The 144,179-nt window shown below is 40.1% G+C and overlaps 3 protein-coding genes across 6 annotated transcripts; all 3 read left to right on the plus strand.

The window, feature by feature from the left end:
- Positions 1-3,461: 3,461 nt before the first annotated feature.
- On the plus strand, positions 3,462-71,174 carry LOC139176039 (guanylate-binding protein 4-like). Of its 4 annotated transcripts, none has more exons than XM_070780106.1 (12): positions 3,462-3,670; positions 33,734-33,929; positions 45,660-45,787; positions 55,988-56,097; positions 56,300-56,496; positions 58,050-58,295; positions 59,388-59,668; positions 61,718-61,930; positions 63,437-63,539; positions 63,872-64,065; positions 67,407-67,476; positions 68,595-68,781. In XM_070780106.1, the coding sequence occupies exons 2-11, from the start codon at positions 33,740-33,742 to the stop codon at positions 67,464-67,466; spliced, it is 1,722 nt and encodes a 573-aa protein (XP_070636207.1). In that variant the 5' UTR covers positions 3,462-3,670; positions 33,734-33,739; the 3' UTR covers positions 67,467-67,476; positions 68,595-68,781. The 4 variants fall into 4 exon arrangements, with proteins under 4 accessions (XP_070636207.1, XP_070636202.1, XP_070636204.1 ...); XM_070780103.1 differs by lacking the exon at positions 67,407-67,476 and adding an exon at positions 17,560-17,662 and having other exon boundaries at positions 3,484-3,670; positions 68,595-71,174; XM_070780101.1 differs by lacking the exon at positions 67,407-67,476 and having other exon boundaries at positions 68,595-71,174.
- Positions 71,175-96,583: 25,409 nt separating this feature from the next.
- LOC109578847 (heterogeneous nuclear ribonucleoprotein A1-like) lies at positions 96,584-98,615 on the plus strand. Its single transcript, XM_019988363.2, has one exon. The coding sequence runs from the start codon at positions 96,642-96,644 to the stop codon at positions 97,539-97,541; it is 900 nt and encodes a 299-aa protein (XP_019843922.2). The 5' UTR covers positions 96,584-96,641; the 3' UTR covers positions 97,542-98,615.
- An 11,288-nt stretch (positions 98,616-109,903) lies between these two features.
- LOC109556084 (guanylate-binding protein 4-like) lies at positions 109,904-137,743 on the plus strand. The gene is made up of 9 exons (XM_070781761.1): positions 109,904-111,406; positions 118,269-118,396; positions 122,334-122,431; positions 122,635-122,852; positions 127,913-128,175; positions 129,140-129,331; positions 130,558-130,621; positions 131,499-131,779; positions 137,456-137,743. The coding sequence occupies exons 1-9, from the start codon at positions 111,163-111,165 to the stop codon at positions 137,741-137,743; spliced, it is 1,776 nt and encodes a 591-aa protein (XP_070637862.1). The 5' UTR covers positions 109,904-111,162.
- Positions 137,744-144,179: the final 6,436 nt, after the last annotated feature.

Consider the following 144,179-nt stretch of genomic DNA (forward strand, 5'->3'; position numbering starts at 1 on the left):
TTCAAACTCTCAATATTTAAAGTTTTCAATATAAAGTATAAAACTAAGGTAGACTCCTAGCATTGAAATAGACTGTACTTAAACTTACTCCTTGGAAGGAAAGTTATGACCAATCTAGATAGCATATTGAAAAGCAGAGACATTACTTTGCCAACAAAGGTCCGTCTAGTCAAGGCTATTGTTTTTCCAGTGGTCATGTATGGATGTGAGAGTTGGACTGTGAAGAAAGCTGAGAGCCGAAGAATTGATGCTTTTGAACAGTGGTGTTGGAGAAGACTCTTGAGAGTCCTTTGGACTGCAAGGAGATCCAACCAGTCCATTCTGAAGGAGATCAGCCCTGGGATTTCTTTGGAAGGAATGATGCTAAAGCTGAAGCTCCAGTACTTTGGCCACCTCATGTGAAGTGTTGACTCATTGGAGAAGACTCTGATGCTGGGAGGGATTGGGGGCAGCAGGAGAAGGAAACGACAGAAGATGAGATGGCTGGATGGCATCATTGACTCGATGGATGCGAGTCAAGTGAACTTCGGGAGATGGTGATGGACAGGGTGGCCTGGTGTGCTGCGATTCATGGGGTCGCAAAGAGTCGAACAGGAGTGAGCGACTGAACTGAACTGAACTGAATAGGAGTGTGCTACAATATCTTAGTGATGTTAACTCGATTTATCTTATGATTTAGCTATTAGATCTTTTTCAAATGTTATGATCATTTGGATACCTTCTTTTTGAAGAGCTGAATTATCATTTTCAATTTTCTATTGAGTATCTATCTTTCTAGAAGTTATTTATATGTTTATATATGATCATTCATCATTTATTTATGTCTTCTCATATGCAGTTTACCTTTTTCTTTTATTAAGGGTGTCTTTTGATAAACAGTATATCTTAATTTTTATATAGTCAAATTTGTTAATCTTTACAACTGTTTCACACATCTTATGCCCTAAAAATACCTCTCCTATCCTCAAATACTTGAAACTATTCTTTCATACTATTTTCTAGAGGCTACTGTTTTCCCTTTTATATTGAATTCTACAATCTTTCTGGAATAACTTTTTGTGTATGGTATGACGTGGAAGTCATTTTCTCATTTTTCCTTGTGGATACTCACTGGCCTAGGACCATTCATTTAAAAATTGTCATTTCTGCCAGTTTTAAATGATTACTGGCTGGTCCTCAAGCTCTCAGTTGAGGCATAAGTCTCAGATAATATTTTAAATGAGCATCCACCATAGCATTAGCATTACAATTTGTTCTGTCCACACTTGCTCTTCTTATTCCCACTGATTCTAATCTTTGCCATTTAGTAGTTTATTATTTAACTCTCTCTTCAGCTAAATAGGAGGTAATTTTTCAGGTGAAGATTAGTTTTATTCATATTTATATTATATTACTATTTATTTGTATGTATTGCTAGATGGAAATTTGGAGACATAGAATGGAATGAAGAGCAAAGAAAGGAATTCTACTGAATTCTGTTAAGTTCTTTTGAACATCTATTGAATATCCATAGAACACTGTACCCAGCATATGAAGGGTATGTTTTAAAGTACACAAGAATATTTAGGCTGACATATTTCTTACCCTCTGACTCTTTTTCCTCATTAAATATGGGGATAATAAGTACCCCATATATAAGTATTGTTATGAGCCTTAAACTATACATTAATAGAAAGAGCATTGGCTTCAAAGTCAGACAGATCTAGATGGCTTCAAATTCAGGTCCAAATTCACGTTTACCAGTCTGGGACTTCTGACAATTCACAGTCTCTGAGAGCCTCAGGTTTTATCATCTGTAAAATGAGGACAAATCTAGTACTTTGCTTATGTTTCTACATTTACTGTTTCTAATACTAATACCAAATGCATGGAACAAAGTTTGGTGCATAGTATGGATTTGATTACATTTAGGTGCCACTGTTTTTCAATCATCTGCTGTTATATCAAAAGTGTTTGTGCATCATCTATGTACTGAGAACTTTGCTAGGCACTTTCAAAGACAGAGAAGAAAAATTGCTCTTCCCAGGTGTCTACAATCAGATTTATATGCGGGACCTTGGTAGCATGAAAAGAGTAATGAAACCACTCAAAGAATTTAACTCAGACTCAGAAAATGGATTGAACATTGAGATAAGATTATATGAATCAACACAGAGCAGGATAAGAAACATCAGTTACTTGAAGCAGAAAAAGGATTACGTGACAAATAAGTTATAGAACCCTTCTTCCCTCCCTCCCTTCCTCACTCTGCTCTTTTCTATTACTGGTAAAGCTCTAACAGGGGAACAAGATATTTCTCAAACTTGTTTGGCCATGAAATATTTTTATCAAGGAACATTCCAGAGGCTCACTGTTCAGTAGAATGACCTTTGGGGAATCCTGGCTTAGACCTCCTGATGTAGAGCACAGAGGCTTTTAAACAGCTAGAAGGCCATGAAAAGAATAAGTCAAAATCCCATGAAAGTCCTCAATCAAAAGAGCTCAATGAAAGAAAGTGAAAGTGAAAGTCACTCAGTTGTGTCTGACTCTTTGGGACCCTATGGACTATACAGTCCATGGAATTCTCCAGGCCAGAATATTGGAGTGGGTAGCTTTCCCCTTCTCTAGGGGATCTTCCCAACCCAGGGATCAAACCCAGGTCTGCTGCATTGCAGGCAGATTCTTTACCAGCTGTGCCACAAGGGAAGCCCCAAAGAGCCCAAGGACTACAAATTCAAGCTGCCTAATTATTATATGCAATAGGTAATAATATGTAAAGAGTTTGGCCTAGGAAGCAATTGATAAATAAGAAACATTATTATTATTATTGTTCACTTGGCAACAACAGAGGTATTAAGTGAGGTGGTTGATAACATGGGTTCTGGAGAAAGACTTTTGGGGTTCAATCATACTTACTACCTTGTGGTTTTAGCACATTATTAAATCTCTCTAATATTGTGGTAAAAGTAAATAATATTGTGGTAAAAATATTGAGGTATAAGAATAAGAGGGGATAATGTATGTATAGAAGTTGTCACTGGGTATGAATCAAGTGTGCAAAAAATGGAATATAACCTCATTTTTTATTATTTATTAGGCACTAAGTGCCAGTACTAGGGTTAAGTATGGAGAATTAAAAAAATGTATGACACAGTCATTCCCCTGGAGAACTTACAGTTCTCACTTACTAAACACGAGTAACCAGCTACATTGTGACTGAATCTAACTGGACCTAGAAAATCATTATAGTAGGTTTTCTCATCCTAATACTTTTCAAACTGTCTCCAAGAAGAAATAAACAGCATTATTTTAATTGATCCAATGGATCTTTCTCTCATTTTTCTTTTCAGCAGTCTCTAAGACGTTTTCTAATTATAAAATTTAAAGGTTCCAGTTGAGAAATCATGTCATGCTCTCTCACTAGCATAGCTCTTGCATTTCCTTTGTAGCCTTAGATTCTACTTTCAGTTTCAGTGCTATTTCTTTGCAGACATTGCCTGATAGTTTCGCTTTCTTATCATTGGGTGAGGAAAATCTGAGAAGCCCCAGGAGATTGGAGGGATAAAATAAAGGCCAAGCCAGTGAGAGAGAAAAGTGAAACCAAACTCAGAAGAAACACGAAGAGGACAAGCTCTTCTAACCTTCCAGTTGAGGCAGCTTTCTGCTCACCTCTACAGGATCTCTCCACCGGGTAAGACTGAGGCTGGGTGGGAAGAGATTTACGGGAGGGAGCACACTTTCTCTAAAACAATCATACCAAGACAGGCTGCGCAGAGCCTGATCTGTCATGAGTTCAGATGAAAGTCTGATGTTGGGCAGCAGGGTGTCCTCTAAGTGCCCACTGCTGAGCTCTGTGCTGAATTAGTTTCCAGCAGAGGCAGAGTCTAATCTGAGAGCCAGGAATGCTTCAAGATTCTTTCATGATACTTTATTAAAGTGTCTTTATTTTTTATAAAACCCACTAACTAAAGCTCAGAGTTCACTTCTGTCTTTATTGCAAACTTTCAAAGTGCTAGAACTTGGGGTCGACAAAAAAAGGTTATTGTAATTTGGGAGCTTACAAAATCTTTGTGCAGCCACTTTTTCTGGTCAGTAACTGATTGATTCTCATTTTATAAAAGTGCTATGTCTCATGTTAAAACCAGACAGTCTTCTTGCCAGCAGTCCTAGTGGGCCACTGTTGTAAGAGGAAATGAGTACAGTACTGTCATAGGAAAAAAAAAAAATATTTTTTTAGCCACCCCTAGAGAAATGGGAAGCCAGATAGGTGGCAAGACTAGCATCATATAAGATTCCAGTCTTCAGCCAGAAGTCAGAAGTAATCAACTATAACAGAAGCAATCGTGCTTTCTTATAGGATAAGAATAAAAACCAGCATGCCTTAGTCTGTCTTTGTTGATATCTCAAAAAGTTAATAAAAGTTTTATCATGATCACTTCCAGTTACAGGGATTGAGACATTGACGTTAACAAGGCAAGTAGGGCATTACTAAAAGAAAACTTCAACTTCTCTTAATGCTATAAAATTGTCAAATTATCAAGTCCTGGTTAAAGAGGTCATGACTAAAATCATGTGAATAAATACTTTATATATAACAGAGTTCAGAGAGGAAACATGATCATTTATAAGATCATGTTTCATAAGAGTAGTAGCTTCATTACCTGAGGTAATTAAAAGCAATATGCTAGTTGATATATACGGAGATAATAAAGAATAAATCTTCAAACACAAGGAGGTCAAAATTTGGTAACATAATTGAGTGAAATATAGAGTGTTAACAAAAATTTCAGAAACTATGACCTGATTAAAATGAAGAGGTGTTTTACTCAAGGTTTATTAGGACTGCAGCCTGGGAGACAAGTTCAAGAAACACTAAAAAACTTGTGTTCCTCTTGACTACAAAGTAGAAAAAGTTTATAAAGGTCAAAACTAAGACCATTTATTTACAATTCTGTGTTAAGGATTATAATTAAGGCAAAAAGTAAGGACCTGAATTGGTTGCTGAGGTTTAAATCGCTGAAATGGTTTTAAACTTCCACAGGGTGGGGGAAGGAGGGAATCCTGAACCATAAAGTTGCAGGTAGCAGATGTTGTCCCAAACACAGCTGATGCTGTCCTTAGGTGTGATACAGGTCAGAGAAAATCCAAGCTTTTCATGGTGCTAGGATATGCCTTAGACTAAATTCTTAATGGCACTCAACTCTAGTTTTGTATGTCTGAACTATGATTACTCCATTGTAATTTCAATTTGTCATGAAGAGTGAGATTCAGATTAGAGGTATCAGTCTTGGACAAAAACACATGAATTCAGATGCAGGTCAACAGTTAGGAACCAATGAGTCGCTAGACAGGTGGACTATGGCAGCTCAGCAGTGCCCGTCCCTGAGAGGAGGAAGCCACTGGGGACCGAGTCTCAGTCTGATCCAGAGTTTGCCCAGGAACAGACTTGGGAGAAACTAGGTCCAAGACTGGATTAGGATGGCATGTGTTTCACATTATATAAATGTTTGACATAATATTCCCCAGATGTAGGCTGCCTGTTATATATGCCTGAGGTGAGACAGCTCAGTGTGTCCTGTCCAAAGACCAAAATTTGAAGGTGAAAAGCTTTGAAAGGAAATTTTGTAATGAAGTCAGAATATGTGAGACACAAGGAAAAAAATCTCCATGTTATGAAAATGTGATACAAGCTGAGCCAGTGGAAATGCAGTCTGGTATACCCTTCTTCTGGCAAAAAATTTGGCAATAAGCAACAAAAGTATATACTCTTGCCTTTTGACAGCACAACCCTTCATTCCCAGGAATCTATTCTGAAGAAACAGCTGCAACAATGTGAAAGCAGGGTTATTCATTGCAGCACTGTAATTGAAAAACACTAGAAGCAATCTAAGTGCCCACACAAAGGAGTGGTTAAGTAAACTATGGTATATACATTTAATGGAGTAGGCACCCATCAAAAAGAATGAGCAAGCTTTCTATGAAGTGATATAGAGTGATTTCCATATATTTGTAAAATGTGATCTTTCTTATTAAAAATGTGAGTAAGAAAATATAAATGATTTATGGAAACGATATCTAGGAAGTATCAACCAGAAATTAATGAGATTGGTTTATTCTTAGAGAATGGGTGGTACTGCATTTGGGACTATTTGTTGACCATGATGGCTACTCCATTTGTTCTAAGGGATTCCTGTCCGCAGTAGTAGATATAATGGTCATCTGAGTTAAATTCACCCATTCCAGTCCATTTTAGTTCGCTGATTCCTAGAATGTCAACATTCACTCTTGCCATTTCTTGTTTGACCACTTCCAATTTGCCTTGATTCATGGACCTGACATTCAGGTTCCTATGAAATATTTCTCTTTATAGCATCAGACCTTGCTTCTATTACCAGTCACATCCACAACTGGGTATTGTTTTTGCTTTGGCTCCATCCCTTCATTCTTTCTGGAGTTATTTCTCCACTGATCTCCAGTAGCATATTGGGCACCTCCTGACCTGGGGAGTTCATCTTTCAATATCCTATCATTTTGCCTTTTCATACTGTTCATGGGGTTCTCAAGGCAAGAATACTGAAGTGGTTTGCAATTCCCTTCTCCTTGGACCACATTCTGTCACACCTCTCCACCATGACCCACCCGTCTTGGGTGGCCCCAAGGGCATGGCTTAGTTTCATTGAGTTAGACAAGGCTGTGGTCCTAGTGTGATTAGATTGACTAGTTTTCTGTAATTATGGTTTCAGTGTGTCTGCCCTCTGATGCCCTCTTGCAACACCTACTGTCTTACTTGGATTTCTCTTACCTTGGATGAGAGGTATTTCCTCACCGCCGCCCCTCCTGACCTTGAACGTGGAATAGCTCCTCTCAGGCCTCCTGCACCCACACAGCCACCGCTCCTTGGACATGGGGATGCTCCTCCTGGCCGCCAGCCCTGGCCTTGGGCATGGGGTAGCTCCTCTCGGCCGTTCCTGCGCTGTTGCAGCCTGGAACTCTCGGCCGCTGCCATGTAGGGCTACCCAAAATGGATTGGGTCATAATGGAGATTTCTGACAAAATGCAGTCCCCTGGAGAAGGGAATGGCAAACCACTTCAGTATTCTTGCCTTGAGAACCCCATGAACAGTATGAAAAGGAAAAAAATATATGACACTGAAGGATGAATTACCCAGGTCAGTAGGTGCCCAATACGCTACTGGAGAAGAGTGGAAAAATAACTACAGAAAGAATGAAGAGATGAAGCCAAAGCGAAAACAATACCCAGTTGTGGATGTGACTGGTGATTGAAGTAAAGACCAATGCTGCAAAGAACAGTATAACATAGGAACCTGGAATGTTAGGTCCATGAATGAAGGTAAATTGGAAGTGATCAAACAGGAGATGGCAAGAGTGAACATCAACATTTTAGGATTCAGTGTACCAAAATGGACTGGAATGGTGAATTTAATTCAAATGGCCACTGTATCTACTACTATGGGCAAGAACCAATTAGAAGAAATGGAGTAGCCATCATAGTCAACAAGAGTATGAAATGCAGTACTTGAGTGCAATCTAAAAACAACAGAATGATCTCTGTTCATTTCCAAGGCAAACCATTCAATATCACAGTAATCCAAGTCTATGCCCCACCACTAGAGCCAAAAAAGCTGAAGTTGAATGGTTCTATGAAGACCTACAAGGCCTTCTAGAACTAACACCTACAAAGATGTCTTTTTCATCATAGGGGAATAGAATGCAAAAGTAGGAAGTCAAGAGATACCTGGAGTAACAGGCAAATTTGGCCTTAGAGTACAAAATGAAGCAGGAGAAAGGCTAACAGAGTTTTGCCAGAGAAGGCACTGGTCTTAACTAACACCTTCTTCCAACACAAGAGACGACTACATCATCAGATGATCAACACCAAAATCAGATTGATTATATTCTTTGCAGTCAAAGATAGAGAAACTCTATACAGTCAGCAAAAACAAGACCGGGAGCTGACTGTGGCTCCGATCATGAACTCCTTATTGCCAAATTCAGACTGAAATTGAAGAGAGAAGGGAAAACCAATAGACTATTCAGGTATGAACTAAATCAAATCCCTCACTATTATACAGTGGAAGTGACAAATAGATTCAAGGGACTATATCTGATAGACAAAGTGCCTGAAGAACTATGGACAGAGGTTTATGACATTGTACAGGAGGCAGTGATCAAGACCATCCCCAAGACAAAGACATGCAAAAAGGCAAAATGGTTGTCAGACGAGTCTTACAAATAGCTGAGAAAAGAAGAGAAGTGAAAGGCAAATGAGAAAAGGAAAGATATACCCATTTGAATGCAGAATTCCAAAGAATAGCAAGGAGAAATAAGAAAGCCTTCCTTGGTGATCAATGCAAAGAAATAGAGGAAAACAAAAGAATGGGAAAGACTAGATATCTCTTCAAGAAAATTAGAGCTACTAAGGGAATATTTCAAGCAAAGATAGGCAGAATAAAGGACAGAAATTGTAAGGACTTAACAGAAGCTGAAGATATTAAGAAAAGGTGATAAGAATACACAGAAGAACTATGCAGAAAAAGATCTTCATGACACAGATAACCATGATATTGTGATCACTCACCTAGAGAAAGACATCCTGAAGTTTGAGGTCAAGTGGGCCTTAGGAAGCATCACTACAAACAAAGCTAGTGGAGGTGATGGAATTCCAGTAGAGCAATTTCAAATCTTAAAAGATGATGGTGTGAAAGTGCTGCACTCAATATACCAGCAAATTTGGAAAACTCAGCAGTGGCCACAGGACTGGAAAAGGTCCGTTTTCATTCCAATCCCAAAGAAAGCCAATGCCAAAGAATGCTCAAACTACTGCACAATTGCACTCATCTCACATGCTAGCAAAGTAATGCTCGAAATTCTCCAAGCCAGGCTTCAACAGTACGTGAGCCATGAACTTGCAGATATTCAAGCTAGTTTTAGAAAAGGCAGAGGAACTGGAGATCAAATTGCTAACATCCACTGGATTATCAAAAAAGCAATAGAGTTCCAGAAAAACATCTATATCTGCTTTATTGACTCTGCTAAAGCCTTTGACTGTATGAATCACCAAAAACTGTGGAAAATTTTTCAAGAGATGGGAATACCAGGCCACCTGACCCGCCTCTTGAGAAATCTGTTTCCAGGTTAGGAAGCAGCAGGTAGAACTGGACATGGAACAACAGACTGGTTCCAAATCTGGAAAGGAGTACATTAAGGCTGTATATTGTAACCCTGCTTCTTTAACTTGTAGGCAGAGTACATCATGGAAAATGCTGTGCTGGATGAAACACAAGCTGGAATGAAGATTGCTGGGAGACATATCAATAACCTCAGATATGCAGATGACACCACCCTTATGACAGAAAGTGAAGAGGAATTAAAGAGCCTCTTGATGAAAGTGAAAGAAGACAGTGAAAAAGTTGGCTTAAACCTCAACATTCAGAAAACTAAGATCATAGCATGATGTCCAATCACTCTGGCAAATAGATAGGGAAACATGCAAACGGTGACAGACTTTATTTTTGGAGGGGCTCCAAATCACTGCAGATGGTGATTCCAGCCATGAAATTAAAAGCCACTTGCTCTTTGGTAGAAAAGCTGTGATCAACCTAGACAGCACATTAAAAAGCAGAGATATTACTTTGCCAATAAAACTCCATCTAGTCAAAGCTATGGCTTTTCCATTAGTCATGTATGAATGTGAGAGCTGGACTCTAAAGAAAGCTTAGTGCCAAAGAATTGATGTTTTTGAACTGTGGTGTTAGAAAGACTCGAGAATCCCTTGGAGTGCAGGGAAATGAAACCAGTCAATCTGAAAGGAAATCAGTCCTGAATATTCATTGGAAGGACTGATGCTGAAGCTGAAACTCCAATGCTTTGGCCACCTGATGTGAAGAACTGACTCATTGGAAAAGACCCTGATGCTGGAAAAGATTGAGGGAAGGAGGAGAAGGATAAGATGGTTGGATGGCATCACCCTCTCGATGTGCATGAGTTTGAGCAAGCTCCAGGAGTTGGTGATGGACAGGGAAGCCTGGTGTGCTGCAGTCCATGGTATTGCAAAGAGTCAGACATGACTGAGGGACTGAACTGAACTAAACTGATGTTATCTACCATCATCTATATATACCGTATATGACATATACTATAATCTATATATACCCTATATGATATGCCATAATCTCCATTCCTTTAGTCTACTTTTGTCTTTATATTTAAAGTGGTTTTCTTGTACACAACAGATAATTGAGTTTTGTGTTTTTAATCCACTCTGACAGTCTCTGTCTTTTAATTGGTGTATTTAGACCATTGATATTGAAATTGATTACTGATAATTGATTACATTATATAGTAGGATTAATATCCACCTGACTTTATACTTTTCACTATTCATTGCCCATATCTTTGTCACTATTTTATCTTTCACTCCTCTTCTAACTTTTGGTTTTAACTATGCATTTTATATGATTCCATTTTCTATCCTTTCTCAGCATAGCAATTATACCTCTTTAAAAATTTTTTTAAACTGTTTGCCCTAGAGATGGCAATATACATGTCTAACCAATCCATGTTCAGTGTCAAATAACACTATACCACATCACAAATAGCACAAGCACCTTAAAATAACAAAATATTCCTAATTCTTCTCTCTGGTCTTTTGTATCATTGCTGTAATTCATTTCACTCATACATACTCTTCAATCTTCAAATACATTGGTGCTATTATTGTTTTAATAAATTGTTGTATGTTAGATCAACTTAGAATAAGAGAAATATATTTTTATTTTCTTGCCATTTATTCCTCCTTCAGTGCTCTTCCAGTCTTTATGTAGATCCAAATTTCTGATATATAATTTTCCTCCTCTGAAGAACTTTAAACATTTCTTACAAATCAGGATTCCTGGTGATAGATTTCCTCAATTTTTGCTTGTTAAGGAAGTACTTATTTCTCCTTCACTCAGAAGAATAATTTCAGTAGATACAGAATTCTAATTTGGTGTTGCTATTTCTTTCAAGATTTTAATTATTTCATTCCATTCTCTTCTTGCTTGTATGCTTTCAAAGGAGATGTCTGATATAATTCTTACCCTAGTGCCTCTATGAGTAAAATAAAATCTCTTTGCCTTATTTCAAGATTTTCTCTTTGATTTTTTGTAGTTGAATATGATATGCTTTTCAATTTGAGAAGTTTCTATTGACACACCTCCAAATTCACTGAGTCCATCCCAATCATGTTCAGTCTACTGATGAACCCACCAAAGACATTCTTCATTCTGTCAGCCTGTTTTTAGTTTCTTGTATCTCCTTACAATTGTGGGAATTTCCATTTCTCTCCCTACATTACTCACTTGTTCATTCATGTTTTCCTCTTTCTCCATTAGATTTCTTAGCATATTAATCACAGTAATTTTAAATTTAGCTGTCTGATAATTTGCAAATTTCTGTCATGTCTGAGTCTGGTTCTGATACTTGATTTGACGCTTCAGACTGCTTTTATGCCTTTTAGCATGTCTAGTAATTTTTTGTTGAAAGCTGGCATAGTTTAATATTTTGAAGGACCTGATGTAAATATGTCTATAGTGTGAGGTTTTATGTTAACTGTCAACAGGTTAGATTGTGTTTACCACTTGTTTTGGCTGCTGTGTCAGGAAATAACATTTCCTTACTGTTAATGTTTTTGTCTCTCTGCTATCTTTTGGTTTCCCTAGAAGAGTGGTCCCCAAACGTTTTGGAACCAGGGACTGGTCTTATGGAAGACAATGGGAGTGGAGGTAGAGGATAGTTCAAGCGGTGATACTAGTGATGGGGAGTGGCACATGAAGCTTCCCTTTCTTGCCCTGCAGCTCACCTCCTGCTGTGCAGCCAAGTTCCTAACAGGCCATGGACTAGTACCAGTCTGCAGCAGGGGGTGGGGGATGTTGGGGACCCCTGCCTGCCCTAGAGAACTTTTCTGCAGCTGCTGCTGCTGCTGCTGCTGCTAAGTCGCTTCAGTCGTGGCCGACTCTGTGCAACCCCATAGACGGCAGCCCACCAGGCTCCCCCGTCCCTGGGATTCTCCAGGCAAGAATTCTGGAGTGGGTTGCCATTGCCTTCTCCAATGCATGAAAGTGAAAAGGAAAAGTGAAGTCGTTCAGTCGTGTCCAACTCTTAGCGACCCCATGGACTGCAGCCTACCAAGCTCCTCTGTCCATGGGATTTCCTAAGCAAGAGTACTGGAGTGGGTCGCCATTGCCCTCTCCGAGAACTTTTCTACTACCATCTAAATCAGTATGTCTCCCCAAATATCATATGTTGAAAAACTTATGCCCAATGTGCTGGTTTTGGTGGTGGGGCCTTGAGGAAGCGATTAGTTCATGAGTGCAGAACAATCATGAATACTGAGTGTAATGCTTACATAAACTCATAACATGTACCATGCCCATACCATACCCTTGCTATGGTAGTTATATTTTTAGTCTTTTGAGGAACTTTCATACTGTTTTCCATAGTGGCTTCATCAATTTACATTCCCACCAATAAGGCACATACAAACACTACATTTTTTAAATCTTTTGCATTCACTTTAAAGGCATTGTTACTCTGTAGATAATTCTGGTTGACATTTTTCATTCAACACTTTAATAGAGATGTTATTCCACTTTTTCTTAGCTTATATAATTCTTAGCAATGTTTCTTTCCAAGCCTAGTTTTTGTTCTTCTCTGTGTAATGTTTCTTTTTTCACTGCTTGTCTCTAAGATTTTCTGTTCATAATTGGCTTTTATTACTAGTCTGTGGGGCGCAAGGCCGTACTTATCTTATATTTGTTTTGTTTGGGGTTCTGTGAACCTTTGATTGGCAATTCGTCTCTTTTATTAATTTTGGGAAATTTTCTCTTCAAGTATTTTTCCTGCCTCTTTCTTTACTTCTTCTATTTTTATTTTTCCAGTTATGTGCATGAGAAAACTTTTGTCATTGTACTGGGGGATATCCTAAACTATTGAAGGCTCAGAGTATTTTTTTCTCTCTATTTCTGTATTTCCATGTGGTTAATGACTATCGATCTATCTCAGATTGTATGGTTCTTTCCACCAATTTGTTCACATATTTTCTGTTAATTCCTTTTCAAGAATTCTTAGTCACTGATATTGTGCTTTACTTTTATAGGATTTCCACTTAACTCTATTAATAGCATGCAGTCTTTAAAAAATTTTAATGTGTTCATGTGTGTTATTCACCTTTCCAGTAGATCTTTCAACATAGTAATAGTGATTTCAAAGGCCCTGATTGTTCCACATTAGGTTTATTTCTGATATTGTTTCTGTTCTTTGTCTTATCTCATTATGATGCATAGTTTTAAGTTGGGTTTTTTTCTTTGTTTGTTTTTGTTTGTTTCTTGTTTTTGCTTGACTCTATTTTTATTGTATGCTTAGCACTGTAAAAAAAAGTGGATATTGAGATAATAAGATTTATAGTTGAAAAATAGCACAACCTCTATTTTGGTTAGGATGATTGTGGGGGGCATTTAGTCAGTGTAGTAATTCATCTGTGCTGAGTTTTGTTGTTGCTACACTCCATCAAGTCCACCACAAGCTTCACATTCCTCCAGTGGAATTCTACTATTTGTAGTGGAAGACCTGAAGCACCAGAAGACTCTTTTAGTTTTCCTCTTCCATCCTCAACCTTTAGCAGACCCTGCATACTTGTCTTGTGGGCAGTCTCTGTGCTCTTGACCTATTCCAATGATAGACTGCTGTTTTTGTTTTGTTGTTGTTTATTTACTTACTGCAAGGCTTTGTTGAATGCCTGCATATTCTTAGGTTTTCCAGGTAAATCTGTTGCACCTAAAACCTTGAAAAACTCAGTCAGTCTGCCCAACAAAGGTTATTGCATATCTCCTGCCCTGCAGCTACTATTTCTTATGATACCTGATGGCCAATGGAAGATTTTATATGAGTATGTGTGAATTTCTCTTATGTCAAGGTTTATTGGGGATTCTGGCCATTGTGCAATATGCAGGAAGTTTATTAAAATTTTTGTTATTCTAATATCTGTAATCAGATAAAAGATAACTTGTTTATGTGGCTCATCTTCTCAAAAGGGATTGCAACTCTTTGAAATTCTATCTTCTTGCTTTGTGACCTAACTTGGGATAGGTCTTTAAAAGAATGATTTTATAGATTATTTGGCCTTTTTTTTCTTTTCAGATTGAAGCAATGTTCTCTTGAGACATTTTGGATTCTTAGTAGTTTGGAACATGGATCTCACTTCTCTTGATTAGTCACTCTAAGTTTACCAATTTCATAAACTACCAATTTTACAAACATTTTGGTTGCTTTGACTCTCTTATTATATAGTGGTTTTCTACTTCACTAAGTCTGTTTTGCTTTTATTTTGGTTTCTTCTACTTTTTCCTCATTTGGATCACTTGAAGAGATTGATATTTAGCTTGTTTTCTACTTTAATTCTTTACTAGTTTATGGCTTGAGGATATGAATTTCACTGAAATTAGTGATTTAACTGCATCTTAAAGTCTGAAATATAGTAATATCAGTATTTCTCATTTAAAAATATTTTCTATGTTTCAAAATAAAATTCTTTGTGACCTATATATTATTTAGAATTATAATATAAAAGTATAAGAATCTTCAGTTATATTTTTGTTACTGTTCTATAGCATTGAAAAGTGAAATTGTTAGTTGCTCAGTCGTGTCCAGCTCTTTGCAAACTCATGGACTATAGCCTGCCAGGCTCCTTTGTCCATGGGATTCTCCAGGCAAGAATAGTGGAATGGGCAGCCATTCCCTTCTCCAGGGGATCTTTCCAGCCCAGGGATTGAACCTGGGTCTCCTGGATTTCAGGCAGATTCTTTACCATCTGAGCCACCAGGGAATATTTTTTTAACATAGTATTATGGTAAACTGGTATACTCTGCTTGACTTTAATTTGTTAACCTGAAAAAATATGTTTTCTACAGTGTTTGATCACAATTATCAACATATTAAATATCTATTTGTTCAATTTGCTAATTATCCTCTTCAAATCTTTGGGCTTCTCTGGTGGCTCAGATGTTAAAGAATTTGCCTACGGTGCAGAAGATATGGGTTTGACCTCTGGGTCAGGAAGATTCCCCTGGAGAAGAAAATGGCAACCCACACCAGTATTCTTGCCTGGAGAATTCCATGGACAGAGGAGCCTGATGAGTTACAGTCCATGGAGTTGCAAAGAGTCAGACATGACCGAGCAAATAACACCACTTCACCTCATGTCTTCAACACCATTACTGATTTTGTGTGTTGGTTCTATTAATCTCTGAAGTGGGATAAGTGTGTCCTTAAAATTGTGACTTTCCTTATTCTTTCAATTCTGCCATTTTCTCAATTTATTGGAAGCCATATTATAAAGTGAAAGCCATTCAGTCATGTCCGACTCTTTATGACCCCATGGACTGTATAGTCCGTGGAATTCTCCAGGCTAGAATACTGGAGTGGGTAGCCTTTCCCTTCTCCAGGGGATCTTCCCAACCCATAGATCGAACCCAGGTCTCCCATATTGCAGGTGGATTCTTTACCAGCTGAGTAAAGTACATTTGTATGTACCACAAGGTACAAACAAATACAACAATATTATGTCTTCTATAAAGCTGAAATTTTCTTCGATTTTATGCATGACTATAGACAGGCATTTTTGCTCTTAATATCTATTTTTATATGCTGCTATATGTATTACTCGCACACACTATAATAATCTGTTTTCATATAACACTTGTAAATACTTTGGTAATAGTATATATCATGTTCCAGAGCCAAACATATCTAAGTGGCCTTACAGTCTTCATCTAGAAACACAAATCTTTATACCCTAACTGACAACAACAAAAAGTTGATGAAAACAAGAGAGGAGACACAGAGAGACAGAACAAGACCAAGAGCGAGAGAGAGAAAAAAAAGAAAGAAAGAAAGAAATTTCTTGGATCCAGGTAATTGAGAAATGATTAACTTTATCAGTTTTAGGTCATATGCCTAATCTCCGCCTAAATCAATCTTCGTGGCTCAGGAATTACAGGGCCACAGTAATTTTCCCTGCTTGGATTCAAGTCTTGAATCTACTCAGTGTAGTCTCAGAATTCTAGAAAAATCCATCCCTGATATTGTCACATACACCTTTACAGTTTCAACACGCTCTGCAGCTCCAAATACGATATCATTTTATTTTACAAAATAAGCATATGGCAATCGGACTAAGGATTTTTATACTGTTCTAGCTGATTTTTCAACTAGAGAAGTCTGCATAGGGAATATGTGCCAAAGCACTTGCTCTTGGGGAGTCTTGGCCATAGAGCTTTGAGGCTACATTCTGCCTGTCCTTCCTTTCTCCTCATTGCCATCTGAAATACAGATGGGATAGCCAGACCCTGATTCACAGGGTTAAAAACCTGTAACAGAAACTGGTGACTAAGTGAAATTCTTGAGCTCCTTTTACAGAACAGCAGATAAGGGAACAGGTTGTTTGAAAACTCCTTTTGTAACACAACAAAACTGGCTGATACCAGGTCAAACCAATACAGCTCATCAGAATCTGTGCAGAAGAGATCTTTTGTCCCATAGGCGACCCACTGTCATCACAGCCCAAAATTCACCAACCTGTTTCACACCAAATCCTCTGTATTTGCACGTGTCCCATGAAGAAGCATGTAACCAAGATAAACTTGCACAGAACACCAATTATCTCACTTTTCCTTACCACCAATCACTTTTCTCTAAGGCATAAGACCATTCTGCTTCTTGCTCCTGTTAATATTCTAAGCCCCTGTCCTCTTGGGAGGCAGACCTGAGACTTGTTCTCTTGCCTCCTTACTGGGTGGCCTATGCTGCAAACCTTGGTGTCTCAGTGTTTTGGCTTGTAGCTCCTTGGGCAAAAGAACCTGGTTCCCTAACAACAGCAGTCAAGCTTTTAACTTGTAGGGTAGTACAACACCTTAGGATACAGAAAAGAATGGAAGAAATCTTAATGAACGCCCAAACCCCAAAGGTGGATCCACCTTAGTAAAAGAACAGAAAAAAAAAAAAAGAGAGAGAGAGAGTATTTCTGGGCTATAAAAGCAAGGATTAAATACACAGGTTCCTCTGTCCATGGAATTCTCTAGGCAAAAACCCTGGAGTGGGTTGCCATTTACTTCTCCAATGAAGAAAGAAACCACTGAGTTAAAAAGAAAATAGTTTTTTAAAAAGGAAGGGAAAAAGAAATGAATTAAAGACTTTTCAACTGAATAAAAATTAATAAACAAACCCCTTCTTTCACAAAAACACCCCTGAGAGAAAGGCTATTGAACTCTCATCCTACCATTATTTGGGTCCCATTCACTGTGGGGTCAGGAATGCCAAAGTCACCTGTGGAGGAGGGATGAAGTTGGGTTTACCCAGCCAGGCAGGGAGGAACCCTTGTCTCCCTGGCTTTCCTGGAAGGCATCTAGGTTACTGCCTCCAGGAAAGGAAAAAAAAAAAAAAATACAAGTCCTTCTGTCCTTTCGATTTCTATTCTCATAAACCCCACCCACACCGAGTGACTTTTAATAACCAACCGGCTTTTCAGCTGCTGAATATAAGAGCAGTTTCCAGAGGAGCCAGAGGCAAGAGGAGCCCTAGGGGCGATCCAGAGCAGCTGACTTGACTCCCAGCTGCAGCGTCTGCTCCATGTAAGTTTGTTCCTAAGCTTGACCTTCCAAGCACTCTTCTATTAAATAAGGACAATAAAATCCCCCAGTGCAGACCCTATCCTGGGGGAGGGGAGGCGAGGATGGCCCCGTGGGGTCAGAGCGTAGCTCAAGCAGCTCAGAGTTGGTTGGCTTTGAGGCATGTCACCCTGATGCTCTGCTCCTCCTGGAGCATGTAGGAGTTGCTGTTGTTCAGCTGCTAAGATGGTGTCCGACTCTTTGCTACCCCATGGGCTGCAGCATCCCAGCCTCCACTACCTCCTGGGGTTTGCTCAAACTCATGTCCATTGAGTCCATGATGCCATCCAACCATTTCATCCTGTTTCACTCCTTCTGTTTCTGCCCTCAATCTTTCCCAGCATCAGGGTCTTTTCCAATATGTTGGCTCTTCACATCAGGTACCCAAAATATTGGAGCTTTAACTTCAGCCATGAATATTCAGAATTGAATTCCTTTAGGATTGACTGGTTTGACCTCCTTGTTGTCCAAGGGAACCCCCTAAGCAGGGCTGGAGCAAAAAGTCCGGCATGGGACAAGGAGGAGAGTATGCTTCATCTTCTGAGAAAAAGGGGCTGAAGTCCTTTTTAGGACTGAGGGCCTAAACTCTCAGCCCCCTCGCAGAAGCCCTGGGTGAAGTCTCCTCCTCCAGCCCTCTCCATCATGACTGCACCCCGCTGGGCACTGGTGGTAGTCCACAGACAATTTAAATCCTAACAGATTAACAGTGGATTTTTTTTTCTCTTAACATTCAATATTCGGAATAATACAAAACTGTATTATTTGAAATAATTTAATCTCATTCTTAATAAAAAAAAAAACTTACTGTAAGCCAATTCATGTTTATTTACTATGCTTTTTTTTTTAATACCTGGCCCATGCAAATACTGCCTCTTATAACTTCTGATGCTTGCTGAAAATACAGAGTGTGGGGTACTTTTAACTATCACTTCAGATAACTCTACAGAATAGTAACCATTGGAAACTGTTCATCATCTTCTGCCATCTAGTAACACTATTTCATTCTAGTTATTTAGTTTTGAAGTTTCTTCATTTGAAAACCTCAGAATATTTTTAATTAAAAAAATACATGGTAAACTTATGGTGTCCTACCAAAGCTTTATGAATATTCTGACTCAGGAGTGAATGCTACTATTCCTCTTGCTTAAAACTGTTCACCTTAAAAATAGTGATTTTTCAAGTAAAAATGGGTTTACTCAGGAATAGCAGGGGAATTGTCATTTGGGACAAGCAAGCTGTAGCAAAAGACATGGGGCAAATTCAACCAAGAAAAAGAGGAAGTTCCTCCGTCTTATTTTATAGAGAAGAGTAGTAAGTTGGGAAGGATTGTTTTAAAAGAAAGTCCATTGGAGGAAAGCGAGAGTTCAAGGTAATGACCCTTTTTCCTTGGCTGGGTTGCTGGGGTACTCCTGGGTTCTTCTAGGAGATGTGAGGCATACTTTTTCCTGTTGGGGACTCTCACTGGAGAATCTCCTGTTGAAGATTTTTTCCTTGGGGTTTGTGATTGTCAATTCTCATAACTGATCTCCAGTGGTACTGTGTGAGAGCTCTTCTTTCTGGCTTGCTGATTCCATTTGAGTTAAGTTTCCTTTTATTAATTTTCACCAAACACAGAAGTAAAAGGTCATTTTACTGCTCTATCTCTGCTCCCCATCCACTGTAGAAAAAAAAAAAAAAAAAGAGCAAGAGAGTGTGAGAGAAGGAGAAATTTTAGAGAGGAATTCTTTTGAGCAAATTCATGTTTTTTCCTGACTGAGAGATTTTAGATAAGATATATTCCTTGGAAAATTGCAACTTACAGAATGTACCAACACATTATAACATATTGTCCAACCTATTTACTGTTGAAGTCATACATTAATGCATGAAAATTTTTAAAAACTTTCTGAGAACTTATATCTTACCAACTGTACAGTAATGAATCAGGCAGGAATTAATGTTTTTCCTATAACACTGGTAAGAAAATGGAGGCTTTGTACGTAAGTTCCTTTTTCAAGGTTTCAACAGACAATAAGTGACTTGAACCCTCAGGTTTGAACCCTGGCAGCCCAACTCCAGAACCTGTACTTGGACATCTCGGGGCAGCTTTCAGCTCCTCCAGCCTGACTCTTCCCCCGTTGCTGTTCTCCCTCTCAGTTGTTACTGCTTGGGCCTCCCAGCCTGCTCATCTTCCTCTTGGGCTGTGCCCTCCCATTGCTGCAACCAGGGAAGGAAGTGTCACTTTCTCAGGCCAAAGCCAACTTTCCCCTTTCATTCAGAAATTACCCTCCCAGTCTTCAGAGACACACAATTGTAAAATTATATAGGATTGACTATGTGCTTGTATAACTTGAAGAGTATGGTAAACATTATGAGATACATAATCCTCCTAATGACCCCAATACCCTACATGGATCACAGCCTTGTCATGGTGAAGGGAAATTCAGTTCAGTTTAGTTCAGTCACTCAGTCGTGTCCGACTCTTTGCAACCTCATAAATTGCAGCACACCAGGCTTCCCTGTCCATCACCAACTCCCGGAGTTCACTCAAACTCACGTCCATCAAGTCAGTGATGCCATCCAGCCATTTCATCCTCTGTCGCACCTTTTCCTCCTGCCCCCAATCCCTCCCAGCATCAGAGTCTTTTCCAATGAGTCAACTCTTCGCATGACATGGCCAAAGTACTGGAGTTTCAGCTTTAACATCATTCCTTCCAAAGAACACCTAGGACTGATCTTCAGAATGGACTGGTTGGATCTCCTTGCAGTCCAAGGAACTCTCAAGAGTCTTCTCCAACACCACAGTTCAAAAGCATCAATTCTTCAGCGCTCAGCTTTCTTCACAGTCCAACACTCACATCCATACATGACCACAGGAAAAACCATAGCCTTGACTAGATGGACCTTTGTTGGTAAAGTAATGTCTCTGCTTTTCAATATGCTGTCTAGGTTGGTCATAACTTTCCTTCCAAGGAGTAAGCGTCTTTTTTTTTTATTATTATTTTATTTTTTAACTTTACAATATTGTATTGGTTTTGCCATATATCAAAATGAACCCACCACAGGTATACATGTGTTCCCCATCCTGAACCCTCCTCCCTCCTCCCTCCCCATAGCATCCCTCAGGATCCCCACAGCGTCCCAGTGCACCAGCCCCAAGCATCCAGTATCGTGCATCGAACCTAGACTGGCGACTCGTTTCACATATGATATTATACATATTTCAATGCCATTCTCCCAAGTCATCCCACCCTCTCCCCCTCTCACAGAGTCCAAAAGACTATTCTATACATCAGTGTCTCTGTTGTTGTCTCGTATACAGGGTTATTGTTACCATCTTTCTAAATTCCATATATATGTGTTAGTATACTGAATTGGTGTTTTACTTTCTGGCTTACTTCACTCTGTATAATAGGCTCCAGTTTCACCCACCTCATTAGAACTGATTCAAATGTATTCTTTTTAATGGCTGAATAATACTCCATCGTGTATATGTACCACAGCTTTCTTATCCATTCATCTGCTGATGGACATCTAGGTTGCTTCCATGTCCTGGCTATTATAAACAGTGTTGCAATGAACACTGGGGTACACATGTCTCTTTCAATTCTGGTTTCCTCAGTGTGTATGCCCAGCAGTGGGACTGCTGGATCATAAGGTAGTTCTATTTCCAGTTTTTTAAGGAATCTCCACACTGTTCTCCATAGTGGCTGTACTACTTTGCATTCCCATCAACAGTATAAGAGGATTCCCTTTTCTCCACACCCTCTCCAGCATTTATTGCTTGTAGACTTTTGGATCGCAGCCATTCTGACTGGTGTGAAATGGTACCTCATAGTGGTTTTGATATGTATTTCTCTGATAATGAGTGATGTTGAGCATCTTTTCATGTGTTTGTTAGCCATCTGTATGTCTTCTTTGGAGAAATGTCTATTTAGTTCTTTGGCCCATTTTTTGATTGTGTCATTTATTTTTCTGGAATTGAGCTGCAGGAGTTGCTTATATATTTTTGAGATTAGTTGCTTGTCAGTTGCTTCATTTGCTATTATTTTCTCCTATTCTGAAGGCTGTCTTTTCACCTTGCTTATAGTTTCCTTTGTTGTGCAGAAGCTTTTAAGGTTAATTAGGTCCCATTTGTTTATTTTTGCTCTTATTTCCAGTATTCTGGGAGGTGGGTCATAGAGGATCCTGCTGTGATTTATGTCGGAGAGTGTTTTGCCTATGTTCTCCTCTAGGAGTTTTACAGTTTCTGGTCTTACGTTTAGATCTTTAATCCATTTTGAATTTATTTTTGTGCATGGTGTTAGAAAGTGCTCTAGTTTCATTCTTTTACAAGTGGTTGACCAGTTTCCCAGCACCACTTGTTAAAGAGATTGTCTTTAATCAATATCTTTGTATATCCTTGCCTCCTTTGTCAAAGGTGTCCATATGTGTGTGGATTTATCTCTGGGATTTCTATTTTGTTTCATTGATCTATATTTCTGTCTTTGTGCCAATACCATACTGTCTCGATGACTGTGGCTTTGTAGTAGAGCCTGAAGTCAGGTAGGTTGATTCCTCCAGTTCCATTCTTCTTTCTCAAGATAGCTTTTGCTATTTGAGGTTTTTTTGTATTTCCATACAAATTGTGAAATTATTTGTTCTAGCTCTGTGAAAAATATCGTTGGTAGCATGATAGGGATTGCATTGAATCTATAAATTGCTTTGGGTAGTATGCTCATTTTCATTATATTAATTCTTCCAATCCACGAACATGGTATATTTCTCCATCTATTAGTGTCCTCTTTGATTTCTTTCACCAGTGTTTCATAGTTTTCTATATATAGGTCTTTAGTTTCTTTAGGTAGATATATTCCTAAGTATTTTATTCTTTTCGTTGCAATGGTGAATGGAATTGTTTCCTTAATTTCTCTTTCTATTTTCTCACTATTAGTGTATAGGAATGCAAGGGGCTTCTGTGTGTTGATTTTATATCCTGCAACTTAACTATATTCATTGATTAGTTCTAGTAATTTTCTGGTGGAGTCTCTAGAGTTTTCTATGTAGAGGATCAGGTCATCTGCAACCAGTGAGAGTTTTACTTCTTCTTTTCCAATTTGGATTCCTTTTGTTTCTTTTTCTGCTCTGATTGCTGTGGCCAAAACTTCCAAAACTATGTTGAATAGTAATGGTGAAAGTGGGCACCCTTGTCTTGTTCCTGACTTTAGAGGAAATGCTTTCAATTTTTCACCATTGAGGATAATGTTTGCCGTGGGTTTGTCATATATAGCTTTTATTATGTTGAGGTATGTTCCTTCTATTTCTGCTTTCTGGAGACTTTTTATCATAAATGGATGTTGGATTTTGTCAAAGGCTTTCTCTGCATCTATTGAGATAATCATATGGTTTTTGTTTTTCAATTTGTTAATGTGGTGTATTACATTGATTGATTTGTGGATACTGAAGAATCCTTGCATCCCTGGGATAAAGCCCATTTGGTCATGGTGTATGATCTTTTTAATGTGTTGTTGATTCTGATTGCTAGAATTTTGTTAAGGATTTTTGCATCTATGTTCATCAGTGATATTGGCCTGTAGTTTTCTTTTTTTTGTGGCATCTTTGTCAGGTTTTGGTATTAGGGTGATGGTGGCCTCATAGAATGAGTTTGGAAATTTACCTTCCTCTGCAATTTTCTGGAAGAGTTTGAGTAGGATAGATGTTAGCTCTTCTCTAAATTTTTGGTAGAATTCAACTGTGAAGCCGTCCAGACCTGGGCTTTTTTTTTTTTTTGCTGGAAGATTTCTAATTACAGTTTCAATTTCCATGCTTGTGATGGGTCTGTTAAGATTTTCTATTTCTTCCTGGTCCAGTTTTGGAAAGTTGTACTTTTCTAAGAATTTGTCCATTTCTTCCACGTTGTCCATTTTATTGGCATATAATTGCTGATAGTAGTCTCTTATGATCCTTTGTATTTCTGTGTTGTCTGTTGTGATCGCTCCATTTTCATTTCTAATTTTATTGATTTGATTTTTCTCCCTTTGTTTCTTGATGAGTCTGGCTAATGGTTTGTCAATTTTATTTATCCTTTCAAAGAACCAGCTTTTGGCTTTGTTGATTTTTGCTATGGTATCTTTTGTTTCTTTTGCATTTATTTTTGCCTTAATTTTTAAGACTTCTTTCCTTCTACTAACCCTGGGTTTCTTCATTTCTTCCTTTTCTAGTTACTTTAGGTGTAGAGTTAGGTTATTTATTTGACTTTTTTCTTGTTTCTTGAGGTATGCCTGTATTGCTATGAACTTTCCCCTTAGGACTACTTTTACAGTGTCCCACAGGTTTGTGTTTGTTTTGTTTTCATTTTCATTCGTTTCTATACAAATTTTGATTTCTTTTTTGATTTCTTCTGTGGTTTGTTGGTTATTCAGCAGCGTGTTGTTCAGCCTCCATATGTTGGAATTTTTAATAGTTTTTCTCCTGTTCCATGTGCACTTGAGAAAAAGGTGAAGTTCATTGTTTTGGGATGAAATGTCCTATAGATATCAATCAGGTCTAACTGGTCTATTGTAACATTTAAAGTTTGTGTTTCCTTGTTAATTTTCTGTTTAGTTGATCTATCCATAGGTGTGAGTGGGGTATTAAAGTCTCCCACTATTATTGTGTTATTGTTAATTTCTCCTTTCATACTTGTTAGCATTTGTCTTACATATTTCGGTGCTCCTATGTTGGGTGCATATATATTTATAATTGTTATATCTTCTTGGATTGATCCTTTGATCATTATGTAGTGACCTTCTTTGTCTCTTTTCACAGCCTTTGTTTTAAAGTCTATTTTATCTGATATGAGTATTGCTACTCCTGCTTTCTTTTGGTCCCTATTTGCATGGAAAATCTTTTTTCGGCCCTTCACTTTCAGTCTGTATGTGTCCCCTGTTTTGAGGTGGGTCTCCTGTAGACAACATATGTAGGGGTCTTGTTTTTGTATCCATTCAGCCAGTCTTTGTCTTTTGGTTGGGGCATTCAACCCATTTACATTTAAGGTAATTACTGATAAGTATGATCCTGTTGCCATTAACTTTATTGTTTTGGGTTCGAATTTATACACCGTTTTTGTGTTTCCTGTCTAGAGAATACCCTTTAGTATTTGTTGGAGAGCTGGTTTGGTGGTGCAGAATTCTCTCAGCTTTTGCTTGTCTGAAAAGCTTTTGATTTCTCCTTCATATTTGAATGAGATCCTTGCTGGGTACAATAATCTGGGCTGTAGGTTATTTTCTTTCATCATTTTAAGTATGTCTTGCCATTCCCTCCTGGCTTGAAGAGTTTCTATTGAAAGATCAGCTGTTATCCTTATGGGAATTCTCTTGTGTGTTATTTGTTGTTTTTCCCTTGCTGCTTTTAATATTTGTTCTTTGTGTTTGATCTTTGTTAATTTGATTAATATGTGTCTTGGGGTGTTTCGCCTTGGGTTTATCCTGTTTGGGACTCTGGGTTTCTTGGACTTGAGTGATTATTTACTTCCCCATTTTAGGGAAGTTTTCAACTATTATCTCCTCAAGCATTTTCTCATGGTCTTTCTTTTTGTCTTCTTCTTCTGGGACCCCTGTGATTCAAATGTTGTAGCGTTTAATATTGTCCTGGAGATCTCTGAGATTGTCCTCATTTCTTTTAGTTCATTTTCCTTTTTCCCTCTCTGATTCATTTATTTCTACCATTCTATCTTCTAATTCACTAATCCTATCTTCTGCCTCTCTTATTCCACTATTTGTTGTCTCCAGAGTGTTTTTGATCTCATTTATTTCATTATTCATTATATATTGACTCTTTTTTATTTCTTCTAGGTCCTTGTTAAACCTTTCTTGCATCTTCTCAATCCTTGTCTCCAGGCTATTTTTCTGTGATTCCATTTTGATTTCAAGATTTTGGCTCAATTTCACTATCATTATTTGGAATTCTTTATCAGGTAGATTCCCTATCTCTTCCTCTTTTGTTCTGGTTTGGTGGGCATTTATCCTGTTCCTTTACCTGCTGGGTATTCCTCTGTCTCTTCATCTTGTTTAAATTGCTGAGTTTGGGGTGTCTTTTCTGTATTCTGGTAGTTTGTGGAGTTCTCTTTATTGTCGCATTTCCTCACTGTGTGTGGGTTTGTACAGGTGGCTTGTCAAGGTTTCTTGGTTAGGGAAGCTTGTGTCGGTGTTCTGGTGGGTGGAGCTGGATTTTTTTCTCTCTGGAGTGCAATGAAGTGTCCAGTAATGAGTTATGAGATGTCTATGGTTTTGGGGTGACTTTGGGCAGCCTGTATATTGGAGCTCAGGGCTGTGTTCCTGTGTTGCTGGAGAATTTGTGTGCTATGTCTTGCCCTGGAACTTGTTGGCCCTTGTGTGGTGCTTGGTTTCAGTGTAGGTATGGAGGCATTTGATGAGCTCCTGTCAATTAATGTTCCCTGGAGTCAGGAGTTCCCTGGAGTCAGGGTTTGGACTTAAGCCTCCTGCTTCCAGTTATCAGTCTTATTTTTACAGTAATCTCAATACTTCTCCTTCTATACAGCACCATTGATAAAACATCTAGGTTAAAGATGAAAAGTTTCTCCACCATGAGTGTCATCCAGAGAAGTTCACAGCGTTACATGAAGAAGAGAAGAGGTAGGAGGGAGTTAGAGGTGACCTGAATGAGATGAGGTGGAATCAATAGAGGAGAGAGCGGGCTAGCCAGTAATCACTTCCTTATGTGCACTCCACAACTGGACTGCTCAGAGATGTTCACGAAGTTATACAGAGAAGAGAAGAAGGAGGAAGGAGGCAGAGGTGGCCAGGAGGATAAAAGGGGGGAGTGAAAAGGAGAGAGACAGATCCAGCCAGTAATCAGTTCCCTAAGTGTTCTCCACCATCTAGAACACACAGAAATTCACAGAGTTGGGTAGAGTAGAGAGGGGTTAGGGGGGAGACACAGGCGACCTGGTGGAGAAAAAGGAGAGTCCAAAGAGGGAGATAGCAGTCAAGCCAGTAATCTCACTCCCTAGTAAAAAATGGGTACTGAAGATTGGGTTCTTAAAGGTACAAAATTGGTAACAAATACCTAAAAGCAAAAATTAAAAATCTAGAGTAGAGTTTGGAATTTCAAAAATAAAATGTTAAAGAAAAGAAGAAAAAAAAAAAGAAAGAAAGAGAAAAGAAAAAAAAAGGTCACAAAAATTATAAAAAATACATATTATGAAGTTTGCTTTTTTTTAAAAAATAGTCTTTTTTTTTGCAAAGTAATAGTAGGTTATAAAAGTGAAAATTAAAGGAGTAATAAAGGACTTAATTTTTTTTTTAATTTAAAAAAAAAGAAAGAAAGAATGATCGTAAAAATAGTAAAAATATATCTACGACTTTCTCTGGTGTTGTTGTGGATATTGTGGGGTCAGTTCATTTTCGGCTAGTTCCTTGGTCTGGCTTATATTTCTGAAGATCTATAGGTACCTTCCTATGTAGTCGGTACTAACCACAGGGTTTTAATCTATTGCCTGTCGCTTCCAAGGCGGTTCCCTCTGTCATAGCTTCTTCTGTTTGCTGGGCTCTTCAGCTGCCGTCTATGGGGTCGCACAGAGTCAGACTCGACTGAAGTGACTTAGCAGTAGCAGTAGCAGTCAGTGTCTAATTTCCTCTCTGATACAAAGGGGGCAGTGGTGGACACTTTTTTTTTTTTTTTTTAGGCTCACTTGTTCAGTCGCGCTGTGGGGAGGGAGGGATGCTGCAAACAAATAACACTGGCATGTGCTCGCAGTGCCTCAGCCACACTGGGCCTGCCCCCGTTCACGGCGCATGTAGCCTCCCTGCCCACACTGCTCAGGCTCTAGGTTGCTCCACCGGGAACCATCCGCGGCCGGCCCTGGGCTGCCTGCACCTCCCAGGTCTAAGCCGCTCAGGTTCAGGCACTTGGGTAGTCCTCAGAGGCGCAGACTCAGTTAGACCTGCGTTTTGTGCCCTTCCCAAGTCCAAGCAGCTCAGGTGATGAGGTGTTTGACGAGCACAGTTACTGCGACTTATTGCCTCCCCACTGCTCGGTTTTCTGGGTGTACAACCAGCACACTTTCTCAGGCGGATGTTGACTGTCCAGAACCCCAAGAGGTCTTAGGTAGCAAAGAAGCCTGCTTACAGTTTTGTAGATAATGTCTCTCTGGGGCTACGATTGCCCCCTTCTGGCTCTGGCTGCCTGTCACCGGAGGGGGACCATCTACAGCCGGCTATCTCTGTTCAGTCCTTTGTTCCGTGTGCGGGCCTGGTGGTGTCTTAGGTTAGGGCTGGCATTTCGCGTGGTAGATATCCCACAGTATGGTTTGCTAGCCCAAATTATTTCGCTCAGATAGCGCTCGGGGTATTTAGGCCAGATCCTTACTCTAAGCGATGCAGTCCGCACCACGCCTCCCTGCCCAGTCCCCGCTTGCTAGTGGCGGGTGCAGGCATCTGCGCTGCTTCTCCGCTGCAGGAGTTACCGTAGGGCTCGTAACCTGTGGTTGTTTTTGTTTTTTTTTTAACCTGTGGGTTTTAATTGTTTATTTATTTTTTCTCCCTGTTATGTTGCCCTCTGTGCATCCAAGACTCAGCACAGACACCAGTGAGAATGTTTCCTGGTGTTTGGAAACTTCTCTCTATTTAAGACTCCCTTCCCAGGACGGAGCTCTGTCCCTCCCTCTTTTGTCTCTTTTTTTGTCTTTTATATTTTTTCCTACCTCCTTTCGAAGACAATGGGTAGCTTTTCTGGGTGCCTGATGTCCTCTGCCAGCATTCAGAAGTTGTTTTGTGGAATTTACTCGGCATTTAAATGTTGTTTTGATGAATTTGTGGGGGAGAAAGTGTTCTCCCCATCCTATTCCTCCGCCATCTTAGCTCCTCTCCACGTCTTTTAATTTCATGGCTGCCATCACCATTTGCAGTGATTTTGGAGCCCCCAAAAATAAAATCTGACACTTTTCCCCCATCTATTTCCCATGAAGTGGTGGGACCAGATGCCATGATCTTCGTTTTCTGAATGTTGAATTTTAAGCCAACTTTTTCACTCTCCTCTTTCACTTTCATCAAGAGGCTTTTTAGTTCCTCTTCACTTTCTGCCATAAGGGTGGTGTCAGCTGCATATCTAAGGTTATTGATATTTCTCCCAGAAATCTTGATTCCAGCTTATGCTTCTTCCAGCCCAGCCTTTCTCATGATGAACTCTGCATATAAGTTAAATAAGCAGGGTGATGGGAGAAGGCAGCGGCAACCCACTCCAGTACTCTTGCCTGGAAAATCCCATGGACAGAGGAGCCTGGTAGGCTGCAATCCATGGGGTCGCAAAAAGTCAGACACGACTGAGCGACTTCACTTTCACTTTTCACTTTCATGCATTGAGAAGGAAATGGCAACCTACTCCAGTGTTCTTGCCTGGAGAATCCCAGGGACGGAGGAGCCTGGTGGGCTGCCGTGGATGGGGTCTCACAGAGTCGGACACGACTGAAGCAAATTAGCAGCAGCAGCAGCAGCAATCAGGGTGACAGTATACAGCCTTGATATACTCCTTTTCCTATCTGGAACTAGTCTGTTGTTCCATGTCCAATTCTAACTGTTGCTTCCTTAACTGCAAATAGGTTTCTCAAAAGGAATGTCAGGTGGTATGATATTCCCATCTCTTTCAGAATTTTCCACAGTTTATTGTGATCCACACAGTCAAAGGCTTTGGCATAGTCAATAAAGCAGAAATAGATGTTTTTCTGGAATTCTCTTCCTTTTTCGATGATCCAGCAGATGTTGGCTATTTAATCTCTGGTTCCTCTGCCTTTTCTAAAATCAGCTTGAACATCTGGAAGTTCACAGTTCACGTATTGCTGAAGCCTGGCTTGGAGAATTTTGAGCATTACTTTACTAGCATGTGAGATGAGTGCAGTTGTGCAGTAGTTTGAGCATTCTTTGGCATTGCCTTTCTTTGGGATTGGAATGAAAACTGACCTTTTCCAGTCCTGTGACCACTGTTGAGTCTTCCAAATTTGCTGCCATATTGAGTGCAACACTTACATAGCATCATCTTTCAGGATTTGAAATAGCTCCAGTGGAATTCCATCACCTCCGCTAGCTTTGTTCATAGTGATGCTTTCTAAGGCCCACTTGACTTCACATTCCAGGATGTCTGGCTCTAGGTGAGTGATCAGACCATCGTGATTATCTGTGTCATGAAGATCTTTTTTGTACAGTTCTTCTGTGTATTCTTGCCACTTCTTAATATCTTCTGCTTCTGTTAGTTCCATACCATTTCTGTCCTTTAATGAGATAGTCAATACCAAAATCAGACTGATTATATTCTTTGCAGCCCATATTGGAGGAGCTCTATACAGTCAGCAAAAATAAGACCTAGAGCTGACTGTGGCTCAGATCATGAGCTATTTATTGAAAAAAATAAGGCTTAAATTGAAGAAAGTAGCAAAAACTGCTAATCCATTAGCTATGACCTAGATAAAATCCCTTATCATTATACACTGGTTTGGTTTGTGAACCTATGGACTGTAGCCTGCCAGTTTCCTCTGTGCATGGGATTATTTTCCAGGCAAGAATACTAGAGTGGGTTGCCGATTCCTTCTCCAGGGGATCTTTCCAACCCAGAAATTGAATCAGATCTCCTGCATTGCAGGCAGATTCTTTACTGACTGCACTATGAGGGAAGTCCTTGATTATACACTGGAGGTGATAAATAGATTCAAAGGATTAGATCTGATAGAATACCTGAAGAACTATGGGCAGAGATTCATAACATTGTACAGGAGGCAATGATGAAAACAATCCACCCCAAAAAAAAATAAAAAAAGAAATGCAAGAAAGCAAAGTGGTTGTCTGAGGAGGCCTTACAATTAGCTGAGAAAAGAAAAGACGTGAAAGGCAAGGGAGAAAGGAAAAGATAAACCCAACTGAATGCAGAGTTTCAGAGAATAACAAGGAGAAATAAAAAGGCCTTCTTAAGTGAACAATGCAAAGAAATAGAGGAAAACAATAGTATGGTAAAGACTAGAGACTTCTTCAAGAAAATTGGAGATATCAAGAGAACCATTTCATGCAAAGATGGGCACAATTAAGGATAGAAGCAGTAAGAACATAACAGAAGCAGAAGAGGTTAAGAAGAGGTGGAAAGAATACACAGAAGACCTACACACACAAAAAAGTAATGTCCTAGATAACCACGATGGAGTGATCACTCACCTAGAGTCAGATATCCTGGAGTGTGAAGTCAAGTGGGCCTTAGAAAGCATTACTATGAACAAAGCTAATGGAGGAGATGGAATTCCAGCTGAGCTATTTAAAATCCTAAAGGATGGTGCAATTAAAGTGCTGCACTCAATATATCAGCAAATTTGGAAATCCAGTAGTGGCCCCAGGACTGGAAAAGGTCAGTTTTCATTCCAACCCAAAAGAAGGGCAATGCCAAAGAATGTTCAAACTACTGTCCAGTCACTCTCATTGCACATGCTAGCAAGGTAAGGCTCAAAATCCTTCAAGCTTGGCTTCAGCCATACACGAAATGAGAACTTCCAGATGTACAAACTGGATTTAGAAAAGGGAGAGGAACCAAGGATCAAATTGCTAACATCTGTTGGATCATAGAAAAAGCATGGGAATTCCAAAAAACCTACTTCTGCTTCATTGACTATGATAAGCCTTTGACTGTGCATCATAAAAAACCATGGAAAATTCTTCAAGAGACATGAATATCAGACCACCTTAAATGCCTCCTGAGAAACCTGTATGCAAGTCAAGAAACAACAGTTAGAACCAGACATGGAACAATGAACTGGTTCAAAATTGGGAAAGGATGATGACAAGGCTTTATATTGACACCCTGCTTATTTATTCATAATGTATATGCAGAGTACATCATGCAAAATGCTGGTTTGGATGAATCACAAGCTGGAATCAAGATTTCCAGGAGAAATATCAACAGCCTCAGATATGCAGATGATACCACTCTAATCGCAGAAATTGAAGAGGAACTAAAGAGTCTCTTCATGAGGGTGAAAGAGGAGAGTGAAAAAGCTGACTTAAAACTCAACATTCAGAAAACTAAGACCATGGCATCCAGTCGAAGCAGTGACAGATTTTATTTTCATGGGCTCTAAAATGATTGCAGATAGTGACTGCAGTCGTGAAATTAAAAAAACACTTGCTCCTTGGAAGGAAAGCTATGACAACCTAGACAACATATTAAAAAGCAGAGACGTCACTTTGCCAACAAAGGTGTGTATAGTCAAAGCCATGGTTTTTCCACTAGTCATGTATGGATGTGAGAGTTGGACCATAAAGACTGAGTGCCAAAAAATGTATGCTTTCAAATTGTGGTGCTGGAGAAGACTCTTGAGAGTCCCTTGTACTGCAAGGAGATCAAATCAGTCAATCTAAAGGAAATTAACCCTGAATATTCATTGGAAGGACTGATGCTGAAGCTGAAGCTCCAATACTTTGGCCACCTCATGCAAAATGCCACCTAGAAAAGACCCTGATGCTGGGAAAGATTTAGGGCAGGAGGCGAAGGAATGATAGAGGATGAAATGGTTAGATAGTATCACTGACTCAGTGGACATGATTTTGACCAAACTCCGGGTGTTAGTGAAGGACAAAGAAGCCTAGCATGCTGTAGTTGGACACAACTTAGCAACTGAACAACAACGACCTTAATGACAGATTGATCTTTACTTTTCATGTCACCACTTTACAGAAGAGAAACTTGAGGCACAGAGAAATTAATCTTCCCAGTCATCACACAGTTCATAAAGTATGGCAACATGTGGACGTTGCTTAGCATAGTCTTTGAGAAAATAAAGGGACAATCCAAGCTCTCTGACTGCTACTGCAGTCTGTCTCTTGAGATCATGAAACACCCTACCATTGTAATGAAATTATTTAAAGTAGAAGCTAGCCCAGATGTGAGACTCTGACATATCTAGGCAGATCTGACAACACCCTGGTTGCTTACATTTCTTCTCTATCTGCTTTAGAAATGTCCTATAATTTCTGTTAATAAATTAATTCTTACATGCACAACATTGTATAGGTACCTTAAATTCTGTTGTGTTTTTTTTTTTTTTTTTTTGAGAGAAAGCTGCATTCATTATCTCAACTTCTTTCTCTCACAGTCCCTCCTCTTCCAGCCTGTTTCTGCTCCCACTGCTTCCCTGCATCTGTCTGTTCTCATCAAAGGATGAGGACACTGATCACCTTCATCTTGCCTTAATTGTCAAGGTCTTCCCTGGATAGCCTCTCCATAAATTCAACCCTCAGTGTTCCATAGGCCATTGCTTGCTCATTTCCTTCTGATACTTTACTACCCTCTCATGTACATATAGGGCTTCCCAGGTGGCTCAGTGTTAAAGAATCTGCCTACCAATGCAGGAGACATGGGTTTGCTCCCTGGGTTGGGAAGCTCTCCTGGAGTAGTAAGTGGCAGTCCACTCCAGTATTCTTGCCTGGAAAATCCCAAAGACAGAGAACCCTAGCAAGCTACAGTCCATGGGATGGTAAAGAGTTGGATATGGCTGAGCATGTACAAGCCTTACATATTTGTATTTTGGTTTTACTTTCTATATTATCTGTTTCCTCCACTAGAATAGAGTACCATGAGGCAGAGATTTCTATCCATTTTCTTCAGTTTGATACTGAGCCCCTAGAGCAGTGTTCAGCACATGGTAGGTTCTCAGTGAATATTTGTACAATTAATGAGTGACCAAATCATTCTGACACTCCAAAAATCATCTCTGATCACTCCTCATCTCCTTCATGTCCCATCTGCCTCTACTCACCCCCAAAATGTTAGTGTTTTCAAGGTTCCATCATCAATACTTTGTTTTCTCATTCTGTTCACTGTAGGGCTCATGCGGGCAAGGTTGTTTTAGAGTTCATTTAAAGATCAATAAGATAATTTCCATAATTTACCTGTACAGGCCTTGACACAGGTTGGCTAAATACTTACCTTTTAGAAACATGCAAAGCGTGGAGAATTGATATATAAGTTCCACAAGCAGAAGGCTGATGCTCGCTGTGAGAGGTGACTTCCAGATCTTATAGTCTACTGAGTTGTTCCTCTGGGTTACAGATTCCCATGACATCTCGAGCTACCAAAATGGACCCCATCTGTTTGGTGGAAAACCGGAAAAATCAACTATCAGTAAACCCTAAAGCACTGAAGATTCTTGACGAGATATCTCAGCCTCTGGTGGTGGTGGCCATTGTAGGGCTGTATCGGACAGGAAAGTCCTACCTGATGAACCGCCTGGCAGAACAGAACCACGGTGAGTATTGTTCAGGACCATTTGCTGGGAAACAGTGATAACACAGGCTGCTGATCATCCTCCTCTAGTGCCCTGTTAAGAAAGAGCCTAACTCCTCCCCACTGAAAACAACTTCTTTTTTTTTTTTTTTCTAATTTTATTTTATTTTTAAACTTTACATAATTGTATTAGTTTTGCCAAATATCAAAATGAATCCACCACAGGTATACATGTGTTCCCCATCCTGAACCCTCCTCCCTCCTCCCTCCCCATACCATCCCTCTGGGCCGTCCCAGTGCACCAGCCCCAAGCATCTAGCATCATGCATCGAACCTGGACTGGCAACTCGTTTCCTACATGATATTTTAAACAACTTCTTAATTCCCACCACTGAATTTGTAACTCCAAACCTGTCTCTCCACAATGTTCCCTCTTGTATCCAGTAATGGAGAGTTCACAGACCCATCAAAATGTCCATCTTATTTGTCCCAATCCCATTCACTGCCATCTTCTCAAGGGTTCATCTTCAAAAATGACTCCCTTCCTTTCTCCTTCATCACTTTTGCCCTAAACCACAGGGTTATTTCAAATAGCACACAAATGTTATTCAACACGCTCTGTTTTTTAGAAGAGATGTAAAGAAATACACACAGATGAATTCCTAAAACTCTCATATCTCAATGAGGCTACCATCCATCATTTTTTGCTTCATTTAATTTCCTTATTTCCAAGCTTCGGTAAATTATACCCATTTCTCTACTTAGTCTTTTCTATTATCTGAACTATAATACATATAGAACAGTGCATAAATATATATATACACACACAACAAAGGTGATAAACCTAAAGTGATCATCTGTGTAATCAGTACACACATCAAGAAATACTTCAACACCCAAAAGCCCAAATCATGCCTTCTCATACCTTCACAACAAAATCAAAACGTCTCACCCATGTTTTGATTTCCATGGTGCATTGTTTCATTCTTCCTTTTTAAAAATGGCTTTAAATTATGTTTCTGCATTTGTTAAGGATTGCTCAAACTTAATACAAAGGGAGTTACATTGTGACAATCATGGGGGTCTTGCTTCTTTAGCTCAACAAGAAGTTTATGAGGGTCATCTAGTTTGTCATACACATCTATAATTCATGTATATTCACCACTGTAGAGTATGCTATTGACGGAGGATAGGAACTTTTAGTTATTCACTCATTGATGATGAACACTGGTATTATTTGTAGCTCCAACTTTTATGGGTTCACTGTTGTGAATATTCTTGTATCTATATCCTGGTGCACGTGTACACTAGCTACCCTTGTTTGATATACTCAGAAGTGCCATTTCTGGGTCATGGAGTCCATATGTTTTCAGGTTTTCAAGATAATATCAAACAGTGTTTCAAGTTTTATGTGCAATTTATGTGCATATTAGCAGTAAGTGGAATTCTCCACATTATCATAAAAATTGGGTAAGAATTTTTTTTAGCTTTGGCTGACCTGGTGTCTGTACACTTGCACATTATGTGCCTCATTACAGGTAAGTAGTACCAGTAGATAGACTTCTTCCTGCCTTCCTCTTTCTTTTTGCTTACAGTCTCCCATTGGCCTCAAATTAAAAATTTTATATTTGTCTTTCTTTTAAGGAATTATTGACAACTAGGCAGGGGAGAGCACTTTTATTTTGCCAGGCTAAAATACTTAATAGGTCATTTTTTTGGTGATTAAAATTTGAGAACTCTAAGAAATGATATCAGTCAAGATGTTTCAACAGTCAAGGTGTTTCAACAATATTCCTTTTTATTTTATTCAAGATAACATCAGGTAATAAGGAGGTGATTTCCATCACTAAGGAAATCCTTCACCTGGTTATGTTTTAAAGAACTTGAATTATGTCACTACTATCCCAATTAAATGACAGGAAGAACAAAAACAAACAAGCAAAATTGGTGCCCAGTCAAAGTTCACTAGCAGAAGCAGCTCACTACTGTCACCTTCTTATGATTCTTTTCTTTTTTTCAACTACAATTTTATTTTATTTTTAAACTTTACAAAATTGTATTAGTTTTGCCAAATATCAAAATGAATCCACCACAGGTATACATGTATTCCCCATCCTGAACCCTCCTCCCTCCTCCCTCACCATAGCATCCCTCAGGGTCGTCACACTGCACTAGCCCCAAGCATCCAGTATCGTGCATTGAACCTGGACTGGCAAGTTGTTTCATACATGATATTTTACATGTTTCAATGCCATTCCCCCAAATCTTACCACCCTCTCTCTCTCCCACAGAGTCCATAAGACTGTTCTATACATCAGTGTCTCTTTTGCTGTATCATACACAAGGTTATTGTTACCATCTTTCTAAATTCCATATATATGCGTTAGTATACTGTATTGATGTTTTTCTTTCTGGCTTACTTCACTCTGTATAATAGGCTCCAGTTTCATCCACCTCATTAGAACTGATTCAAATGTATTCTTTTTAATGGCTGAGTAATACTCCATTGTGTATATGTACCACTGCTTTCTTATCCATTCATCTGCTGATGGGCATCTAGGTTTCTTCCATGTCCTGGCTATTATAAACAGTGCTGTGATGAACATTGGGGTACACGTGTCTCTTTCCCTTCTGGTTTCCTCAGTGTGTATGCCCAGCAGTGGGATTGCTGGATCATAAGGCAGTTCTATTTCCAGTTTTTTAAGGAATCTCCACACTGTTCTCCATAGTGGCTGTACTAGTTTGCATTCCCACCAACAGTGTAAGAGGGTTCCCTTTTCTCCACACCCTCTCCAGCATTTATTGCTTGTAGACTTTTGGATCGCAGCCATTCTGACTGGTGTGAAATGGTACCTCATAGTGGTTTTGATTTGCATTTCTCTGCTAATGAGTGATGTTGAGCATCTTTTCATGTGTTTGTTAGCCATCTGTATGTCTTCTTTGGAGAAATGTCTATTTAGTTCTTTGGCCCATTTTTTGATTGGCTCATTTATTTTTCTGGAGTTGAGCTGGAGGAGTTGCTTGTATATTTTTGAGATTAGTTGTTTGTCAGTTGCTTCATTTGCTATTATTTTCTCCCATTCTGAAGGCTGTCTTTTCACCTTGCTAATAGTTTCCTTTGATATGCAGAAGCTTTTAAGGTTAATTAGGTCCCATTTGTTTATTTTTGCTTTTATTTCCAATATTCTGGGAGGTGGGTCATAGAGGATCCTGCTATGATGTATGTCAGAGAGTGTTTTGCCTATGTTCTCCTCTAGGAGTTTTATAGTTTCTGGTCTTACATTTAGATTTTTAATCCATTTTGAGTTTATTTTTGTGTATGGTGTTAGAAAGAGTTCTAGTTTCATTCTTTTACAAGTGGTTAACCAGATTTCCCAGCACCACTTGTTAAAGAGATTGTCTTTAATCCATTGTATATTCTTGCCTCCTTTGTCAAAGATAAGGTGTCCATATGTGCGTGGATTTATCTCTGGGCTTTCTATTTTGTTCCATTGATCTATATTTCTGTCTTTGTGCCAGTACCATACTGTCTTGATAACTGTGGCTTTGTAGTAGAGCCTGAAGTCAGGTAGGTTGATTCCTCCAGTTCCATTCTTCTTTCTCAAGATCGCTTTGGCTATTCGAGGTTTTTTGTATTTCCATACAAATTGTGAAATTATTTGTTCTAGCTCTGTGAAGAATACTGTTGGTAGCTTGATAGGGATTGCATTGAATCTATAAATTGCTTTGGGTAGTATACTCATTTTCACTATATTGATTCTTCCAATCCATGAACACAGTATATTTCTCCACCTATTAGTGTCCTCTTTGATTTCTTTCACCAGTGTTTTATAGTTTTCTATATATAGGTCTTTAGTTTCTTTAGGTAGATATATTCCTAAGTATTTTATTCTTTCCATTGCATTGGTGAATGGAATTGTTTCCTTAATTTCTCTTTCAGTTTTCTCATTATTAGTGTATAGGAATGCAAGGGATTTCTGTGTGTTGATTTTATATACTGCAAGTTTACTATAGTCATTGATTAGTTCTAGTAATGTTCTGGTGGAGTCTTTAGGGTTTTCTATGTAGAGGATCATGTCATCTGCAACCAGTGAGAGTTTTACTTCTTCTTTTCCAATTTGGATTCCTTTTATTCCTTTTTCTGCTCTGATTGCTGTGGCCAAAACTTCCAAAACTATGTTGAATAGTAGTGGTGAAAGTGGGCACCCTTGTCTTGTTCCTGACTTTAGAGGAAATGCTTTCAATTTTTCACCATTGAGGATAATGTTTGCCATGGGTTTGTCATATATAGCTTTTATTATGTTGAGGTATGTTCCTTCTATTACTGCTTTCTGGAGAGTTTTTATCATAAATGGGTGTTGAATTTTGTCAAAGGCTTTCTCTGCATCTATTGAGATAATCATATGGTTTTTATTTTTCAATTTGTTAATGTGGTGTATTACATTGATTGATTTGTGGATATTGAAGAATCCTTGCATCCCTGGGATAAAGCCACTTGGTCATGGTGTATGATCTTTTTAATGTGTTGTTGGATTCTGATTGCTAGAATTTTGTTAAGGATTTTTGCATCTATGTTCATCAGTGATATTGGCCTGTAGTTTTCTTTTTTGTGGGATTTTTGTCAGGCTTTGGTGTTAGTGTGATGGTGGCCTCATAGAATGAGTTTGGAAGTTTACCTTCCTCTGCAATTTTCTGGAAGAGTTTGAGTAGGATAGGTGTTAGCTCTTCTCTAAATTTTTGGTAGAATTCAGCTGTGAAGCCATCTGGACCTGGGCTTTTGTTTTCTGGAAGATTTTTGATTACGGTTTCAATTTCCATGCTTGTGATGGTCTGTTAAGATTTTCTATTTCTTCCTGGTCCAGTTTTGGAAAGTTGTACTTTTCTAAGAATTTGTCCATTTCTTCCACGAAGTCCATTTTATTGGCATATAATTGTTGATAGTAATCTCTTATGATCCTTTGTATTTCTGTGTTGTCTGTTGTGATCTCTCCATTTTCATTTCTAATTTTATTGATTTGATTTTTCTCCCTTTGTTTCTTGATGAGTCTGGCTAATGGTTTGTCAATTTTATTTATCCTTTCAAAGAACCAGCTTTTGGTTTTGTTGATTTTTGCTATGGTCTCTTTTGTTTCTTTTGCATTTATTTCTGCTCTAATTTTTAAGATTTCTTTCCTTCTACTAACCCTGGGGTTCTTCATTTCTTCCTTTTCTAGTTGCTTTAGGTGTAGAGTTATGTTATTTATTTGACTTTTTTCTTGATTCTTGAGGTATGCCTGTATTGCTATGAACTTTCCCCTTAGGACTGCTTTTACCGTGTCCCACAGGTTTTGGGTCGTTGTGTTTTCATTTTCATTCGTTTCTATGCAAATTTTTATTTCTTTTTGATTTCTTCTGTGGTTTGTTGGTTATTCAGCAGCGTGTTGTTCAGCCTCCATATGTTGGAATTTTTAATACTTTTTCTCCTGTAATTGAGATCTAATCTTATTGCATTGTGGTCAGAAAAGATGTTTGGAATGATTTCTATTTTTTTGAATTTACCAAGGCTAGCTTTATGGCCCAGGATGTGATCTATCCTGGAGAAGGTTCCATGTGCGCTTGAGAAAAAGGTGAAATTCATTGTTTTGGGATGAAATGTCCTATAGATATCAATTCGGTCTAACTGGTCTATTGTATCGTTTAAAGTTTGTGTTTCCTTGTTAATTTTCTGTTTAGTTGATCTATCCATAGGTGTGAGTGGGGTATAAAGGTCTCCCACTATTACTGTGTTATTGTTAATTTCTCCTTTCATACTTGTTAGCATTTGTCTTACATATTTCGGTGCTCCTATGTTGGGTGCATATATATTTATAATTGTTATATCTTCTTCTTGGATTGATCCTTTGATCATTATGTAATGACCTTCTTTGTCTCTTTTCACAGCCTTTGTTTTAAAGTCTATTTTATATGATATGAGTATTGCTACTCCTGCTTTCTTTTTGTCCCTATTTGCATGGAAAATCTTTTTTCGGCCCTTCACTTTCAGTCTGTATGTGTCCCCTGTTTTGAGGTGGGTCTCTTGTAGACAACATATGTAGGGGTCTTGTTTTTGTATCCATTCAGCCAGTCTTTGTCTTTTGGTTGGGGCATTCAACCCATTTACATTTAAGGTAATTACTGATAAGTATGATCCTGTTGCCATTAACTTTATTGTTTTGGGTTCGAATTTATACACCGTTTTTGTGTTTCCTGTCTAGAGAATACCCTTTAGTATTTGTTGGAGAGCTGGTTTGGTGGTGCAGAATTCTCTCAGCTTTTGCTTGTCTGAAAAGCTTTTGATTTCTCCTTCATATTTGAATGAGATCCTTGCTGGGTACAATAATCTGGGCTGTAGGTTATTTTCTTTCATCATTTTAAGTATGTCTTGCCATTCCCTCCTGGCTTGAAGAGTTTCTATTGAAAGATCAGCTGTTATCCTTATGGGAATTCTCTTGTGTGTTATTTGTTGTTTTTCCCTTGCTGCTTTTAATATTTGTTCTCTGTGTTTGATCTTTGTTAATTTGATTAATATGTCTCTTGGGGTGTTTCACCTTGGGTTTATCCTGTTTGGGACTCTCTGGGTTGCTTGGACTTGGGTGATTATTTCCTTCCCCATTTTAGCGAAGTTTTCAACTATTATCTCCTCAAGTATTTTCTCATGGTCTTTCTTTTTGTCTTCTTCTTCTGGAACCGCTATGATTCGAATGTTGTAGCATTTAATATTGTCCTGGAGATCTCTGAGATTGTCCTCATTTCTTTAATTTGTTTTTCTTTTATCCTCACTGATTCATTTATTTCTACCATTCTATCTTCTAAATCACTAATCCTATCTTCTGTCTCTGTTATTCTACTATTTGTTGCCTCCAGAGTGGTTTTAATTTCATTTATTGCATTATTCATTATATATTGACTCTTTTTTATTTCTTCTAGGTCCTTGTTAAACCTTTCTTGCATCTTCTCAATCCTTGTCTCCAGCCTATTTTTCTGTGATTCCATTTTAATTTCAAGATTTTGGATCAATTTCACTATCATTATTCGGAATTCTTTATCAGGTAGATTCCCTATCTCTTCCTCTTTGGTTTGGGTTGGTGGGCATTTATCCTGTTCCTTTACCTGCTGGGTATTCCTCTGTCTCTTCATCTTGTTTAAATTGCTGAGTTTGGGGTGTCCTTTCTGTATTCTGGAAGTTTGTGGAGTTCTCTTTATTGTGGCGTTTCCTCGCTGTGTGTGGGTTTGTACAGGCGGCTTGTCAAGGTTTCCTGGTTAGGGAAGCTTGTGTCGGTGTTCTGGTGGGTGGAGCTGTATTTCTTCTCTCTGGAGTGCAATGAAATGTCCAGTAATGAGTTATGAGATGTCTATGGTTTTGGGGTGACTTTGGGCAGCCTGTATCTTGAATCTCAGGGCTGTGTTCCTTTGTTGCTGGAGAATTTGCTTGGTATGTCTTGCCCTGGAACTTGTTGGCCCTTGTGTGGTGCTTGGTTTCAGTGTCAGTATGGAGGTGTTTGATGAGCTCCTGTCAATTAATGTTCCTTGGAGTCAGGAGTTCCCTGGAGTCGGGGTTTGGACTTAGGCCTCCTGCTTCCAGTTATTGGTCTTCTTTTTACAGTAGTTTCAAAACTTCTCCTTCTATATAGCACCATTGATAAAACATCTACGTTAAAGATGAAAAGTTTCTCTACCATGAGGGTCACTCAGAGAGGTTCACAGCGTTACATGGAGAAGAGAAGAGGAAGGAGGGAGTTAGAGGTGACCCAAATGAGATGAGGTGGAATGAATAGTGGAGAGAGTGGGCTAGCCAGTAATCACTTCCTTATGTGCACTCCACAACTGGACCGCTCATAGATGTTCACGGAGTTTTACAGAGAAGAGAAGAAGGAGGAAGGAGACAGAGGTGGCCAGAAGGATAAAAGGGGGGAATGAAAAGGAGGGAGACAGATCCAGCCAGTAATCAGTTCCCTAAGTGTTCTCCACCATCTGGAACACACAGAAATTCACAGAGTTGGGTAGAGTAGAGAGAGGTTAGGGAGGAGACACAGGCGACCTGGTGGAGAAAAAGGAGAGTCCAAAGGGAGAGAGAGCAGTCAAGCCAGTAATCTCGCTCCCGAGTGAAAAATGGGTACTGAAGATTGGGTTCTTAAACGTACAAAATTGGTAACAAATACCTAAAAGCAAAAATTAAAAATCTAGAGTAGAGTTTGGAATTTCAAAAATACGATGTTAAAGAAAAGAAGAAGGAAAAGAAAGAGAGAAAAAACAAACAAACAAAAACAGACAAGGTCGTGAAAATTATAAAGAAAATATAGGTACAAAATTGATAACTACTACCAAAAAGCAAAAGTTAAAAATCTAGAGTAGAGTTTGGAATTTCAATAATACAATGTTAAAAAAAAGAAGAAGAAAAATAGAGAGAGAAGACAAACAAACAAACAAAAACAAACAATGTCGCAAAAATTATAAAGAAAATACAGGTACAAAATTGATATCAAATACCAAAAAGCATAAATTAAAAATCTAGAGTAGAGTTTGGAATTTCACATATACAATGTTATATAAAACAAAAAGAGAAAGAAACAGAGGGGGAAAAAAAAGTCACAGAAGTTATAAAAAAAAAAAAAAACTATAGGTACAAAATTGATAACATATACCAAAAGGCTAAAATTAAAAATCTAGAGTAGAGTTTGGAATTTCAAAAATACAATGTTAAAGAAAAGAAGAAGAAAAAAAATAAAAACAAGGTCAAAAAATTATAAAAAATATATATATGAAGTTTGCTGAAGAAGAAAAAAATAGGGTCTTTTTTTTTTTGCAAAGTAATAGGTTATAAAAGTGAAAATTAGAGGAACAATAGAGGACTTAAAATTTTTTTAAAAATTAAAAAAAAAAGAAAGAAAGAATGATCGTAAAAATAGTAAAAGTATATCTAGGACTTTCTCTGGTTTTATTGTGAGTATTGTGGGTTCAGTTCATTTTTGGCTAGTTCCTTGGTCCGACTTACATTTCTCAAGATCTATAGGCCCCTTCCTATGTAGTCTGTAGTAACCACTGGGTTTTAATCTATTGCCTGTAGCTTCCAAGGTGTTTCCCTCTGCTATAGCTTCTTCTGTTTGCTGGTCTCCTCAGTGTCTGGTTTCTGCCCTGACACAAAGGGGACGGTGGAGGACACTTTTTTTTTTTTAGGCTCACTTGTTCAGTTGTGCTGTGGGGAGGGAGGGAGGGATGCTGCAAACAAATAACACTGGCGTGCGCTCGCAGTGCCTCAGCCACACTGGGTCTGCCCCCGCTCACGGCGTGTGTAGCCTCCCTGCCCACACTGCTCGGGCTCTAGGTTGTTCTGCCGGGATCAATCCGAGGCCAGCCCTGGGCTGCATGTACCTCCCAGGTCCAAGCCGCTCAGGTTCAGGCACTGGGGTAGTCCTCAGAGGCACAGACTCGGTTGGGCCTGCGTTTTGTGCTCTTCCCAGGTCCGAGCAGCTCAGGTGATGAGGTGTTTGGCGAGCACAGTTGCTGTGGCTTATCGCCTCCCCGCCACTCGGTTACCTGCGTGTACAACCGGCGTACCTTCTCAGGCAGATGTTGACCGTCCAGACCCCCAAGAACTTTTAGTTAGCAAAGAAGCCTGCTTACAGTTTTATAGATAATGTCTCTCTGGGGCTGCGATTGCCCCCTTCTGGCTCTGGCTGCCTGTCACCGGAGGGGGAAGGTCTGCAGCTGGCTTTCTCTGTTCAGTCCTTTGTTCCGTGTGCGGGCCTGGTGGTGTCTTAGGTTAGGGCTGGCTTTTCGCGTGGTAGATATCCCACAGTCTGGTTTGCTAGCCCAAATTATTTCGCTCAGATAGCGCTCAGGGTATTCAGGCCAGGTTCTTACTCTAAGCGATGCAGCCCGCGCCATGCCTCCCTTCCCCGCCCCTGCTTGCTAATGGCATGTGCAGGCGTCTGCGCTACTTCTCCGCTGGGGGAGTTATCATAGGGCTCGCAATCTGCAAGTTTTAATTGTTTATTTATTTTTTCTCCCTGTTATGTTGCCCTCTGTGCTTCCAAAGCTTGGCACAGATTCGGCAGTGAGAAGGTTTCCTGGTGTTTGGAAACTTCTCTCTTTTTAAGACTCCCTTCCTGGGACGGAACTCCGTCCCTCCCTCTTTTGTCTCTTTTTTTGTCTTTTATATTTTTTCCTACCTCCTTTCAAAGACTTGGGTTGTTTTTCTGGGTGCCTGATGTCCTCTGCCGGCATTCAGAAGTTGTTTTGTGGAATTTACTCGACGTTTAAATGCTCTTTTGATGAATTTGTAGGGGAGAAAGTGTTCTCCCTGTCCTACTCCTCTGCCATCTTGGCTCCTCCCCTGACCTTCTTATGATTCGTTGTCTCTCCTTTACCTCACATAACTTACTGTTATATCCTGCCTTTCTCCCTGGGGGAACTGGGAGCTGAGACTTGTCTGTATTAATCAGATAGCAGTCAAATGCCATTACGATGTAGAAGAGTGCAGATCATCTCAGGTCTTATACCCGCTAGAGCAGAATACACAGAACATGGTAATTGAATGGCCTAAGCCATGCTCCCCTAGGCATTTCATCATATGCATTTCTATTCTCAGTTGAAGGGAGTATTGGCATCTGGCAGACAGTCAAAATCTTGGACTATAGATAAGACATATTTTGCTTTATTACACATATATGTGTTAGTTGCTCAGTCCTGTCTGACTCTGTGATCCACGGACTGTATAGCCCATCAGATTCCTCTGTCCATGGAATTCTCCAAGCAGGGATACTGGAGTGGGTTGTCATTCCCTTCTCCAGGGGATCTTCCCAACCCAGGGATCTAACCCAGGTCTCCTGCATTGCAGGCAGATTCTTTACTGTCTGAGCTAACAGGGAAGCCCATTACCTCACATAATCACGTTCTGTTGGTTTAAGCCTTAGAAAGAAGGGCAAACAATTCTCACAGGTCTTTCCTAATCCCCTGCTATTTTATCCCCACCCAAGTCAATGAACAAAGATTTCATCATTTTTTGAAGAGAAGAAAAATGAGGAAAATACAGGGGAAACAAGGAGGGAAAAAACAATTTAACAAAAGCTAATGTATTAGTTCAGAACCTGGAAGGACACAGATGATCCACTTAACAGGTAACCGTAAATGGAGTGACAATTACAAGGGCCCAAGCAGAGAAAAAGGAACCACTCCATTTTTCTGAAGGAAGTAGAAGCACTCAGAGGGTGGCAGAAACAATGACCAGGGAGCCTTTATAATTCCTCTAGGGTGAATAGGCAATTAGTGGATTCCAGAATGTGACAGAGACCAGAACAACTGGATGGAGCTAAATGAAAGGAGATGTGATGAAGGCAGAGAAACAGAGGTACTAGGACACCATGGCTCACCAGGGTGGGAGCCAAGGGAACAGGCACCTGACTTCTGCTCTCTTTCTGGTACCTCTCACTGTTGGGACTCTATCAGAAAGTGGAGGATATGGAACTGGTAAAAATAGAAAGGTTAATAGAGTTCACATTAATTCTGGAATGTGACACAGTATGAGCCATTAATGTTATGAAGTGAATAGGGGACAAGAAATGTTTCTTGGGAAGGTCCTGAGCATGTGTAAACATTGGAGCTGACAGTCCTCGCTGAAACAAAAACACATTTCCCCCAGCCACGCACTCACATTTCGACAATTTTACCCAAAGTAACCCATGGGCAGCCTGGACTATCTGCTCTTATTGTGCATTGCATTCTTCTTTCTGTGCAGGTTTCCGTCTGGGCTCCACAGTGAGGTCTGAAACCAAAGGCATCTGGATGTGGTGTGTGCCCCACCCCTCCAAGGAGAACCACATCTTGGTCCTTCTGGACACTGAAGGCCTGGGCAATGTGGAGAAGGTAAGGCAGAGAATCTTCTCTACTCTTTTTCCTCTTTCTTTCTTATTTTTTAAATTGGAAAATATGATAACACATTTACAGGAGACCTGGAAAATATAGAAGAAAGCTATATATAGTACCACTATATATTGTAATTAAATTTTATGTAGATAAGTTAAGATTTTAGTTGGAGTTTCAATATCAAACTCTCAAAAATTAATGGAATGAATATACAGAGAAGGAGAAGGATACAGTAGACCTGAAAGGCACTATGAACCAGTTCAACATAACTAAGATTTATACAATTTTCACAAAACAGAATACAAATTCTACCCAAGTTCCCATTGGTTATAAACTAGGAGACACTGGAACTTATCCAGGGATGTAAGATCAGGTGCGAAAGAGTCATGGTATAAAAGTATTGAAATCATAGAGTCTGTTCTCTTATCATTGTGGAATTATGTTAGAGATCAATATCAAAAGATATGTTAAAATAACCCACACACTTATAAGTGCACTGTGACATTTACCAAGAGAGATATTTGACTTGGCCACTGAAATCCTCAGTAAAGTTAGGAGACTGAAAAAAACACAGAGGGTGATTGAAGAGCAGAAAACATTTAAATGAGAAATGGATATCAAAATGAGAAATTGATATCAAAAAGAGAAATTAATATCAAAGATACTTTAAAAATTCCATGGCTTTAGAAATTAAATGTCTACTTTTATTTTTTTTAATTTTATTTTATTTTTAAACTTTATAATATTGTATTAGTTTTGCCAAATATCGAAATGAATCCACCACAGGTATACCCGCGTTCCCCATCCTGAACCCTCCTCCCTCCTCCCTCCCCCTACCTTCCCTCTGGGTCTTCCCAGTGCACCAGCCCCAAGCATCTAGTACCGTGCATCGAACCTAGACTGGCGACTTGTTTCATACATGATATTATACATGTTTCAATGCTATTCTTCCAAATCTCCCCACCCTCTCCCTCTCCCACAGAGTCCATAAGACTGATCTATACATCAGTGTCTCTTTTGCTGTCTCGTACACAGGGTTATTGTTATCATCTTTCTAAATTCTATATATATGCATTAGTATACTGTATTGGTGTTTTTCTTTCTGGCTTACTTCACTCCCTCTGTATAATAGGTTCCAGTTTCATCCATCTCATTAGAACTGATTCAAATGTATTCTTTTTAATGGCTGAGTAATACTCCATTGTGTATATGTACCACTGCTTTCTTATCCATTCATCTGCTGATGGGCATCTAGGTTGCTTCCATGTCCTGGCTATTATAAACAGTGCTGCGATGAACATTGGGGTACACGTGTCTCTTTCCCTTCTGGTTTCCTCAGTGTGTATGCCCAGCAGTGGGATTGCTGAATCATAAGGCAGTTCTATTTCCAGTTTTTTAAGGAATCTCCACACTGTTCTCCAGAGTGGCTGTACTAGTTTGCATTCCCACCAACAGTGTAAGAGGGTTACCTTTTCTCCACACCCTCTCCAGCATATATCCAAAAGGCCATAACAAGGAAAACTAGAAAATATTTGTAATAGAATAAAAATGAAAAGAGAATTTACCAGAATTTGTTACATGCAGCTGAAGCTGCTCAGTGCAGTTAAATACAATGTGGAGTCTTGAATAAGGTATGAAAACAAGGGACACAAGCATAAAGTTTTGTGAAATTTGAACAATATCTTAACTTTAGTTAATGATACTATATCACATGTTAAATTCCTAATTTTTTATAACATAGTATTTCTTTATATCTTGGAATTGTATTAGAAGTTTCAAGCCTCATTCAAAAAACTTCTTTTTAAAAAACAACCAAGATAATAAACTTTTCTGGTGACTCAAACAGTAAAGAATCTGCCTGTAATGCAGGAGACCTGGGTTAAATCCCTTGATCCAAAAAATACCCTGGAGAAGAGAATGGCTACCAAATCCAGTATTCTGGCCTAGAGAACTCCATGGACAGAGGAACCTGGCATGCATGGGGGTAGCAAAGAGTAGGGCAATGACTGAGCAACTAAGCACACACAGACTTCTAGAAGTAATACCAGATGCCAAAATCAGTTCAGTTCAGTTCAGTTCAGTCACTCAGTCTTGTCTGACTCTTTGTGACCCCATGAATCGCAGCACGCCAGGCCTCCCTGTCCATCAGCAACTCCCGGAGTCCTCCCAAACTCATGTCCATCAAGTCGGTGATGCCATCCAGCCATCTCATCCTCTGTCGTCCCCTTCTCCTCCTGTCCCCAATCCCTCCCAGCATCAGGGTCTTTTCCAATGAGTCAACTCCTTGCATGAGGTGGCCAAAATATTGGAGTTTCAGCTTCAGCATCAGTCCTTCCAATGAACACCCAGGACTGATGTCCTTCAGAATGGACTGATTGGATCTTCTTGCAGTCCAAGGGACTCTCAAGAGTCTTTTCCAACACCACAGTTCAAAAGCATCAATTCTTTGGTGCTCAGCTTTCTTCACAGTTCAACTCTCACATCCATACATGACTACTGGAAAAACCATGTCCTTGACTACACGGACCACTGTTGGCGAAGTTATATCTCTGCTTTTCAATATGCTATCTAGGTTGGTCATATCTTTCCTTCCAAGGAGTAAGCATCTTTTAATTTCATGGCTGCAATCACCATCTGCAGTGATTTTGGAACACCAAAACGTAAAGTATGACACTGTTTCCACTGTTTCCCCATCTATTTCCCATGAAGTGATGGGATCAGATGCCATGATCTTCATTTTCTGAATGTTGAGCTTTAAGCCAACTTTTTCACTCTCTTCTTTCAGTTTCATCAAGAGGCTCTTTAGTTCCTCTTCACTTTCTGCCATAAGGATGGTGTCATCTGCATACTTCAGGTTATTGATATTTCTCCCAGCAATCTTGATTCCAGCTTGTGCTTCTTCCAGCCCAGCGTTTCTCATAATGTACTCCGCATATAAGTTAAGTAAGCAGGGTGACAATATACAGCCTTGACGTACTCCTTTTCATATTTGGAACCAGTCTGTTGTTCCATGTTCAGTTCTAACTGTTGCTCCCTGACCTGCATATAGGTTTCTCAAGAGGCAGGTCAGGTGGTCTGGTATTCCCATCTCTTTCAGAATTTTCCACAGTTTATTGTGATCCACACAGTCAAAGGCTTTGGCATAGTCAATAAAGCAGAAATAGATGTTTTTCTGGAACTCTCTTGCTTTTTCGATGATCCAGCAGATGTTGGCTATTTGATCTCTGGTTCTTCTGCCTTTTCTAAAACCAGCTTGAACATCTGGAAGTTCACAGTTCACGTATTGCTGAAGCCTAGCTTGGAGACTTTTGAGCATTACCTTACTAGCGTGTGAGATGAGTGCAATTGTGTGGTAGTTTGAGCATTCTTTGGCATTGCCTTTCTTTGGGATTGGAATGAAAACTGACTTTTTCCAGTCCTGTGGCCACTGCTGAGTCTTCCAAATTTGCTGGCATATTGAGTGCAGCACTTTCACAGCATCATCTTCCAGGATTTGAAAGAGCTCAGCTGGAATTCTATCACTTCCACTAGCTTTGTTCGTAGTGATGCTTTCTAAGGCCCACTTGACTTCACATTCCAGGATGTCTGGCTCTAGGTGAGTGATCACACCATCGTGATTATCTTGGTCATGAAGCTCTTTTTGGTACAGTTCTCCTGTGTATTCTTGCCACCTCTTCTTAATATCTTCTGCTTCTGTTAGGTCCCTATTATTTCTGTCCTTTATCGAGCCCATCTTTGCATGAAATGTTCCCTTGGTATCTCTAATTTTCTTAAAGAGATCTCTAGTCTTTCTCATTCTGTTGTTTTCCTCGACTTCTTTGCATTGATCACTGAGGAAGGCTTTCTTATCTCTCCTTGCTATTCTTTGGAACTCTGCATTCAGATGCTTATATCTTTCCTTTTCTCCTTTGCTTTTCGCTTCTCTTCTTTCCACAGATATTTGTAGGGCCTCCTCAGACAGCCATTTTGCTTTTTTGCATTTCTTTTCCATGGGGATGGCCTTGATCCCTATCTCCTGTACACTGTCACAAATCTCCGTCCATAGTTCATCAGGCACTCTGTCTATCAGATCTAGTCCCTTAAATCTCTTTCTCACTTCCACTGTATAATCATAAGGAATTTTATTTAGGTCATACCTGAATGGCCTAGATTTTCCCTACTTTCTTCAATTTAAGTCTGAATTTGGCAATAAGGAGTTCATGATCTGAGCCACAGTCAGTTCCCAGTCTTGTTTTTGCTGACTGTATAGAGCTTCTCCATCTTTGGCTGCAAAGAATATAATCAATCTGATTTCAGTGTTGACCATCTGGTGATGTCCATGAATAGAGTCTTCTCTTGTGTTGTTGGAAGAGGGTGTTTGCTATGACTAGTGCGTTCTCTTGGCAAAACTCTGTTAGCCTTTGCCCACTTCATTCCGTACTCCAAGGCCAAATTTGCCTGTTACTCCAGGTGTTTCTTGACTTCCTACTTTTGCATTCCAGTCCCCTATAATGAAAAGGACATCTTTTTTGGGTGTTAGTTCTAAAAGGTCTTTAGGTCTTCATAGAACTGTTCAACTTCAGCTTCTTCAGCATTACTGGTTGGGGCATAGGCTTGGATTACTGTGATATTGAATGGTTTGCCTTGGAAATGAACAGAGATCATTCTGTCATTTTTGAGATTGCATCCAAGTACTGCATTTTGGACTCTTCTGTTGACCATGATGGCTACTCCATTTCTTCTAAGGGATTCCTGCCCACAGTAGTAGATATAATGGTCATCTGAGTTAAATTCACCCATTTCAGTCCATTTTAGTTCACTGATTCCTAGAAGGTCAACATTCACTCTTGCCATCTCCTATTTGACTACTTCCAATTTGCCTTGATTCATGGACCTGACATTCCAGGTTCCTATGCAATATTGCTTTTTACAGCATCAGACCTTGCTTCTATCACCAGTTACCTCCACAACTGAGTATTGTTTTTACTTTGGCTCCATCCCTTCATTCTTTCTGGAGTTATTTCTCCAGTGATCTCCAATAGCATATTGGGCACCTACCGACCTGGGGAGTTCCTCTTTCAGTATCCTATCATTTTGCCTTTTTATACTGTTCATGGGGTTCTCAAGGCAAGAATACTGAAGTGGTTTGCCATTCCCTTCTCCAGTGGACTGCATTCTGTCAGACGTCTCCACCATGACCCATCCATCTTGGATGGCCCCCCACGGCACGGTTTAGTTTCATTGAGTTAGACAGGCTGTGGTCCATGTGATCAGATTGGCTAGTTTTCTGTGATTATGGTTTCAGTGTGTCTGTCCTCTGATGACCTCTCGCAGCACCCCCCGTCTTATTTGGGTTTCTCTTATCTTGGATATGGGGTATCTCTTTACGGCTGCTCCAGCAAGGGCAGCCGCTGCTCCTTACCTTGGATGAGGGGTATCTCCTCACAGCCACCCCTCCTGGCCTTGAACGTGGAGTAGCTCCTCTAAGCCCTCCTGCACCCGTGCAGCCGCTGCTCCTTGGACATGGAGTTGCTCCTATCGGCCGCTTCCCATGACCTTGGGCATGTGGTAGCTCCTCTCAGCCACTGCCCCTGACCTCGGGCATGGGAAGCTCCTTTCGGCCACGTTTCTGCACGATCCATCGCAGCCAGCGTGCTTCTGCCAAAATACATGGAACTATATCAAAGTTTTGATTGAATATAAATTAGAAATCTAGGACTCTATTCATACTAAGTCAAACAAATGGAATCAAAATGTCATAATTTTTAGTCAGGCAAAAATTTATGTTTTCTAAAATATATATATATATATATATATATATATATATATATATATAATACACACTATGTGTAATATATATGTGCATATATATATAATACACACTATGTGTAATATATATGTGCATATATATACAAAAGCTTTTCTACTACTCTTGATAAGGACTTTAGAAAGAACATTAAAAAAAAAGAGACAGAAAAAATTGGAAAGCATAAACTAAACTAAATTGGAGCACTGAATATGAAATAGAAAAGGTGAAACAAAGTAGAGAAAAGTAAAATGTCATCATGTTGTCCAGTTGCTATTAAATATGACTGTTCATTAGAAACACATCTAGAGCTTTTGGGAATAAAAGCAATACCTGGGCATTTGTATTTTTCAAAAACTTCCAAGATAATTCTGATCTGCATCTGGATTTTAAAAAGTGATTACAGGTTTTCTATTAAATGGTCATTGCACTGATATAGAATTTTGTTATTTTTTTTGTTGACCAATCATGATACACTATGGAGAAGGCAATGGCACCCCACTCCAGTACCCTTGCCTGGAAAATCCCAGGGATGGAAGAACCTGGTAGGCCATAGTCCATGGGATCACTAAGAGTTGGACACGACTGAGTGACTTCTCTGTCACTTTTTGCTTTCATGCATTGGAGAAGGAAATGACAACCCACTCCAATGTTCTTGCCTGGAGAATCCCAGGGACGGGGGAGCCTGGTGGGCTGCCGTCTATGGGGTTGCACAAGTCGGACACAACTGAAGTGACTTAGCAGCAGCAGCATGATACAATAGTATTAAGGGAATAATAGTTACATAATCACAAAAATAAAAGATGTGTATCAGTTTTCACAATCAATAGCCGGACAAAAAAATAAAAGATAATTGCAAGCCATAATAAAACATGATTACCCTAACAATATAAAATAATTACATACAATTTGGGGGGTTAAGTAGAGTGATGTGGTAAGTGGAAGTGCGTACATGCACATGTTTTCATCAGCCCAGCCAGTTTATGCCTTTTCATTGGTGCATTTAATCCATTTACATTTCAAGTAATTATTGATATGTATAATTCTGTTGCCATTTTCTTAATTGTATTGGGTTTATTTTTGTAGATCCTTTTCTTCTCTTGTGTTTCCTGCCTAGAGAAGTGCCTTTAATATTTTTAAAGCTGGATTGTGCCCATCTTTGCATGAAATTTTCCCTTGGTTTCTCTACTTTTCTTGAAGAAATCTCTAGTCTTTCCTACTCTATTGTTTTCCTCTATTTCTTTGCATTGTTCACTTAAGAAGCCTTTCCTTCATGTTGAGGTTTGACAGAAAACAAAATTCTGTAAAGTAATTATCTTTCAATTAAAAAAATAAATAAAAGAAACCTTTCTTATGCTTCCTTGCTATTCTTTGGAACTCTGCATTCAGATCAGTATATATTTCCTTTTCTCCTTTGCCTTCCACATAAGTAAACAATACAAAGGAAAGCAATGGAATGGGAAAGACTAGAGATCTCTTCTAGAAAATTAGACATACCAGGGAACTTTTCATGGAATGACCGGCACAATAAAGGACAGAAACAGTATGGACATAACAGAAGCAGAAGAGATTAAGAAGAGGTGGCAAGAATACACAGAAGAAATACACAAAAAAGGTTTTAATGACCCAGACAACCACAATGGTGTGGTCGCTCACCTAGAGCCAGACATCCTGGAGTGTGAGGTCAAGTGGATTTTAGGAAGCATTACTACAAACAAAGCTAATGGAGGTGATGGAATTCCAGCTGAGCTATTTCAAATCCTAAAAGATGATGTTATTAAAGTGCTGCACTCAATATATCAGCAAATTTGGCAGACTCAGCAGTGGCCACAGGGCTGGAAAAGGTCAGTTTTCATTCCAGTCCCAAAGAAGGGCAATGCCAAAGAATGTTCAAACTACCACACAATTGCACTCATTTCACATGCTAGCAAGGTAATGCTCAAAATCCTTCAAGATAGGCTTCAACAGTGCATGAACCATGAACTTCCAGATGTTCAAGCTGAATTTAGAAAAAGCAGAGGAACCAGGGATCAAATGTCAACATCTGTTGTATCATAGAAAAATCAAGGGAATTCCAGAAAAGCTTCTACTTTTGTTTCATTGGCTATGCTAAAGCCTTTGACTGTGTAGATCACAACAAACTGTGGAAGTATCTTCAAGAGATGGGAATACCAGATCACCTTACTTGCCTCCTGAGAAACCTGTATGCAGGACAAGAAGCAATAATTAGTACTGGATATGGAATAATAGACTGGTTCAACTTGGAAGAAGTATGTCAAGGCTGCATATTGTCACCCTGTTTATTTAACTTATATGCAGAGTACATCATGAGAAATGCCAGGCTGGATGAAGCATAAGCTGGAATCAAGATTGCTGGGAGAAATATCAGTAACCTCAGATATGCTGATGATGCCACCCTTATGCCATGGCAGAAAGCAAAGAGGAACTAAACAGCCTCTTAATGAAGGTGAAAGAGGAGAGTGAAAAAGCTGGCTTAAAACTCAACATTCAAAAAATGAAGATCATGGCATCCAAACCCATCACTTCATGGCAAATAGATGGAAAACCAATGGAAACAGTGACATATTTTATTTTCTTGGGCTCCAAAATCACTGCAGATGATTTCAGCCATGAAGTTAAAAGATGTTTGTTTCTTGGAAGAAAATCTGTGACAAACCTAGACAGTGTATTAAAGAACACAGACATCACTCTGCGGACAAAGGTGCATCTAGTAAAAGCTATAGTTTTTCCAGTAGTCATGTATGGATGTGAGAGTTGGACCATAAAGAAGGCTGAGCACCGAAGAACCGATTCTATTGACCTGTGGTGCTGGAGAAGACTCTTGAGAGTCCCTTGGATAGCAAGGAGATCCAACCAGTCAATCCTAAAGGAAATCAACCCTGAATAGTCTTTGGAAGGAATAATGCTCAAGCTGAAGCTTGAATCCTTTGGCCACCTGGTGCAAAGAGCTGACTCATTGGAAAAGACCCTGATGAGGGGAAGGATTGAAGGAAGGAGGAGAAGGGGGTGACAGAGGATGAGATGGTTGGATGGCATCACTGATTCAGTGGACACGAATTTGAGTAAACTCTGGGACACAGTGAAGGATAGGGAAGTCTGGCATGCTGCAGTCCATGGGATTTGCAGAGTTGGACACTACTGAGCAACTGTTGCTGTTGCTAAACAAACAAAGCTGGATTGGTGGTGCTGAATTCTCTTAATTTTTGGCTTGTCAGGAAAGCATTTGATTTCTCCATCATATCTTAATGAGAGTCTTGCTGGGTAGCATATTCTTGTTTGTTGGTTCTCACCTTTCATCACTTGGAATATATTGTGTCTGTGCAGCAGAACTCCTTGCTGCCCCACTGTGTGTCATGTATCTCTGTAGTATGCATGTGAACTCAGTCACTAAGTTGTGTCCAACTCTTTGCAACCCCATGGACTGTAGCCTGTCAGGCTCCTCTGTTCATGGGATTTTCCAGGTAAGAATACTTGAGTGGGTTGCCATTTTCTTCTCCAGGGGGTGTTCTTGACTCATGTCCCCTGCATTGGCATGCAGGGGGCCCATTTCTGTAGTATATATATATAAACAATTCCAAAGTCACTCATGACCTTCCAAATCTCATTTTTAGCCTCAACATCTAAAAACCGCTTCAGTCAAATAAAATAACCTTGTAATTTCTCTGTATGACCACACTTTCTTGCAATTGTGATCAGTTTCTGTGAGCTCTTCTACCTGCAGAGTCCCTATAACTCCACAAATCCACATTCTGGCAAGTTTTGAAAGCCCAGTTCCTTTCAACCTGATGCCATCATGTCACTATCAGACATAATTAATTCTGGCTCTGAATGCATAGAGCATTTTTTTCCTGTCTTTTGGGAGTTCCCACTTTGTCTTTTACAGTACAACATTTGGTTCCATGCCAGGCTGTTTGTCATTGTGGATAGATTTGTATGTTCCCATGTATATCTGTCCCTCAAGAAAGCCATCTCTCTAGGGTGGGCATTATCATGTGGAACTTTATATCCTAGTAAGCAAATAAGTATCTTTTGTTATCTAGATGCATAGTTAGCATTCGATGAATTTGATTAAATAGTATTTATGTCTCTAATATACATTGTGATCTAGAAAAACTTACAAAGCAACCACTGCCCACTTACTATTGTACAACTTCTATGTTCCAGGCACTGTATTAAACATTTTAATCACATATAAGATGTCATTCACTTCTGTTAATAGCTAATCACACTGAAGTACTTGAAGGGGAAAATGTCAATACCAGAAAGTTTGAATTTATCATTGTCTTGAAATTTTATTTACCTTACAACTGAGTTACAGTACAGCTGTTATAGTAAATGAACATCTGAATGAGAGCATGAGGAGTAGTGTCCTCACTCTATAACATACTTTCTAGGAGGACTCCAAGAATGACTTGTGGATCTTTGCCCTGGCTGTGCTCCTGAGCAGCACCTTTATCTACAACAGCATGAACAGCATCAACGATCAGGCCTTGCAGCAGCTGCAGTATCCTTTCAGGAATTGAATCACCATGTTTCATTGAGTTTATGGGAATAGCAACTGACACTTTTTTCTTGCCCATGACTTCATTCTTATGGTTGATGAAGATGGAAAATGGGGCAAAAGGGAATAATGATAGAACTTGTTTTGAGGTGAGATCTGGAAACTGTGTTGGAGAATACTTCTTTTTCCTTAGCTAAGGTCCCAGCTATGTGACTGAATTAACAGAGCTGATCAGAACCAAATCATCTCCCAGCTCTGATGAAGTAGAGGATTCAGCCCGATTTGTGAGTTTCTTTCCAGACTTTATTTGGACTGTGCGGGATTTCATGCTGGAGCTGGAGTTAGACGGGAGCTCCATCACTGAAGATGAGTACCTGGAGAATGCCTTGAAGTTGATTCCAGGTATCAAAGCAAGGCCAGGGTGGTAGGAAGCTCAGTAGGAGGTGGGGTCAACGGAGCCCTTGATGTCAGAACTTGATTTGAAGTTGGATTTGAGGCCATGCTAATGGTACTTGGTGAATGACTGGGAGGTGGCTTCAGTCATTATTACTGGGAAAACCCCAGCGACCAGAACTTAAGCTCACAGAGGAAATTTAGAATCCCATATTCTACCAAATGACTTTAGAAAAAGTAATACCACAAAAAAGAAAGGCTCATATACTGTGTTTCATATTAAATGTTTCTCCTCTTCTATTTGAGAAATATAACCCATCAAATTGAAATTAGTAAATACAGAATCATAAGGTAAGCAAAATAATTAATTTTTAAATACATTTCACACAGTGTATTTTACTATCTTATATAGATACATTCTTCACAGACAGATTATTTATACCTCAAACTAGTTCCAAAGAAAAGCATTGCTATGTCCTTTCACTGAGACTGTGAAAGGTCTTCAAATGCTTTCGCCTAATCTCACACTCTATTCTAGAGCCTTACATAGTATGTCATATTATATAACAAATTAGTTATAACAGATTATAATTAGCAGATAGAATAATGAGTGGTACTTAGAAGAAATATGTATTTTGTTTGTTTAATCATTTATTTGCCCTTTCAATAAATATTTATGGAACTGCAGGTATATGCCCAGAATCTCTCTGGATGCTACTGTCACTTCCAACAGAAAATGATGCAAAAGACTGATGAGGTGTCCTAGTTTCATTTAGGCCAATCTTACCATGAGATTGTGTATGCTAAAGTAATCGCAAAACATATTTATAGAATGCGCATTTTTTTAAACTCTGATTTTGTAAAACTTCACTGCCTTGTGTATCATTTGTCTCCCGCGTGGTTTCTTTCCCAGAAATACTGTGAATATCCTTATTTCTATGATTTCTTTACTTTTGAGCCCATATTTCATATCTGAAATGGAGACTGTAAGATCAGAAAAGTATTTCTGACAATTATTTGTATTAGCTTATCTTTCAAGAAAGTGAAGTCACTCAGATGGACTGTAGCCTACAAGGCTTCTCCATCCATGGGATTTTCCAGGCAAGAATACTGGAGTGGGTTGCCATTTCCTTCTCCAGGAGATCTTCCTGACCCAGGGATTGAACCCTAGTCTCCTGCATTGTAAGCAGACGCTTTACCATCTGAGCCACAAGGGGAGTTCATTGGCAGGTCTGTATAAATCCCGAACAGGGTTTCTGCCATAAGCTGTATGAGGTCTTCACTTAATAAATAATTAATCCATGGCATACTACACAATGGCTGAGGAAAACAATCACAGGTTTCTTCAGCTGGGATGGATGCTTCTTCTTCCTCCTCAGGAGTACGTTCTTCACTCTTGGCTCAGTACAAAAACAGAGTTTCCATGGTAGAGTACCATAAGACTGAAAAAGATTTACAGGCACAGGAATTAGAGCAATACAAGAATACCTGGAAATGAAAGTCCTCAGCCCCCTTATCTGAAGTATTTCGCTTCTGTGATTGCTGTTTTTCCACTTTTGCAGATAAAGGTCCCCAAATTCAAAATTTCAACTTGCCCAGAGAGTGTATCAGGAAGTTTTTTCCCAAACGGAAGTGTTTTGTCTTTGACCGTCCTGCAAGCAACAAAAGACAATTACTGCATCTTGAGGAAATGCCAGATAATCAACTGGATGAGAATTTCCAGAAGCAATCAAAGGATTTCTGTTCATATATCTATACCCATGCAAAGACCAAGACCTTAAAAGAAGGAATCACTGTCACCGGGAAAAGTGAGCCTCCTTTGCTAGATAGAGCATGGCTCTCTGTGATTCAGTGTGGGTGAGGAATGTGTGGGTGAGGAATGTGTGAGTGAGGAATGTGTGAATATCCTCTGGGATTGCCAATAATTGTCTTTTCTTTTTTTCAGTTGTGTCTTCTCTATATAATTTGGAAAAGCATATTTATGCCCCACATAGAAGTGCATGTTACTTCATTAAAATTTCCCTACATGAGGGTTTTATGAAGACTGTCATATCTCATGAAACTGTAGGGCTGGCCAAAATGTTCTTTCAGGTTTTCAGTAAGATGTTATGGAAAAACCCAAACGAACTTTTTGGCCAACCCAATATTACATTGAAGGTATGTTAAGGATACAAATATTCATTATGATGAGCCATCTGGTGGATAAGTGTTTCTAGTGAGGACATACAAGTTATTTTGTGAATTCACATGAATCAGAAAATAAGTCGTACACCACGAATCCATGTAAACTCATTGAAAGACTGAGAAACAAATGTAAATACAGTCTTATAAACAGAGCTGGCTTCATGCACAGGCTACCTGAGCAGTCTCACAATGCCCTGTGCTGAGATGTGCCCTGTATGTTTTAATGTTTTTGTAACTGTCTGGAAATTCTTGATGACATTTTTACATGGGGCACTGCATTTTCATTTGGAAATAGTACCCACAAAATACACAATTTATTTACATATGTAAGTTCTCCGTATTTTGCTACAATGGGGAAAGTGTTCCAGGAGAACTTTGAACGTATTGTTGAGGTCATTCAGTTAATATTGTATTGTGATGAACTGAGAACCATAAAAGAGAGTGAATAGGGGACACTGGTGTTATTATAAGAAAATTATAGAAGAAAAAGGAGAAGGATATGAAGATGAGGAGAAGAAAGAGAAGAAAAGAAAATTTCAAGCTCAATAAAATCTTAGTGATTTTTAGGATACTGATCTAAGGTTCATAAAATGAATGACAACATTCTATTTTCAAAATATTGAATTGGCCAAAAAGTTTGTTCGGATTTTTCTGTAGCATCTTATGGGAAAATCTAAATGAACTTTTTGGATAACACAATGTAATATATTATTCAGGGCTGGGGCCTCTGGTGGAGGCCTATGTAAATGCCATCAATAGTGGATCAGTTCCTTGTCTGGAGAACGCAGTAACAACTCTGGCCCAGCTGGAGAACTCAGCAGCTGTGCAGAAGGCAGCTGACCACTACAGTGAGCAGATGGCCCAGCAACTAAGCCTCCCCACAGACACGCTCCAGGAGCTGCTGGAGGTGCACGCAGCCTGTGAGAAGGAAGCCATTGCAGTCTTCATGGAGTGCTCTTTCAAGGATGAAAATCAGGATTTCCAGCTGAAGCTTGCGGTAATGTGGCCTAGAATATATCCTTCCTGATTCCTGTGGTTCTAGAAATGTTCTTTGTCGTTGCCATTGTTCAGTAGTATGTCAGTCATGCCCAACTCTCTGATCCATGGACTGCAACACACCAGGCTCCTCTGTCTTCTACTATGTCCTGGAGTTTGCTCAAATTCATGTCCACTGAGTGGGGGATGCCATCCAACCATCTCATCCTCTGCAGAGGATGAGAAATGTTCTTAGGTGCCTTCTATTCACCTATGATTCATATGCTTCTCATTGTAAAAGGAGTTTGGATTCTTGTGAATGACAGGACTCTACAGGCCACTTTCCTTTTTTTTTCCCTAAAAACTGGCCTCTTTATTTTCTACTGTAAACAACTTACCCTGTGCTTTGGTGCTTAAAACAACACACAATTATTAGCTCACACTTTTTCAGGTCACACGCCAGTGCAGGGTGTGTATGGGTGATGTGCTCAGAGTACAGCAAGCTGAAAACAAATCAAGGTTCAAATGGGTTTAGCAATACCACCAAGAATAATCAGTAAACAACTTTTCTCAGGATAAGAAAAGAGTCTTATTTCAGCCAAATGAGGACTAGAGCCCAGAAGATACAGATTAAAGAAGAACTTGAATTCTGTTCTGTTGCATGACAAAATGCAGGGGTGGGGGGGAAACCCTTACTATAGGCAAAACCCACAAAATTACCTGTATTATTTGTCAAGAATTAAGATTGTAGCTGGAAAGAAATAAGAGTGCTTGATAAAGAAGGATTGTTTGGGGCCTGAAACTATTGCATTTTTACAATGGTACACTTTGAGTTCCTAAGTGTGCAGCTCCCAGTTACTAGCAGACACTCTTTTGAGAATGGATGGTGGCATCCTTGAATTTGATACAGTTCAGAAGATTCAAGTTCTCAGGGATGCAGAAACATGTCTGAAACCACATCCACAATGGCCACCAAGCTCAATTTTTAATCCTGCCCAACAGTTACTCCATTGTGATTTTTAAATGCATTCTTTTTTAATGGTTAGAGCAGATGTACATGTTTGATAGGCCACAAAACAGATTATTGTATTTAGCATAAAGTTTAATTTAAATCATGTATAAGCCAGAGTGTCCTCCCCGTTTGTAAATATGTGAATATATCTCTCATCAGAACTCATATGGGCTCTTATGAACCCCCCTTCATCTTCAAGCCAGCAATGGTGCATTGTATTCTGCTTTTGTTTCTAATCACTCCAGTTACCTCTTCTGCCACCAACTAGAGAAGACTGCATGGAAAGGGCTTGTATGATTATGTAATGCCCACTTGGGTAATCTCACTTTCTTAAAGTAGCCTCTGCCATAAGACATAATCTAAACACAGGATCAACGTTCATCATGTTCATAGGTCCAGGGACTATGCAGTGTGAACGCCAAAGGAGAGAATTCTTAGAGTTCATAATTCTACTTACCATTAGCACCATCACTGAAACCTTGTCTTTCAGTCTACCTTTGTATGTCCTACAAGTTACAAAAATCTCTCAGAGCAAAACCAGCCCAACTGTAATTTATTAGGACAGGTATGAAATTTCTGTTCCTATATTTTCACACAATCAAACCCTCAATGAAACAAGAATTCAGAAAAAGTTCAAAACTCTGTTCAGTATATACTTCACTCATTATGTTAGGCAGTTGATTTTCTAGGTATATATTTTATCTAAAGCACCTAGTATGCATAAAAAGCCTACTTCAAATCATATTGAACTTGCTATTTTTCATTGTTGATGGATTTATCGCTATTAATCCTACTACTTTTAAAGGAACAATGAAATTCACATCTGCCAACCCACCATTTCACAGATGCTGACATGGAGACAAGAAAGTTAAGGGACTTCCTATAAGTCACACAGAGTTGGTCACACCTGGGACTAAAGCTAGTCTCCTGACTCTGTATCTATTATTCTGTGGCTCATGTGTGCCAATGTTGTCCCATTGCTTCCTTCAAGAGGATCACAGTTGGATGTTTTCTTCTAACAGCTCCTTTCTATTGAATTTCTCCTTATTTTTTCAACAGATCATGATCGATAAAAAGAAAGATGATTTCTTGTTGCAAAATGAAGAAGCATCTGTCAGATATTGTCAGGCTGAGCTTAAAAAGCTTTCAGAGCCCTTAATGACGAGTATTTCAGAGGGAACTTTCTCTGTCCCTGGAGGACACCATTGCTACTTAGAAGCAAGGAACAAGTTTGAAGAGAACTATAAACTCATTCCCAGGAAAGGAGTTAAGGTGAGGAGTAAGGGGACTGGGAAAGAATAACTGATTGGAGACCAAGGGTTTTTGTTGGTTCTTTTGAAATTCTAAGACCATAGCACAACTTTTGTAGAGAAAGGAGAGCATGGCAATATCTTTACATTTTCAGCTTTTATATCTACAGCGTGCTAGCTACTCTTCAACAAACCAGAAATATTTCTACCCAAAGACAGGACTTATTATCAAGGATCTAGATGAAAGAGAATATTCCTTTTATTCAAACAATGTACTAGGTTTTGCAAAACACCAATTCAAAAAGATACTCTTATCCCAAAGTTCATAGCAGCATTATTTACAATAGCCAAGATATGGAAGCAACCTAAATATCCATCAACAGATGAATGGATAAAGAAGATGTGGAGTGTGCATATATATGAATGCTACATACTCAGTTATTTAAAAAATAAAAGGATGAAATTTTGCCATTTGTGGCAACATGGATTGACTTATACTAAGAGAAATAACTTAAACAGGGAAAGACAAACACCGATGATATCACTTATATTTGATATCCAAAGCTACAGCAAACTAGTAAACATAACAAAGAAGAAGATTCACAGACATAGAGGACAAATTATTTGTTACTAATGTGGAGTGGGGGCAATACAGGAGGGAGGGTGTGAGGTACAAATGATTGGGTGTAAGATAGGCTACAAAGATGTATTGCAAAGTATAGGGAATATAGCCAATATTTTGTAGTAACTTTAAATGCAGTGTAACCTTTAAAAGTTGTATAAAAATAAAATAACAAAATTTTAAAAAGAAATTTCCCTCAAATGGGCTTTCTGCAAAGAATAGGGAAAATTAAAGAAAAGCTGCTATTTCCAAGAAGTTTATGGTCTTACCTGAGAAGGACATGTAAATAGTCAATGGATATGGTGGGACAATGGTTATTATATACATTGATAGGGATGAGTGTTAGTGATGGTGGTGGTGATGATGACGATGGCTGATGTATGTTAAGCACTCACTACATCAACTGTACCTTAGGTGATTTGGCTGGATTATCAATTTAGTCCTCAAAATAATATAAATTAGATATTATCACTGTATTATAAAGTTGAGAAATATGACATGGGGAGAATGTACTAAGTTGCCCAAGATCACACAACTGTCAAGTAGTAGTGCTTACAGGGCAGCTGTTTTGTTCCTGGAAGCCATTCAGAACTCAGAATAAAACTTAAGAATGCTTCCTGGAAGAGGAGGTAAAGGCCACAAGTTGGAGTGTCAGTAAATGGTATCCTAATAAAGAGTAGATGAGCATTAGAAGAAAAACAAGGTGCAGAGACTACAGTTGCAAGCAGTAGAGGATTGGTGTTTGTACAACTGCACAGAATTACAGGGTCTTTAACCACTGTGGGGCCCCAAGAAGGATGAAGAACCTATAGGGTCCAATCTGTAGCTTTACTGAACAATAATTTCCATAGCAAGACACTACATCTTTGCTGCTTGATGAGTCTTTGCTTCTTGTTGTTTTCTCAGGCAAACCAGGTCCTGCAGAGCTTCCTGCAGTCACAGGCAGAAGTAGAGGCAGCCATCCTGAAGGCAGACCAGGCCCTCACGGATGCAGACAAAGCCATGGCAGGTACAGGGAGGACTGAGCTCTCAGAGGGGAAGGTGGGTCCTGTGCTGCCCTGTGGCAGGTGTTGGAACAAACACTTCCTGGAACCAGAGCTTCCTCTTCTTCTGTGGAACCTCTCTGCTACACATGGAAATAACCAGGGGAGTTTGGGTTTTATGTACATCCAATCAGAGCTTCTACCTCATAAGCTGAAGCAGGCTGTCTGATGTGGTAGCAGGATGTGGTAGCAGAAACAGTCAGACTCCTTCCCACCAATTTAATGTCATTTTAGTCTTTGAGCTCAGGAAGGTATAGCTCAGCATAACTGTTATTTCTTTAAAACTTTTGTGAAACAGAGGAACGTACCAAGAGACAAGCAGCAGAGATGAAACAGGATCTGCTAACACAGGAACTGAATGATGAGAAGCAAAAAATGGAGGCCCAAGAGAGAAGCCACAAGGAAAATATAGCCCAACTGAAAGAGAAGTTCGAGGTGGAAAGAGAAAACCTTCTAAGAGAGCAGGAAGCAGTGCTGGCGCACAAGCTGAAGGTAAGTCTAATTGGGTGTGGGCAGAGTCTGACCACCTAACCTGCCTCTTGAGAAACCTGTATGCAGGTCAGGAAGCAACAGTTAGAACTGGACACGGAACAACAGACTGGATCCAAATAGGAAAAGGAGTACGTCAAGGCTGTATATTGTCACCCTGCTTATTTAACTTATATGCAGAGTACATCATGAGAAATGCTGGGCTGGAAGAAGCACAAGCTGGAATCAAGATTGCTGGGAGAAATATCAATAACCTCAGATATGCAGCTGACACCACCCTTATGGCAGAAAGTGAAGAGGAACTAAAAAGCCTCTTAATGAAAGTGAAAGAGGAGAATGAAGAAGTTGGCTTAAAGCTCAACATTCAGAAAACTAAGATCATGGCATCCAGTCCCATCACATCATGGAAAATAGATGGGGAAACAGTGGATGACTTTATTTTTCTGGGCTCCAAAATCACTGCAAATGGTGATTGCAGCCATGAAATTAAAAGATGCTTACTCCTTGGAAGGAAAGTTATGACCAACCTAGATAGCATATTCAAAAGAAGAGACATTACGTTGCCAGAAAAGGTCCGTCTAGTCAAGGCTATGTTTTTTCCAGTGGTTATGTATGGATGAGAGAGTTGGACTATAAAGAAAGCTGAGCGCCAAAGAATTGATGCTTTTGAACTGTGGTGTTGGAGAAGACTCTTGAGAGTCCCTTGGACTGCAAGGGGAAGCAACCAGTCCATCCTAAAGCAAACCAGTCCTGGGCGTTCGTTGGAAGGACTGATGTTGAAGCTGAAACTCCAATACTTTGGCCACCTGATGGGAAGAACTGACTCATTGTAAAAGACCATGTTGCTGGAAAGATTGCAGGCAGGACAAGAAGGGGACGACAGAGGACGAGATAGTCATATGGCATCACTGACTCAGTAGACATGGGTTTGGGTGGACTCCGGGAGTTGGTGATGGACAGGGAGGCCTGGCATACTACGGTTCATGGGGTCGCAAAGAGTCAGACATGATTGAGCAGCTGAACTGAACTGAACTGAGAGTCTGATGGACAAAATGCTAGTTTCTCAATAATAAAGGGATAGAACTTCAACCTTAAGTCAGATCCCAGAGAGAACTCCAAAGACATATGTTTCATGTAAACATCAAAGAGGTATGGATTGTGCTGAAGACTCACCTCTGTAAGACTCACGACCTTGTGTAGTGTTAGGGTTTGGAAGGGAAAATAACATGGCCCAGGCTCCTGAACTGCTGTTTGTGGTGATTACAGTGTCATATTTGCCCCAACATGAATAAGACTTCAGTGTTAGAGTCGTTAGAATTTTTGGTACAACCATCAGAGACGGGGAATAGTTCCATCTGCTCTTGAAGGTATCAGATTGTGCCTGGTATGATATATGGGATGCTGAAAGCTCTAAAATTTGCTACATTTGTTTCCAGATCTGCCTGATTCATTTTACACACCTAGAGTAAATATATTCTTTGTTCAAACCTAGAGTTTGATAGTCAGTGTCCTAAAGAGGGTCAGCAGATCTCATTATTTGTGACATGAGTGTGGCCATTTTATCTCAGGGGAACTGAGAAATATTTAGAATTCACCTGCATTCCCTCCCAGAGTGCATTCTTAGGGCTGGAACACATTACTGGTATAGCTTTAAGGCCTGACTGAGGCATAGATCCTCCCTGCCCAGGGAGATGGTGTAGAGCTTGGGTCCCCAGCCCACAGGCACGGACTTGTAGCAGTCTGTGGCCTATTAGCAACTGGACCACACAGCAGGAGGTGAGTGGTGAGCAAGTGAGCAAAGCCTCATCTGTATTTACAGCCACTCTCCATCACTCACATTACTGCCTGAACTCTGCCTATTCTCAGAGGAACCTGAACACTACCGTGAACCGTGCATGCAAGGGGTCTAGGTTGCGTGCTCCTTATGAGAATCTAATGCCTGATGATCTGAGCTGGAGCTGAGCTGGAGCTGAGGCAGTGATGCTGGGGAGTGACTGCAAATTCAGATTATCATTAGCAGAGAGGTTTGACTGCACAGAGCCATCATAAATCAATTGCTGGCAGACTCATATCAAAACCCTATCAGTGAGTGGCAAGTGACAATTAAGCTGCATCTAGTGGCAGGTTCTATACTGGCAAGTGAGTTGATGTACTTCAATTGCACATCTGGTGGCAGGTTTCAAGTAAGGATCCAACACTTATTTTAGTCCATACATGGCCCACTGATTATTTTATTTACCACTTCTGTCCCCACTTCTTTTCCACACTGCTCACTTGTCTCAATCACAGTTTTGGTGAGCTCACAAGCTAAGCCTAGCCAAAATAAGTTTAAAAGAAAAAAAAAAGTCACTGGAGAGCTTCTTTGAAAAGGGGAAAGACCCAATGATGAGACCACAGAAGACTCTAAGACTGCCAACAAAATGAAAGTTGCATTTAAAAGAAAATACCAAAAGCCCTACTTAAAATACAGGCCCATTGCAATAGGTGGTTCACATTCTCCAACCCCTTGTGAATAATATATAGTGACCAGCTACACATCAAAGCCATGAAACCTTCAAAACTGATTCGCCACATATAAACCAAGCCTTCTGTATTAAAGGACAAGCTTTTGCAGTTTTTCAAAAGAAAAAAATGTGAACAAGAAGAACAGAAGCTATTATTGAAGGCCACCACTTCATCAAACGTGTCTGCACTGAAAGTATCATTCTTAGTGTCTAACCACATGCTAGAGCTAAGAAAAGTTGGTGAAGAGTTGATCCTGCCAACTGCCAAGGACATTTGTCAGGAACTTTTAGGAGAGGCTGCAGTTCAGAAGGTGGCACGTGTTCCTCTTTCGGCTAGCACTATAACTAGACGAATTGATGAAATAGCAGAGGGCATTAAGGCACAATTGTCAGAGCTTAATGAGTCACGGTGGTATGCAATCGAGGCTGACAAGTCTATGAATGTTGACAACAAAGCAACAGTCTTGTTTTTGAGGAATCTATTTTTCAGAGGATGAGAGGATGTCCATGCAGATATGTTATGTGCAGTTTTGTTGCCAACCAACACCACAACCACAGAACTATTCAAGTCTTTGAATGATTACATATCAGGACACCTGAATCGGGCATTTGTGTTGCTATGTGCATGGACGGAGTGGCTGCCATGACTGAATGGCTTTCTCGATTCACTGTTCAGGTCAAAGAGCTCGCTTCTAAATGTGAGTCTACGCACTGTGTTGTCCTTAGAAAGATGCTGGCTAGATTAAAAATGTCACCTGAATGTAACAACATTTTGCACGATGTGATTAAAATTGTCAACCATTTAAAGTATCTACCTTTAACTCATGTCTGTTTTCCCAGCTCTGTGAGGAAACAGATGCAGAGCGCACACATCTCTTCTTATACACAAAAGTGGGATAGCTTTCTAAAGGTAGGTCCCTGACCAGAGTTTTTGAGTTAAGAGAGCCGCTCCAGAGATTCCTTTTAGAAAAACAGTCAGCACTGGCAGCACATTTCAGTGACACACAATGGGTTGTGACCCAAACTTGCTTACTTGTGTGACATATTCAACAAACTCAATCTGTCAACTTCATGGAAGAATGACAACTGTGTTCAAGTCAGCAGATAAAATGGCTGCATTCAAAGGCAAACTGTAAGTATGCGGATGATGAGTGAACACTGGGATTTTTGACATGTTTCAAACATTAGCAGAGATTTTGAAAAAGACTGAGCCAGGGCCTCTTTCTCCCAACCGGTGTATGAACACCTATCTCAGCTTTCAAAACAGTTTGAACCTCATTTCCCAAACACAAAGACCCCTAAACTGGAAAGGAAAGGATCCAAGACCCATTTGTGAATAAACCAAATGAATCAACTTTATCCGTGCTAGAACAGGATGAATTTGCATGAAATCCCAAATGACAGTGGCCTTAAAAGTATGTTTGAGACAGCTTCAAATGTCAAATACTTTCCAGATTAACGTCAAAGTGAAATATCCTGAGGTTGCCACAAAAGCACTGAAAAGCCCACTTCCATTTCAACATCCTGTCTTCATGAAACAGGCATTTTTGCAGTAACAGCAACTGAAATGAGATTACCTAGTAGACTGAAGATAAGCAACACGTTTCAGACATCACTGTCTCCCATCCCCTCAGCAGCAACCATCTGGTTGCAGGAAAACAAGCTTGGGGCTCCCTCTGATTCTCCTTTATAATATAATAGGAATAGTGTGCACATAAATACGATATGCTTGAATCATCCTGAAACCGTTCTCCCCTCCTCTGGTCTGTGGAAAAATTGTCTTCCATGAAATTGGTTCCTGGTACCTAAAAGGTTGGGGTCACTGGTATAGGTCAATCCTGGGAAGCTATAAACTCTGAATACTCTTTCTACCCACCCACATCCAAACATTTAGAAATATTGGACAAACGCATCAAAAAGCATCTAAGGCCATATAGAAATAGACACTGGTGCTGATTTCCTGTAGTTGTTAGATATAAAATTCTGATAGTTGGATATTTTCAACAGGGCACTGTCTTCTTTTTACAGGTACAAGAAGAAATGCTTGCTGAAGGATTTGAAAGGAAAGCCAGTGAATTACATGAAGAGATACTTCGACTACAAAAGGAAATCGAAAGAACTAAAGATGATAGGCTCCTAGAAAATGTAAGGCTTCTGACACAAATTGGCCTTATATTAATGGCCTCACGATCTAGATTTCTTAACCGTGTATAGATATGATGGATCTCAGGTGAGTTGTTAAATGAGCTGACAATTCCTGTTAAGCACATGAAAAAAAACTTCATGTAAGGGTGGCTAAACCTTGAAGTATATGTCACAGTAGTTTCAATCAAGAAAAGTTTAAAAATAAGAAGTTATTACCAAAGAATCAGGGCCTGATATCCAAATATATAAATAATTTTGATTGACTTGGCCAATTTAAAGAAATGCAAAATGAGTTAAAAGATAATGATTGATTCATAGCAAAGTTTTAAGCAAAGCATAAAGAGAGGGGACAGTCACCTATGATATAGACACAGAGAGAGTTTCTTTAGGCTCGATCTAACAAGCCCTCATAAATCAGCAAGGAAAGGACAACAACCACATTTTTTAAATGGGTAAACATATAAGAAGATAATTAAAATGTTTAACTTTGCTGATTATAAAAGGTATGCAAAGTATAATTAGGAGATAACTGTGTCACCTCTCAGTGGGCCAAGAAGTATAGTTTTGACAGGACACTGGCCTGGCAAGGGTTACAGGAAATTGGCAGCCTGATATTTGCTAGGAAGAGTGCAGATTGATACAGATGTATACCAAAATTTAAATGCAAATACTGTTGATCCAGCAAGTTCTCACTTAGGGATTTATGTTAAACATTTATGTACACAAGCTGAATATGGAATGTATGGTGGTACATTTATTGAAGGATTGTTGTAATTCCAAAAGACTGGAAACATCTTTAAAGTTCCCCTGTCACATGCTAGCAAGGTAAATCCTGAGACACAATTACACAAGAATGCTCTATATCACTAAAGTGAAAAGGGAAACTCTATTTGTGGCAATGTGAGAAAATCTCTAAGATGTATCATAAGTAAAAAAAAAAAAAAATTAAGATGCAGAAAGTCTGTGAGTTGCATTACTGATTTAAAACATAATCAATATATGAATATATTATCTTCTGTCTCTGGAAATACAAAATAAACTGGTATCCATAAGCAAAATAGGAATGGACCTGCATATTTGAGACAAAAAATACCTGACATATTCTTCTGTGGGTTTTATATTTTGTATGATTTATCACCTATTCACACATAAATAGAATTATTAACATTAAATAAGAAATAATAATACATGGGATGGAATAGTTCTTATGACAGGATGCAAGTGTTGAATACTGTGAGAAATCAAAAGTCAACTCCACAAGAGGAATCTACTTATTAGAGCAGGAAGCAGAAAGCACCAGATGCGTATCATACTGTTGTTGTCATTAAGGCTTTGAACTTCTAGTCCCTAAGTGATTTTTAGGTGTAAAGTCTGCTGGAATGTTATGACCTCCAAATTCCTGCTACACCTTATGAAGACAGTGTGTTCAAAAAAGAGGTTTTCTTCAATTTCAACACAACATTTAAGAATTCTTCTCAGCTGTCTAATGCTAGGCCTTGTGCTTAAAATGAACTGGGCATGGTGTCCCTTCTCTGTGCCCCCACTGTACCATGTTTCACTCAGAGCACAGTGCTGGGAGCCAGCGTGAGGAACTCCGCCCATGGCAAAGGTCATGAGGAAGGAGGCTCGGCATACCCAAAGGTGCGATCGAGCCTCAGGAGTCCCCCTGGAAATTCTCGAACATCTACCCCCAAAACCAGAGTCTGCCTACTTTACTGCTTTGTGCTCTCACCTACACCTCTGACTTTACGGGGCCTGTCCCCCACCACCTCTCTCTGAAAAAGAGTTAACTTACAGCTCCAGTTAATAAAATTCCTGGGCATGACAAGAGTGTTTCAACCTACAAACTCCTTTGGAAGTCCTCTAGCCTGCCTGAACAGGTTCTTCCGGCCACATGTGATTGTTCACAGCCTCCCAACCATGAGAGACATGAGATGTTCTAAACTGTCTAAATACAGATTCTTTGAGCAGTTAAAAGATTGATTAGAAATTGTATTGGTGAAGGGTTTTTCACTTGTTGGGCCAATGTTTGCTGCTAAGTTTCCATATCCCTACCTATTGTGTCCCTGGCAGTGTATTGATTAATATAATTGGTGTATAGGAATGTAAGTAGTAGCTTTAATGTTTGTAACCTTGGACCCTTGAGTTAATTCTTTTCTTGTTACAGCCCACCACACCTTTGCCCTATAGGAATGCAACTTTATTTAATGCTTTCGGAGGGTGGCACCTGACTTTAGAATAATCACCTTTAGAGAAAAATAAGTTTTCTGAAGAAAGGATTATAAAATGTTAACAGGCCTCTTGGCCAGACGATGTAATTCGCCTAAACTTTTGCATATGATAAGTTTGCAGGAAGAAAGCCTGGCTTACTGCTGACTCTACCCCTTCCCCCATTATCTTCTATGCACAACTTAAGGTATAAAAACTACTTTGGAAAATAAAGTGCGGGCCTTGTTCACCGAAGCTTGGTCTCCCCGTGTCGTTCTTTCTCTCACCTTCCGGCTGAATTCCCATCTGGAGAATGGAGGCTCATCAAGCCTACTAATTTTGCCTGGACTTCTAAGATCTGACTGGGGAGGCCTTAGTGTCTCCTCTCCTTCTGGAGAACGGGAGGATGCCTGCGGCCTATGTAGGTGACACAAATTCCTTATCTTGGAATTTTATTAGCTTTCCACGTAAACCAAGTTATCCAGCTTCTTTTCTCCACTGAATTTTCTCACTGAGCTATCCTTATTTAACCACTCTTTATATCTTTAATTCTATCGTATCCTGATCGCCAAAGCCATCTCCCCTTCGAAACCCCTGGATCCACCGGGGCTGTACCCCGGTAGCACAGGATTTTTATATAATTTTGACATTGAAATGACCTGTTTACATTTTATCTCCTCTACCACCTCATGTGGAGAAGGCAATGGCACCCCATTCCAGCACTCTTGCCTGGAAAATCCCATGGACGGAGGAGCATGGTGGGCCACAGTCCATGGGGTCGCTAAGAGTCGGACACAACTGAGCGACTTCACTTTCACTTTTCATTTTTCACTTTCATGCACTGGAGAAGGAAATGACAACCCACTCCAGTGTTCTTGCCTGGAGAATCCCAGGGACGGCGGAGCCTCCTGGGCTGCCGTCTATGGGGTCACACAGAGTCGGACACGACTGAAGCGACTTAGCAGCTATCACCTCATGATCCTGTCTACTAGATAATCTTCATTGTATACTTAGCTCCCACCACAAAGACCACCACTGAGGCTTCAGGTGTTGAAACAGTAAACATGAATAAATACATAAGCTTCCACCCATCACGGGCCCAAATTGTCACTTCCTTACTACATTAATTGCTGCTTAGTGTTCTCAAAATAAAGGGCACAATTTTAGGAAATGGTACTGAAAGAATTCAGGCAGAAAGTACACACACACCCATCTGAACCTGCCACTTTTCTCTGGGACAGACTGCATAACACATGTGCTCTGAGTTCCTCCAGTTTCTCTCCCAGGAGACTTGCCCAGCAATGAAGCCACCACATTTGGCTCACAGAACAATGATATTGTTTAAAATAGCAAACAAAAGAGTCAGTAATTGGCAAAATTCATATTGTCACCATAACTGTTACCAGTTCAAGGAATGTCTATTGAAATAAAACTGTGCTTTTGATGTGAGGAGGATCCATTTCTCACTGAACATGCCACCCACATGCTGACAAACTACAGAGTCTATAGGATGACTGCTTTCTGAAGGGTTCAGGGTTAATGCTCAATTGCCACTTCTCTGACCAAAGTCTCTGGAATAAGTCCTTCAGCTGGTCCAGTCCCCAAAGACCCTCTGGTGTCATCAGAGGAATATCTTGAACACCGGAAGTCTGGATGGTGTGGTAAAGGGGGTGAGGGGGCAGTGAGGAGTTCTGTTTCCCCATCAAATCTTCCTGACACACGTCACAAGTAATGCAAACAAGAAAGAGGCACATGCATTTGTGCCATGAAGCGATTGTGGCTTAGAGAAAGAAAGGGGTCAGGAGTGAGGGAAAGGACTATTAAAGGAGAGAGAAAGGAACCTGCACTGCTCTGATGTTCAGTCCCAAGTGGTCGTCTGTTGGAATAAAGTTACACATATCTTAAGGCTCCAGGCCTCTTCCAGACGTTATAATTAATAAATATTTGTTAAATTACTGATGGAATCAAAGTTCTACACAAGTACTTGATGAACAATTCTGCAGGAAGACAGCAAGGCAACCGTTTTTTCACACAGTATTTAGTACAGGAAGACTGAGCTTCTCTGGACATTACTACATCCCTTTCCCTTTCTCCTTAGACTTGTGTATGGTGTGCTCACGAGGGTCTCTTGCCTGTTGACGGTATTACACAGGCCTCACAGAATGTATTTATTAAGGAAATTCTTTAGTGTTACAGATGAATTGTCAGAACTCATTAGAAATGCAAATAGAAAATCCAACTTTTTGAGACCCTATGGGCTGTAGTCTGCCACACTCCTCTGTCCATGGAGTTCTCCAGGCAAGAGTACTGGACAAAAACTTAGTGACTGAATAACAACAACAGTGCTTTTATTCCGCTTCCAAGAAAACAAGGTCTGCAAAGACACATATATGCCCTGAACTTGTTCAGTTCAGTTCAGTCGCTCAGTCGTGTCCCACTCTTTGCGACCCCATGAATCGCAGCACGCCAGGCCTCCCTGTCCATCCATCACCAACTCCCGGAGTTCACTCAGACTCACGTCCTTCGAGTCGGTGATGCCATCCAGCCATGTCATCCTGTTGTTCCCTTTTCCTCCTGCCCCAAATCCCTCCCAGCATCAGAGTCTTTTCCAATGAGTCAACTCTTCGCATGAGGTGGCCAAAGTACTGGAGTTTCAGCTTTAGCATCATTCCTTCCAAAGAACACCCAGGGCTGATCTCCTTTAGAATGGACTGGTTGTATCTCCTTGGAAGTCCAAGGGACTCTCAAGAGTCTTCTCCAACACCACAGTTCAAAAGCATCAATTCTTCAGCGCTCAGCCTTCTTCACAGTCCAACTCTCACATCCATACATGACCACTGGAAAAACCATAGCCTTGACTAGATGGACCTTTGTTGGCAATGTAATGTCTCTGCTTTTGTTGGCAATGTAATGTCTCTGCTTTTCAATATGCTATCTAGGTTGATCATAAATTTTCTTCCAAGGAGTAAGCGTCTTTTAATTTCATGGCTGCAGTCACCATCTGCAGTGATTTTGGAGCCCCCCAAAATAAAGTCTGACACTGTTTCCACTGTTTCCCCATCTATTTCCCATGAAGTGATGGGACCGGATGCCATGATCTTAGTTTTCTGAATATATGTATTACATATATGTATTATATGTAACATATTACAGTTGTATTTCTATGTAATACATAATATGTATTATGTATTACATGTATTACATAGAAATACAACTGTAATTATATGTATTATATGTATTACATATAAATACAACTGTAATATGTAATACAATTACATTGTATAATACAAATAAAATTAGGTTATAATACAATTATGATATGACTGTTGGCTCCAATATTCTTAAAAGGTAGTGGAGATGAGTGAGAAGGTAACCATTCCCAGTGAATTACATGTGGATCCCAAAAATTCAGAACAACGGACAACACAGAATGAGACTAACTGTGGATGAATGCACAGACACCTGGGGCTTTCGGTTTGTATTAGATCCTGCTTTCTGTTTCTGTATAGCTCTAATAGACACCTTCCCCCGAAACTCCTACCCAACTATTTCAAAGTCTGCAGACTTTGATCATGTAAACTCTCTGACACTTCAAAAATGGTAAAAAGAACCTTAAGCCAGAAATAACTTTTTCCTTTAAAAATTAGATCTAAAGAGAGATTAGCTTGAACGCTATCAGTTATCCCTTTACCACGTGTTGCAGATACACTGAGGCTGAACTTCCTCAGGTGATACACCTCCACTCCAGCTTGCAAGCAGAGTGACATACTTATTAGCCAAATAAGCAATCAAGCTCTATCACCTTACAATTTTATAGTCCTGAATGCCTATTCTTTTATCTTGTTTATTTCTGTGCTCAGCAACATCCAAGGTGCTTTTAGTTTTGCCTCGTTTTTATAAACATTTTGCCTCAATGGTTACTCTTTCCAATTCTAAAGCTCCCCAAGCCTAGGAACTTTATCCCCCAAAGAACTAGTACTTCTTTGTGCCCACATTTTCCATGTGAAGAACTGCACTCATATTTCTGAACTGCAAGTACTTCATGTTCGAGCTGTTTATAATGCTGGTCCATCCACACCCTGTGGTCTGGCACTAAACTCTGAGGATGTGGAAATGAGATTCTTCCTCTCAGATGTTTCACTGGACACAAGGTTTAATGTTCAGTTCAGTTCAGTTCAGTCACTCAGTCATGTCTGACTCTTTGCAACCCCATGGACTGCAACATGCCAGGCCTCCCTGTCCATCACCAACTCCCGGAGCTTACTCAAATTCATGTCCATTGAGTTGGCAATGCCATTCAACCATCTCATCCTTGGTTTCCCACTTCTCCTCCTGCCATCAATCATTCCCAGCATCAGGGTCTTTTCAAATGAGTCAGTTCTTCGCATCAGGTGGCCAAAGTACTGGAGTTTCAGCTTCAGCATCAGTCCTTCCAATGAATATTCAGGACTGATTTCCTTACTAGGTGACAAAGAAGCACAACTTCTAAAACAAGATGCAAGACCACTTTTTCTGGAGTTAAATAAATAGCAACTATAAAAATCTTCAGTTAAATCATCTCATTGACTGCCTTCCATTTACGAACACATTTTACTCATTCTTCCTTTCCTAATACTTTATACTTTTGTGAATTAAAGTTAAGGGACATAACTTTTAAAGTATTTTTCCTGAAGCAATTACAAACCATGGAAACTGAAAGACTCCAAATTTATTTGTGAGTAGTAATATATATCATGTTTATAACATACATCATGTTGCAGAGCCAAACATATCTAAATGGCATTACAATTTTCATTCTGAACCATACATCTTTATTCCTTCGCTAACAACAACAAAAAGTTAATGAAAACAAAAAGTTAATGAAGAAATCTCTCAGGAGATCAAGAGAGCCCAAAAAAGACAAAGAGTGAGAGAGAAAAAGAGAAAATTTTCTTGGATACAGGTAACTGAGAAAAGATTAGCTTTATCTGGTTTTAGGTCACATGCCCAATCTCCCTCTGAATCAATCTCAGTGACTTGGGCTTATGGGGCCATAGTAATCTTCCCAGCTTGGGTTCAAGTCTTGAATATACTAAGTGTGATCTCAGAATTCAAGAAAAATCTGTCCCTGATATCGTCACATACACCTTTACAGTTATAACACACTCTGCAGCTCCAAATATCGTATCATTCTATTTTACAAAATAAGCGTATGGTAATCTAAGGATATTATACTTTTCTAGTTGCCTTTGCAGCTAGAGAAGTCTGCATAGGGAATTTGTGCAACTGCCCTTGCTCTTGGGGAGGCTTGGGTGTAGAATTTTGAGACTATACTCTGCATGTCCTTCCTTTCCCTCACTGCCATCTGAAATACAGATGGGATAGCCAAACCCTGATTCATAGGGTTAAAAACCTGTAACAGAAACTGGTACCTAAGGGAAATTCTTGAGCTCCTTTTACAGAACAGCAGATAAGGGAAGAGCTTGTTTGAAAACTCCTTCCTCTTGTAACACAACAAACTTGGCTGAAACCAGGGAAACCAATATAGCTCATCAGAGTCTGCTCAGAAGAGATCTGCTTGTCCCATGACCTACTGTCATCACAGCCCCTGCAGCCTTACTGGGTTGCCTCTGTCAACTATTAATGCGCACTTGCCAAGAGCACTGCCAACAAATGAACTATAATAAGGGCATTTGCCATCTGCCTCTGAGGAGATTGAACCCTGTGCTGCTGCAGCTGTTGACCTTCAACAATCCCTGAGGAAGTTCAGGGTGGAATGAGGTACTCTGTGCTCCAGGGAATCTGATGGGACAGGTCTTTATATAGTTGGATATTTGGGGGAAACAGATTTTATGATACCAATCCCTGCATCTCCTCATATCTAAAGTGAAAGTGAAAGTCGCTCAGTCGTGTCTGACTCTTTGCGACCCCATGGACTATACAGCTCATGAAATTCTTCAGGCCACAATACTGGAGTGGGTAGCCTTTCTCTTCTCCAGGGGATCTTCCCAACCCAAGGATTGAACCCAGGTCTCACGCCTTGCAGGTGGATTCTTTACCAGTTGAGCCACCAGGTAAGCCCGAGCATACTGGAGTGGGTAGACTATCCCTTCACCAGCAGATCTTCCCGACCCAGGAATCGAATCAGGGTCTCCTGCATTGCAGGTGGATTCTTTACCCACTGAGCTATCAGGGAAGAGCCCCTTCATATCTAGAAAAGCACTAAATCCATTCATGGTGACATCATATCCTCGTGACTAGGAGAAAAACTCTTGTAAAGTAAACACTTGATTGCATTGAACTCCCCATTCACCAAAACCTTATATATTGAACATCCCCCACTACTTCTTTGGAGCAGTCTCTCAGAGCTACCTGAGGTGCTGCCTACTGGGCTACAGTCCTCATTTTGTCCCAAATAAGACTTAACTCACAACTCTCAAATTGTGCATCTTTTTTAGTTGATACCTCACAAATAAACTCTCTGCTGCAAACCTGGGGTCTCAGTGTTTTGGCTTGCAGCTCCTTGGGCAAAAGAACCTGGTTCCCTAACAGCAGCAGTCAAACTTTTAACTTGCAGGTTAGTACAATGCCTTAAATGATACAGAAAAGAATGGAAAGGATGAATCAAGCCTTAACCTCCAAATCTGGATCCACGCTAGTAAAAGAAAAGAGGAAAACTCTAACAAAATAATAGTGAAGCTCAAGAGGGAGGGGATATACACATAATTATGGCTGATTTGTGGTGGTGTACGGCAGAAATCAAGACAACATTGTGAAGCAATTATTCTCCAATTAAAAAATTAGGAAAAATAGTGACTATGGGCTATAAAATTAAGGATTTTGTACACACACATATTTCTTTTACTAATGGAAAAAAAAATCACTGGGGTGACCCAAAGGGATGGTATGGGGAGGGAGGTGAGAGGGGGGTTCAGGATGGGGAACATGTATATACCCTTGGCAGATTCATGTTGATGTATGGCAAAACCAATACAATATTGTAAAGTAATTAGCCTCCAATTAAAATAAATACATTTATATTAAAAAATCACTGAGTTAAAAAGAAGAAACACTTTAGAAAGGAAAAAATGAAACATTTTTCAAGTGGAAAAAAATTTATAAACAAATCCCGCTCTCACAAAAACACCCCTGAGAGACAGACTGTTAAACACTCATCTGCACATTACTTGGGCCACGTTCAAGCCACTTGTGTAGGAGGGACAAATGCTTACCCAGCCAGGCATGGAGGAACAATCATCCCCTGTCTTTCTCACAATTCATCCAGATTCCTACCTCTGGGTTTTTTTTTTTTTTTTTAATCCATGTTCTTTCAATTTTGATTTCTTTTCTCGTAATCCCCATCAATACCTGAATGGCCTTTAATGACTTGCTTTCTTTTCAGCTTCTGAATATAAGAGTCAGGTTTCAAGAGGAGCGAGACACAGGAGGAGCCCTAGGGACAAGCCAGGGCAGCTGACTTGACCCCTAGCTGCAGCTCCAGGTAAGTTTGCTCTTAATTTGACCTTCCGAGCACACTTCCATTGAGTCAGTTCAATTCAGTCATGTCGGACTATTTGCGACCCCATGAATTGCAGCATGCCAGGCCTCCCTGTCCATCACCAACTCCCAAAGTTCACTCAAACTCACGTCCATTGAGTCGGTGATGCCATCCAGCCTTCTCATCCTCTGTCGTCCCCTTTTCCTCCTGCCCCAAATCCCTCCCAGCATCAGAGTCTTTTCCAATGAGTCAACTTTTCGCATGAGGTGGCCAAAGTACTGGAGTTTCAGCTTTAGCATCATTCCTTCCAAAGAACACCCAGGGCTGATCTCCTTTAGAATGGACTGGTTGGATCTCCTTGCAGTCCAAGGTACTCTCAAGAGTCTTCTCCAACACCACAGTTCAAAAGCATCAATTCTTCAGAGCTCAGCTTTCTTCACAGTCCAACTCTCACATCCATACATGACTACTGGAAAAACCATTCCATTAAATAACAATAAATCCCCTTTCTCAGGCCCCACGCTGCAGGTAGGTCTGACCCAGGCTCCTATCAAATTACCGCTTATTCTCTGGGTCCTGGGACATGTGACAAGTAGTGTGCACCCTGTAAGAGCTGGGATTCTTATTTCCCCAAGCTCTCTGGGACTGCTGAAAGTCAGCCTCACTGGCCTTCACAGCAAAGTTCTTGAGGATTGTCTTCAAGGTGCTAGATCCATGGCTGTGGTGGAGGGGTGGTGGTGATACAGACCTAGGAATTCTCACTCCTTGGAAAACGTTTAGGGTTATAATTATCCTCTCAATCATGACTAGCCCACATGGGGCTGTGGAATTTGACTGTACTGAGACTTCACTACTCCTACTCATCTCACTGTGGTTCCTCCTTTATATCACCATTCATAGGAGATCTCTGCTGATAGCTTCCATGTTTTTCACCAATGGTTGTTTTGCAAACAGACTTTGAGGGTGAACTCAGGATCCTTCCACTCCACTATATTGCCTAGACAATGATCTTAGTCCTCAGAATAATGAATTGGGTACTGCTGTCATGCCATAACAAAATTGAGAACTATGATGTACAGAGAAATTATGAATTTGCTTAAGACAACACAGCCAGCAAGTGGTTTACTGGTGGGGTAGCTTTGAGTTCTTGGCAGCCATTCAGAACTCAGAGTATAGCTTAGGAAATCTTCCAGGAAGATGAGGTAGAAAGGACAAGTTGAAGTATGCATAAACGATACCCTAATAAAGGAACAGTAGATGAGCATTAGTCAAGAGAAAAAGAACATGCAGATATGGCAGATGTGAACAACGGATGGTGGGGCTTTGTAGACCTGTACAGAATTCTAGGGTCTGTAACCATTTGGGGAGCCTACAAAGGATGGAGAATTTACAGGATCTAGTCTGTAGGTTTACTGAACAACAATTTCCACAGCAAGACACTACATCTTTGCTGCCTGATAAGTCTTTGTTCCTTGTTGTTTCCTCAGGCCAACGAGGTCCTCCAGAGCTTCCTGCAGTCACAGGGAAGAGCAGACTAAGCCATCCTACAGGCAGACCAGGCCCTCACAGATGGGGACAAGGCCATGGCAGGTACAGGAAGGACTGAGCTCTCAAAGGGGAAGGTGGTTCCTGTGCTGCCCTTTGGCAAATGTGGGAACAAACACGTCCTGACACCAGACCTTCCTCTTCTTCCATGGAACCTCTCTGCCACGTGTGGAAATAAACGAGGGAGTTTGGGTTATATGTACATCCAATCAGTGCTTCTACATCATGGGCTGAAACATGTTGTCTGATGTGGTAGCAGGAACAGTCAGACTCCTTCCCACAATATTAAAGCCACTTTATCTCTGAGCAAGGGAGGTGACAGCTCAGCATAACTCTTCCCTCTTTAAAACTCTTGTAAAAGAGCTGAGTGTGCCAAAAAGGATACAGCTAAGAGGGAACATGGAGAAGGCAATGGCAACCCACTCCAGTACTCTTGCCTGGAAAATCCCATGGACGAAGGAGCCTGGTGGGCTGCAGTCCATGGGGTCGCTAAGAGTTGGACACGACTGAGTGACTTCACTCTCACTTTTCACTTTCCTGCATTGGAGGAGGAGATGGCAACCCACTCCAGTGTTCTTGCCTGGAGAATCCCAGGGACGGGGGAGCCTCATGGGCTGGCGTCTTTGGGGTCACACAGAGTCGGACACGACTGAAGTGACTTAGCAGCAGGAGGGAACAAGAGATGCTAAGAGAGAAACAGAATGAGAAGGAACAAAAAATGGAGGCACAAGAGAGAAGCTTCAAAGAAAACTTCACCCAACTGTAAAAGAAGATGGATAGGGAAAGAGAAACCCTTCTGAGAGAGCAGGAAACGATGCTGGAGCACAAGCCAAAGGTAAGTCTAGACGGGCCTGGGCTGGACCTGATGGGGAACCCCTAACTCCTCAGGGATAAAGGGAGAGGAATTTGACCTTAAATCAGATCCCGGAGGGAAAGACAAAAACGTAGGATTCACTGTAACATCAAAGAGATGTGAATCTTGCTGAAGGTTTACCTCTGAAAGACTCAGCACCTTCTGTAGTGTTAGTGTTTGAATGGGACCAATAACATGGCCCAGGCTCCTGGGCTGCTGTTCATGGTGATTACAGCATCACATTTGTTCCCAAGTGAATAGGACCTTAGTCTTAGAGTCCTTAGAATTTGGGGGACAACCATCAGAGACCTGGAATAGTTCCATCTGCTTTTGAAGGTATCAGATTGTGCCAGTATGAAATACAGGATACTAAACTGTAAAACTTACTACATTTGTTTCCACATCTGCCTGATTCATTTTACACACCTAGAGTAAACGCTTTCTTTGTCTGTCTGGAATTTGATGGACAGAGTTCTAAAGCAAGTCAGGAGTACCATTTTGGTGACATATGTATGGTCATTCTACCTCAGTGAAACTGACAAATATTTAGAATTCACTCACATATTCTCCCAAAGTGTATTCTTAGGGCTGGAACCCCTTCTTGGGGTAGTTTTCAGGCATGACCTAGGCCCAAGTCTTCTGTGCCCAGAAAGATGGTCTTGAGGGAACATGGGAAGCTCCAAATCCTGGATATTCTCTCTTCCCTGGTACAAATGTTTGCAAATATTAGACTAATATCAAAAAGCATCTAAGGTATTAGAGAAATAGATGCACATGCATATCACCTGTAGCTGTTTGGTACAGAATGCTAATCTGGGGCATTTTCAAAAGAGGAATCTCCTGTTTTACAGATGCAAAAAGAAATACTTACAGAAGGATTTCAAAAGGAAGCTGAGGAGCTAACTAAAGAGATAGATTAGCTAAAAGAAGATATTGAAACAACTGAAAATAAGCCCTTCATTTCAAATGTCCTTGATATGGCTGCTGCTGCTGCTAAGTCACTTCAGTCCTGTCCGACTCTGTGCGACCCCATAGACAGCAGCCCACCAGGCTCCCAGGCTAGCATGACATTAATTGCAATATTCGCTGGGGCTTATAAATCACTTTGTGTGGGACTAAAACTTCTCAGTGATCGTATGAAAGGGGCTGAGAAACCCTACTAAGTATATTTTGAAAGGCTTCTTATGTTTTAGTAGTGTAACACTACAGTTCATTTTAAAATATGTTTATCATTATAGTTTTATTCAGGAGGAGCTTACAAATAAAAACTGACTACCAAAAATTTAAAGTTATTACAAAAGTGAGTACCAGGGCCTCACATGCAAAAAAAAAATTTTTTTTATTAAATTAGTTAATTTTAATAAATGGAAAACAACTTGTAAGATAATGATTAATTCTAGAAAAGTGTTAAGAAAAGCAAGAAACAAATGAGAAGAGGAAGAACATTTGCAGTCTATAATACAGTCATGGAGATCAGTTCTTTAAGTTATAATGATCCCTTAGAAATCAGTGAGGAAAAAGCAACAGAGACATTTTTAAATGGGCAGAAATATACAAGAGAAATTGTGTTAAACTTTACTGATTATAAATGATGTACAAGGTAAAATTAAGAGGGACCTCTGTCACCTCCCAGATGGTCCAGAAAGAAAAGTTTGGACAAGGCAAGGGTACCAGGCTGGCAAGGGTACCAGGAAATGGGGTCTCTGATAAATGCTAGGGAGAGTGAAAATTGGTGCAAATATGTACCAAAGATTTAAATGCAAATATTGCTGATACAGAAGTCCACGTTTAGCAATTTATCTTGCAGGTTTATTTACCCAAATTGAAAATGACGTATGTAGCAGTATATTTGCTGCAGGATTGTTGTAATTCCAGAAGAGGAAACAACTTTAAAGTCCATCTGTCATACAGTAGTGAGATAAATCCTGAGACGCACTTACACAGGAATACTCTACAGTCACTGAAGTGAAAGAGAAACTCTATTTGTGCTAACATGAGAAAACCTCAAGATGCAGAAAGTGTGTATAGTTATATTACTGAATGGAAAAATAATGAATATGTGCATATATTATCATCTATCTTTGGAAAATACAGAAGAAATTGGTATCCATGAGCACAATAGGAATGGACCTGCATATTTGATGTGAGACATGAGAGGATAACCAACTTTGCATGACACATTCCTCTGTGACTTTTATACTTTGCAGAAATTCTTACTTATTGAAACATAAATATAGTTATTAAAATTAAAAACAGAAGCTTAACACACAGATTGGAAAAGAGACTTCTCTTCAAGAATATGGGAAACAGCTTCTTAAGGAAGCAGGACTAGGAAGAAAGTGTCAAGTAGAGTCCTTTGGTCTCCTCAGGCTCAGATTTTTTTTCTGCTAATTGTGTGAGCATTGAGTGTAACACAGGCAAGAACATTTAAACAACCAATCTGCAGTCTGGGGAAGCCCTGCTCTATGAAGCAAACACCTGGTCCATGGTTACCAGTTATGGCAGGTCCTCTGGTCTTAAAGTTCTATCAAGGGCTGGTCTTCTCTGGGATGTGGTTAATAAGAGCAGTAGAAGGGAGCCTTGGAACAGCACAGCTGGCAGGAGCCATGGCCCCTCCCTACCTTATGTACTGTTCGTGCAAGAGGATTGGGACCTGCTCAGTTTTCCCAATATATCACATGTCTTGAGCAACACTGATTTCATTATTACTATTGGCTCTTATGCCCCTTAACAGACTCTTTTTCTTAATTCAGAAAAGACTTCCTGTACAAAAATCACCTTTTCTAAAATGTTATATTCTAGATTTGGTCAATTCACATTCTATTAACCACCCTATGGGTATTAATTGAAGTCAGCATATAAACATACACAGCACACTATTATTTGAAATATTTTAATGTTAATTACCATATGGAGGAAATACCTTTTTCAGTTACAATCTGCCATTGACTTGAATATTTGTCTCTTACTTGCTCACTAGAATCAAACATCATTATTATACCTGAAGCTTCATTACTTGCCCCTGGCTTCTGTCCAAACCAAAAGGACAAATAAAATCCCTCATTGAAGCCTCCTTTTTATGTAAGCAATTTTATTAAGATAATTCATCCATGTACATTGGACACGCTGTACAACAGGTATTGTGTGATGTCATTAATACTTACCTAGAAAATATATGAAAGTACCCATCATCTAGCAGAAAATTTTCTTTTGAAATAAATGATTTCTCTTTTTCAAAGGAAAAGCACTTTCCAGTTGGGTGTGTTCTATGATTCTACTATGATTATAAAGGAATTCAAAATCATTGAAAAATATTCACTATTGACACAAAAGTATAAAAATAATAAACTACAATTCTAACAGTGAGCTAGAAATGCTGGTTATAATGGAATACATAATTTTCAAGATTCTCAGGTGTTTATTATTTATGTATAAATGTTTTCATAAAAGAACAGTTTTGTACCTATTATGAATTGAGTTATTCACAATCAACATGCCAAAATTTCTCTATAGAGAGTAACCTTGGTCATCTGAAAAGAGGTGTGAAATGTAGGGGGAAATTCCATTCCTTCATATTACTGGTGAATTAAAACTCTTAAAGAAATTCCTCTTCATAACAATTTAAAAAGAGGACATTTTTATATCATTGAATAAGCAGGCCTAGTACATGCATGGGGTTCCCTCATGGCTCAAACAGTAAACAATCTGCTTCCAATGACAGAGACCTGGGTTCAATCCCTGGGTCGGGAAGATCCCCTGGAGAAGGGCATGGCAACCCACTCCAGTATCCGTGCCTGGAGAATCCCAAGGACTGAGGAGCCTGGTGGGCCACAGTCCATGGGGTTGCAAGGAGTCAGACACAACTAAGCAAATAACACTAGAACATGCATATAGGTAGACTGTAATCAGATGGTAAAGAATCTGCCCACAATACAGGAGACCTGGATTAGATCTCTGGGTCAGGATGGTCCTCTGGAGAAATGAATGGATACCCATTCCAGTATTTTTGCCTGGAGAATTCCATGGACAGAAAAGCCTGGTGGGCTACAATCCCATGGGATCACAAAGAGTCAGACATGACTGACTAACACACACACACACACACGACTAGAAAGGATAAAATGGTTTCATTTATATATCAAAGCAAATAAGTCCTTTCCATTGCATTTTTTAGCCAGTACAGAGCATGTTTACTTAAGATCAATGGGATCTTGTTTTCCCATAAGATGATGAAAACTGCAGAATTTGCTATTACATGCTGAACTTTCTGAGCCTTGCTTCATAGTGTTCAACTCATGCTAAGTTGGAAGCTGAGTAATCTATTGTTAGGTTAATTGCCCTCATTGGAAAGAATAATTTTACATCTCAGCTCCCTGAGAAGAAATGATTACAGCCAGAACTGAACATAGGTTAAGCCACCAAGATGTCAGGGAGCCTGAAAATAAAACTACCATTGTTGTTGTTCAGTCACTCAGTCATGTCCAACTCTTTGCAACCCCATGAACTGCAGCTTGCCAGGCTTCCCTGTCTTTTACTATCACCCAAAGTTTTCTCAAACTCATGTCCATTGAGTCTGTGATGCCATCCAACCATCTCATCCTCTGTCGCCCCTTTCTCCTCCTTCCTTCAGTCTTTCCCAGGGTCTTTTCCAGAGTGAGTTGGTTCTTCGCATCATGTGGCCAATGTATTGGAGCTTCAGTTTCAGCATCAGTCCTTCCAATGAATGTTCAGGATTGATTTCCTTTAGGATTGACTGGTTTGATCTCCATGCTGTCCAAGGGACTCTCAACAGTCTTCTCCAGCACCACAATTTGAAAGCATCAATTCTTTGGTGTTCAGCCTTCTTTAGGGTCCAACTCTCACATCTGTACTTGACTACTGGAAAAACCATAGCTTTGGCTATATGTACCTTTTTTTGCAAAGTGATGTCTCTGCTTTATAAAATGCTGTCTAGGTTGGTCATAGCTTTCCTTCCAAGGAGCAAGCATCTTTTAATTTCATGGCTGCAGTCACTGTCTACACTAATTTTGAAGCCCAAGAAAATAAGCCTGTCCATGTTTTCTCCATCTATTTGCCATAAAGAGATGGGACCAGATGCCATGATCTTCATTTTCTGAATATTGAGTTTTAAGCCAGCTTTTTCACTCTCCTCTTTCACCTTCATCAAGAGGTTCTTTAGTTCCTCTTTGCTTTCTGCCATTAGAGTGGTGTCATTCACATATCAGAGGTTATTGATATTTCTCCCAGCAATCTTGATTCCAGCTTGTGAGTCATTCAACCCAGCATTTCATATGATGTACTCGGCATGTATGTTAAATAAGCAGGGTGACAATATGCAGCCTTGATGTACTCCTTTCCCAGTTTTGAACCACTCCATTGCTCCATGCTTGGTTCTAACTGTTGCTTCTTTACCTGCATACAGGTTTCTCAGGAGGCAGATAAGGTGGTCTGGTATTCCCATTTTTTTAAAGGATTTTCCACACACTTTATTGTTTATTGTGATCCACACACTCAAAGGCTTTAGGGTAGTCAGTGAAGCAAAAGTACATTTTTTTTTTTTTTGGAATTCCCTTGCTTTTTCTATGATCCAACAGATGTTGGCAATTTGATCTCTGGTTCCTCTGCCTTTTCTAAATCTGTACATCTGGAAGTTCTCAGTTCATGTACTGTTGAATCCTAGCTTGAAGGATCCTAAGCATTATCCCATATATCCCAGCTATTCCACTTCTGGTTATTTACCCGAAGAATAGGAAAAGTAATTCAAAAGGGTATAAAAGTGTAGTCACACAGTCGTGTGATCACTCTTTGATCCTATGGACTGTAGCCTGTCAGGCTCCTCCATCCATGGGATTTTCCAGGCAAGAATACTGGAGTGGGCTGCCATTTCCGTCTCCAGGGGATCTTCTGGACCCAGGGATTGACTCAGACCTCCCACATTACGGGCAGACTCTTTATCATCTGAGCCACCAGGGACTACCTCAAAAGGATACAGGCACCCTTATATTCTTTGCAGTTTCATTGGCAATAGTCAAGATATGGAAACAACCTAAGTGCCTGTCAATGAATAAATGGACAAAAAAGATGTTTTATATATAAATACAATAAATACTAGTCAGCCATAAAATAGAATGAAATTCTGACATTTGCAACACTGATGGACCTTGACACTATTATGCTGAATGAAACAGATCAAGTGGAGAAAGACAAATACCATATTATTTCACTCGTATGAGGAGACAAAAAAGAAAAGGCAAATAAGCAAACAAAGTAAAACAAAATGAACCCATAGATTCAGTGAACAATTGGCAATTACAAGAGGAAACGGTGCCGGGGGCAGACAAAATTGGTGAAGAGAATCAACTGTATAGTGATGAATGACAAGTGTATTTGTGGTAGTGATCATTTATTTCTATATACCGATGTCAAATTATAGTGATGTACACATGAAACATAGTTATAAAAATAGAGAAAGTACATTTGCCCAAATATCTCAAAAGAAACACTCTAAAAGAGAGGTGGGAAAATGAACTTTCTTCAGGTTATAAACTTAAAGAATTCACCATCGTTTACCTTGATATTATATGCAATTTACAAAAAGTTTCAATTGTCCCTGGTATCAAGGTTTTGGTTTGTTTCCCACATAAACAGTACATTTTTTTATCAAAATAAGAAGCTGGATTCCAAGCATTAGACCTATTTCAAAGTAATCCTGCCCTACTTTCATTTTCAATTTCACTTCTATTAACCATAAACTGTACTTCACATTTTGTCCTAAAATTGACACCAGCGAGGGAGGAGCTAAGATGGCGGAGGAGTAGGATGGGGAGAACACTTTCTCCCCCACAAATTCATCAAAAGAACATTTAAACACAGAGTAAATTCCACAAAACAACTTCTGAATGCCGGCAGAGGACATCAGGCACCCAGAAAAGCAACCCAAGTCTTCGAAAGGAGGTAGGGAAAAATATAAAAGACAAAAAAAGGGACAAAAGAGGGAGGGACGGAGTTCCATCCCGGGAAGGGAGTCTTAAAAAGAGAGAAGTTTCCAAACACCAGGAAACCTTCTCACTGCCGAATCTGCGCTGAGCCTTGGAAACACAGAGGGCAACATAACAGGGAGGAAAAATAAATAATTAAAACCCGCACATTGCGAGCCCTACGGTAACTCCCCCAGCAGAGAAGCAGCGCAGACACCTGCATACACCATTAGCAAGCGGGGGCTGGGCAGGGAGGCGCGGCGCGGGCTGCATCGCAAGAATCTGGCCTGAATACCCCGAGCACTATCTGAGCGAAATAATTTGGGCTAGCAAACCAGACTGTGGGATATCTACCACGCGAAAAGCCAGTCCTAACCTATGACACCGCCAGGCCCGCGCACGGAATAAAGGACTGAACAGAGATAGCCGGCGGCAGACCATCCCCCTCCGGTGATAGGCAGCCAGAGCCGGAAGGGGACAATCGCAGCCCCAGAGAGACATTATCTATAAAACTGTAAGCAGGCTTCTTTGCTAACTAAAACTTATTGGGGGTCTGGACGGTCAACATCTGCCTGAGAAGGTGTGCCTGTACACAACTAGATAACCGAGCAGCGGGGAGGCGATAAGTCGCAGCAATTACGCGCTCAAAACACCTCATCACCTGAGCTGCTCGGATCTGGGAAGGGCACAAAACGCAGGCCCAACTGAGAGTCTGTGCCTCTGAGGACTACCCGAGTGCCTGAACCTGAGCAGCTTGGACCTGGGAAGTACAGGCAGCCCAGGGCGGGCGGCGAATGGCTCGCGGTGGAGCAGCCTAGAGCCTGAGCAGCGTGGGCAGAGAGGCTACACGCACCGTGAACTGGGGGCAGACCCAGTGTGACTGAGGCACTGCGAGCACACGCCAGTGTTATTTGTTTGCAGCCTCCCTCCCTACCTCCCCTCAGTGCGACTGAACAAGTGAGCCTATTAAAAAAAAAAAAAAAATTAAGTCCTCTATTATTCCTTTAATTTCCATTTTTATAACCAATTACTTTGAAAAAAAAAAAAGACACTTTTTTTTAAAGCAAACTTCATATATATATTTTTTAATAATCTTTTGACCTTTTTTTTTCTTTTCCTTCTTTTCTTTAACATTGTATTTTTTGAAATTCCAAACTCTACTCTAGATTTTTAATTTTAGCTTTTTAGTATTTGTTATCAATTTTGTACCTAGAGTTTTGTTTTGTTTTTGTTTTTATATAATTTCTGTGACCCTTTTTTATTTTTTCTTTTTCTCTGTTTCTTTCTCTTCTTCTTTTAAATAACATTGTATATCTGAAATTCCAAACTCTATTCTAGATTTTTAATTTATGCTTTTTGGTATCTGTTATCAATTTTGTACCTGTAATTTTTTTTAATATAATTTATGCGACCTTGTTTGTTCTTGTTTGTTTTTTTCTCTCTTTCTTTTTTCTTCTTCTTTTTTTAACATTGTATTTTTGAAATTCCAAACTCTACTCTAGATTTTTAACTTTTGCTTTTTGATATTAGTTATCAATTTTGTACCTATATTTTCTTTATAATTTTTGCGACCTTGTTTGTTTTTGTTTGTTCATTTTTTCTCTCTTTCTTTTCCTTCGTCTTTTCTTTAACATCGTATTTTTGAAATTCCAAACTCTACTCTAGATTTTTAATTTTTGCTTTTATGTATTTGATACCAATTTTGTACCTTTAAGAACCCAATCTTCAGTACCCATTTTTCACTAGGGAGCGAGATTACTGGCTTGACTGCTCTCTCTCCCTTTGGACTCTCCTTTTTCTCCACTAGGTCGCCTGTGTCTCCTCCCTAACCCCTCGCTACTGTACCCAACTCTGTGAATTTCTGTGTGTTCCAGATGGTGGAGAACACTTAGGGAACTGATTACTGGCTGGATCTGTCTCCCTCCTTTTCATTCCCCCCATTTATCCTCCTGGCCACCTATGCCACCTTCTTCTCTTCTCTGTATAACTCTGTGAACAACTCTGAGCGGTCCAGTTGTGGAGTGCACATAAGGAAGAGATTACTGAAGAGCCCACTCTCTCCTCTATTGACTCCACCTCATCTCATTCGGGTCACCTCTAACTCCCTCCTCACTCTTCTCTTCTCCATATAACGCTGTAAAACTCTCTGGGTGAAACAAGTTTCAGGGCAAGACATACCAAGCAAATTCTCCAGCAGCAAGGAACACAGCCCTGAGCTCCAAGATACAGGCAGCCCAAAGTCACCCCAAAACCATAGACATCCCATAACTCATTACTGGACATTTCATTGCACTCCAGAGACAAGAACTACAGCTCCACTCACCAGAACACTGACACAAGCTTCCCTAACCAAGAAACCTTGACAAGCCACCTGTACAAACCCACACAGAGCGAGGAAATGCCACAATAAAGAGAACTCCACAATAAAGAGAACTCTACAAACTGCCAGAATACAGAAAGGACACCCCAAACTCAGCAATTTAAACAAGATGAAGAGACAGAGGAATACCCAGCAGATAAAGGAAGAGGATAAAAGCCCGCCAAACCAAACAAAAGAGGAAGAGATAGGGAATCTACCTGATAAAGAATTCCGAATAATGATAGTGAAATTGATCCAAAATCCTGAAATCAAAATGGAATCACAGATAAATAGCTTGGAGACTAAGATCGAGAAGATGCAAGAAAGGTTTAACAAGGACCTAGAAGAAATAAAAGAGAGTAAATATAAAATGAATAATGCAATAAATGAAATTAAAGACACTCTGGAGGCAACAAATAGTAGAATAACAGAGGCAGAAGATAGGATTAGTGAATTAGAAGATAGAATGGTAGAAATAAATGAATCAGAGAGGATAAAAGAAAAACGAATTAAAAGAAATGAGGACAATCTCAGAGACCTCCAGGACAATATTAAACACTACAACATTCGAATCATAGGGGTCCCAGAAGAAGAAGACAAAAAGAAAGACCATGAGAAAATACTTGAGGAGATAATAGTTGAAAACTTCCCTAAAATGGGGAAGGAAATAATCACCCAAGTCCAAGAAACCCAGAGAGTCCCAAACAGGATAAACCCAAGGCAAAACACCCCAAGACACATATTAATCAAATTAACAAAGATCAAACACAGAGAACAAATATTAAAAGCAGCAAGGGAAAAACAACAAATAACACACAAGAGAATTCCCATAAGGATAACAGCTGATCTTTCAATAGAAACTCTTTAAGCCAGGAGGGAATGGCAAGACATACTTAAAGTGATGAAAGAAAATAACCTACAGCCCAGATTATTGTACCCAGCAAGGATCTCATTCAAATATGAAGGAGAAATCAAAAGCTTCTCAGACAAGCAAAAGTTGAGAGAATTCAGCACCACCAAACCAGCTCTACAACAAATACTAAAGGATATTCTCTAGACAGGAAACACAAAAACAGTGTATAAATTCGAACCCAAAACAATAAAGTAAATGGCAACGGGATCATACTTATCAGTAATTACCTTAAATGTAAATGGGTTGAATGCCCCAACCAAAAGACAAAGACTGGCTGAATGGATACAAAAACAAGACCCCTACATATGTTGTCTACAAGAGACCCACCTCAAAACAGGGGATACATACAGACTGAAAGTGAAGGGCTGGAAAAAGATTTTCCATGCAAATAGGGACCAAAAGAAAGCAGGAGTAGCAATACTTATATCAGATAAAATAGACTTTAAAACAAACGCTGTGAAAAGAGACAAAGAGGGTCACTACCTAACGATCAAAGGATCAATCCAAGAAGAAGATATAACAATTATAAATATATATGCACCCAACACAGGAGCGCTGCAATATGTAAGACAAATGCTAACAAGTATGAAAGGAGAAATTAACAATAACACAATAATAGTGGGAGACTTTAATACCCCACTCACACCTATGGATAGATCAACTAAACAGAAAATTAACAAGGAAACACAAACGTTAAATGATACAATACAGCAGTTAGACCTAATTGATATCTATAGGACATTTCATCCCAAAACAATGAATTACACCTTTTTCTCAAGTGCACATGGAACCTTCTCCAGGATAGATCACATCCTGGGCCATAAATCTAGCCTTGGTAAATTCAAAAAAATAGAAATCATTCCAAGCATATTTTCTGACCACAATGCAGTAAGATTAGATCTCAATTACAGGAGAAAAACTATTAAAAATTCCAACATATGGAGGATGAACAACGCCCTGCTGAATAACCAACAAATCACAGAAGAAATCAAAAAAGAAATCAAAATTTGCATAGAAACTAATGAAAATGAAAACACAACAACTCAAAACTTGTGGGACACTTTAAAAGCAATCCTAAGGGGAAAGTTCATAGCAATACAGGCATACCTCAAGAAACAAGAAAAAAGTCAAATAAATAACCTAACCCTACACCTAAAGCAACTAGAAAAGGAAGAAATGAAGAACCCCAGGGTTAGTAGAAGGAAAGAAATCTTAAAAATTAGGGCAGAAATAAATGCAAAAGAAACAAAAGAGACCATAGAAAAACTCAACAAAGCCAAAAACTGGTTCTTTGAAAGGATAAATAAAATTGAGAAACCATTAGCCAGACTCATCAAGAAACAAAGGGAGAAAAATCAAATCAATAAAATTAGAAATGAAAATGGAGAGATCACAACAGACAACACAGAAATACAAAGGATCATAAGAGACTACTATCAACAATTATATGCCAATAAAATGGACAACATGGAAGAAATGGACAAATTCTTAGAAAAGTACAACTTTCCAAAACTGGACCAGGAAGAAATAGAAAATCTTAACAGACCCATCACAAGCACGGAAATTGAAACTGTAATTAAAAATCTTCCAGCAAACAAAAGCCCAGGTCCAGACGGCTTCACAGCTGAATTCTACCAAAAATTTAGAGAAGAGCTAACACCTATCCTGCTCAAACTCTTCCAGAAAATTGCAGAGGAAGGTAAACTTCCAAACTCATTCTATGAGGCCACCATCACCCTAATACCAAAACCTGACAAAGATCCCACAAAAAAAGAAAACTACAGGCCAATATCACTGATGAACATAGATGCAAAAATCCTTAACAAAATTCTAGCAATCAGAATCCAACAACACATTAAAAAGATCATACACCATGATCAAGTGGGCTTTATCCCAAGGATGCAAGGATTCTTCAATATCCGCAAATCAATCAATGTAATACACCACATTAACAAATTGAAAAACAAAAACCATATGATTATCTCAATAGATGCAGAGAAAGCCTTTGACAAAATTCAACACCCATTTATGATAAAAACTCTCCAGAAAGCAGGGATAGAAGGAACATACCTCAACATAATAAAAGCTATATATGACAAACCCACAGCAAACATTATCCTCAATGGTGAAAAATTGAAAGCATTTCCTCTAAAGTCAGGAACAAGACAAGGGTGCCCACTTTCACCACTACTATTCAACATAGTTTTGGAAGTTTTGGCCACAGCAATCAGAGCAGAAAAAGGAATAAAAGGAATCCAAATTGGAAAAGAAGAAGTAAAACTCTCACTGGTTGCAGATGACATGATCCTCTACATAGAAAACCCTAAAGACTCCACCAGAACATTACTAGAACTAATCAATGACTATAGTAAACTTGCAGTATATAAAATCAACACACAGAAATCCCTTGCATTCCTATACACTAATAATGAGAAAACTGAAAGAGAAATTAAGGAAACAATTCCATTCACCAATGCAATGGAAAGAATAAAATACTTAGGAATATATCTACCTAAAGAAACTAAAGACCTATATATAGAAAACTATAAAACACTGGTGAAAGAAATCAAAGAGGACACTAATAGGTGGAGAAATATACTGTGTTCATGGATTGGAAGAATCAATATAGTGAAAATGAGTATACTACCCAAAGCAATTTATAGATTCAATGCAATCCCTATCAAGCTACCAACGGTATTCTTCACAGAGCTAGAACAAATAATTTCACAATTTGTATGGAAATACAAAAAACCTCGAATAGCCAAAGCGATCTTGAGAAAGAAGAATGGAACTGGAGGAATCAACCTACCTGACTTCAGACTCTATTACAAAGCCACAGTTATCAAGACAGTATGGTACTGGCACAAAGACAGAGATATTGATCAATGGAACAAAATAGAAAGCCCAGAGATAAATCCACGCACATATGGACACCTTATCTTTGACAAAGGAGGCAAGAATATACAATGGATTAAAGACAATCTCTTTAACAAGCGGTGCTGGGAAAACTGGTCAACCACTTGTAAAAGAATGAAACTAGAACACTTTGTAACACCTTACACAAAAATAAACTCAAAATGGATTAAAGATCTCAACGTAAGACCAGAAACTATAAAACTCCTAGAGGAGAACATAGGCAAAACACTCTCTGACATACATCACAGCATGATCCTCTATGACCCACCTCCCAGAATATTGGAAATAAAAGCAAAAATGAACAAATGGGACCTAATTAAACTTAAAAGCTTCTGCACAACAAAGGAAACTATTAGCAAGGTGAAAAGGCAGCCTTCAGAATGGGAGAAAATAACAGCAAATGAAGCAACTGACAAACAACTAATCTCAAAAATATACAAGCAACTCCTACAGCTCAACTCCAGAAAAATAAATGACCCAATCAAAAAATGGGCCAAAGAACTAAATAGACATTTCTCCAAAGAAGACATACAGATGGCTAACAAACACATGAAAAGATGCTCAACATCACTCATTATCAGAGAAACGCAAATCAAAACCACTATGAGGTACCATTTCACGCCAGTCAGAATGGCTGCGATCCAAAAGTCTACAAGCAATAAATGCTGGAGAGGGTGTGGAGAAAAGGGAACTCTCTTACACTGTTGGTGGGAATGCAAACTAGTACTGCCACTCTGGAGAACAGTGTGGAGATTCCTTAAAAAACTGGAAATAGAACTGCCTTATGATCCAGCAATCCCACTGCTGGGCATACACACTGAGGAAACCAGAAGGGAAAGAGACACGTGTACCCCAATGTTCATCGCAGCACTGTTTATAATAGCCAGGACATGGAAGAAACCTAGATGCCCATCAGCAGATGAATGGATAAGAAAGCAGTGGTACATATACACAATGGAGTATTACTCAGCCATTAAAAAGAATACATTTGAATCAGTTCTAATGAGATGGATGAAACTGGAACCTATTATACAGAGTGAAGTAAGCCAGAAAGAAAAACACCAATACAGTATACTAACGCATATATATGGAATTTAGAAAGATGGTAACAATAACCCTGTGTACGAGACTGCAAAAGAGACACCGATGTATAGATCAGTCTTATGGACTCTGTGGGAGAGGTAGAGGGTGGGGAGATTTGGGAAAATAGCATTGAAACATGTATAATATCATGTATGAAACAAGTCGCCAGTCCAGGTTCGATGCACGGTACTGGATGCTTGGGGCTGGTTCACTGGGATGACCCAGAGGGAGGGTAGGGGAGGGAGGAGGGAGGTCGGTCAGGATGGGGAATGCGGGTATACCTGTGGCGGATTCATTTCGATATTTGGCAAAACTAATACAATATTGTAAAGTTTAAAAATAAAATTAAAAAAATAATTGACACCAGCACTTTACATTCATGAAGAAGGGTCGAGATAAACTTTAGAACTTATCATTTACAAAATATTAATCAAAGCAAGAAAGGAAACAAGGGAGGAGACAGGCAGAATTCATGCATTGTTGCCCAGATTTTCTCAAATTAGACTTAAATACAGCCTTAAATTCTATGGACACACTGATATGTCATTTGAGAACCTGACACCAATTTCTTGAAAGCTTAGTTAAGAAATAACTTTCGAGAACAGCCAAGATGGAATTTTAGAAAGACCCTGAGCTCAAGAGTCGGACACGACTGAGCGACTGATCTGATCTGAGCTTTCTTCCACTTATGAGCACACCAAACCAAAACTACTTGCAGAGAAACAATCAATGGAAAAGATGGGAAAATACCAGAATAGATCTTCTGTAATTAAAGACATAAGGAGGGAATGACAAGGAGATTGGTAGGAGGGGCAAAATCACAATATCATCAGATCCCATACACCCTGAGTGAGGGAACCCTCAAACTGGAGAATAATCATATTGTAGAGGTTCTCCTGCAGGAGCGAGAGTTCTGAGCCCCACTTTAGGCTCTTGAACACAGGACTCCAATACCAGAAAGATGAGCCCCAGAGCATCTAACTTTGAAGGCCAATAGGGCATAGTTTCAGGAATCCCACAGAACTTTGGGAAATAGAGACTCAGTCTCAAACCGCACACATAAAATTTCACTCGCATGAGGACCCAGAGAAAAAGCAGCAATTTGATAGGAGCCTGGGCCAGTCCTACTGGCTAATTTTGGAGTCTCCTGCAGAGGCGAGGTGGTGATTGTAGATCACCCTGGAGACACAGATTCTGGGTGGCAACCATATTGAGGAACTTTGAACCACATGAGCACTCTTGGCAGCTGCCACATGGACTCTTCAGTGCCAAGATCTGTCCCTACCCAAAAGGTTGAAGACAATTTGAGAGACCCTATACCATTAAGCTGACACATATTTTCAGTGTAGTATAGGGGTCCTAGAGGAGAAGAGAGAGAGGGAGGGGGATGAGAATATAACTGAAGACATCATAGGTGAAAACCTCCCTAACCTGGAAAAGGAAACAGACACTAGAATCTAGGAAGTGGAGAGTGTTTCACATAACATGAATCCAGAGCAAAACACCAAGATACATTATAATTAAAAAGACAACCAACTTTCTGCCCGTGGACGCCACCGAGAAAGCATCGTTGAAGTCTTCCCCACCTCCACTGCCATCATGTCTAAATCAGAGTCTCCCAAAGAGCCGGAACAGCTGCGGAAGCTCTTCATCGGAGGATTGAGCTTTGAAACAACCGATGAGAGTCTGAGGAGCCATTTTGAGCAATGGGGAACGCTCACAGACTGTGTGGTAATGAGGGATCCAAACATCAAGCTCTCCAGAGGCTTTGGGTTTGTCACATACACCACGGTGGAGGAGGTGGATGCGGCCATGAATGCAAGGCCACAGAAGGTGGACGGAAGAGTTGTGGAACCAAAGAGGGCCGTCTCAAGAGAAGATTCTCAAAGACCTGGTGCCCACTTAACTGTGAAAAAGATTTTTGTTGGTGGCATTAAAGAAGACACTGAAGAACATCACCTGAGAGATTATTTTGAACAGTATAGAAAAATTGAAGTAATTGAAATCATGACTGACCGAGGCAGTGGCAAAAAGAGAGGCTTTGCTTTTGTAACCTTTGATGACCATGACTCCGTAGACAAGATTGTCTTTCAGAAATACCACACTGGGAATGGCCACAACTGTGAAGTGAGAAAAGCCCTGTCTAAGCAAGAGATGGCTAGTGCTTCATCCAGCCAGAGAGGTCGAAGTGGTTCTGGAAACTTTGATGGCGGTCGTGGAGGTGGTTTTGGTGGGAATGACAACTTTGGTCGTGGAGGAAACTTCAGTGGTCGAGGTGGCTTTGCTGGCAGCCGTGGTGGTGGCGGATATGGTGGCAGCGGGGATGGATATAATGGATTTGGTAATGACGGAAGCAATTTTGGAGGTGGCAGAAGCTACAATGATTTTGGCAATTACAACAATCAATCCTCAAATTTTGGACCCATGAAAGGAGGAAACTTTGGAGGCAGAAGTTCTGGCCCCTATGGTGATGGAGGCCAATACTTTGCCAAACCATGAAACCAAGGTGGCTATGGTGGCTCCAGCAGCAGCAGTAGCTATGGCAGTGGCAGGAGGTTTTAATTACTGCCAGGAAACAAAGCTTAGCAGGAGAGGAGAGCCAGAGAAGTGACATGGAAGCTACAGGTTACCACAGATTTGTGAACTCAGCCAAGCACAGTGATGGCAGGGCCTAGCTGCTACAGAGAAGACATGTTTTAGACAATACTCATGTGTATGAGCAAAAAAACTCGAGGACTGTACTTGTGACTAATTATGTAACAGGTTATTTTAGTTTCTGTTCTGTGGAAAGTGTAAAGCATTCCAACAAAGGGTTTTAATGTAGATTTTTTTTTTTTTTGCACCCATGCTGTTGATTGCTAAATGTAATAGTCTGATCATGACGCTGAATAAATGTCTTTGGAAAAAAAAAAAAAGACAATCAGAAACTATAAAACTAGAGGAAAACATAGGCAAAACACTCTCTGAGATAAATCGCAGCAAGATCCTCTATGACCCACCTCCCAGAGTAATGGAAATAAAAGCAAAAATAAACAAATGGGACCTAATTAAACTTAAAAGCTTTTGCACAATGAAGTAAGCTATAAGCAAGGTAAAAAGAGCCTTCAGAATGGGAGAAAATAATAGCAAATGAAGCAACTGACAAAGAATTAATCTCAAAAATATATAAGTAGCTCATGAAGCTCAATTCCAGGAAAATAAATGACCCAACCAAAAAATGAGCCAAAGAACTAACAGACATTTCTCCAAAGAAGACATACAGATGGCTAACTAACACATTAAAATATGCTCAACATCACTCATTATCAGAGAAATGCAAATCAAAACCACAATAAGGTACCATCTCATGCCAGTCAGAATGGCTGCTATCCAAAAGTCTATAAGCAATAAATGCTGGAGATGGTGTGAACAAAAAGGAACCCTCTTGCACTGTTGGTGGGAATGCAAACTAGTACAGCCACTATGGAGAACAGTGTGGAGATTCCGTAAAAAACTGGAAATAGAACTTCCATATGACCCAGGAATCCAACTGCTGGGCATATACACCAAGGAAACCAGAATTGAAAGAGACACATGTACCCCAATGCTCATCGCAGCATTGTTTACAATAGCTAGGACATGTAAGCAATCTAGATGTCCATCAGCAGATGAATGGATAAGAAAGCTGTGGTACATATACACAATGAAATATTACTCAGCTATTAAAAAGAATGCATTTGAATCAGTTCTAATGAAGCAGATGAACCTGGAGCCTATTATACAGAGTGAAGTAAGTCAGAAAGAAAACATCAATACTGTATGCTGCTGCTGCTAAGTCACTTCAGTCATGTCCGACTCTGTGCGACCCCATAGACGGTAGCCCACCAGGCTCCCCCGTCCCTGGGATTCTCCAGGCAAGAACACTAGAATGGGTTGCCATTTCCTTCTCCAATGCATGAAAGTGAAAAGTAAAAGTGAAGTCACTCAGTCGCGTCCTACTCTTTGCGATCCCATGGACTGCAGCCTACCAGGCTCCTCCGTCCATGGGATTTTCCAGGCATATTAACGCATATATATGGAATTCAGAAAGATGGTAACTATGACCTTATATGCGAGACTGCAAAAGTGACACAGATGTAAAGGACAGATTTTGGACTCTGTGGGAGAAGGCGAGGGTGGGATGATTTGAGAGAATAGCATTGAAACATGTATATTATCATATGTGAAATAGATGTCCAGTCCAGGTTCGATGCATGAGACAGGGTGCTCAGGGCCAGTTCACTGGGATGACCCTGAGGGATGGGATGGGGACGGAGATGGGAGGGGGTTCAGGATGGGGAACTCATGTATACCCATGGCTGATTCATGTCAATGTATGGCAAAAAACACTACAATATTGTAAAGTAATTAGCCTCCAATTAAAATAAATTAATTAAAAAATAAAATGAAATAAAATTAATATAAATTGGTACAGCCACTATGGGGCTTCCCGGGTGGCTCAGGGATAAAGAATCCACCTGCCAGTGCAGGAGACAAAAAAGACTAGGGTTCAATCCCTGGCTAGGGTAGATCCCCTGGAAAAAGAAATGGCAACCCACTTCTGTATTCATGCCTGGAAAATTCCATGGACAGAGGATCCTGGTAGGCTAGTCTATGGGGTCACAAAAGAGTCAGACACAACTGAGCACAGCGCAGCATAGCCACTATGGAGAACAGTATGGATGGTCCTTAAAAAACTAAAAAAAGAACTACTACATGACCAACAGTTGCACTCCTAGGCGTATACCCAGAGAAAACCATAATTCAAAAAGACACATGCACCCCAATTTTCATTGCAGCACTATTTGCTATAGCCAGGACATGGAAGCAACCTAAATGTCCCTCAACAGAGGCACAGATACAGAAGATGTGGTACGTATATACAGTGGAATATTACTCAACCATAAAAAGAGCAAAATAATACCGTTTGCAGCAACATGGATGGATCTGAAGATTGTCATTACTAAGTGAATTCAGACACAAGAAGACAAATATCATATGATATCTCTTATATGTGGAATCTACAAAAAGAGTACAAATGAACTTATCTACAAAACAGAAGTAGAGTCACAGATCTAGAAAACAAACTTATGGTTACCAAGGGATAGGAGGGGAGGGATAAATTGGAAGATTGTGATTGACATATACATACTGCTATATATAAAATAGATAACTACTCAGGACCTACTGTATAGCACAGGAAACTCTATTCAGTACTCTGTAATGGCCTATATGGGATAAGAACCTTTAAAAAAAAAAGTGGATATATGTATATGTATAACTGATTCATTATGCTGTACACCTTAAACTAACATAGCATTGTAAATCAACTATACTTCAATAAAAATTTAAAATAAAATAAAAGATGGGCAAAAATTAAAAAAAATAAAGACAAAGAGGCAATACTAAAAGAAACAAGGGAATATAAGCAAATAATATGCAAAAGAACTTCCATAAGCTATCAACTATTTTTTCAGCAGAAACTGCAGACTAGATGAAATATATAGACACCATATATTTAAAGTGATAAAAGGGAAAAAACAAAACTAAGCCTGCTATGTGCAACAGGGCAATCATTAAGACTTGATGGAGAGTTCAAAGGTGTTACAGATAAGCAAAAGCTAAAAGAGTTCAATACCACCAAACAATAATAACAACAAATGATAAAAGAACTTCTAGGCAAAAATGGCCATAAGTAAAACAAGAAAATTATGAAATGAAAGGCTCAACAGTAAAGGCAGGAAATAAGCCACACACAAATCTAATATGGAGATTACAGGACAAAAGCAGTAAAATGGTCTCTAACCACAAGGAGCAATTAAAGGATACACAAAATAAAGAGATGCAAAATAGGCTATCAAAAATTGTAATCTTGAAGGAAGGAGAATAAAAATGCAGGGTTTTGAAAATGTATTTGAAAATGACAGATCAATAACTTGAAATATATATATACATACATAGCCTTTCATTGGAGAAGGCAATGGCAACCCACTCCAGTACTCTTGCCTGGAAAATCCGATGGACAGAGGAGCCTGGGAGGCTGCAGTCCATGGGGTCGCTAAGAGTCAGACATGACTGAGTGACTTCACTTTCACTTTTCACTTTGAAGCATTGGAGAAGGAAATGGCAACCCATTCCAGTGTTCTTGCCTGGAAAATCCCAGGGACGGGGAGCCTGGTGGGGTTGCACAGAGTCAGACATGACTGAAGCGACTTAGCAGCAACATCAGATCAGATCAGATCAGATCAGTCGCTCAGTCCTGTCCGACTCTTTGCGACCCCATGAATCACAGCACGCCAGGCCTCCCTGTCCATCACCAACTCCCGGAGTTCAATCAGAGTCCCGTCCCTCGAGTCAGCGATGCCATCCAGCCATCTCATCCTCTGTCGTCCCCTTCTCCTCCTGCCCCCAATCCCTCCCAGCATCAGAGTCTTTTCCAATGAGCCAACTCTTCGCATGAGGTGGCCAAAGTACTGGAGTTTCAGCTTTAGCATCATTCCTTCCAAAGAAATCCCAGGGCTGATCTCCTTCAGAATGGACTGGTTGGATCTCCTTGCAGTCCAAGGGACTCTCAAGAGTCTTCTCCAACACCACAGTTCAAAAGCATCAATTCTTTGGCGCTCAGCCTTCTTCACAGTCCAACTCTCACATCCATACACGACCACAGGAATAACCATAGCCTTGACTAGACGAACCTTTGTTGGCAACATAGTCTTTAATTAAAAAAAGAAACTTCCCAGTAACTGCAAATAAAAAATCTGTAATAGATGTACACAAATAACTCAAGGAATCTAAACACAACATTGTAGTTAGTCATCAAATCATAAAAGAAGAGAGCAAAAGATGAAGAAAGAGGAAAAGAAGACCTACAAAAACATTTCCAAAACAATTCACCAACTGGCCATAAGAACATACATATTGATCATTATCTTGAGTGTACATATCCAAAATGCTCCAACCAAAAGACATAGAGTGGCTGAATGGATACAAAAACAAGACCTGTGTATATGCTGCCTACAAGAGGCTCACTTCAGATCTATAGACACATACAGTTTGAAAGTGAGCAGATGGAAAAAGAGATTTCATGCTAATCGAAATCAAATGAAAGCTAGAATAGCACCCTTCCCAAGGCCTCTTCCAGCCAGATAGGCCCCTGGCCCTGGACCACATCCAACCATCAGGGTCTTTCCCGGCTGCAGGGGTTCCCCAGGGCTGAGCTGCACCTCCTGTGCCCCCACTCGACCAAGGCTGAACATCACCACCTTCCAAGACTTCTTCCAGCTGCACCGGCCCTTATGGGGTACCTGTGGAAACCTGCATCCCTGACAGCCTGCATAGGCACATGTGAGCAGAAGCAGCTCCAGGAGTAAACGCTGGTGAGAAGAGCACACACAGAGGTCAGCTGACACAACAGGTCCAGAGAGCTGCCTAGAGGCCTTGGCGGCCTGCCTGGGAGGCAGAGATATATGTTGTAGCTCACCATGGGGGCAAGGATCCTGAGAGAGGATGCACCAGGGAATTATTTTATTTTTTACTTTAAAAAAAATTATATTATTATTAATATTGTTTTAGTTTTTTATCTTATTTTTTTACTTTTTTGTCTTTAAATTTTTTTTAATTTATTTTAATTGGAGGCTAATTACAATATTGTAGTGGTTTTTGCCATATATTGACATGAATCAGCCATGGGTGTACATGTGTTCCCCATCCTGACCCTCCCTGCCACCTCCCTCCCCATCCCATCCCTCAGGGTCATCTCAGTGCACCAGCCCTGAGCACCCTGTCTCATGCATCGAACCTGGACTGGACATCTATTTCACATATGATAATATACATGTTTCAATGCTATTCTCTCAAATCATCCCACCCTCGCCCTCTCCTACAGAGTCCAAAAGACTGTTCTATACATCTGTGTCTCTTTTGCTGTCTTGCATATAGGGTCATCGTTACCATCTTTCTGAATTCCATATATATATGCTAGTATAATATTGTATTGGTGTTTTTCTTTCTGACTTATATTTATTTTGCCATTGTGGGCTTCCCTAGTAGCTCAGCTGGTAAAGAAGCTGCCTGCAATGCAAGAGCCCCAGTTTGATCCCTGGTTTGGGAAGGTCTCCTGAAGAAGATATAGGCTACCCACTCCAGGTTTCTTGGGCTTCCCTGGTGGCTCAGATGTAAAGAATCCACCTGCAATGCAGGAGACCTGGGTTCAATCCCTGGGTTGGGAAGATTCCCTGGAGAAGGGAACAGCTTCCCACTCCAGTATTCTTGCCTGGAAAATGCCATGGACAGAGGAGTCTGGCAGGCTACAGTCCTTGGGGTCACAAAGAGTCGGACATGACTAAGAGACTTTCGCTCACTTTCACTTTTTTTTTTTTGCTATTGTGGATTTCTTTACTTTGAATACTGCTGTTCCATATTTATTGCTATTTTTTTCTAATGTATGTTTTTGTTCTTTTTATTTTTAGCTTAGTATTTATTCTTTGTTATTATTCTTTTCTTTACTGTTGCTGTCTTTTGCTTTTTGTTTGTTTCCATTCAGCCTGGCTTGCAGAGGCTTGACTCTCAAGCTAAGTGTTGGGCTTGGGCTCTTGTGGTATGAGTGCTGAGTCCAATCCACTGGACTAACAGAGAATTTCAGGTCTCAAAGAATATTAATCAGTGTGAGGTCTCCTGGACATCTTCATCTTGGCACCAAGACAAATAGATGAAAAGATGCATGTTAAGTGTTGTAAGAATTAATATTGGTCAAATGATTGTGCTTCTCAAGGCAATACACAGACCCAGTACAATCCCTATCAAGTTACCAATGGCATTTCTCCCAGAAATAGAATTAAAACATCTTAAAATTGGGAAGGAGACGCAAAATTAGTAAACAGAGATCTATTGCACTCAGTACACTGAATACGGGCCATCAGGAAGAGAAGGAAACAACCCCATTTACCATTCCATCAAAAACAGTAAACAGCATAAGAGTAATCTTACCTAAGGAGGCAAAAGATATGTACTCTGAAAACTATAAGACATTAATCAAGGAAATGAGAGATGACACCAACAAATGGAAAGATATACCATGTTTGTGGATTGGAAGAATCAGTATTGTAAAAAGGGCCATGATAACCAAGACAATCTACAGATTAGTGCTATCCCTATGAAAATACCAGTAGAATTTTTCACAGACCTAGAACAAAAAGGTTTTCATTCTGTATGAAAACACAAAAGACCCCCAAAAGCCAACTGGGGAGGACGACTGAGGGTGGGATTGTAAGCCTGAGTGTGGAGGAAGGGATGCCACTCTTCGCACCTCATCTGGTGTCCGTGCCTCAGAGCAGAAAATAGAAACGAAGAAAGAAAGACAATCTAACTAACCTCTCCAAAAGAGGTCATGTGGCTTAGACCTGATTTCCTCTCTTTTTATCAACCCAGTCCATTATAGGATGGATGTAACAGCCTGCTCCGTTTTCTGTTTCTAAAGAGAAGCATTTTCCCCAGAACCAAACACAGGAGGGGCTCCAGAAATAAGCAAAGAAAGGTGAGAAATCGTTCCCTGGCTGCAGAATACACACAAAGCAAGTACACTCCTAAAATTTACTTATGAACACTTTTTGATTGACTAGAAAGAGCAATAAATCCCCCAGCACAGAGCCCACACTTCGGGAAGGGAGGCAAGGGGTCATGGAAGGAGCAAAGGATGAGCAGCCTGCTGGGAGCTTTTCTCCTGCCACTCAGCCTCTCAGTTTGGACCTGAGGCAGCTGGGAGGCAACAGCCTATGCAACCGTGTCCTGGATGGATGCTCCTCCTCCAGCATCCATCCAGGAGTGCAGAAAGGAGCCCACCATGGAATAAGGAGGTGTGCATCCTAACTCTTCTGAGAAAAGGGGGCTGAAGTCCTTCCTAGGACTGCATGACCCAATGCCTACCTCTTCAGAGAGGCACTGGCTGAGGTCGCTTCCCCCTGTCCCTATCTCCCCGACTCTGACTGCATCCTGACTATTCCTTGCTGGGCACTGGAAAAAAAGAGAGAGAAAAGAAGGCCCTTAACATACAGACTATTTAAATCTTAAAACACAGACAGGATTATGTTTGTATTAAAAATATTAATATTCCATGGGGGAAGAATGGGAGGAAGAGATAGCTAAGAACTTGGGGATCAACATGTACTCACTGCAATATTGAAAATGACTAACCAATGAGGTCCTACTGTATGGCACATGGAACTCTCCTCCGTGTTATGAGGCAGCCTAGATTGGAGAGAAGTTTGTGGGAGAATGGATACATGTATATGTATGACAGAGTTCCTTTGCTGTGCGCCTGAAACTATCACAACATTGTTAATCAGCTGTACCCCAATATAAAATAAAAAGTTTTTTAAAGTATTTATCATCTCAAATACTACACAACTCTATTGTACAGAATTATTCAATTTCCTTCTCACTAATCAACTATAAATAATATGTTAAGGTCTAATTGTGTTGGTTTATCATGCACCGTTTTTAATACCTGGCCCATTCAGTTACTGCCTCAGAATAATTTGTGGTATTAGCTGAAAATACAATTGCTGTACTTTTAACTATTACTTTAGAGAACTCTCCTGAACAATAATCTTTGAAAAACACTGGACATCTTCTACCATCTAATAACACTATTTCATTCTACTTGGGTAGTTTTGAAGTTTCTCGTTTAGGTACCTCAGTGTACTTTGAATGAAAAAAAAAAAATACATTGTAAACTCTAGAGCTCCTATACAAAACTTTATCAGTATTTAATATCAGAAAGGGAATCTACAATTCCTCTTGTTTATAGCTGCTTACCTTAAAATTAAGCAGTTATTTTTCAAGTAAAAGTGAGTTTATTCAGGAATAGCAAAGGAAGTCTAATTCCAGAATAGCAAGCTATAGAAAAGCCATGGGCAAATCTAACAAAGAAGAATATTATTTAATGGAGAAAAGGAAGGAGTTGGGAAAGATTATTTTCAAAACAAGTCCATTGGTAAAACATAAGAGCTCACGGTGATAACTCATCCTCATTGGCTGAGTTGTTGGGGAGTCAATTCTTCTAGCAGACGCCATGTACATCTTTTCCTGTTGGAGACTGTCACTGATGACTCCCTTATTGAAGATTTTTCCCTTGGGGTCTGTAATGACAGTTCTTCTTATAACTGACCTCCAAACATATTACTTGAGAGCTCTTCTTTCTGGCCAGCTGACTCGATATGAGTAGCATCCCTTTATTAATTCTCACATTAACACAGAAGTAAAAGATCATTTTATTCTCCCAACTCTGCTCCCAACCCACTCTAGATTTAAAAAAAAAAAAAAAAGGTAAATTTTAGAGAGGCATTATGTTTAAAAAAATTCATGCTTTTTTCTGACAAAAGGATTTTTAGATACCTTACAATTCTTGGCAATTTGCAGCTTACATACAGCACTGATACATTATAACACATTGTCTAACTTGTTTGCTGTTGAAACTGTACGTTAATGAAAAAAAGTTTTAAAAATTTCAGAGAGTCTATATGTTATCAGCTGTACAGTAATGAATCAGGTAGGAATTATCATTTTTCCTACAACATTGATAAGAAAATGGTGGCTTACAGAGTTAAGTTCATTTTCAGGGTCTCAAAAGAAAATAAGTGACATGAGCCCTCAGGTTTGAACTCTAGCAGCCCAACTCCAAAATCTGTACTTGGACTTCGCTGGGCAGCTCTGAGCTCCTCCAGCCTGACTCTCCCCGCATCACCGTCCTGCCTCTCAGCTGTTCCCACTGGATCTCCCCAGCCTGCTCATCTTCCTCTTGGGCTGTGTCCTCCCACTTGCTTGTAATTAGAGAGGGAAATGTTGCTGTTTCAGGCTAAAGCCTCCACTTTCATTCAGAAATGACCCTCCCTGTCTTCAGAGACACTCACTTGTAAAGGAATATTTATCTAGAATTTGCTATGCACCAGCATAGTTTTAAGAGTATCGTATAGAGAATGAACTTATGGATGCAAGCAGGGAAGGATATGGGGAAGAGATAGTTAGGGAGTTTGGGATGGACATATACACACTGCTGTATTTAAAATGGATAACCAACAAGGACCTACTGTACAGCACACAGAACTGTGCTCAGTGTTATGCAGCAGCCTGGACGGGAGGGGAGTTTGGGGGAGAATGGATACATGTATGTGTATGGCGGAGTCCCTTTGCTGTCCACCTGACACTATCACAACATTGTTAACAGCTTTAAAAAAAAAAGTATTGTAAACATCAGTTCTGGGTGTTCATTGGAAGGACTCATGCTAAAGCTGAAACTCTAGCACTTTGGCCACCTCATGTGAAGAGTTGACTCATTGGAAAAGACTCTGGTTCTGGGAGGGATTGGGGGCAGGAGAAGGGGATGACAGAGGATGAGATGGCTAGATGGCATCACCGACTTGATGGACATGAGTTTGAGTAAACTCCAGGAGTTGGTGATGGACAGGGAGGCCTGGCGTGCTATTTCATGGGGTCGCAAAGAGTCGGACATGACTGAGTGACTGAACTGAACTGGAGCATCATGAAATATTTAACCTGTCTATTGACCTTAATGACCAGTGCATTTTCTTGACGAAACTCTATTAGACTTTGCCCTGCTTCATTCCGTATTCCAAGGCCAAATTTACCTGTTACTCCAGGTTTTTCTTGACTTCTACTTTTGCATTCTAGTCCCCTATAATGAAAAGGACATCTTTTTTGGGTGTTAGTTCTAAAAGGTCTTGTAGGTCTTCATAAAACCATTCAACTTCAGCTTCTTCAGTGTTACTGGTTGGGGCATAGACTTGGATTACTGTGATATTGAATGGTTTGCCTTGGAAACGAACAGAGATCATTCTGTCGTTTTTGAGATTGCATTCAAGTACTGCATTTCAGATTCTTTTGTTGACCATGATGGCTACTCCATTTCTTCTGAGGGATTCCTGCCTGCAGTAGTAGATATAATGGTCATCTGAGTTATATTCACCCATTACAGTCCATTTTAGTTCGCTGATTCCTAGAATGTCAACATTCACTCTTGCCATCTCTTGTTTGACCACTTTCAATTTGCCTTGATTCATGGACCTGACATTCCAGGTTCCTATACAATATTCTTTTTACAGCATCGGACCTTTCTTCTATCACCAGTCATATCCACAGCTGGGTATTGCTTTTGCTTTGGCTCCATCCCTTCATTCTTTCTGGAGTTATTTCTCCACTGATCTCCAGTAGCATATTGGGCACCTACTGACCTGGAAAGTTCCTCTTTCAGTATTCTATCATTTTGCCTTTTCATACTGTTCATGGGGTTCTCAAGGCAAGAATACTGAAGTGGTTTGCCTAACAGAAGCAGAAGATATTAAGAAGAGGTGGCAAGAATACACAGAAGAACTGTACAAAAAAGATCTTCATGACCCAGATAACACAATGGTGTGATCACTGACCTAGAGCCAGACATCCTGGAATGTGAAGTCAAGTGGGCCTTAGAAAGCATCACTACGAACAAAGCTAGTGGAGGTGATGGAATTCCAGTTGAGTTATTTCAAATCCTGAAAGATGATGCTGTGAAAGTGCTGCACTCAATATGCCAGCAAATTTGGAAACCTCAGCAGTGTCCACAGGACTGGAAAAGGTCAGTTTTCATTCCAATCCTAAAGAAAGGCAATGCCAAAGAATGCTCAAACTACCGCACAATTGCACTCATCTCACATGCTAGTAAAGTAATGCTCAAAATTCTCCAAGCCAGGCTTCAGCAATACATGAACTGTGAACTTCCTGATGTTCAAACTGGTTTTAGAAAAGGCAGAGGAACCAGAGATCAAATTGCCAACATCTGCTGGATCATGGAAAAAGCAAGAGAGTTCCAGAAAAATATCTATTTCTGTTTTATTGACTATGCCAAAGCCTTTGACTGTGTGGATCACAATAAACTGTGGAAAATTCTGAAAGAGAAGGGAATACCAGACCACCTGACCTGTCTCTTGAGAAATCTGTATGCAGGTCAGGAAGCAATAGTTAGAACTGGACATGGAACAACAGACTGGTTCAAATAGGAAAAGGAGTATGTCAAGGCTGTATATTGTCACCCTGCTTATTTAACTTATATGTGGAGTACGTCATGAGAAATGCTGGACTGGAAGAAACACAAGCTGAAGTCAAGATTGCTTGGAGAAAGATCAATAACCTCAGATATGCAGATGACACCACCCTTATGGCAGAAAGTGAAGAGGAACTAAAAAGCCTCTTGGTGAAAGTGAAAGAGGAGAGTGAAAAATTTGGCTTAAAGCTCAACATTCAGAAAATGAAGATCATGGCATCCAGCCCCATCACTTCATGGGGAATAGATGGGGAAACAGTGTCAGACTTTATTTCTGGGGGCTCCAAAATCACTGCAGATGGTGACTGCAGCCATGAAATTAAAAGACACTTACTCCTTGGAATGAAAGTTATGACCAACCTAGATAGCATATTCAAAAGCAGAGACATTACTTTGCCAACAAAGGTTCGTCTAGTCAAGGCTTTGGTTTTTCCTGTGGTCATGTATGGATGTGAGAGTTGGACTGTGAAGAAGGCTAAGCGCTGAAGAATTGATGCTTTTGAACTGTGGTGTTGGAGAAGACTCTTGAGAGTCCCTTGGACTGCAAGGAGATCCAACCAGTCCATTCTGAAGGAGATCAGCCCTGAGATTTCTTTGGAAGGAATGATGCTAAAGCTGAAACTCCAGTACTTTGGCCACCTCATGAGAAGAGTTGGCTCATTGGAAAAGACTCTGATGCTGGGAGGGATTGGGGGCAGGAGGAGAAGGGGACGACAGAGGATGAGATGGCTGGATGGCATCACTGACTCGATGGACGTGAGTCTGAGTGAACTCCGGGAATTGGTGATGGACAGGGAGGCCTGGCATGCTGCGGTTCATGGGGTTGCAGAGAGTCGGACACGACTGAGCAACTGAACTGAACTGAACTGAATGACCTTGATGACAGATGGACTTTACCCTTCGTGTCACCATTTTACAGAAGAGAAACCTGAAGCCCACAGAAATTAATCTTCCCAGTCATCACACAGTTACTTAAGTATGATAACATGTGGTGGTCTTATCTTTAGTATTGTCTTTCAGAAAACAAAATTATGATTAAAGGCTCTGACTGCTGTCTGTCTTTTGAGATCATGAAACACCCAATCACGTTGATGAAAAAATTCATAGGAGAGCTTGGCCCAGATGGGAGACTCTGACATATCTAGGTAGACCTTAGAATACACGTTGCTTGCCTCTCTTCCCTCTCAGTTCAAATAATTTTTTTAAAATGTCTTATAATTTCAGATGATAAAATAATTTTTACGTGTATAACTTTGTTAGGTACTTTACACTGCTCTGGTCCTGTTACGTTTGAAAGAGAATGGCTATCTTTATCTCAATTTCTTTCTCTCACAGTCACTTCTCCTCCAGCCTGTTCCTGCTCCCACCGGTTCCCTGCATCTGTTCTCACTGAGAATACTGCTCACATTCATTTTTGCTATGTCCACAAGTTCTTCCCAGATTAAACACTATGTAAATTCAACCCCCAATATACTAAACACCATTCCCTGCTCACTTCTTTCTTAGCATTTATCATTATCTAATAAACATATGTGTATTTAGTTTTTTCACGTCCTATATTATCTGTCTCTTCCACTAGAAGAGAGCTTCACAAGGCAGAGATTTGTCTCCATTTTGTTCAGTTTGCTTCTGAGTGCCTAGGACAGTCTCCAGCACAAGGTAGGTTCTCAATAAATATTTGTGCAATTACTGAGTGACCAAATCATTCTGGAACTCCAGAGATGGTGTCTGGTCACTCCTCATCCCCTTCATGTCCCATCTGCCCCTAATATCCCTCAAATGCTTGTGTTCTCAAGGCTCCATCATCAGTGCTTTGTGTTCTCATTCTATTCACTGCATGCCTCCCATGGACAGGTTGCTTTAGGGTTCATTAAAGATCCATGAGGTAATGTGTATAATTTACCTGTACAGGCCTTAGCACACTAGGCTGAATACTTACCTTTCAGAAACATATAAACAATAGAGAATTGATGTACAGTTTCTACAAGCAGAAGGCTTTGTGCACCATGAGAGATGACTTCCGGATCTTGTGTTTTACTGAGTTGTTCCTCTGGGTTACAGCTTCCAGCGGCATCTGGATCCATTGTAATGGACCCCTTCTGTCTGGTGGAAAACCAGAAATGTCAATTGTCAGTAAATCCCAGAGCACTGAAGATTCTTGAGCAGATATCTCAGCCTGCGGTGGTAGTGGCCATTGCAGGGCTCTATCGGACCACAAAGTCCTACCTGATGAACCGCCTGGCAGGACAGAACCACAGTGAGTGTTGTTCAGGACGTTTGCTTGGAAGCAGTGATAATGCAGGCTGCTGATCCACCTCCTCTAGGGTCATGTTAAGGAAGAGTCTAACCCCCACACTGAAGAAAACTTCTAATTCTCACCACCAAATTTATAACTCCAAAGCCATCTCTCCACAATGTTCACTCTCTGTGCAGTAATCTAGAGTTCCCAATCTCATCAAAACATCTACCTCTTTCATCTTGACCCCATCTGCTACAATCTCCTCTGGGGCTCATCTTGAACGATTACTGCCTTTGTTTTTCCTTCATCACTTTTGCCCTAAACCACAGGGTCATTTCCAGGTCACACAAATGTTGTTTAACATGCCCTGCTTCCTCTTTTTAGAAAGAAATAACATATAATGGAAAAGAATCTTAAAAACAATATTTGTCTATATATTAGATATTGTTATGCACATTCTCTCCCTCTCTCTCCCCAAATCATTTCCTGTACACCTGACACAAACACAACATTGTGAATCAATGATACTTCAATGAAAACTATATAAATAAATGATATAAAGTATTTTAAATGCACTTTTTAAAGAGGAATGGAAGGAAGAACAGATAGCAAAATTCCTGCATCTTGTATCTCAATGGGACAGCCATCCTTTTTTTTAACTTTGATAAATCATGCCCCTAATCTATCTCTAGTGTTTTCTTATATGTAGAATTATAACACATACGTATACATGTGTATATGTTCTCTTGCTCATGCTCAGTGGAGCAGATGTGTCTGACTCTTTGTGATGCTTTGGACTGTAGACTGCCAGGTTCCTCTGTCCATGTGATATTTCTGGCAAGAATACTGGAATGGGTTGCCATTTCCTCCTCCAGGGGATCTTCCTAACATAGGAACTGAATTCGAGTCTCCTGTAATTCATGCACTGCATGCAGATTTTTTACCACTGAACCACTGGGGAGGCCCATATATGTATATACATAGACATAATAAAGCTGATGTATGTAAAGTGATTAGCTGTTTAATCACTGCCTGTTTCAAGAAATAAAACATCACCAACATATAAAACCCCAAATCACACTGTCTCACACTCTTGTTAGAACTCACTAGTGTTTTGATTTTCATGGTGCACTTTTCCACCATTCCTATTTAGACATAGTTTTTCGATCTTTGTATAGAATTATAAAAAGGGGCTTAAACTTAATATAGGGCATTACATTGTGATATTCATTGGTATCTAGCTTCATATTCTACAGAAGTTTATAGGGTTCATCCAGTTTGACAAATGTAGCTGTGAATTATTTTCATTCCTTTTCAATATGCTACAGATTATGGACAGCACAATTTATCCACTTGTTGATGAAAATTGGTGTTATTTGTAGTTTTTATCTTTTATGAACAGTGCTGCCATGAATTATGAACATTCTTATATCTATATATTTGTGTACATGTACACTACCTACCTTTGTGGCATATGCCCAGGAATGGGCTTGCTGGGTCTAGGAATACATATGTTTTAAACCCCTCTAGATGATATAATACAATGTTTTAAGCTTATATTCATTCTATGTGCTTATTAGCATAAGCTGAGAATTCTCCGTAGCTTCACAAAAATTAGGGAAAAGCACTAATCTTTTTTGCTCATCTAGTGTTTGTATAGTTGCATATTATTTGCTTCATTGCAAATAAATTTGAGTACCTTATCATATATTTATTTGCTATTTGCATTTGCTAATTCAATAAGTTGATATTTTCCTAGCAGGATACTACTCTTCTTCTTACTGATTTTTAGGACAACCTGCTTATATCTCCTTCAGCATTTCTGTCTAAGAAAGCCAGTCACCATTTCTTTCCTAACGTCTTCCTCTGTGGCTTAGTGGCTCATCACAATTAGGGGATAGAACCTCAGTCCAGTTCTAAAGATCCATAGGATTATCTCACTGTCTCTCCAAGGACTCTTGCTCTATTGCTGTGCCTTTAAGTCTCTCCCACTCTCTTTATTCTGCTTTTCTCTTCTCTCATTTTTGCTTTGCAATCTTCCATTGGCACCACACAAAACATTTAATATCTGTTTTCCTTTTATAAGAACTCTTGACCACCAATCAAGGGAAAACAATTTCCTTTGTCAAGCTTAGTTAATTAGTAGGTCAGTTTAGGAGGGATTAAAGGTTTGAGAAGCATCCAAGGAGTGGTGGCTGCGTGGGCACAGGAGGACCGAGAGGAGTTATTCCACGTTCAAGGTCAGGAGGGGCGGAAGTGAGGAGATACCCCTCATCCAAGGTAAGGAAAGCGGCTGTGCTTTGGTGGAACTGCCATGAAGAGATACCCTACGTCCAAGGTAAGAGAAACCCAAGTAAGAAGTTAGGTGTTGGGAGAGGGCATCAGAGGGCAGACACACTGAAACCATAATCACAGAAAACTAGTCAATCAAATCACATGGACCACAGCCTTGTCTAACTCAATGAAACTAAGCCATGCCCTGGAGAGGTCTGACAGAATGTGGTCCACTGGAGAAGGGAATGGCAAACCACTTCAGTATTCTTGCCTTGAGAACCCCATGAACAGTATGAAAAGGCGAAATGATAGAATACTGAAAAAGGAACTCCACAGGTCAGTAGGTGCCCAATATACTACTGGAGATCAGTGGAGAAATAACTCCAGAAAGAATGGAGGGATGGAACCAAAGCAAAAACAATACCCAGTTGTGGATGTGACTGGTGACAGAAGCTAGGTCTGATGCTGTAAAGAGCAATATTGTATAGGAACCTGGAATGTTAGGTCCATGAATCAAGGCAAATTGGAAGTGGTCAAACAAGAGATGGCAAGAGTGAATGTCGACATTCTAGGAATCAGCGAACTAAAATGGACTGGAATGGATGAATTTAACTCAGATGACCATTATATCTACTACTGTAGGCAAGAATGCTTTAGAAGAAATGGAGTGGCCATCATGGTCGCCTAAAGAGTCTGAAATGCAGTATTTGGATGCAATCTCAAAAAGAACAGAATGATCTCTGTTTGTTTCCAAGGCAAACCATTCAATATCATGTGATCCAAGCCTATGCCCCAACCAGTAATGTTGAAGAAGCTGAAGTTGAACGGTTCTATGAAGACCTACAAGACCTTTTAGAACTAACACCCAAAAAAGATGTTCTTTTCATTACAGGGGACTGGAATGCAAAAGAGGAAGTCAAGAAACACCTGGAGTAACAGGCAAATTTGGCCTTGGAATACAGAATTAAGCAGGGCAAAGGCTAATAGAGTTTTGCCAAGATTACGCACTGGTCATAGCAAACACCCTCTTCCAACAACACAAGAGAAGACTCTACACATGGACATCACCAGATGGTCAAAACCGAAATCAGATGGATTATATTCTTTGCAGCCAAAGATGGAGAAGCTCTATACAGTCAGCAAAAACAGGACTGGGAGCCATCTGTGGCTCCGATCATGAACTCCTTATTGCCAAATTCAGACTTAAATTGAAGAAAGTAGGGAAAACCACTAGACCTTTCAGGTGTGACCTAAATCAAATCCCTTATGATTATACAGTGGAAGTGAGAAATAGATTTAAGGGACTAGATCTGATAGAGTGCCTGATGAACTACGGATGGAGGTTCGTGACATTGAACAAGAGACAGGGATCAAGACCATCCGCATGGAAAAGAAATGCAAAAAAGCAAAATGGCTGTCTGAGGAGGCCTTACAAATAGCTGTGAAAAGATGAGAAGTGAAAAGCAAAGGAGAAAAGGAAAGATACAGGCATCTGAATAGAGAGTTCCAAAGAATACTAAGGAGAGATAAGAAAGCCTTCCTCAGTGATCAGTGCAAAGAAATAGAGGAAAACAACAGAATGGGAAAGACTAGAGATCTCTTCAAGAAAATTAGAGTTACCAAGGGAACATTTCATGCAAAGATGGGCTTGATAAAGGACAGAAATGGTATGGACCTAACAGAAGCAGAAGATATTAAGAAGAGGTGGCAAGAATACACAAAAGAACTATACAAAAAATAACCATGATGTTGTGGCCACTCACCTAGAGCCAGACGTCCTGGAATGCAAAATCCAGTGGGCCTTAGGAAGAATCACTATGAACAAAGCTAGTGGAGGTGATGGAATTCCAGTTGAGCTATTCCAAATCCTGAAAGATGATGCTGTGAAAGTGCTGCACTCAATATGCCATCAAATTTGGAAAACTCAGCAGTGTCCACAGGACTGGAAAAGGTCAGTTTTCATCCCAATCCCAAAGAAAGGCAATGCCAAAGAATGCTGTAAACTACCGCTCAATTGCACTCATCTCACACACTAGTAAAGTAGTGCTCAAAATTCTCCAAGCCATGCTTCAACAATACGTGAAACGTGAACTTTCAGATGTTCAAGTTGGATTTAGAAAAGGCAGAGGAACCAGAGATCAAATTGCCAACATTCATTGGATTATTGAAAAAGCAACAGGGTGCCAGAAAAACATCTATTTCTGCTTTATTGACTATGCCAAAGCCTTTGACTGTGTGGATCACAACAAACTGGAAAATTGTAAAAGAGATGGAAATACCAGACCACCTGTCCTGCCTCTTGAGAAATCTGTATGCGGGTCAGGAAACAACAGTTAGAACTAGATATGGAACAACAGACTGGTTCCAGATTGGGAAAGGAGTACGTCAAGGCTGTATATTGTCACCCTACTTATTTAACTTATATATAGAGTACATCATGAGAAACACTGGGCTAGATGAAGCACAAGCTGGAATCAAGATTGCTGGGAGAAATATCAATAACCTAAGATATGCAGATGACACCACCCTTATGGCAGAAAGAAAAGAAGAACTAAAGAGTCCCTTGATGAAAGTGAAAGAGAAGAGTGAAAAAGTTGGCTTAAAACTCAACATTCAGAGAACTAAGATCATGGTATCTAGTTCCATCACTTCATGACAAATAGATGGGGAAACAGTGGAAACAGTGACAGACTTGATTTTGGGGGGCTCTGAAATCACTACAGATGGTGACTGCAGCCATGAAAATGAAAGGCGCTTACTGCTTGGGAGAAAAGTTATGACCAACCTAGACAGCATTTTAAAAAGCAGACATTACTTTGACAACAAAGGTCTGTCTAGTCAAAGCTATGGTTTTTCCAGTAGTCATGTATGGATGTGAGAATTGGACTATAAAGAAAGCTGAGTGCAGAAAGACTGATGCTTTTGAACTGTGGTGTTGGAGAAGACTCTTGAGAGTCCCTTGGACTGCAAGGAGATCCAACCAGTCCATTCTAAAGGAAATCAGTCCTGAATATTCATTGGAAGGACTGATGCTGAAGCTGAAACTCCAGTAATTTGGCCACCTGATGTGAAGAATGGACTCATTTGAAAAGACCCCGATGCTGGGAAAGATTGAAGGCAGGAAAAGAAGGGGATGAGATGAGGATGGCATCACCGACTCAATGAACATGAGTTTGAGTAAACTACGGGAGTTCAGGGTGGACAGGAAGGCCTGGCCTGCTACAGTCGATAGGGTCGCAAAGAGTTGGACATGACTGAGCAACTGAACTGAACTGCACTGAACCCCAGTCATATCACAGGAAGAACAAAAACCAAACTAAACTTATGCCCAGTTAGGGTTAGGAGGACAATCAGGACCAGGTCACTGCTCTCTCTGTCTCCTTGTGATGACTTCTTTATCTGCTCTTTATCTCAAATACCTGACAGTGGTGAACTCTAGTAACACTTTGTCTTTTCTCCTTGGTGAAACTGGGAGCTCAGGTTGCTCTGTATTAATCAGCAAGAAGTCAAATGCCATCAAGATGTAGAGGGGTACAGATCATCTCAGATGTTATACCCATACTAAGCAGAACACACAGGACATGGCAGCTGATTGGCCTGAGCATGCTGAACCATGCTCCCCTAGGTATTTGATCATATCCATTTCTATTCTCAGTTGAAGGGAGCATTGCCTATGGCAAACAGTCAAAATCTTGGAGTATGGATAAGATACATTGCCTGCAGCTTCTTCAACATATACCTCACCTCCTCTCCACTGTGGGTTTAAACCTTTAGAAAGAAGGGTAAGAGATTCTCACAGGTCTTGTTGAATTTCCTGCTGTTACATGCCCACCTCAGTCAATGAACAAAGAATTCATCCTTTTTTGAAGAGAAGAAGAGAAATGAGGAAAATACAGAGAGGAAGGGGAGGAAAAATATCTGAAAAGCTCATGTATAGTCCAGGTGTTGGAAGTACACAGATAATCCACTTAAAGGGTAACTGAAGACATTTAAAGGCGGGGGTGGGGGGGACAAGTTCAAGGGCACAAGCAGAGGGATTGAATGAAGGATATGGAGCAGTCAGAAGGTGGCAGGAACAATGACCAGGTAGCTTTTATAACTCGTGTAGAGTGAAAAGGCAAGCAATGTGTGAATTCCAGAATTATCAAAAATCAGAGAAAATGGATGGTGCTAAATGAAAGATGTGACCAAGGTAGATGAACAGAGACACTGGGCACAGTGGTTGATGAGGGTGGAAGCAAGGAGAATAGGAGCCTGACTTCTAGTCTCCTGCTGGTACTTCTCACTGGTAAATATCCATCAGAAAGGATGGAAGATATGGGGGATCTTCCGTGTCAGATAAATATAGAAAGTTTAATACAGTTTGCATTATTTCTAGAATGTGACATAGTTAGAGCCATTAATGGTAGGAGGTGAATAGGGGAAACAAAGTGTTCCTTGAGAAGGTTCTGAATATGTATAGAGGGTGAATTTTCTGTCCCTGTTAAAATGGAAGTATCTTCCTCCCAGGCAGGCATTCATCTGCATACAAGTTCACCCAAAGCAACCCATGGGCAGTCTGGTCTATTGCTCTTACTGTGTGTTGCATTCTTGTCTTTCTGTGCACGTTTCCCTCTGGGCTCCACAGTGAGGTCTGAAACCAGAGGCATCTGGATGTTGTGTGTGCACCGTCCCTCCAAGGAGAACCACACCCTGGTCCTTCTGGACACTGAGGGTCTGGGCAATGTGGAGACGGTAAGGCAGGGAGTCTTCTTTACTCTTGAGACTCCACTTACATTTCAATTTCCCACCTCAATTCAATTTTTAGGACATGTTCCTATAAACTGCAAATCCTATTATGAATGATGAGGCCAAATTCTCTTTCCTTGAATTAATTCTTTGATAAAATATATATCTCAGTGCCAGGAGCCGGTGAGGCATTCCACTCGTGACAAAGGTCATGAGGAAGGAGGCTTGGCATACGCAAAGGCAGGATCGAGCCTCAGGAGTCCCCCCGGATATTCTCGAGCATCTACCCCCCAAAAACCAGAGTCTGCCTACTTTATTGCTTTGTGCTCTCACCTCTGACTTTACTGGGGGCTGTCCCCCACCACCATCTCGCTCCCTCTGTCAAAGAGTTAACTTACAGCTCCAATTAATAAAGTTCCTGGGCAGTTAGGAGTGTTTAAATCCAAACCCCTCAGATGGCTTTCTAACTCACCTGACAAGTTTACCCGGACTCCTACAGCTATGCATACGATTGTTTACAGTCTCCCAGCCTCCAGAGGCACAGGAAGCTTAAGATATTCAAATAGCTTAGAACCTCTCTGAGAGTTAGAAATTGTCAGAATAAACTAGTAAAGGATTTCATTGATGAGCCAATGCTTGTTGCCAAGTTTCCACATCCCCTGAATTGTATCCTTGAATGTGTATTAATTAATACAGTTGATATGTAGAAAAAATAAGTAGTGGCCTTGGTGTTAGTAACTTTAGACCCTTAAGGTAATAAATTCTTTCCTTTGTTGTAAACCCATTACACATCTGCCCTATAGGCAATTTTATCTTCGAAAGATGGCGCCAAACCTTAAAATAATTACTCTTAGAGAAAATAAGTCTTTGTTGATAAGTCTTTGTCAAGAGTCATAAAATGTTAATAGGCCTTCTGGCCAGAAGATGATGTAAATCACCTAAACCATTTGTATACGATAAATTTGCAGGAAAGAAACCCTGGTATTTGATGAGGATCAAAAACTGCTGACTTTGCATCCCCTATTATCCTCTATGTGTAACTTAGGGTATAAAAGCCCCTGTTAAAAATAAAGCTACGGGCCTTGCTCACCAACACTTGGTCTCCCCATGTCATTCTTCCCTTTAACTTCCAGCTGAGTCTCCATCTGGAGCGCGGAACCCACCATGCTTACTAATTATGCCTGGGCTTCTAAGATCCGACCGGGGAGGCCTCAGTGTCTCCTCTCCTTCGGGAGAACGGAAGGACGCCTGCGGCCTAAGTAAGTGGTGCAAACTTCTTGTCTTGAAGTTTTATTGGTCTCCCACGTAAACCAAGCTACTCAGCTTCTTTTCTCCACTGAATTTTCCTACTGAGCTATCCTCATTTTATTACTCTTTATATCTTTGATAAATAAATAAATAGTCACCGACGCCATCTCCCCTTTGAATACCCTGGATCAGCCAGGGCTGGACCTCAGCACCTCAGTTGATAGGGATAAACTTTATTATTTTAAACACTGGGGTGAAAGATACAGTGAAAATCTCTCAGTCCTGTCCAACTCTTTTCAACCCCATGGACTGTACTGTCCATGGAATTCTCCAGGCCAGAGTACTGAAGTGGGTAGCCTTTCCCTTCTCCAGGGAATCTGGATCTTCCCAACCCAGAGATCCAACCCAGGTCTCCGGCATTTCAGGCAGATTCTTTACCAGCTGATCCACACGGGAAGCCCAAGAATACTGGAGTGGTAGCCTATCCCTTCTCCAGAGGATCTTTCTGACCCAGAAATCAAACCAGGGTCTCTTGCATTGCAGGTGGATTCTTTAGCAACTGAGCTATCAGGGAAGCCCATACAAGTTAATAAATACTTATTGGGCATCTGAATCCTCGGGATGAAGTGTAACATATATCTCAGTGAGTTGAAGACCCAGAGCTGAGTTAGGGAGATAAATATTCAGTGTTATCAGTACAGGGAACCAAGAGGAAAAGAATGTGAGAATCTATCCCAGTTGTTCAGGTTCCTGAAAACTTCATTATGAAAGCTATAACCCATTCAATCAATGGGATCTAGTAGTTGAAGTGTGTGGAGTTGAGTTGATGGTGGTGTAGGTAAGAACCATTAACATAGGATTTCTCTGAATAATGTATTTTTCAAATCTCCAGAAAAGTTTCAGCTATCCCAGGAACATTTTAGGTTCTGAAGATGAATTCATCACTGACTTATCTAGAAGCATGAGCTACTTTAACCAAGAACTTTGTAAATGGGACAATTTTAGAAACTTTGTCTTTACAATGTTAGTTGTAATCAAACTTTTCTACTTATTTATAGTGATCTGCATCTATATAAGAAACAATAGCATTGAATCTTTGGCCTTCATCATTGTAGATAAAAGCTGGTACATAAATTCTAAATTTAAAAATCCAGATTTAATGTATTCAATAATCACATTAGTGTCAACCCAAGTTGGTCTACTGATTCGTAATAGACGGTAATTTTCATGATCCTCTTCTTTTTATCTAACTGCATTTTTCAAAGAACCAAAGCACACTGAACTGCACACTGATAGCAGAACGACTTGCTGCTCATATTGGTATAAAGTATCTTGGTAATATATATATGATGATTTAGCCACTAAGTCGTGTCCAACTCTTGCAATCCCATGGACTGTAGCCTTCCAGGCTCCTCTGTCCATGGGATTCTCCAGGCAAGAATACTGGAGTAGGGTGCCATGTCGTTCTCCAGGGAATCTTCCTGACCCAGGAAAAGAAACTGGGTCTCCTGCATTGCAGGCAGATTCTTTACAGACTGAGTTACAAGGGAAGCCCTAATAACGTGTGTGTGTGTGTGTGTGTGTGTGTGTGTGTGTGTGTGTTTGTATACACACACATTCTATTCCAAAGTCACTCCTACCTTGCCCTGAATTTTGTCTTCAGCCTCATCATCTACTACCACACAGGTAATCACTACTTCAGTCAAATAAAATAACCATGTAATACCTTTACCTGAGCACACTTTCTGGCAATTATGACTGGCTTCTGTGGGTCCTTCCACCTGCATGATTTCTATAACTCCACAAATCCATCTTCTGTCAATTCTTTAAATTCCAGCTATTTATTTCTTAATACCATCATATTACAGTCAGACATAAGCACTACTGCTCTGAATGCACAGAGTATTTTTTCTAGTTTGGGCATATGGGTTTTCCTGGTATCTCAGACAGTAAAGAATCCATCTGCAATGCAGGAGACCCAGGTTCAATCCCTGTGTCCAGAAGATTCCCTGGAGAAGAGAATGGCTACCCACTCCAATATTCTTGCCTGGAGAATTCCATGGACAGAGAAGCCTCACAGGCTACAGTCCATGGGGTCGCATAGAGTCAAACACGACTAAGCAACTAACATTTACTTACTTACCTTTGCCATTTATAATATAACACTTGATTCCATGCTTGGCAGCTTATCATCTTGGATGTATGTAAACGTCTCCAATAAGATTATGTTTCCAGGTATACCTGCACCTCTTCAATGCCCTCTTTCTAAGGCAAGGAGTATAATATGAAATTTTATATACAAGCAAGCAAATAAGTGTCTCCTGTTAGTTAGATGCACAGTTAGTAGTTGATTAATTTAACTGAACATCACTTGTGTTCTTAATATACACCGTGATATATTAAGAAAACATTGGAAAGGAAACCAATGCCCACTCACGGTCCCACAACTTCTATGTTCCAGGCACTGTACTAAACATTTTAAGCACATATAGGGTATCATTCATTTCTGTTGGCAGCTAATCATACTCAAGTGCTTAGAGGGGTCAATATCTTCACCAGAAAGGTTTGCATTTAGCATTGTCTTGAAAATTTGCTATTTGTCTCACTATTGAGTTACAGTACAGCTGTTATAGTAAATGAACAACTGAATGAGAGCATAAGGAGTAGCATCCTTATGCTGTAACATAGTTTCTAGGGGAACTCCAAGAATGACTCATGCATCTTTGCCCTGGCCATGCTCCTGAGCAGCAGCTTTGTTCAACAGGATGAACACCAGGCCCTGGAACAGCTGCAGTATCCTTCCAGAACTGAACGAGTAGATTTCATTGACTTCATAAGAATAGCAACTGACAATGTTTCTTCTTTTCCATGACTCCATTCTGTTGGCAGATGAGATAGTAAAATGGGGCAAAAGGGAATATTCATAAAACTGGTTTTGGGGTGAGATCTGGAAATTGTGTTGGAGAGTGCCATTTATTCCTAAGTTAAGATCCCAGATATGTGACTGAATTAACAGAACTGATCAGAACCAAATCACCTCCCAGCTCCGACAAAGTAGCAGATTCAACTGAATTTGAGAGTTTCTTTTCAGACTTAATCTGGACTGTGCAGGATTGCATGCTGGAGCTGGAGTTAGATGGGAATCCCATCACTGAAGATGAGTACCTGGAGAATGCCTTGAAGTTGATTCCAGGTATCAACTTGAAGGGGCAAGGTGGTAGAAAGATCAGTAGGAAGTGTGATCAAGAGCCATATATGAAAAACTCTCAGCAAACATTATCTTCAATGGAGAAAAATTGAAAGCAATTCGCCTAAAGTCAGGAACAAGACAAGGGTGCCCATTCTCACCACTACTATTCCACATAGTTCTGGAAGTTTTGGCCACAGCAATCAGAGCAGAAAAAGAAATAAAAGGAATCCAGATTGGGAAAGAAGAAGTAAAACTCTCACTGTTTGCAGATGACATGATTCTCTACATCAGTTCAGTTCAGTCACTCAGTCGTGTCCAACTCTTTGCGACTCCATGAATGGCAGCACGCCAGGCCTCCCTGTGTATCACCAACTCCTGGAGTTCACTCAAACTCATGTCCATTGAGTCGATTATGCTATCCAACCATCTCATCCTGTTATTCCCTTTTCCTCCTGCCTCCAACCCCCCTCAGCATCAGAGTCTTGTCCAATGAGTCAACACTTCGCATGAGGTGGCCAAAGTACTAGAGTTTCAGCTTTAGCATCATTCCTTCCAAAGAACACCCAGGACTGATATCCTTTAGAATGGACTGGTTGGATCTCCCTGCAGCCCAAGGGACTCTCAAGAGTCTTCTCCAACACCACAGTTCAAAAGCATCAATTCTTTGGTGCTCAGCTTTCTTCACAGTCCAACTCTCACATCCATACATGACTACTGGAAAAACCATAACCTTGACTACACGGACCTTTGTTGGCAAAGTAATGTCTCTGCTTTTGAATATGCTATCTAGGTTGGTCATAATTCTCCTTCCAAGGTGTAAGTGTCTTTTAATTTCATGGCTGCAGTCACCATCTGCAGTGATTTTGGAGCCCCCCGCCCCCCCAAAAAAAAAAAGTCTGACACTATTTCCACTGTTTCCCCATCAATTTCCCATGAAGTGATGGGACCAGATTCCATGATCTTAGTCTTCTGAATGTGGAGCTTTAACTGACTTTTTCACTCTCCTCTTTCACTTTCATCAAGAGGCTTTTGAGTTCCTCTTCACTTTCTGCCATAAGGGTGGTGTCATCTGCATATCTGAGGTTATTAATATTTCTCCTGGCAGTTTTGATTCCAGCCTGTGCTTCTTCCAGTCCAGCGTTTCTCATGATGTTCTCTCCATATAAGTTAAATAAGCAGGGTGACAATTTACAGCCTTGATGTACTCCTTTTCCTATTTGGAACCAGTCTGTTGTTCCATGTCCAATTCTAACTGTTGCTTCCTGACCTGCATATAAGTTTCTCAAGAGGCAGGTCAGGTGGTCTGGTATTCCCAACTCTTTCAGAATTTTCCACTGTTTATTGTGATCCACACAGTCAAAGGCTTTGGCATAGTCAATAAAGCAGGAATAGATGTTTTTCTGTAATTCTCTTGCTTTTTGATCCTCTGCATAGAAAACCCTAAAGACTCCACCAGAAAATTACTAGAGCTAATCAGTGAATATAGCAAAGTTGCAGGATATAAAATTAACACAGAGATATCCCTTGCATTCCTATACACTAACAATGAGAAAACAGAAAGAGAAATTAAGGAAATAATTCCATTCACCATTGTAATGAAAAGAATAAAATACTTAGGAATATATCTACTTAGAGAAACATGGACAGAGAAGCCTGGTAGGCTACAGTCCACGGGGTTGCAAAGAGTTGGACACAACTGGGCGACTTCACTATACTCTACTCTACTCTACTCTACTCTACTATACTATACTATAAAGAATCAAAAGACCTATATATAGAAAACTATTAAACACTGGTGAAAGAAATCAAAGAGGACACAAATAGATGGAGAAATATACTGTGTTCATGGACTGGAAGAATCAATATAGTGAAAATGAGTATACTACCCAAAGCAATCTATAGATTCAATCCAATCCCTATCAAGCTACCAATGGTATTTTTCACAGAGCTAGAACAAATAATTTCACAATTTGTATGGAAATACAAAAAAAAAAAAAAAAACTCGAATAGCCAAAGCAATATTGAGAAAGAAGAATGGAACTGGAGGAATCAACCTGCCTGACTTCAGACTCTACTACAAAGCCACAGTCATCAAGACAGTATGGTATTGGCACAAAGACAGAAAAATAGATCAATGAAACAAAATAGAAAGCCCAGAGATAAATCCACACACCTATGGACACCTTATCTTTGACAAAGGAGGTAAGAATGTACAATGGAGTAAAGACAATCTCTTTAACAAGCGGTGCTGGGAAAACTGGTCAACCACTTGTAAAAGAATGAAACTAGAACACTTTCTAACACCATGCACAAAAATAAACTCAAAATGGATTAAAGATCTAAATGTAAGACCAGAAACTATAAAACTCCTAGAGGAGAACATAGGCAAAACACTCTCCGACATACATCACAGCAGGATTCTCTATGACCCACCTCCCAGAATACTGGAAATAAAAACAAAAATAAACAAATGGGACCTAATTAAAAGCTTCTGCACAACAAAGGAAACTATAAGCAAGGTGAAAAGACAGCCATCAGAATAGGAGAAAATAATAGCAAACGAAGCAACTGATAAAGAATTAATCTCAAAAACATACAAGCAACTCCTGCAGCTCAATTCCAGAAAAATAAATGATCCAATCAAAAAATGGGCCAAAGAACTAAATAGACATTTCTCCAAAGAAGACATACAGATGGCTAACAAACACATGAAATGATGTTCAACATCACTCATTATCACAGAAATGCAAATCAAAACCACAACGAGGTACCATTTCATGCCAGTCAGAATGGATGCTATCCAAAAGTCTACAAGCAATAAATGCTGGAGAGGGTGTGGAGAAAAGGAAACGCTCTTACACTGTTGGTGGAAATGCAAACTAATACAGTCACTATGGAGAACAGTGTGGAGATTCCTTAAAAAACTGGAAATAGAAGTGCCATATGACCCAGCAATCCCACTGCTGGGCATACACACTGAGGAAACCAGAATTGAAAGAGACACGTGTACCCTAATGTTCATCACAGCACTGTTTATAATAGCTAGGACATGGAAGCAACCTAGATGTCCATCAGCAGATGAATGGATAAGAAAGCTGTGGTACATATACACAATGGAATATTACTCAGCCATTAAAAAGAATACATTTGAATCAGTTCTAATGAGGTGGATGAAACTGGAGCCTATTATACAGAGTGAAGTAAGCCAGAAAGAAAAACACCAACACAGTATACTAACGCATATATATGGAGTTTAGAAAGAAGGTACAATAACCCTGTATGAGAGACAGCAAAAGAGACATAGATGTAGTGAACAGTCTTTTGGACTCTGTGGGAGAGGGCGAGGGTGGGATGATATGGGAGAACGGCATTGAAACATGTAAAATATCATTTGTGAAACGAATCACCAGTCCAGGTTTTGATGCATGATACAGGGTGTTTGGGGCTGGTGCACTGGAATGACCCAGAGAGATGGGATGGAGAGGGAGGAGGGAGGGGGGTTCAGGTTGGGTAGCACATGTACACTCATGGCGGATTCACGTCAATGTATGGCAAAACCAATACAATATTGTGATGTAAAATTAATTAATTTTTTTAAAAAGAGCTCTGACATTCAGCAGTTGATGTCAATCTTGATTTGGGGCTGGATTGAGGCCATGCTAATGGTGCTTGGTGAATGAAATGTAGCTTTACCTTTATCATTGCTGTTGCTTGGAAACCCCAGTGACCAGAGCGTAAGCTCACAGAGGAAGTTTAGAATCCAATATTAGAGAAATGGGTACCAAGAAAAAGAAAGGCTGACATATGTGTATTATATATTGAGTGCTTCTCCTCTTCTATTTGAGTAAGATAATCTATCAGATTAGAAATTGGTAAATACAGAACCATAAAGTTAACAATAGGACTAATTTTTGACATACATTTCACATAATGTATGTTCTTATGCACTAAAGAGTTCAGGGAAACTAATTGCTATGTCCTTCCAGTAAGAACTGTCTGGTTCCTAAATGCTCTTTCTCGTAACATCACACTCTTCATTCTTGAACTTACATGTATATATGTCATGTTAAAATAAAAAGCTAGTTACTCAGATTATTTTAGCAGAGAGGATAATTGCTGGTACCTAAAAGCATTATTAATTTTGCATATTTAACCATTTATTCACTCTTTCAATAACTACTTACTGATAGGTATGCCCAGAACCATCTTCTATGATGCTGTAAGACATAATATAAAATGATACAGGAGATGGATGAGGTCTCCAAGTTTCATTTAGGCTATCTTTACTATGGGATGGTATATGCTAAAGTGATCTCTTGATAGTATGTGTACACTTTTACCCTGATTTATAAAGATTTTCTTTATGTCCTGAGAATCACTTGTCTCCATAGGGTATCTTCTGAGAAATATCATAAATATCTTTATTTCTATGATTACATTACTTTAGAGCACACATGTCATTTCTAACATGGGAACTGCAATATCAGAAAAATATTTCTGACAATTTCTTGGATAAATCTATTACTCAAAAAACATCTAATAAGTAGTTGATTCACTACACAGCATGGAATGTTAAGGAAAGTAATCATAAGTTTCTTCACTTGGACTGGATCCCTCCCCTGCCTCCTCAGAAGTACTTTCATCACTCTTGTTGTTGTTAGTCACTCAGTCATGTCCTAGTCTTTTGTGACCCTATGGATTACAGCCCACCAGGCTCTTCTCTTCATGGGATTTCCCAGGCAAGAACTGGAGTGGGTTGCCATTTCCCTCTCCTGGGGATCTTCCAGACCCAGGGATCACACCCTGTTCTCCTGCATTAGGAGGCAGATTCTTTACCACTGAACCACTTGGGAAGCCCTGCACTCTCAGCTCTGCGCAAGAAAAAAAGAAAGAAAAAAATACGGAAGCGATTTTCCATTTCCTGAGTAGATTAGCATAAGATTGACTTGCATGATTTGATTAGTAAAGATTTACAGACACAAGAGATACCAAAATGCAAAGATCCCAGAAATGAAACACTTGAGCCTCCTCATCTGAAATTTGTCCATTACACGATTGCTTGTTTCTCACTACTATTGGCGAAGATCCCAGAATTCAGAACTCCAACATGCCCAGAAAGAATATCAGGAAGTTTTTTCCAAAAAGAAAATGCTTTGCCTTTGACTGGCCTTCAAGTGACAAAAAGCTATTACTCCATATTGAGGAAGTGCTAGATAACCAACTGGATGAGAATTTCCAGAAGAAATCAGAGGATTTCTGTTCATATATCTTTACCCATGCAAAACCCAAGACCCTAAGAGAAGGAATCACTGTCAAGTCGGGGGATGAGTCTCTTGCACTAGAGCATGTATCTCTGTGATTCATTGTGTGTGATGAACTTGTGATTGCACTCTGGGATTCTCAGTAATTGTATTTTCTTCTCCATGTAACTTGGAAAATGGATGCTCATGCCACACATGGAAATGCATGTTTCTTCACTAAAAGAAGCCTATGTACATGGTTTTTTTGCAGTCTATCAAATCTCTTGAAACTATTACAATAATGATATAAGTTAAAGATAGAAATCTTCATGGTGATGAGATGTCTGATGTGATAGGTGTTTTGAGTGAGGATATGCAAAGTATTTTGTGAATTTACACTAAGAAGAAAATAAATAGTAGTCCATGAATCCATGTAGTTTTACTGAGAGACTGAGAAACAAATACAAATACGTCTTATATACAGGGTTGGCCTCATGAACATGCCGCCTGGGCAGTCACACAGTGTCCTGTTCTGAGATGAGTCCTTCTTATTTTCATGTTTTGTGTCACTGTCCTGAAATTCTGATGACATTTTCATCAAGATGTTTTAATTTACAAATTATGTAAATTACTTACAAGTGCCATAAGTTCTTCTTATTTTATTACAATGGGAAAAGTGTTCTGGGAGACCCTTGAGCATATTGTTTGAGATGATTTGTTCAATATTGTAATGTGATGAGTTGGAAAAACATAAAAGATAGAGTGCATAGGAGACACAGTGATTATATTTTAAAAAAGTGGATTCGTACAATAAAAAGGATGAGGATACAAGAATGAAGGAAATGAGGAGAAGGATAAATAGAAGAAAATAAATCTTTAACTTCAAAAAATTTTATGATTTCTAGAATGCTGATCTGTAAAGCTGTTTTAAAAAATCAGGTGAGAATTCTCTCCCATTTCATAAATATCATGTATCTTTCAGTGTTGGGGACTCTGGTGGAGGCCTACATAGATGCTGTCAACAGTGGAGGAGTTCCCTGTTTGGAGAATGCAGTAATAACTCTGGCTTAGCGTGAGAACTCAGCAGCCGTGCAGAAGGCATCTGATCACTACAGTGAGCCGATGACCCAGCGACTGAGCCTCCACACAGATATGCTCCAGGAGCTGCTGGAGGTTCATGAAGCCTGTGAGAGGGAAGGCATTGCCATCTTCTTGAGGGACTCCTTCAAGGATGACAAGCGGATGTTTCAGAAAAAGCTCGCGGTAATGTGACCTAGAATATATCCTTCCTGATTCCTTTCTTCCAGAATGATGCCTAGCCACCCCACTTTTGACCCCATGATTCCTGTGCTTCTTATCATAAAATAAGACTAGATTCTAGTGGGTGATATGGCTCTACAAGCTATACAGTCCATCCATTTTCTAAAAGTTTGGCTAAGCTCAGGGTAAAACAAATTACCCTGAGCTTAGCAAGTTGAAACACACATCTAATAGTTTATCGTTCCTCAGGTCACATTCCCACTCAGGGTCCATGGGTATCTGCTCAGTGTACCATAGCCGAAAACAAGGTCAAGTGGGCTTGGTACTCACATGGAGACTCTGGGGAACATCCCTACCTCTTCAACAGCCATGGTGCACTGTTTCTTTCTTCAGTTTCTAATCTCTCTGATTACCTCTTCTGCCACCAACGGAGAAGACTACATGTGAAGGGCTTGTGTGATTAGGTAATGCTCACTTGGGTCATCTCCATTTCTTAACTTAGCCTGTGCCATATAACATAGTCTAAACACAGCATCTATATTTGCCATATTCGCAAGAATACAGACTGTGCAGAGTGTGGACATCAGGGGAGAGTATGCTTGGAGATCGCAGTTCTACTTACCATTGGCAGCTTCAATGAAAGTTTGACTTTCAGTCTCGCTTGACCATCTTACAAGTTACAAAAATCTCTTAGTTCATATTGAGAAAGCTAGCCTGATTTTAATTTATAAGTACAAACAAAAACTTCTGTTTCTATATTTTCACACACTCCAGCTCTCAGGGAATCGAGAATTCATGAAGAGTTCAAAACTCCGATCAGTGTGTACTTAACTCATTAATGGGCAGTTGATTCACTATGTATGTGTTTTAATCCATAGCACCCAGTGTGCAGAGGAATCCCTGTTTCCCATCACAATTAAACTTTTCATTTTTCATTGTTGGTGGATGGATCACAATTTGTTCTACTGCTGATAAAGGAACCACGTAGGGTTCATGCCTGCCAACCCCTTTACTGAACAGATGTTGAGGTTGAGTCCACTGGATTTAAGGGACTTCCCACAAGTCACACATAGAGGTGGTCAGAACTTGGACTAAAACTAGACTCCTGACTCCGTGTCTGTTATTCTGTGTCTCAATCCTATATTATCAGACTTCCTCCAAAAGAATCACAGCTGGACCTTCCCTTCTAACAGCTTCTTTCCATTGGATTTCTCCCCTTTCCCTGATAGGATTTCATGGAGAAAAAGAAGGAAGTTTTCTTGTTCCAAAATGAAGAGGCATCTGTCAATTACTGTTAGTCTGAGCTTAAGCACCTTTCAGAGCTTTTGATGAACAGTATTTCAGAAGGAATTTTCTTTGTTTCTGGAGGACACAATGTCTACTTAGAAGCAAAAGAGGAAAGTTGAACAGGATTATAACCTGGTGCCCCAGAAAGGAGTTTTTCAGTAAAATATTATGGAAAAATGCAAACAAACATTTTGGCCAACCCAATATTACATTATAGATATGTTAAGGATAGACATATTCATGGTGATGAATCATTGAGTGGATAAGTGTTTCTAGTGAGGATATACAAAGTATTCTGTGAATTTACATGAATCAATAATAAGTAGTAGGTCATGAATCCATGTAAACTCTTGAGAGTCTGAGAAACAAGTCAAATATAATCTTATGAAGTGCTGGCTTCATGCCCATGTCAATGGGGCAGTCACATAGTGCCCTGTGCTGAGAAGGGGCTGCTTGCTTTAAAGTTTGTATCATGGTCTGGAAATTCTTGATGACATTTTTGCATGTGGCACTACATTTCCATTTGGAAATAGTGCTCACAAAATATGCAGTTTACTCACATATATATAAGTTCTTTGTATTTTATTACAATGGGAAAAGTGTCACAGGAGAACTTTGAACATACTGTTTGAGATGATTCAGTTAATACTGTATTGTGATGAAATGAGAACTATAAAATAGAGTGAATGGGAGACACAGTGATGTTACTATAAGAAAGTTATAGAAGGTGGAGGATACAATGATGAGGATAAGGATGAAGATGAGGAGAAGAAAGAGAACCTCAAATTCAATAAAACTTTAGTAATTTTAACAGTATTGATCTAAAGTTCATAAAATGAGGGAGAATGTTCTGTTTATTTTAAAAATATAATGTGTCATTCAGGGTTGAGGACTCTGGTGGAAGCCTACATAAATGCCATCAACAGTGGATCAGTTCCTTGTCTGGAGAACGCGGTGACAACTCTGGCCCAGCTAGAGAACTCAGCAGCCGTACAGAAGGCAGCTGGCCACTACAGTGAGCAGATGACCAAGCAACTGAGCCTCCCCACAGACACGCTCCAGGAGCTGCTGGAGGTGCACGCAGCCTGTGAGAAGGAAGCCATTGCAGTCTTCATGGAGTGCTCTTTCAAGGATGAAAAGAAGGATTTCCAGAAGAAATTTCTGGTAATGTAGCCTAGAATATAGCCTTCCTGATACCTTTCTTCTAGAAATGTGCTAAGGCTCCTTCTTTTCACCTGTGGTTCACATGCTTCTCATTTGTAAAAGGAGTTTGGATTCCTCTGAAAGACAGGATTCTACAGGCTACATTCCATCCCTTTTTCTAAAAACTGGCCTCTTTATTTTCTACTGTAAACAAATTACCCTGTACTTAGCTGTTTAAAACAACACACATTTATTAGCTCAAAAATCTTCAGGTTAGATCCCAGCTCAGGGTGTACAGGTGATGTGCTCTGTGTACAACAAGATGAAGGGGGGAAAAGGCTCAAAGGGCTTAGTAATACTCCCAAGAATAAACAGCAGTTTGTCATAGGATAAGAAGAATTTGATTTGAGCCAAATGAGGACTAGCACCCTGAAGATACACATACAAGAAGCATTTGAATTGTGCTCCACTGGACTCCAAAATGGGGCGGGGGGGGGGGGGGGGACAGGTGGCAAAACCCTCAATATAGGCAAAACCCACAAAATTACCTGTAGTATTTGTTAAGAATTAAGACTGGAGTTGGAAAGAAGTAAAAGTGCTTGTTACAGGATTGTTTGGAGTCTGAAACCATTGCGTATTTACAATGGGATCTTTGAGACCATAAGTTTACAACTCCCCATTGCTACTATAGCAAACACTGTTTTGGGAATGGATAGTGGCATCCTTGAGTGTGATAAAGTTCAGAAGATTCAAGTTCTCAGTGATGCAGAAACATGCCTGAAATCACATCTACAATGGCCACCAAGCTCAGTTTTGAATTCCTGCACAAGTTATTCCAATTTGATTTTTAAATGTATCCCTTTAATGATTGAAGCAGATGTAAATGTATGCTTGATAGGCCACAAACAGGTTATTGTATTTAGCATAAAGTTTAATTTAAATCATGTATAAGCCACACTGTCCTCCCCACGTGTAAATATGTGAATATATCTTTCTTCAGCACTCATATGGGCTCTGGATAACCACCCTGCTCCATCTTTGGGCCAGCAATGGTGCCCTGTATTCTTCTTTGTTTCTAATCTCTCTGATTACCTCTTCTACTACCAACAGGAGAAGACTACATGTGAGAGACTTATGTGATTAGGTAATGTCCACTTGGGTCATCTCTACTTTTTAAAGTATCCTATGCTACAGCACCCCACTCCAGTACTCTTGCCTGGAAAACCCCATGGACGGAGGAGCCTGGTAGGCTGCAGTCCATGAGGTCGCTAAGAGTCGGACACGACTGAGCGACTTCCCTTTGACTTTTCACGTTATGCATTGGAGAAGGACATGGCAACCACTCCAGTATTCTTGCCTGGAGAATCCCAGAGACGGGGGAGCCTGGTGGGCTGCCTTCTATGGGGTCACACAGAGTCAGACACAACTGAAGCGACTTAGCAGCAGCAGCAGCATGCTATATAACATAATCTAAACACTAATAGAGTTTTGCCAAGAGAACGCACTGGTCTTAGCAAACACCCTCTTCAAAAACACCAGAGACATGGACATCCCCAGATGGCCAACACTGAAATCAGATTGCTTATGTTCTTTGTAGCCAAAGATGAAGAAGCTCTATACAGTCAACAAAAACAAGACCGATAGCTGACTGTGGCACAGATCATGAACTCCTTATTGCCAAATTCACACTTAAATTGAAGAAAGTGGGGAAAACCACTAAACAATTCAGTTCAGTTCAGTTCACTTCAGTTCAGTTGCTTAGTCGTGTCCGACTCTTTGCAACCCCATGAACTACAGCACACCAGGCCTCCCTGTCCATCACCAACTCCTGGGGCCCACACAATTTCATGGCCATCGAGTCTATGATGCCATCCAATCATCTCATCCTCTCTCATCCACTTCTCCTCCCTGCCCTCAATCTTTCCCAGCATCTTTTCAAATGAGTCAACTCTTCTCATCAGGTGGCCAAAGTATTGGAGTTGCAGCTTCGACATCAGTCCCTGCAAAGAACACCTAGGACTGATCTCCTTTAGGATGGACTGGTTAGATCTCCTTGCAGTTCAAGGGACTCTCAAGAGTCTTCTCCAACACCACAGTTCAAACACATCAATTATTCGGTGCTCAGCTTTCTTCATAGTCCAACTCTCACATCCATACATGACCACTGGAGAAACCATAGCCTTGACTAGACGGACCTTTGTCGGTAAAGTAATATCTCTGCTTTTTAATATGCTGTCTAGATTGGTCATAACTTTCCTTCCAAGGAGCAAGCATCTTTTAATTTCATGGCTGCAATCACAATCTGCAGTGATTGTAGAGTCCAGAAAAATGTCAGTCACTCCACTGTTTCCCCATCTATTTGTCACGAAGTGATGGGACCAGACACCATGATCTTAGTTTTCTGAATGTTGAGCTTTATGCCAACTTTTTCACTCTCCTCTTTCACTTTCATCAAGAGGCTCTTTAGTTCCTCTTCATTTTTTGCCATAAGGGTGGTGTCATCTGCATACCTGAGGTTATAATATTTCTCCCAGCAATCTTGATTCCAGCTTGTGCTTCCTCTAGCCCAGTGTTTCTCATGATGTACTCTGCATATAAGTTAAATAAGCAGAGTGACAATATACAACCTCGACATATTTCTTTTCCTATTTGTAACCAGTCGTTTTTCCATGGCCAGTTCTAACTGTTGCTTCCTGAACTGCATACAGGCTTCTCAAGAGGCAGGTCAAGGGGTCTGGTATTCCCATCTCTTTCAGTATTTTCCACAGTTTATTGTGATCCACACAGTCAAAGGCTTTGGCATAGTCAATAAAGCAGAAATAGATGTTTTTCTGGAACTCTCTTCCTTTTTCGATGATCGAGCAGATGTTGGCAATTTGATCTCTCGTTCCTCTGCCTTTTCTAACATCATTCAGGTATGACCTAAGTCATATCCCTTATGATTATACAGTGGAAGTGACAAATAGATTTAAGGGACTAGATCTGATAGACAGAGTGCCTGATGAACTATGGACAGAGGTTTACAACATTGTACAGGAGATAGGGATCAAAACCATCCCCAGGAAAAGAAAGTGCAAAAAAGCAAAATGGCTGTCTGAGGAGGCCCTACAATTAGCTGTGAGAGGAAGAAAAGTGAGAAGCAAAGGAGAAAAGGAAAGATAAACCCATTTGAATGCAGAGTTGCAAAGAATAGAAAGGAGAGATAAGAAGCCCTTTCTCAGCAATCAATGCAAAGAAATAGAGGAAAACAACAGAATGGGAAAGACTAGAGATCTCTTCAAAAAACAATTAGAGATACGAAGGGAACATTTCATGCAAAGATGGGCTCAATAAAGGACAGAAAAGGTATGGACCTAACAGAAGCAGAAGATACTAAGAAGAGGTGGCAAGAATACACAGAAGAACTGTATAAAAAACATCCTTATGACCCAGATAATCATGATGGTGTGATCACTCACCTAGAGCCAGACATCCTGGAATGTGAAGTCAAGTGGGCCTTAGGAAGCATCACTATGAACAAAGCTAGTGGAGGTTATGGAATTCCAGTTGAGCTATTTCAAATCCTAAAAGATGATGCTGTGAAAGTGCTGCATTCAATATGTCAGCAAATTTGGAAAACTCAGCAGTGGCCACAGGACTGGAAAAGGTCAGTTTTCATTTCAATTCCAAAGAAAAGAAATGTCAAAGAATGCTTAAACTACCACACAATTGCACTCATCTCACACGCTAGTAAAGTAATGCTCAAAATTCTCCAAGCCAGGCTTCAACAATCCTTGAACCATGAACTTTCAGCTATTCAAGCTGGATTTAGAAAAGGCAGAGGAACCAGAGATCAAATTGCCAACATCTGCTGGATCATCGAAAAAGCAAGAGAGTTCCAGAAAAACATCTATTTCTGCTTTATTGACTATGCCAAAGCCTTTGACTGTGTGGATCACAATAAACTGTGAGAAATTCTGAAAGATATGGGTATACCAGATCACTTGACCTGCCTCTTGAGAAACCTTTAGGTCAGGAAGCAACAGTTAGAACTGGACATGGAAAAATGACTGGTTCCAAATAGGAAAAGAGTACATCAAGGCTGTATATTGTCACCCTGCTTATTTAACGTCTATGCAGAGTACATCATGAGAAATGCTGGGCTGGAGGAAGCACAAGCTGGAATCAAGATTTCTGGGAGAAATATCAATAATCTCAGATATGCAGATGACACCACCCTTAAGGCAGAAAGTGAAGAGGAACTAAAGAGCCTCTTGATGAAAGTGAAAGAGGAGAGCGAAAAAGTTGGCTTAAAGCTCAACATTCAGAAAACTAAGATCATGGCGTCCAGTCCCATCACTTCATGGCAAATAGATGGGGGAACAGTGGAAAGAGAGACAGACTTTATTTTGGGGGGCTCCAAAATCACTGCAGATGGTGATTGCAACTATGAAATTAAAAGACGCTTACTCATTGGAAGGAAAGTTATGACCATAGACAGCATATTAAAAAGCAGAGACATTACTTTGCCAACAGGGGTCTGTCTAGTCAAGGCTATGGTTTTTCCAGTGGTCATGTATGGATGTGAGAGTTGGACTATAAAGAAAGCTGAGCACCGAAGAATTGATGCTTTTGAACTGTGATGTTGGAGAAGACTCTTGAGAGTCCCTTGGACTGCAAGGAGATCCAACCAGTCCATCCTAAAGGAGATCAGTCCTGGGTGTTCATTAGAGGGTCTGATGTTGAAGCTGAAACTCCAATACTTTAGCCACCCGATGAGAAGAGCTGACTCATTTGAAAAGACCCTGATGCTGGGAAAGATTCAGGGCAGGAGAAGGGGATGACAGAGGATGAGAGGGTTGGATGGTATCACCAACTCAATGGACATGAGTTTGGGTGGGTGGTGTTTCAAAGGGAGGCCTGGCATGCTGCAGCTCATGGGGTCTGAAAGAGTCAGACATGACTGAGCAACTCAACTGAACTAAAACATATGTTTAATGTTCAACTTACTCACAGGTCCAGGAATGTGCATACTGGGGAGAGAATTCTTGGTGGTCATAATTCTGCCTACAATGGCATATTCACAGAAACTTTGTCTTTTAGTCTACATTTGTCCATCCTCACAGTTAAAAAATCTCTTAGAGGAAAATCAGATCAATTATAGTTTAGAAGTACAAAAGTGAAAAATAAAGTTCCTATATTTTCATACACTCAACCCCTCAATGAAGCAACAATCCAGAAAGAGTTCAAAATTCTGTTGTGTATACTTAACTCATTAAGTTAGGCAATTGATTAGCTATGTGTGTGTGTGTATATATATATATATATATATATATATATATATATATATATCTTTATCTATAGCACCTAGGTTGCATAGGAAGCCCTACTTCAAGTCATAATTGAGCTTTCCATTTTTCTTGGTTGATGGGTGGATCACAATTAATCCTATTACTGTTAAAGAACAATGGAATTCACAGCTGCCAATCCATCAGTTCACAGGTATTGAGATTAAGCCAACAGAGTTTAGAGACTTCCTATAAGTCACACAAAAAGTTGGTCAGATCTAGAACTAAAACTAGTCTCATGACTCTGTATCTATTATTCTGTTTGTCATGTGCCCTGATGTTGTGCGACTGCTTCCTTCAAAAGGATCACAGTTGGACCTTCTCTTCTAACAGCTTCTTTCTACTGAATTTCTCTTCATTTCCTTGACAGGTCATGATCAAGAAAAAGAAAGAAGATTGCTTGCTGCAAGATGAAGAAGCATCTGTCAAGTGTTGTCAGGCTGAGCTTAAGAAGCTTTCAGACCCCTTGATGAAGAGTATTTCAGAAGGAACTTTCTCTTTCCCTGGAGGACACCATCGCTACTTAGAAGCAAGGAACAGGTTTAAAGAGAGCTATAAACTCATTCCCAGGAAAGGACTTAAGGTGAGGAGTAAGGGGATTGGGAAAGAACAGAAGATTGGAGTCAAAGGGTCTTTGCTCGTTCTTTTGAAATTCTAAGACCATAGCACCATTTTTGTAGAGAAAGCAGAGCATGGTGGTACTGCCACACTTATAGCTTTTATATCCACAATTTGGCAGCTGCTTGGAGATCCGGGTTCAATCCCAGGGTTGGGAAGATCCCCTGGTGGAGGAAATAGCAACCCACTCCAGTATTCTTGCCTGGACAATTCCATGGATACAAGAGCCTCATGGGATACATACAGTCCATGGGCTCACATGGAGTCAGACATTATAACGTGACTAACACTTTCACTGTCTTTAAATAAACTAGAAATACTTCTTCCCAAAGACAGGATCTATTATCAAGAATCTAGATGAAATAGAACATTCCTTTCAATTAGCAAACACTGTAATAGGTTTTGAAAAAACACTAAATCAAAAAGATACCAGCATCCCAATGTTCATAGCAACATTACTTACAAAGACATGGGAGCAACATAAGTGTCCATCAACAGATGAATGGATAAAGGAGATGTGGAATGTGCATATACTGGGATGCTACTCAGTTATCAAAAAGAATGAAATTTTGCCATTTGTGGCAACCTGGATGGACTTGGAGGGCATTATTCTCAAAGCAATGTCAGACAGAGAAAGACAAATGCTGTGTGATATCACTTAACATGTGAAATCCAAAAAATACAACAGACTAGTTATAACTGAAAAGGAGAAGACTCACAGATATAGAGAACAAATTAGTGGTTACTAACGTGGAGTGGGGGAAATATCGGAGTGAGGGTGGGAGGTACAAGTGACTGGGTGTAAGATAGGTTACAAAGATATATTGTAAAATACAGGAAATATAGCCAATATTTTGTATTAACTATAAATAGAGTATAACTTTTAAAAATTGTGTAAAAAATAAAATAATAAAAAATTTAAATGAGTACCCCCAAAATGGACTTTTTGCAAAGTGTAGGGAAAATTAAAGAAAAGTTGTTGTTCTCAAGAAGCTTATGATCTTACCTGCTACTGCTAAGTCACTTCAGTCGTGTCCGACTCTGTTACCCCATAGACAGCAGCCCACCAGGCTCCCCCATCCCTGGGATTTTCCAGGCAAGAACACTGGAGTGGGTTGCCATTTCCTTCTCCAATGCACGAAAGTGAAAAGTGAAAGTGAAGTCGCTCAGTAGTGTCCGACTCCTAGTGACCCCATGGACTGCAGCCTACCAGGCTCCTCTATCCATGGGATTTGCCAGGCAAGAGTACCGGAGTGGGGTGCCATTGCCTTCTCCCGATCTTACCTGAGGACACATAAATAGCCATTGGATATGGTGGCACAATGGTTATCCTACAGGCACACACTGATAGAGATAGTGACAGGGACGATTGTAGTGGTAGTGATGATGACTGACGTATGTTGAGCACTCACTACTTCAAGTGTACTTTAGGTGTTTTGGTTAGACCATCGATTTAGTCCTCAGAATAATATAGATTAGATACTGCTATCATCTTCATTACAAAATTGATAAGTATGACATAAGGAAAAGGAACTCAGTTACCAATGTCACATATCTATCAAGTGGTAGTGCTGGTAGGGTAGCTGTTAGGTTCTTTGCAGCCATTCAGAACTCAGAATAACACTTAAGAAAGCTTCCTGGAGAAGGAGGCAAAAGCTACACACTGAAATGACAATAAACGATAACTTAATAAAGAAAGGGTAGGTGAGCATGAGTCATCAGGAAAGCAATGTGCAGCTAGAGCAGTTGCAAACAGTGGAGGATGGGTGCTTTTACAGCTGCACAAAATTCTGGCATCTATAACCATTGTGGGGTCTGAAGAATGGTGAAGAAGTTACAGGGTCAAACCTGGAGGGTCGTTGCTGTTGTTCAGTCACTAAGTCATGTCTGACTCTTTGTAATCACATGGACTACAGCATGCCAGGCTTCTCTGTCCACCATATCCTTGAGTTTGCACAAATTTATGTCCACTGAGTCAGCAATGCTATCTAAACATCTCATCTTCTGTTGCTCGCTTCTCCTCCTGCCTTCAGTCTTTCCCAGCATCAGGGTCCTTTTCAGTGGGTCAGCTCTCTACATCACGTTGCCAAAGTATTAGAGCTTCAGCTGCAGCATCAGTCCTTCCAATGAATATTCAGGGCTGATTTCCTTTAGGATTGACTAGTAACAACAACAACAGTGCTTTTATTCTGCTCCCAAGAAAACAAGGTCTGCAAAGACACATATATGCCCTTAGGACTTGTTCAGTTCAGTCCCTCAGTCGTGTCCAACTCTTTGCGACCCCATGAATCGTAGCATGCCAGGCCTCCCTGTCCATCCATCACCAACTCCCGGGGTTCACTCAGACTCACGTCCATTGAGTCAGTGATGCCATCCAGCCATCTCATCCTCTGTCCCTTCTCCTCCTGCCCCCAATCCCTCCCAGCATCAGAGTCTTTTCCAATGAGTCAACTCTTCGCATGAGGTGGCCAAAGTACTGGAGTTTCAGCTTTAGCACCAGTCTTTCCAAAGATTCCCAGGGCTGGATCACCTTCAGAATGGACTGGTTGGATCTCCCTGCAGTCCAAGGGACTCTCAGGAGTCTTCTCCAACACCACAGTTCAAAGGCATCAATTCTTTGGCGCTCAGCTTTCTTCACAGTCCAACTCTCATATCCATACACGACCACTGGAAAAACCATAGCCTTGACTAGATGGACCTTTGTTGGCAAAGTAATGTCTCTGCTTTTGAATATGCTATCTAGGTTGGTCATAACTTTCCTTCCAGGGAGTAAGCGTCTTTTAATTTCATGGCTGCAGTCACCATCTGCAGTGATTTTGGAGCCCCGAAAAACAAAGTCTGACACTGTTTCCACTGTTTCCTCATTACTAAATTTAGGGCTTAGAAATAATTAAAACAGTTAGAAGTTAAAGATTTAAGGAATGTTGTAATGTTAGCATATTTTACTATAGCTTATAGAGGTTAGGAATTTTAGAGATACTATAGATAGAACACTTTTTAAGAGATAGTGAGCTCAGGATGTTAGGGGCAAACAGGATTTAGAAAGATAAGAAATAAACTGAGGAATGTAGCATGAGTTACAATGTAATCGCAATACTTTTGATAGGAGGATATATTTCTCACTAATATGACACCCACAAGCTGACAGACCGTGGCATCTACCAGATGACTCTGCTTTCTTAAGGGATGTGAGTTAACACTCAGTTGCCACTTCTCTAACCAAACTCTCTGGAATAAGTCCTGCAGCTCGTCTAGTCCCCAGAGACCCTCTGGTGTCACCAGACGAATGCCCTGAATACCGGAAGTCTGGATGGTCTGGTAAAGGGGGCAATGAGGAGTTCTGCTTTCCCATCAAATCTCCCTGAAACACATGACAAGTAATGCAAACAAGAAACAGGCACACATGTTTCCACCATGAAGTGATCATGGTTCAGAGAAACAAAGGGGTCAAGAGTAAGGGACTGGACAATTACAGCAGAGTGAAAGGAACCTGCATTGCTCTGATGTTCAGTTCTCAGTGGTCGTCTATTGGAATAAAGTTATACTCATCTCAAGACAAAGCTCCAGGTGAAAGGCCTCTTCCAGACTTCATAACTAATGAATATATGCTAATTGCTAATGGAATTAAAGATCTATACAAGTATTTGTTGAGCAATTCTGTAGGAAGGCAGCATCACAATCATTCTTTCACACAACATTTGGTACAGGAAGAAGGGAGCTACTCTGGACATCTCTACCTTCCTTACTCCTTCTCCTCAGACTTGTGCACGGCACGCTTACAAGGGTCTCTTGCCCTCTTGCCTGTTGACTAGGTATTACACAATCCTCACAGAATGTATTTATTAAGTAAATTCTTTAATGTTACAGATGGATTGTCAGAACTCATTAGAAATGCAAATAGAAAATCCAACTCTTTGAGACCCTATGGACTGTAGCCTGCCACACTCCCCTGTCCATGGGATTCTCCAGGCAAGAGTACTGGACACGACTTAGTGACTGAGTAACAACAACAACAACAGTGCCTTTATTCTGCTCCCAAGAAAACAAGTTCTTCAAAAACACATATATGCCCTTAGGATTGTAGGCTAGTATTTTCACCAAAATATTCCTCCCTGCTCCCATCACATGGTAGCAATAGTACCTCTTCATGATGATCAAAGTCAATTGTCATGATAAACTACTCCTGTGCCTGCTGCTTTATTGGCAAAAGATGCCCAGAGAAAACAGGCAGCATCTATAGCTTTAGGTTTAAGGTGCCTTTAGTGTGCCCCCTCAATGAAACACTCCCTCTCTAGAACCACAGGCCTAGATTTTCAAGGTCAAGGAGCACAAATTTCACCAAAGAAGTCCCTGTGAGTGATACAGTGTGCCACTGCCTCCAAACCTGTGTATTATGCCTACTGGGTACACAGCATCCTATAATGACTTTTGGCTTAAGTTATTGACCCAGAACAATGGTGTCCCAGCCCCTCAAATGGTCAAATTGGCATCTCAATTGTCTCCTGAGAGTGTTCCACAATTCTACTGGGCAAGCTAGTTCTGAACTGTGTGATTCTACCACAATCGTGGTAGAACCAGTGGAATTCATGTCACATGATTTTAAGCTCTTTCTGTATAATGTGAGTGGCCAAACCCAAGAACTGAAAAAGGGCTCATCTTCGAAAGGACGTTGAAGTCCTGCTGTGATCATAGCCAGCATAACAAGGAGTAACTACAAAGCTATAGCTTTAAAAAGAGATTCACATGTTCTCCTCCAAATTTGTCTGCATTGGCTTCCCTTTGTTTGCTTATCATTTAAGGCACATTTAAAGGGCACAAAATAGGGAGTGGAATTCAGCTGGGTATATTGAACAGTTAGGAATACTTTGAAAAAGAAAATGTTTGAGACAAACTCTCAAACTAGAGTTTGCCCTTGTCGGGTAATGGCTGCAGTTTCTATTCCCCTCATTCAAAGTAAGAACCAAGACAAAACAGAGTAGCAGTTTAATTGATAGATATCCACACCACTTCTCATGCAAGAATTAGATAGACTAGTTTAAGATACATAGTTTAAGACAATTAGATATATAGTTAAAAGATGTTCACTATAGTAAGACAATTGTGACATGACTATTGGCTCCAATATTCTTAAAAAGTAGTGGAGATGAGTGAGAAGGCAACAATTCCTGGTGAAGTACATGTGGATCCTAAAAATTCAGAACAACGGACAACACAGAATGAGACTAATGGTGGATGAGTGCACAGACACTTGGGGCTTTCGGTTTGTATTAGATCCTGCTTTCTGTTTCTGTATAGCGCTAATAGACTCCGTCCCCTGAAACTCCTGCTGCTGTTGCTGCTGCTGCTAAGTCGCATCAGTCGTGTCCAACTCCGTGCGACCCCACAGACGGGCAGCCCACCAGGCTCCCCCGTCCCTGGGACTCTCCAGGCAAGAACACTGGAGTAGGGTGCCATTGCCTTCTCCCTGAAACTCCTACCCAACTATATTAAAGTCTGTGGACTTTGATCATGTGAACTCTCTGACACTTCAAAAATGGTAAAAGGAACCTTAAGCCAGAAATAACTTTTTCCTTTAAAAATGAGATCTAAAGAGAGTTTAGCTTGAACACTATCAGTTATCCCTTTACCTCATGTTGCAGATACACTGAGGCTGAACTTCCTCAGGTGATACACCTCCACTCCAGCTTGCAAGCAGAGTGACATACTTATTATAGCCAAATAAACAATCAAGGTCTATCACCTTACAATTTTATAGTCCTGAATGCCTATTCTTTTATCTTATTTATTTCTGTGCTCAGCAATATCCAAAGTGCTTTTACTTTGCAACATTTTTACATATATTTTGTCTCAGTGGCTACTCTCTCCAATTCTAGAGCTCCCCAAACCTAGGAATTTTATCCCCAAAGGCTATTATTCCTTTGTACCCACATTTTCCACACCTGATGAACTGCACTCATATTTCAGAACTGAAAGTGCCTCAGGTTTGAACTATTTACAATACTGGTCAATCCATAGCCCATGGTCTTTCACGAAACTCTGAGGATGTGAAAATGAGACTCTTCCTCTCAAAAGTTTCACTAGACACAAAGTTCAGTGCACTAAATGACAAAAAGCACAATTTCTAAACCAAGATGCAAGACCACTTATTCTGGAGTTCAGTTCAGTTCAGTCGCTTAGTCGTGTCCGACTCTTTGTGACTCCATGAACCGCAGCACGCCAGGCCTCCCTGTCCATCACCAACTCTCGGAGTCTACCCAAACCTATGTCCATTAAGTCGGTGATGCCATCCAACCATCTCATCCTCTGTCGTCCCCTTCTCCTCCTGCCCTCAATCTTTCCCAGCATCAGGGTCTTTTCAAATGAGTCAGTTCTTCGCATCAGGTGGCCAAATTATTGGAGTTTCAGCTTCAATATCAGTCCTTCCAATGAACAATCAGGACTGATCTCCTTTAGGAAAGACTGGTTGGATCTCTTTG

This window comes from Bos indicus, chromosome 3 (genome assembly GCF_029378745.1).
Source record: "Bos indicus isolate NIAB-ARS_2022 breed Sahiwal x Tharparkar chromosome 3, NIAB-ARS_B.indTharparkar_mat_pri_1.0, whole genome shotgun sequence".
Classification (NCBI taxonomy): Eukaryota; Metazoa; Chordata; class Mammalia; order Artiodactyla; family Bovidae; genus Bos; species Bos indicus.

Coding starts and splice junctions, on each gene's coding strand:
- LOC139176039 (XM_070780101.1), top strand. CDS start 33,740: ATGACATCTCGAGCTACCAAAATGGACCCCATCTGTTTGGTGGAAAAC. Junction 61,931..63,436: donor TTCCCAGGAAAGGAGTTAAG/GTGAGGAGTAAG, acceptor TTGTTTTCTCAG/GCAAACCAGGTCCTGCAGAG. Junction 64,066..68,594: donor TGCTGGCGCACAAGCTGAAG/GTAAGTCTAATT, acceptor TTCTTTTTACAG/GTACAAGAAGAAATGCTTGC.
- LOC109578847 (XM_019988363.2), top strand. CDS start 96,642: ATGTCTAAATCAGAGTCTCCCAAAGAGCCGGAACAGCTGCGGAAGCTC.
- LOC109556084 (XM_070781761.1), top strand. CDS start 111,163: ATGACTTCCGGATCTTGTGTTTTACTGAGTTGTTCCTCTGGGTTACAG. Junction 122,853..127,912: donor TATCAACTTGAAGGGGCAAG/GTGGTAGAAAGA, acceptor CTATTGGCGAAG/ATCCCAGAATTCAGAACTCC. Junction 130,622..131,498: donor AGAGGCATCTGTCAATTACT/GTTAGTCTGAGC, acceptor TGTGTCATTCAG/GGTTGAGGACTCTGGTGGAA.